The following is a 144,179-nucleotide window of genomic DNA, read 5'->3' as shown; positions in this document are numbered from 1 at the left end:
CAGTGCAGAGTTTGCTCAGGAATGGCAGCAGGCAGGTGTGAGTGCATCTGCATGCACTGCGAGGCGGAGACTCTTGGAGCAACGCCTGGTCTCAAGAGGGCAGCAAAGAAGCCACTTCTCTCCAGAAAAAACATCAGGGGCAGACTGATATTCTGCAAAAGGTACAGGGAGTGGACTGCTGAGGACTGGGGTAAAGTCATTTTCTCTGATGAATCCCCTTTTCGATTGTTTGGGACATCTGGAAAACAGCTTATTCGGAGAAGACGAGGTGAGCGCTACCACCAGTCTTGTCTCATGCCAACTGTAAAGCATCCTGAAACCATTCATGTGTGGGGTTGCTTCTCAGCCAAGGGAATCGGTTCTCTCACAGTCTTGCCTAAAAACACAGCCATGAATAAAGAATGGTACCAGAATGTCCTCCAAGATCAACTTCTCCCAACCGTCCAAGAGCAGTTTGGCGATCAACAATGCCTTTTCCAGCATGATGGAGCACCTTGCCATAAAGCAAAGGTGATAACTAAATGGCTCAGGGAACAAAACATAGAGATTTTGGGTCCATGGCCTGGAAACTCCCCAGATCTTAATCCCATTGAGAACTTGTGGTCAATCATCAAGAGACGGGTGGACAAACAAAAACCTACTAATTCTGACAAAATGCAAGCATTGATTGTGCAAGAATGGACTGCTATCAGTCAGGATTTGGTCCAGAAGTTGATTGAGAGCATGCCAGGGAGAATTGCAGAGGTCCTGAAGAAGAAGGGTCAACACTGCAAATATTGACTTGCTGCATTAACTCATTCTAACTGTCAATATAAGCTTTTGTTACTCATAATATGATTGCAATTATATTTCTGTATGTGATAAAAACATCTGACAAACACACATAAAAAACCAGAGGGCAGCAGATCATGTGAAAATAGAAGATTTGTGTCATTCTCAAAACTTTTGGCCATGACTGTACATCTAGTGTACAGTATATCGCCAGTTTAAGTCAGAAGAATACTGGAAGAATTTTCTGTCAAATGATTAATCAAAACGGGATTTTTTTTTATTACATGAGAAATATAATGCTGCAATGTATCAACCTTAAAGTACAGAGGTCTAATGGTGGGCATGGGTGAAAGACAGCTCATGGCAAAAATCAAACTGGGCCTCCCATTATGTTTCTAGGTTTTCATAACCGTATACATTCTTTCCAGGACCGGTTATGCAGTTCCACACCCCCTTGTTTGCTAGTCATGCAGTTCCTGTTTAGAGGGGATGTCATCATTTGATGGACATGAGAAAGAATTAGCTGAACCCTGGCCATGGTTATATGAGGGCCCTATGAAAGCCACAAGAGTTATTGGCTTAGATTTATTACTGTGCTTATGACTAGACAATGGCGTAAACATGGTGCATCTTTGGTGTAATGTGGCGCCTCTAGTTTGGATTAAAAGTTTTCAGCTTGCTTGACATATGGGTGTGGATTCTTATTTTTTTTTAAAAAAAGAAGGTGTTCTTTAAATGTGTCATGATACATCAAACAATGTGCCAAGATTTTGCTGTAAAATTCTGACAAACTAAACCAACTAAAAGGAGGTATAAACTTAGACTATAATGTCTAAAGATATGCCAAATTTATCAGCCACTGATACAATGAGTCTATTTTCATACTTTCAAAATATAGGTTATGTCCTATTTTTGTCCATTTTAGAAGATACCTCCATACACTTTATGGGGCATCCGTGAAACAGCTGTCTTTCGGCTGCCAGATGGCCATGAAAAATGTTTGTTTTTCACGGACGTTTTAGCCTTAGTTTGCACTTTCTATTAGTAAATCTGTACCATGATTGGTGGTTATGTTCACTGGTGGAGTATGCAAGTTTGGGGGGCATGGGGGAGTGTTTGTGTTTGAAGACCTCTCCTTTCCAGCTGCATAGCAGTATCTGTCCCTGAAGCAGTTTGCTTCTCTTTATTGACAGTGTTGAATGGCACTAAAGAGGAAATTGCATGTGAGTGACTGATTTCTGCTCAAATGTAACTTTCTCTTTAGCAACTTCTTAAGTAATTTGAGGGTGGAAGTCTGCCAGACCCTCTGGTCGCCAATGAGTGGCAGTGCATTTTGGTCCTGTGAATACATTTTAGCCTGCAGCTCATGCTGTCACTTAAGGGCTGTATGCAGGGCCACTTTAACCATTGAGTTAACGGTGCACTTGCACTGGGCCTTATGGTAGCGGGGGTCCCGTTGGGACAGCAGGACAGTCCTACATAAGCTGTCCCACTATTCCGTTCTGCTCCAGTTGCATACAATGATGATGCAGCTCCCCAAAGATTCAGCCTACAGCTCCCCAAAGATTCAGGACCAAGACTGCAGGGGCGGCGAGGAGAGGTGAGTATTAGTGAGTATCCTTTTTGTGTGTATTTGTGTGCATGTGTGGTAGAAGAGTGACATTAAACTTTTGGGACTAGAGATGAGCGAACACTAAAATGTTCGAGGTTCGAAATTCGATTCGAACAGCCGCTCAATGTTCGTGTGTTCGAATGGGTTTCGAACCCCATTATAGTCTATGGGGAACAGATACTCGTTAAGGGGGAAACCCAAATCCGTGTCTGGAGGGTCACCAAGTCCACTATGACACCCCAGGAAATGATGCCAACACCTCTGGAATGACACTGGGACAGCAGGGGAAGCATGTCTGGGGGCATCTAACACACCAAAGACCCTCTATTACCCCAACATCACAGCCTAACAACTACACACTTTACACACTCAATACCACCTCTCTGACAGTAGGAAAACACCTTGAAACATGTGTATTTGGCACTTGCAGTGAGGAGAGCTTGTCACCAGCAGTGAATTTGGCCCTTGTAGTAAGTTGAGGTTGGCACCAACATTTGTTTTGAAAATCAGGGTGGATTGAGCCTCTAACCAGCAGAGTTTGGGCAAATTCATGGTGGAGGGAGCCTCTAAACACCCCAGTTTGGGCAAATTCATGGTGGAGGGAGCCTCTAAACAGCCCAGTTTGGACCAATTAATGGTGGAGGGAGCCTCTAACCAGCCCAGTTTGGACCAATTCATGGTGGAGGGAGCCTCTAACCAGCCCAGTTTGGGCAAATTCATGGTGGAGGGAGCCTCTAAAAAACCCAGCTTGGACCAATTCATGGTGGAGGGAGCCTCTAACCAGCCCAGTTTGGGCAAATTCATGGTGGAGGGAGCCTCTAAACAGCCCAGTTTGGGCAAATTCATGGTGGAGGGAGCCTCTAAACAGCCCAGTTTGGACCAATTCATGGTGGAGGGAGCCTCTAAAAAACCCAGTTTGGACCAATTCATGGTGGAGGGAGCCTCTAAACAGCCCAGTTTGGGCAAATTCATGGTGGAGGGAGCCTCTAACCAGCCCAGTTTGGACCAATTAATGGTGGAGGGAGCCTCTAACCAGCCCAGTTTGGGCAAATTCATGGTGGAGGGAGCCTCTAAACAGCCCAGTTTGGACCAATTAATGGTGGAGGGAGACTCTAACCAGCCCAGTTTGGACCAATTCATGGTGGAGGGAGCCTCTAACCAGCCCAGTTTGGGCAAATTCATGGTGGAGGGAGCCTCTAAAAAACCCAGCTTGGACCAATTCATGGTGGAGGGAGCCTCTAAACAGCCCAGTTTGGGCAAATTCATGGTGGAGGGAGCCTCTAACCAGCCCAGTTTGGACCAATTAATGGTGGAGGGAGCCTCTAACCAGCCCAGTTTGGGCAAATTCATGGTGGAGGGAGCCTCTAAACAGCCCAGTTTGGACCAATTAATGGTGGAGGGAGCCTCTAACCAGCCCAGTTTGGACCAATTCATGGTGGAGGGAGCCTCTAACCAGCCCAGTTTGGGCAAATTCATGGTGGAGGGAGCCTCTAAAAAACCCAGCTTGGACCAATTCATGGTGGAGGGAGCCTCTAACCAGCCCAGTTTGGGCAAATTCATGGTGGAGGGAGCCTCTAAACAGCCCAGTTTGGGCAAATTCATGGTGGAGGGAGCCTCTAAAAAACCCAGTTTGGACCAATTCATGGTGGAGGGAGCCTCTAACCAGCCCAGTTTGGACCAATTAATGGTGGAGGGAGCCTCTAAACAGCCAAGTTTGGACCAATTCATGGTGGAGGGAGCCTCTAACCAGCCCAGTTTGGGCAAATTCATGGTGGAGGGAGCCTCTAAACAGCCCAGTTTGGGCAAATTCATGGTGGAGGGAGCCTCTAACCAGCCCAGTTTGGACCAATTAATGGTGGAGGGAGCCTCTAACCAGCCCAGTTTGGGCAAATTCATGGTGGAGGGAGCCTCTAAACAGCCCAGTTTGGACCAATTAATGGTGGAGGGAGCCTCTAACCAGCCCAGTTTGGACCAATTCATGGTGGAGGGAGCCTCTAACCAGCCCAGTTTGGGCAAATTCATGGTGGAGGGAGCCTCTAAACAGCCCAGTTTGGGCAAATTCATGGTGGAGGGAGCCTCTAACCAGCCCAGTTTGGACCAATTAATGGTGGAGAGAGCCTCTAAACAGCCAAGTTTTGGGAAATTCATGGTGGAGGGAGCCTCTAACCAGCCCAGTTTGGACCAATTCATGGTGGAGGGAGCCTCTAACCAGCCCAGTTTGGACCAATTCATGGTGGAGGGAGCCTCTAACCAGCCCAGTTTGGGCAAATTCATGGTGGAGGGAGCCTCTAAACAGCCCAGTTTGGACCAATTAATGGTGGAGGGAGCCTCTAACCAGCCCAGTTTGGACCAATTCATGGTGGAGGGAGCCTCTAACCAGCCCAGTTTGGACCAATTCATGGTGGAGGGAGCCTCTAACCAGCCCAGTTTGGACCAATTCATGGTGGAGGGAGCCTCTAACCAGCCCAGTTTGGGCAAATTCATGGTGGAGGGAGCCTCTAAACAGCCCAGTTTGGACCAATTAATGGTGGAGGGAGCCTCTAACCAGCCCAGTTTGGACCAATTCATGGTGGAGGGAGCCTCTAACCAGCCCAGTTTGGACCAATTCATGGTGGAGGGAGCCTCTAACCAGCCCAGTTTGGACCAATTCATGGTGGAGGGAGCCTCTAACCAGCCCAGTTTGGGCAAATTCATGGTGGAGGGAGCCTCTAACCAGCCCAGTTTGGGCAAATTCATGGTGGAGGGAGCCTGTAACCAGCCCAGTTTGGGCAAATTCATGGTGGAGGGAGCCTCTAAACAGCCAAGTTTTGGGAAATTCATGGTGGAGGGAGCCTCTAACCAGCCCAGTTTGGACCAATTCATGGTGGAGGGAGCCTCTAACCAGCCCAGTTTGGACCAATTCATGGTGGAGGGAGCCTCTAACCAGCCCAGTTTGGGCAAATTCATGGTGGAGGGAGCCTCTAAACAGCCCAGTTTGGACCAATTAATGGTGGAGGGAGCCTCTAACCAGCCCAGTTTGGACCAATTCATGGTGGAGGGAGCCTCTAACCAGCCCAGTTTGGGCAAATTCATGGTGGAGGGAGCCTCTAAAAAACCCAGCTTGGACCAATTCATGGTGGAGGGAGCCTCTAACCAGCCCAGTTTGGGCAAATTCATGGTGGAGGGAGCCTCTAACCAGCCCAGTTTGGGCAAATTCATGGTGGAGGGAGCCTCTAACCAGCCCAGTTTGGGCAAATTCATGGTGGAGGGAGCCTCTAACCAGCCCAGTTTGGACCAATTAATGGTGGAGGGAGCCTCTAAACAGCCAAGTTTGGACCAATTCATGGTGGAGGGAGCCTCTAAAAAACCCAGTTTGGACCAATTCATGGTGGAGGGAGCCTCTAACCAGCCCAGTTTGGACCAATTAATGGTGGAGGGAGCGGCTAAACAGCCCAGTTTGGACCAATTCATGGTGGAGGGAGCCTCTAACCAGCAGAGTTGGTGGAAATCAGGGTGGAGGGAGCCTCTAACCAGCAGAGTTGGGGGAAATCAGGGTGGAGGGAGCCTAGTATTAGCAGAATTGTGCAACGCTTATGGTGGATGAGTATGAGGATGCGGAGGAATTGGAGAGGTTGAGTACAGACATGGAGTTTCATGTTGGGGTGCTTTACACAGGTGGGCACAAAAATGACGGCTCTACCCAGTGGTGGTTCATTTTTATCAAAGTGAGCCGGTCGGCACTCTCAGCTGACAGACGGGTGCGCTTGTCAGTGATGATGCCACCGGCTGCACTGAACACCCTCTCAGATAGGACGCTGGCGGCAGGACAGGACAGCACCTCCAAGGCATATAGGGCAAGTTCAAGCCACAGGTCCAACTTCGACACCCAATACGTGTAGGGCACAGAGGGGTCGGAGAGGACAGGGCTGTGGTCGGAAAGGTATTCCCGCAACATGCGCCTATACGTCTCACGCCTGGTGACACTAGGACCCTCCGTGGCGGCACTTTGGCGAGGGGGTGCCATCAAGGTGTCCCAGACCTTAGACAGTGTGCCCCTCGTTTGTGTGGACCGGTGAGAACTTGGTTGCCTACTGGAGGAACTGCCCTCCCTGCCGCCAACGTCACATGCTGGAAACATCTCCATCATATTCTGCACCAATTGCCTGTGGCAAGCATTGATGCGATTGGCCCTCCCCTCTACCGGAATAAAAGACGAGATGTTGTTTTTATACCGGCGGTCAAGGATAGCAAAGATCCAGTACTGGTTGTCCTCCATGATTTTGACAATACGCTTGTCGGTTGTAAAGCACCCCAACATGAACTCAGCCATGTCTGCCACAGTGTTAGTTGGCATGACTCCTCTGGCCCCACCGGAAAGTTCAATCTCCATTTCCTCCTCATCCTCCATGTCTACCCATCCGCGCTGCAACAATGGGACGATTCGAAGTTGCCCGGAAGCCTCCTGTATCACCATCACATCATCGGACAACTCTTCTTCCTCCTCCTCCTCCTCCTCCTCCTCCATTAAACGCAGTGAAGCGGACAGATGTGTGGACCTACTCTCCAGCTGTGACGGATCGGATGCTATCCCTAACTCCTCTGTGTGATCTGAGTTATCCCTGATGTCAATCAGGGATTCTCTCAGAACACACAAGAGCGGGATTGTAAGGCTCACCATCGCATCCTCAGAGCTCACCCTCCTTGTGGACTCCTCAAAGACCCGTAGGATGTCACAAAGGTCTCTCATCCATGGCCACTCATGGATGTGAAACTGAGGCAGCTGACTTTGTGGCACCCTAGGGTTTTGTAGCTGGTATTCCATCAAAGGTCTCTGCTGCTCAACCACTCTATTCAACATCTGAAACGTTGAGTTCCAGCGTGTGGGGACGTCGCACAAAAGCCGGTGTTGTGGCACATGCAGGCGTTGCTGGAGAGATTTTAAGCTAGCAGCGGCTACTGTCGACTTGCGAAAGTGGGCGCACATGCGCCGCACTTTCACCAGTAGCTCTGGAACATTGGGGTAGCTCTTTAGGAAACGTTGCACCACTAGGTTGAAGACGTGGGCCAGGCATGGAACATGTTGGAGTCCGGCAAGCTCCAGAGCTGCTACCAGGTTCCGGCCGTTATCACAAACGACCATGCCTGGGCCCAGGTGCAGCGGCTCAAACCATATTGCCGTCTCATCGAGGAGGGCATCCCTCACCTCGGAGGCAGTGTGCTGTCTGTCCCCCAAGCTGATCAGCTTCAGCACAGCCTGCTGACGTCTACCAACGCCAGTGCTGCAACGTTTCCAACTCGTAGCTGGGGTCAATCTAACAGCGGAGGAGGAGGCGGTGGCGGAGGAGGAGGCGGTGGCGGAGGAGGAGGCGGTAGAGGAGGAGGAGGAGGGGGGTGTTCTTCTCGTGTCCCTGCCAGGAATGTTAGGCGGGGAGACGAGGTACACCGGGCCAGTTTGGGAAGCAGTCCCAGCCTCAACTACATTCACCCAGTGTGCCGTCAGTGAAATGTAGCGTCCCTGTCCGCATGCACTTGTCCACGCGTCGGTGGTCAAGTGGACCTTTGTGCAAAGCGCGGAACTAAGGGCCCGCCTGATGTTGAGTGACACGTGCTGGTGCAAGGCGGGGACGGCACACCGGGAGAAGTAGTGACGGCTAGGGACGGCATAGCGAGGTGCCGCAGTTGCCATCAGGTCCAGGAAGGCGGGAGTTTCAACAAGCCGGAACGCCAACATCTCCTGGGCCAGCAGTTTAGCGATGTTGGCGTTCAAGGCTTGCGCGTGTGGGTGGTTAGCAGTGTATTTCTGCCGCCGCTCCAATGTCTGAGAGATGGTGGGTTGTTGTAAAGAAGCGCCTGATGGTGCCTTTGATGGTGCAGGAGAAGGAGATAAGACAGGAACAGGGGAGGATGAGGGAGAAGTCAACAAAGTGGCGGAGGCAGATGAAGTGGTGTCCTGGCTCGTCCTCTGGAGTGCATCGCCAGCACAGTCAGCAGTGGCAGTGGCAGAGGCAGAGGCAGTGGCAGAGGCAGTGGCAGTGGCGTGAACGGCAGGCGGCCTTTGTCCTGCCGTTGCTGCCTGCCACTGATTCCAGTGCTTGGATTCCAAATGACGGCGCATTGAAGTGGTGGACAGGTTGCTCTTCTCAGAGCCCCTAATCAATTTCGAGAGGCAAATTGTGCAGACAACACTATATCTGTCCTCGGCGCATTCCTTGAAAAAACTCCACACCTTCGAGAAACGTGCCCTCGAGGTGGGAGTTTTTCGGGGCTGGGTACGAACTGGAACATCTTGGGAGATTCCGGGTGTGGCCTGGCTTCGCCTAAGCTGCTGACCTCTGCCTCTGCCTCTAGCTACCCTTTTTGGTGCTGCACCTGCCTCAACATCCACACTACTTTCCCCGCTTGACATCCCCCCTGTCCAGGTCGGGTCAGTGTCCTCATCATCCACCACTTCCTCTTCCAACTCCTGTCTCATCTCCTCCTCCCGCACAATGCGCCGGTCAACTGGATGCCCTGACGGCAACTGCGTCACATCATCGTCGATGAGGGTGGGTTGCTGGTCATCCACCACCAAATCGAATGGAGATGGAGGAGACTCTAGTGTTTGAGCATCTGGACACAGATGCTCCTCTGTTAGGTTCGTGGAATCGTGACGTGGAGAGGCAGGTTGAGGGACAATGAAAGGAGCGGAGAACAGCTCTGGGGAGCAGGGACAGTTTGGGTTATTGTTCTGTAAAGCTTCGGAATTTTGGGAGGAAGGAAGACAAGACTGTTGGGTAACAGGAGGAGAGGAGGCAGAGTCTGACTGGCTGCTGGACAATGTGCTGTAAGCGTTCTCTGACAGCCATTGCAAGACCTGTTCCTGGTTCTCGGGCCTACTAAGGTTTGTACCCTGCAGTTTAGTTAATGTGGCAAGCAACCCTGGCACTGCGGAGTGGCGCAATGCTTGCTGCCCCACAGGAGTAGGCACGGGACGCCCTGTGGCTTCACTGCTACCTTGCTCCCCAGAACCATTCCCCCGACCTCGCCCACGGCCTCGTCCACGTCCCTTTCCGGGAGCCTTGCGCATTTTGAATTCCTAGTTAGAAATTGGCACTGTATACCAGTAGTAAAAATTGTGGGTGCACGTAACCCCAATATATTCTTTGAATTACCAGTCAGAAACTGGCACTATATGGCAGTAGCAAGAAATGAGGGTATTTATAACCCCAATATATTCTTTGAATTCCCAGTCAGACAATGGCACTGTATACCAGTAGTAAAAATTGTGGGTGCACGTAACCCCAATATATTCTTTGAATTACCAGTCAGAAACTGGCACTATATGGCAGTAGCAAGAAATGAGGGTATTTATAAACCCAATATATTCTTTGAATTCCCAGTCAGACAATGGCACTGTATACCAGTAGTAAAAATTGTGGGTGCACGTAACCCCAATATATTCTTTGAATTACCAGTCAGAAACTGGCACTATATGGCAGTAGCAAGAAATGAGGGTATTTATAAACCCAATATATTCTTTGAATTCCCAGTCAGACAATGGCACTGTATACCAGTAGTAAAAATTGTGGGTGCACGTAACCCCAATATATTCTTTGAATTACCAGTCAGAAACTGGCACTATATGGCAGTAGCAAGAAATGAGGGTATTTGTATTCCCAATATATTCTTTGAATTCCCAGTCAGACAATGGCACTGTATACCAGTAGTAAAAATTGTGGGTGCACGTAACCCCAATATATTCTTTGAATTACCAGTCAGAAACTGGCACTATATGGCAGTAGCAAGAAATGAGGGTATTTATAACCCCAATATATTCTTTGAATTCCCAGTCAGACAATGGCACTGTATACCAGTAGTAAAAATTGTGGGTGCACGTAACCCCAATATATTCTTTGAATTACCAGTCAGAAACTGGCACTATATGGCAGTAGCAAGAAATGAGGGTATTTGTATTCCCAATATATTCTTTGAATTCCCAGTCAGACAATGGCACTGTATACCAGTAGTAAAAATTGTGGGTGCACGTAACCCCAATATATTCTTTGAATTACCAGTCAGAAACTGGCACTATATGGCAGTAGCAAGAAATGAGGGTATTTGTATTCCCAATATATTCTTTGAATTCCCAGTCAGACAATGGCACTGTATACCAGTAGTAAAAATTGTGGGTGCACGTAACCCCAATATATTCTTTGAATTACCAGTCAGAAACTGGCACTATATGGCAGTAGCAAGAAATGAGGGTATTTATAAACCCAATATATTCTTTGAATTCCCAGTCAGACAATGGCACTGTATACCAGTAGTAAAAATTGTGGGTGCACGTAACCCCAATATATTCTTTGAATTACCAGTCAGAAACTGGCACTATATGGCAGTAGCAAGAAATGAGGGTATTTGTATTCCCAATATATTCTTTGAATTCCCAGTCAGACAATGGCACTGTATACCAGTAGTAAAAATTGTGGGTGCACGTAACCCCAATATATTCTTTGAATTACCAGTCAGAAACTGGCACTATATGGCAGTAGCAAGAAATGAGGGTATTTGTATTCCCAATATATTCTTTGAATTCCCAGTCAGACAATGGCACTGTATACCAGTAGTAAAAATTGTGGGTGCACGTAACCCCAATATATTCTTTGAATTACCAGTCAGAAACTGGCACTATATGGCAGTAGCAAGAAATGAGGGTATTTATAAACCCAATATATTCTTTGAATTCCCAGTCAGACAATGGCACTGTATACCAGTAGTAAAAATTGTGGGTGCACGTAACCCCAATATATTCTTTGAATTACCAGTCAGAAACTGGCACTATATGGCAGTAGCAAGAAATGAGGGTATTTGTATTCCCAATATATTCTTTGAATTCCCAGTCAGACAATGGCACTGTATACCAGTAGTAAAAATTGTGGGTGCACGTAACCCCAATATATTCTTTGAATTACCAGTCAGAAACTGGCACTATATGGTAGTAGCAAGAAATGAGGGTATTTATAAACCCAATATATTCTTTGAATTCCCAGTCAGACAATGGCACTGTATACCAGTAGTAAAAATTGTGGGTGCACGTAACCCCAATATATTCTTTGAATTACCAGTCAGAAACTGGCACTATATGGCAGTAGCAAGAAATGAGGGTATTTGTATTCCCAATATATTCTTTGAATTCCCAGTCAGACAATGGCACTGTATACCAGTAGTAAAAATTGTGGGTGCACGTAACCCCAATATATTCTTTGAATTACCAGTCAGAAACTGGCACTATATGGCAGTAGCAAGAAATGAGGGTATTTGTATTCCCAATATATTCTTTGAATTCCCAGTCAGACAATGGCACTGTATACCAGTAGTAAAAATTGTGGGTGCACGTAACCCCAATATATTCTTTGAATTACCAGTCAGAAACTGGCACTATATGGCAGTAGCAAGAAATGAGGGTATTTATAAACCCAATATATTCTTTGAATTCCCAGTCAGACAATGGCACTGTATACCAGTAGTAAAAATTGTGGGTGCACGTAACCCCAATATATTCTTTGAATTACCAGTCAGAAACTGGCACTATATGGCAGTAGCAAGAAATGAGGGTATTTGTATTCCCAATATATTCTTTGAATTCCCAGTCAGACAATGGCACTGTATACCAGTAGTAAAAATTGTGGGTGCACGTAACCCCAATATATTCTTTGAATTACCAGTCAGAAACTGGCACTATATGGCAGTAGCAAGAAATGAGGGTATTTGTATTCCCAATATATTCTTTGAATTCCCAGTCAGACAATGGCACTGTATACCAGTAGTAAAAATTGTGGGTGCACGTAACCCCAATATATTCTTTGAATTACCAGTCAGAAACTGGCACTATATGGCAGTAGCAAGAAATGAGGGTATTTATAACCCCAATATATTCTTTGAATTCCCAGTCAGACAATGGCACTGTATACCAGTAGTAAAAATTGTGGGTGTATATAGCCCCAATTCTATTGCTAGGGGACTTGCAGGGTATTTCTGGGGTGAAGGTGGGGGGGCACACCGTTGGAACGGGTATCGGGGGTATATATCGGGTATACGGGAATACACTGACAGTGTATTCCATTCAGGATCCTGGGAAAGCTGGGTTGCGGCGATTGAGCCCGTCAGTGCCACGTTACACTGACAAGCTTCTCCCTGGAATTGAAGTTATATGTAAGCCCAATATATTCTTTGAATTCCCAGTGAGACAATGGCACTATATGGCAGTAGCAAAAATAGTGGGTGTATATAGCCCCAATTCTATTGCTAGGGGACTTGCAGGGTATTTCTGGGGTGAAGGTGGGGGGGCACACCGTTGGAACGGGTATCGGGGGTATATATCGGGTATACGGGAATACACTGACAGTGTATTCCATTCAGGATCCTGGGAAAGCTGGGTTGCGGCGATTGAGCCCTTCAGTGCCACGTTACACTGACAAGCTTCTCCCTGGAATTTAGCTCTTATAAGAGCTGTTGGTTGTCTTCTCCTTCCTATCCTAGCCTGTCCCTGCCTACCCAGAATCTAAGCCCTAGCTAGCTGGATGGAAACCTCCGTCCTCGGTGAATTGCAAGCTCAGAATGACGCGAACCTGGGCGGCGCTGTTCTTTTAAATTAGAGGTCACATGTTTTCGGCAGCCAATGGGTTTTGCCTACTTTTCTCAACGTCACCGGTGTCGTAGTTCCTGTCCCACCTACCCTGCGCTGTTATTGGAGCAAAAAAGGCGCCAGGGAAGGTGGGAGGGGAATCGAGTAATGGCGCACTTTACCACGCGGTGTTCGATTCGATTCGAACATGCCGAACAGCCTAATATCCGATCGAACATGAGTTCGATAGAACACTGTTCGCTCATCTCTAGTTGGGACAACTGCAGGGGGACTTTAACCGTTTCCCTGTTGTCCAGCTTGGGTGGTACTTTAGTTGCAGAGGACGTATTACATACGTCCTTACTACTAATGCCAATTTCTCAGTATCTGTATGAGGGATATGAAGATGTCTTAGATTCATTTTAAAGAATAGAATCTCATCTTAACATCATAACCCTTCACCAGAGCGATTCGCTGGTGAAAATGTTCGGCATAGAGATCCCAACAGCGTTTTTAACAACAAATCGCTCCAAATCTGTAAGGATTATCATGATGACCTTGGTATCATTTTAAATAGGATGCTATTCACAGGGGTATTCTTTTGTAGAACCCCTCTCAACATAACCAGGAAGTTTATTGGTGCTGTGACCCAGACACTTACCATTGTCGAGTTTACAGTTCCAAAAGAGTTTCACCACTTATACAACACATACACAAAGTCATCAATAAAATTTACAGTTTTTCCCTGTCTCCTGTCCTGTCCGTCCCTAACCTTTATTGAGTAAAATACTCCAACCGCCTGTCTAGCAACATCCATTACACACGAAAATAATAGCAATAACGATTATTACTAGAGATGGATGTAGAAAACATTTTTGACCATTTCACCCATTGAATGTCACCATATGAAGTCCCAGTTTTGGGCAGCTTTCAGATGTTTATAATAGAAGTTGGTGATGGGGGGTACTTATTAAACCTTTGCACTGGGCCCACCAATGTGTTAAAACGGCCCTGGCACTATGCATTGCATTATAATGTGATAATGTCTGTACCTGCACCTACCATGGGATCACCGTGAATTTCCTTATAAGAGAGAGCTGTGTTTGGTCCTATATAGAAGCTCTTCGGCTCTTAGTTTGGCCACTCCATGAGTGACACTGTAAGGTGGCTGGCTCTGTGGCTGTATGGTAAATCTATAGATAGCACTGCATGGGGGATATGTGACTTGGGGTTCTGTTGCTTGTTATGGTTGTTCTATGCTTGGTAATCAGGATTTGGCACTGTATGGAGTCTCCATGACTACCATTGCTTGGTGACCTCTATACATTGCACTTAATGGAGGTTCTGTGGCTGGCACTGTTTGGGAGCATTGAGGGTAGCATAAATTGGTGGATCTAAAGATGGCATGGGACAAGACTCTGTGGCTGGCACTATATTGAGGATCTATGGATTGCAATAGGTGTTCTGTGCTTGGTCTTCAGCTGCTGTAGCTGGTGCTGTATAGACGCTCCTTTGCAGAACATAGAAATGCTACATAAGTGCCGACCACAAGTATAAAACCAAAAAGTCTTGATCATTTTCAGAGAAGCAATTGGCTGCCGAGTGACTAAACTACTGTATGATCAGTGTAGGGGCTGGGTGTCAGACCACCACTGATCAGATATTGATAGGATATGTCATGAAGAGTTCAATGCCAGAAAACCCCTTTAATTCTCCATGCAAATAGCTTACTGTTCACCCAATGACAGTAGTTCTCTATTTGACCCTTCATTACTAAAATGATGGGGAAATTCTAGGTAAGTTCTAGATCTTCATTGTGTACAAATCTTTTGCATGATGAGCAAGTCACCCTGCCATGAAATTTCTGAGCTTACACAATACGCTGAGATCTGATTTTTTCATAATTATTTCCCAGAGGCCCACTTAAACTAGAATAAAACTATTGATTTATTTGTATCATGCAGTTCAAAGAGACTTATTCTAGCGGGGCATGCCCTTCGCTCAACTCTGATATGTTCTTTTCTTGTGCTCGCAGCTCTGCAGGTAATTCCAGAGATGTGGCATCTGCTACAGCTGCCTCGCAAATAACTGAAGGTATTCATTAATTTGCCAATACTTCTAACTAACTAGCCATACGCTCTGTGATGTTTTGACAGACAAAACAAGTACACAAACACAGTTTATAGGATGTCTGTGCTGGATTAATGAGACAAAGGTTAACAACTGAGCAGAAAGGCAAGAAGTCTGCACGATACAGGTCACTGACTTTGCTTGATATTATTTCTTGCTTTGGCCAGAGAGCTACATATTTTGGTTGTTTTACATTGATATATGTTTATATCAAACACAATTCTTCTGTGGATTACATGGTATTTGGAACAAAAAGCAATCTTTTAAAGGGCCCTCCTCAGTAGGGTATACTGCCTGCCATCTTGCTATCCTGCCATTTCTGACCTTAATAATGGGGGTTGTTTTACCAGTGAGACCCTTACCAATGGTTATACCACAAAAAATATTTATACCATAGAGAATAAGTTGCTCATTGGTGGAGTTCTGACTGCCGAGACCCTTACCAACCCTGTTTTATCCCATTGTGAATTTAGCCTTGGTGAAAGCAGGCATACTCCAGATCCCATTCACTTCAATGGGAGAGCTAGAGATATTCGAGTACTGTAATTCAGCTATCCCTTGTACTCCCACTGAAGTGAATAGGAGTTAGTTGTTCATCTGCCCATCAAACCCAACCCCTGCAAAAGCAATATACATGTAGATGTACAGTATACTGTATCTCACACAGCCTTATATAATAACAGGGTAGAAAGTTTAACAAACTACACTGTCTATTATATATAGATGCAATGGGTGGCCCAGATGACACCTAGACACAGAGACAATAGGACCTCTATCCTTCCTCTTTGGTCTCATCTCCTTACTAAGAAGCCCTCATTACCAATTATCATTCTTAAAGAGAAGGCAAGAGTTAGAAGGCAGGCTACTGAGATGGCCATAGAACAGAAACAGTCCAAGGTAAGGGTTAGGCAGCAGCCTAAGGGAGCCTTCACACGATGCAACGCTGCGCCCATTCTGATTGTAAAAACACGTTCAGAATGAGCGCGTAAAAAGCAGCTCCCATTGACTTGAATGGGAGCCGGCATACGTGCGCTCCCCATTGAAATCAATGGGAGGCTTTTTTCCCTATTGCTTTCAATGTGATACGCACATAATACATTGAAAGCATAGGGAAGAAAGCCTCCCATTGATTTCAATGGGGAGCGCACGTATGCTGGCTCCCATTCAGGTCAATGGGAGCTGCTTTTTACGTGCTCATTCTGAACATGTTTTTACGATCAGAATGAGCGCAGTGTTACATCGTGTGAAGACTCCCTAATGCTGAACAAAATAGAAGGCAGGTAATATTTGCAAGTATCTGTGTAGTGGGCCCCACAAATAAATAGTACTTGTGGGAACTAACCCCTGACATTGTTCCCATCCAAAGGATAGGAGATAAATTGCTAATTGGTTGGGGTTCAACTAGTGAGAGCCCCACAGATCCTCAGAATTGCAGTGTTTTACTCTCATTCAACATGTAGCAGTGCATGTAAAATGCATGCCCCTATTCCATTAATTTCAACGAGAATGCTGGAGATAGCCAAGTGCTATTTCCAATGCTCCCACTGAATGAATGGAATGGGGAACTGATTTTGTATCTACTGCACCATTCTGAACAGGATTAAGCCACAGAATCATCAGGATCCCAGCAGGACCCTCATGGATCAGCAATTTATCCCCAATCCTATACCATGTTTTACACTTGAAATATCTGTGCTTACTATCGGAATAGTGAGAATTTTAAAAAGGTATGCAGCTCTCTAACAGAATATGTGGGGTGTCTAGTGGCGAATATAAGATCATTACATTACACAGTTAATAAAGGACTACAATCTTTTAGGATCCACAGTGACACATTTATAGTAGAGCAGTTCCACCATATTAGTAATTCATATTGTACAATGTACACCATGAAAGTGGTATTTAAAGGAAACCTTTCACTAAGTTTATATCATCTAATAACAGGTATTCTTTAAGAGGATGCTATTTGACCTTTATATTACATTTATACACAGATACAACCATGTATAAAATAGGTTTATAATGTATATTGGTGAGGGACAATAACATAGACACGGGTTTAGAGTTGCAACATAGGTTTAATCCCTTCTGCATTATGTATAGGGACATGAAACCATCATCTTTCAACGCTCAATTCTCCCCAGTACTCAATGTATTTTCCAGTTGTGGAAAATGCTATGGAGATATTAAGCAAGTTAAAAGCCCTTTTTGTGCCAGGCCAATAAAATGATAGGAATCCCAGTGTTTAACAAACTCTTGGACATAAAGAGTACATGGACTGTGTCAGGCTGATGGTTTAATGAGGGGTAAAATGCTACCAGCCTTCCTTTTTTTGCCAAACAGAAATCTTTCTGCTGCTTAAGATTTGACATGTCTCAGAATGAAAACTACAAAAGTACTTTCACACCGCACATTAGTAGAGACCTTTGCATATAAAATCCCTGTGAACAAATACAGAAAAGTTCAGATTCATTATACGTGTAATAGAAAGTGCCAGAATTTGTAGTGAAAGTTTCTGCTTGAGCTTAACCATCTGCCACAGTCATTTACTCCTCGAAAATATTTAGTGTTCAGAATATTCTTCAGAACAAAGACATAAAACAAATAAGAAAGTTAGAAGTGAAGTGGTTGCGGGTCACATATACAGTCCTATGAAAAAGTTTGGGCACCCCTATTAATCTTAATAATTTTTAGTTCTAAATATTTTGGTGTTTGCCACAGCCATTTCAGTTTGATATATCTAATAACTGACAGTAATATTTCAGGATTGAAATGAGGTTTATTGTACTAACAGAAAATGCGCAATATGCATTAAACCAAAATTTGACCGGTGCAAAAATATGGGCACCTCAACAGAAAAGTGACATTAATATTTAGTATATCCTCCTTTTGCAAAGATAACAGCCTCTAGTTGCTTCCTGTAGCTTTTAATCAGTTCCTGGATCCTGGATGAAGGTATTTTGGACCATTTCTTTCTACAAAACAATTCAAGTTCAGTTAAGTTTGATGGTCGCCGAACATGGACAGCCCGCTCTCAAATGATCTGAAAACAAAGATTGTTCAACATAGTTGTTCAGGGGAAGGATACAAAACGTTGTCTCAGAGATTTAACCTGTCAGTTTCCACTGTGAGGAACATAGAAAGGAAATGGAAGACCACAGGGACATTTCTTGTTAAGCCCAGAAGTGGCAGGCCAAGAAAAATATCAGAAAGGCAGAGAAGAAGAATGGTGAGAACAGTCAAGGACAATCCACAGACCACCTCCAAAGAGCTGCAGCATCATCTTGCTGCAGATGGTGTCACTGTGCATCAGTCAGCAATACAGCGCACTTTGCACAAGGAGAAGCTGTATGGGAGAGTGATGAGAAAGAAGCCGTTTCTGCACGTACGCCACAAATAGAGTTGCCTGAGGTATGCAAAAGCACATTTGGAGAAGCCAACTTCATTTTGGAAACAAAGATTGAGTTGTTTGGTTATAAAAAAAGGCGTTATGCATGGCGTCCAAAAAGAAACAGCATTCCAAGAAAAACACTTGCTACCCACTGTAATATTTGGTGGAGGTTCCATCATGCTTTGGGGCTGTGTGGCCAATGCCGGCACCGGGAATCTTGTTAAAGTTGAGGGTCGCATGGATTCCACTCAGTATCAGCAGATTCTTGAGAATAATGTTCAAGAATCAGTGACGAAGTTGAAGTTACGCCGGGGATGGATATTTCAGCAAGACAATGATCCAAAACACTGCTCCAAATCAACTCAGGCATTCATGCAGAGGAACAATTACAATGTTCTGGAATGGCCATCCCAGTCCCCAGACCTGAATATCATTGAACATCTGTGGGATGATTTGAAGCGGGCTGTCCATGCTCGGCCACCATCAAACTTAACTGAACTTGAATTGTTTGTCCAAAATACCTTTATCCAGGATCCAGGAACTGATTAAAAGCTACAGGAAGCGACTAGAGGCTGTTATCTTTGCAAAAGGAGGATCTACTAAATATTAATGTCACTTTTCTGTTGAGGTGCCCATACTTTTGCACCGGTCAAATTTTGGTGTAATGCATATTGCACATTTTCTGTTAGTACAATAAACCTCATTTCAATCCTGAAATATTACTGTGTCCATCAGTTATTAGATATATCAAACTGAAATGGCTGCTGCAAACACCAAAATATTTAGAACTAAAAATGATTAAGATTAATAGGGGTGCCCAAACTTTTTCATAGGACTGTATAAAACTGGTGGAGCAGAAGATGGTGCAGTATAGGTACAGTCCTATGAAAAAGTTTGGGCACCCCTATTAATCTTAATCATTTTTAGTTCTAAATATTTTGGTGTTTGCAGCAGCCATTTCAGTTTGATATATCTAATAACTGATGGACACAGTAATATTTCAGGATTGAAATGAGGTTTATTGTACTAACAGAAAATGTGCACTATGCATTAAACCAAAATTTGACCGGTGCAAAAGTATGGGCACCTCAACAGAAAAGTAACATTAATATTTAGTAGATCCTCCTTTTGCAAGATAACAGCCTCTAGTCGTTTCCTGTAGCTTTTAATCAGTTCCTGGATCCTGGATGAAGGTATTTTGGACCATTCCTCTTTACAAAACAATTCAAGTTCAGTTAAGTTTGATGGTCGCTGAGCATGGACAGCCCGCTCTCAAATGATCTGAAAACAAAGATTGTTCAACATAGTTGTTCAGGGGAAGGATACAAAAAATTTGTTTCAGAGATTTAACCTGTCAGTTTCCACTGTGAGGAACATGGAAGGAAATGGAAGACCACAGGGACAGTTCTTGTTAAGCCCAGAAGTGGCAGGCCAAGAAAAATATCAGAAAGGCAGAGAAGAAGAATGGTGAGAACAGTCCAGGACAATCCTTAGACCACCTCCAAAGAGCTGCAGCATCATCTTGCTGCAGATGGTGTCACTGTGCATTGGTCAACAATACAGCACACTTTGCACAAGGAGAAGCTGTATGGGAGAGTGATGAGAAAGAAGCCATTTCTGCAAGCACGCCACAGAGTCGCCTGAGGTATGCAAAAGCACATTTGGACAAGCCAGCTTCATTTTGGAAGAAGGTCCTGTGGACTGATGAAACAAAGATTGCGTTGTTTGGTCATACAAAAAGGCATTATGCATGGCATCCAAAAAAAACAGCATTCCAAGAAAAACACATGCTACCCACTGTAAAATTTGGTGGAGGTTCCATCATGCTTTGGGGCTGTGTGGCCAATGCCGGCACCGGGAATCTTGTTAAAGTTGAGGGTCGCATGGATTCCACTCAGTATCAGCAGATTCTTGAGAATAATGTTCAAGAATCAGTGACGAAGTTGAAGTTACGCCGGGGATGGATATTTCAGCAAGACAATGATCCAAAACACCGCTCCACATCAACTCAGGCATTCATGCAGAGGGACAATTACAGTGTTCTGGAATGGCCATCCCAGTCCCCAGACCTGAATATCATTGAACATCTGGAGGATGATTTGAAGCAGGCTGTCCATGCTCGGCGACCATCAAACTTAACTGAACTTGAATTGTTTTGTAAAGAGGAATGGTCCAAAATACCTTCATCCAGGATCCAGGAACTGACTAAAAGCTACAGGAAGCGACTAGAGGCTGTTATCTTTGCAAAAGGAGGATCTACTAAATATTAATGTCACTTTTCTGTTGAGGTGCCCATACTTTGGCACCGGTCAAATTTTGGTTTAATGCATATTGCACATTTTCTGTTAGTATAATAAACCTCATTTCAATCCTGAAATATTACTGTGTCCATCAGTTATTAGATATATCAAACTGAAATGGCTGCTGCAAACACCAAAATATTTAGAACTAAACATGATTAAGATTAATAGGGGTGCCCAAACTTTTTCATAGGACTGTATGTGCTGTGTGTATGTAGGCTTCTTTATATAGCACCAGGCCAATATTTGTTGGGGTATTATATTCTATTTTAGGTGACAGTTTGGGTGTATCTCTAGCATCTAAATGTAGTGTTAACTTCAGCTTCAGTGTGCAAGTATTTGTAAAAATGTCACATGCATGTCAAAAATGCCATTTTTATAAAAAACAAAACTGTATTCAAAATAGTACTATACATAAAAGTTGGGAAAAGATATAATTAGAGATATATATAGTTAGTTATATATATAGTTAGAGATGAGCGAATACCGTTCAATCGAGTAGGTATTCGAGCGAATATTAATTTACTCGACATATTCGATTCCAATCGAATACCATGCGGTAAACGCAGTAAAAATTCGTATGCCCTCCCACTTTTCCTGGCACTTTTTTTGCACCAATAACTGTGCAGGGAAGGTGGCACAGGAAGCAGGAAAACATAGGCATAAAAAAAAAAATAGGAAAAAGTCATTGGCTGGCTAAATCAGATGACCTCAGACTTATAAGAATAGTGTCAGCCATATTCGTGTCAGATGCGTTTTGGTGAGATAGGGAGAGATTGTTCTGAGGGTGAGAAAGAGATTGTAGCTTCTGCTAGGCAGGAAAACATTTGTAAACAACAGCTCTTTTCAAAGCTACACTGCAGGAACAGTGTACACATACACTGAACCTGCCAATGATGCGTCAGGGTAGCATCAAGGGACTGGGGTGGGCACATGGACGTGGAAATCCAGCTGGGATCCAGTCCACAGTCCAGGTACTGGAGAAGGGCTGCCAGCATTGCCCCTCATCAGTAGCACAAGGGGGCCAGGACGTGGAAATCCAGCTGGGGATCCAGTCCACAGTCCAGGTACTGGAGAGGGGCTGCCAGCAGTGCCCCTCGTCAAATAGCACAAGAGGACGGGGACGTGGATGTGGAAATCTAGCTGGAGATCCAGTCCACAGTCCAGGTACTGGAGAGGGGCCGCCAGCAGTGCCCCTCGTCAGTAGCACAAGGGGACGAGGAAATCTAGCTGGGGATCCAGGACACAGTAGCTCGACTCCAATTATATACTTTTGTGGGCAGCCAGCAGTGCCACAACATCAAGTGGGGTGCAGGGTGTAATGCTGACAAGGCCCGAGCACCAGGAACCTATACTAGGGTGGTTAACAGATATTGTGGACCTGCAACCAGCATGTCAATATCCACAGTACCGATGAGACACAGTTCCATGTGTCTGTGCCAGAACACAAGTTCCTCCTCCTCATCCTCCTCCTCTAACATCACCATCTTCACCGTAAATAAATAGTTAAAAAAAAACATTAATGTTTTACGGCTCCCCCCAAGGGCCTGAAGATTAGTTTTTTAGGGCTCCCCCCAAGGGCCTGAAAAATAATGTTTTAGGGCTCCCCCAAGGGCCTGAAATCTAATCAATCTAATCAAGGGCCAAAAAGTAAAACACTGCTGGTTAAAGGCTCAACTCACCCCAAGTGCCAAAAAGTAAAACACTGCTGGTGCAATGTTCTACTCACCCCAAGGGCCAAAAAGTAAAACACTGCTGGTGCAATGCTCTACTCACCCCAAGGGCCAAAAAGTAAAACACTACTGTTGCAAGGCTCTAGTCACCCCAAGGACCAAAAAATAAAACACTGCTGGTGCAAGGCTTTAGTCACCCCAAGGGCCAGAAACACTGCTGGTTAAAGGCTCTACTCACCCCAAGGGTCAAAAACTAAAACTAAGCTGTTTAAAGGCTCAATTCACCCAAAGGGCCAAAAACTATGCTGGTGCAACGCTGAACTAAATTAAAGGGCCTAAAACTATGCTGCTAAAGGCTCAAGTTACCTCAAGGGCCTCAATCTCTGCTGGTAGCTCAGCTTAAGGGCCTCTAACTTAATTTGGAAGGGCTCACGTGAAGGGCCAGAAAAGTAATTTTTGGTGGTTTTGGAGGTCTCACCACATCACACACACTTAAACAATGACAGTTAAGGGTGGGGGCTGTTGGATTTCCCATTGCCTATGCCATCTGTGGTTGTCATGGTTAATGTCATTTAAAGGGGTGCATGGTAATGTTTCTTTAGCTTTAAATATGTGTTTCTGTTAATACTATTGTGTAGGAAAGAAGGTTTCCAAGTATTTTTCCACTTGCATAGGGGTTCTACTGAGTTTGGAGTGTCTAGTTGATAGGCTGTGATAATGGGGTAATACTGGGACTTGGGCGTGTTAGATGTCCCCAGACATGCTTCCCCTGCTGTCCCAGTTGCATTCCAGAGGTGTTGGCATCATTTCATGGGGTGTCATAATGGACTTGGTGATTCTCCTTAGTTGAATTGTGGTTTCCCCTGAAACGAGCATTTGTTCCCCATAGACTATAATGGAATTCGATATTCGGTCGAACAGTCGAATATTGAGGGTCCACTCAAAACAAATATTTCACTACTCGCTCATCTCTAATAAAAGTCATGCTTCTTGATATCCTTCCTCTGACCTTTGCACTGATCTTCCCGATCATGGACACTGTGTTTCACTATGTCCCCTTTACAACAATTCAAACTCTTTTTTGAAGGCCCCTAGTGTGGCCCCCTCATCATGGGAGTTTTCCCGTTCGTTTTCATTTTTGACCTATCCTCAGGATAGGTCATCGATAAAACATCAGTGGGGTCTTACACCCAGGACCTCTGCTGACTAATCATTTGAAGGTACCTAGTCCTATTCACTTCCATGGGTATGGGGGTGTTATTATTTGAAATCAACTGTCTTTGCCTCATGTAAAGTGATTTGGGCTGTTATTATCTCATGTCTCATGTTGGCAGAGTAGGATGTCATCGTGAGCTTCATGACAGCCAGTGACAAAAATACCAGGCTACCATAGGCTGAGGTGCAGAGTAGTGTCCTTACCTGTGCCTCCCATGTGTCAGGGGTACGAGGGGGTTGCTGAGTAGGCTATGGTTAGCATAGCAATTGCCAGCTGCTGTAGGCTCCTGAGACACAGCAGCCTCCTCCTATTCCTCCTCCTGTGATGGTTAGGACATGAACATCCTGGTGCAAGAGGCACAATGTCAAGACACATTTGTGTTTCCGTAACTTTGTAGGCCACAGGCCTAAGCTACCATGCGTAGCTGTGTTAGGGCCAATTTCTTGCAGGACAAACTGTAATTTTACTTGGTACCATCAGAGCATATACCACTTTTGTTCACAGTTTTAATTAAGCTTTTGGGGATTGGGGCAAAATGTCTAAAAAAAAATAGCAATTTTGACATGGCAGTGCTTTCCCGCTTCACATCTACACATTGGTTTCCGTTGGGGGAGTCCGCTTGGGGACAAGCACAATACTCTGCTTTGCTGCAGTGTGTCACGTCTGTCGACCTTCAATAGCTGTTCAGCACCCGCCTTTCATGTCACGAAGGGGTTCACATTCAGGGAAGCAAAGGAGTCCCCCACTGTCTAATCCCTCAGATACTGTAGTAACTATTGATCATGGCATCTGAGGGCTAGCCTCTGAGATTAGTTGTATCCTCAACTGAAGACGATAAAGGTAGGTGTTAGCAGTATACAGTATTACTGATACAAGGTTAAAGCACCAATTCAGTGCAGAATGCACCAATAGTAGCTGATGGAGGTTACACATATGCCATATTGATCAATATCAACTTGCACGTCTGCAATCTGTAAAGGTTACAATTCTGAATGCTCACAAATACGTCTTCTATAAGGAAATAACTCCTTCCCATCCTGTAGCTTGCTATTGATTTGTACTGAGGATATAGTCATTGCTTACATAGTTCCATGGCCAGTACAGTTGAAAAAAAAGACATATGTCCATCAAGCTCAACCAGGTGATGTTAAAGGGCATGACATTCTTAATAAATAAGTTAAATAATAGAGGACTCAGTATTAAACCTTGGGGTACACCACCTACCATACCTCTCAAGTACAGAAATAGGGAAAGAATGTACGGTGTGCTATGCACACCATGGCACATTTAGCTACACCCATTCCCAACAATTTTTCTTTTTGCCCCCACACAGTATAATACTTCTACAGTCACCTTAACATTATATGCCCCCACATTATAATGTGCCCCTCCAATTGCCCCACAGTACAAACTGGGGGAAACTAGAGGGGGACATTAAACTGGGGGCAACTGAAGGGTGACATTAAAATAGGGCCGCTGGAGGGGGACATTAAACAGGGGGCAATTAGAGGGGGACATTTTTGTTTAATGTCCTCCTACCGTTGCCTCCAGTTTAATGTTCCCCTCTAGCTGTCCTCATTTTAATGTCCCTCCCTCCATCTGCCCCCAGCTTAATGCCCCCCTTCATCTGCCCCTAGTTTAATGTCCCCCTCCATCTGTCCCCAGTTTAATGTCCCCCCTTCATGTGCCACCAGTTTAACATAAAAAAACACTGATACTCACCTCTCCTTGCTCCACCGCAGACGAATCCTACTTCATCGATGCACTCAACTCATCTACGTCGTCCAGACGCAGATGAGTTGAAACCGGGACATAAATCCCGCTGACCAGGACAGAGGGACAGGACCCGGAATCCAGGACTGTCTCGCTGAATTTGGGACTATTGGGAGGTATGCACTTATAACAGAGGGCCCAGCACTAAGCCCTGGGGTAAACCACTTACAACTGAGGACCCAGAACTGAACCCTGGGGTATTCTACTCATAACAGAGGACCTAGCACTAAACCCTGGGGCATCATCAATAACAGAATCCTCACCTTCCTCACACAACACGGGGTCCTCAGCAAGAGCCAAGCAGGGTTCATGCCAAACCACCGCACCACAGACCATATCTACACCCTGCACAGCCTCATCAAGACGCATGTCCACAACACCAGAAGAGGCAAGATATTCGCCAGCTTCGTAGACTTTAAGAAGGCGTTCGACTCAGTATGGCACTCAGGCCTGCTCCTGAAACTCCTAGAGAGTGGAATAGGAGGAAGAATGTATGATGTCATCAAGAGCTCCTACACCAGAAACCAGTGCAGTGTGAAGGTGAATGGGAAAAGGACAGCATACTTCCAACAGGCCTGAGGGGTCAGACAAGGCTGTAGCCTGAGCCCAACGCTCTTCAACATCTACATCAATGAACTGGCTACAGTCCTGGAGGAATCACCAACCCCAGGCCTCACCCTGAACGACCATAAAGTGAAGTTCCTGCTATACACCGACAACCTCCTACTCCTGTCCACCACCGAGAAAGACCTCCAAGAAAGCTTGTCAGTGCTGGAAAAATTCAGCAGCACATGGGCTCTACCCATCAACCACAAGAAGACCAAGGTCGTAGTATTTCAGAAGAAGGGCCACAACAAAGCCCCCACCCCACAATTCACACTGAACGGCTCCACACTGGGGAAAACCAACAGCTACACCTACCTGGGGCTGGAGCTCAGCCAATCAGAAAGCTTCAAAACAGCAATAGAAACCCTGAAAGGAAAAGCCTAGAGAACCTTCTACGCCATCAGAAGACAACTTTACCACCTTAAACCATCGGTGAGGGTCTGGCTGAAGATATTCAACGCAGTCATCGCTCCGATTCTTCTCTATGGCAGTGAGGTTTGGGGCCTAGCCACCTACCCAGACCAGTCAAAGTGGGATTCCAGCCCAACAGAGACCTTCCACCTGGAGTTCTGCAAGTATCTCCTCCATGTCCATCGCAGCACCTCCAACATGGGATGCCGGGCAGAGCTAGGCAGACTCTCCCTATGGCTCACCATGCAGAACATGGCGCTATCATTCTGGACACACATACAGGGCAGCAGCCCCAGCTCTTACCACCACCAAGCCTGGCTGAGTCACAGAGCCCTGAGCAAACCCAACACCCCCCAACCAAGCATCAGCCATCTGCCAAACCAAAACCCCCAACATGCCCTGAACAAGGCTCAAATAAAAGGAGCCATTGAGAGAGACAAAGAGCGGTACATCGAGGATTGGAGAAGCGTAATAAATAACTCCAAGAAACTCACCGTGTACCAGTCATTGCAAAGGGACTACACCATGGCCACCTACCTGGAGAGAATACCCCACCTCAAATACAGACAGACCCTGAGCCGGTACAGACTGAGTGCCCACAACCTGGAGATGGAGATAGGGTGACACAGGCAGACGTACAAGCCACGGGAGAACAGAATGTGCCAGCACTATGACCAGGGGGCCCTAGAAGACAAGGCCCAATTCCTGCTACACTGCACCAAATACTCAGTTGTGAGGGCCGTCTACTTCCAAAGACTCTCTGCCCACATCCCAGACTTCACATCTGCAGATGAGAAGAGGAAATTCTACATCCTACTGGGAGAAGAGGAGTCCACTGTGGAGATCATTGCCCAATACGTGTCCAGCTGTCACCAACTAAGAGGAAGATGAAACCCCACGGACTGTTATACCCCAAATAACCCATCCCACCCCCCATACGGCTGCCACCAACTAAGAGGAAGATGAGACCCCATGGACTGTTATACCCCAAATCACCCCCACCCCCCCACACAGCCGTGACCAACTAAGAAGAAGATGAGACCCCACGGACTGTTATACCCCAAATCACCCAACCCACCCCCCCATACCCACCACTCTCCCCCCCAACCCCAACTCTCCCCCCCCCCCCCACTTTACTAGCTTTGGCAATGCCAAATATCCATTCGGATGTGCCAATAAAGCTTGTTTGATTCTTGATTCTTGATCCAGCAGAGCATCCCTTTAGTTGGATCTTCTACAAGCTGGTCCAAAAAATTGTCCTGCAATAAGTTGATGAATTTTCTCCCCTTTGTAGACAATGCAGATCCATGACCCCAGTCAATATCTGGTTAGTGCACTGATATTGTTGGCAAGTATATATAAAGGACAGACATGATATCCAGTCCTTTCTTTAAATTAGGCAAGTCTTTCTTAAGATTGTATTCAAGTTAAAAATGTGTTTTCTCCAATAGTTGTGACCTCGGTTCAGAATGGATCAATAATTTATGAGTGTTTAGTCCTTCCTGTAACTGCACATGTGATTTACGCCAGATTACGCTTTGTTTAATGGATGAACACATCCTTCAGAGTCCATCAGCACAATAAAACCTGAAAAAGTATATCTGTAAAAGTGTAGTCATCTGCCAGCGGTTGTCTCAGGAGCTTATATTTATTTTCACTTCAGCCGCCTTGCATATTTTAACTATAATAAGTGCAATCTTAAACATAGATTACTAGGTTACTATACAAAATCCAAACACTTTCCTCTGGCTCATCCTAAAGATTTATGTGCTTTATAAGACAAAGTACTTTTCGGAGAAGTTTAAAGTTGGAGCCCATATAAAAAATTTTCCACCTGCAAGAAAAAATAGCTATGAATTATGAATGTATACTCAAACTGCGTTTAATATGAAGACAAGCCTGCAATGTACTCCGGGAAGAAATGTGCTAGATACTAGATAGAGGATAAAACCAAAGCCAGTATTATGAAAGATTGATTCATTGACTGTACAATAAATAGTGCCGTGGTCTTGCCCTTTTTGACTGTATCAAAAGATCATAAAATGAAACTTCATGACATTTATTACTAGTGGTAAAATGCAATGTAGAAACAAAGGAACTGTTAATATCAAGGTAGCAAAAGGTCTTGAGTAGGACTGTTTTTTTGTGATGTACTCAACGTCTAGTTGTCATAAATATACTCTCCTTAACACTGAAACTGCAACACCAGGAAGAAAATGTCTTGACATTAATGAAATCATAAGATTGACAGACAAGTTAACCCCTTAAGGACCAGGCCATTTTTTGGTTTCGCATTTTCGTTTTTCCCTCCTCACATTTCAAGAGCCATAACTTTTTCATTTTTCAGTTCACAGAGTCACATGATGGCTTATTGTTTGCGGGACAAATTGTACTTTGTAATGGCACCATTCAATATGCTGTGCAATGTACTGGGAAGCTGGAAAAAAATTCAGAATGAGGCGCAATTGGAGAAAAAATGCATTTGCGCCATTTTCTTATGGGTTTAATTTTTACAGCATTCACTGTTTGGTACAAATGACATGTTACCTGTGTTCTACGTGTCAGTACAAACGCGGTGATACCAAATTTATATAGTATTTGAAATTTTTTGATACTTTTAAAAAAATGATAAACTTTGCAAAATAGAAAAAAAAATTTGTGTCATCATGTTCTAACACCTGTAACTTTTTCATATTTCCATGTATGGAGCTGGTTGTGGTGTCTTTTTATGCGGGACAAGATGACGTTTCTATGGATACCATTTGGGGAAAGATCCGATGGTTTGATCACTTTTTATTCAATTTTTTATAGGAGGCAAAGTGTTGAAAAAAACGCTTTTTGGCTGTTTTTATTTTTTTTGCCGCTACGCCGTTCGCAGTACGGGATAAATGTTTTAATATTCTAATAGTTCAGGCATTTTGGAGCGCAGGGATACCTAATATGTTTATGTTTAATGTTCTTTAATTACTTTTATAGCTGATCTAGGGAAAGGGGGGTGATTTGAACTTTTATATTTTTTTTATTTTTTTAATACTTTTAAAAACTTTTTTTTTTCTTCTGTTACATTTATGATCAGACCCCTTAGGTACCTTGAAACCTAGGGAGTCTGATCGCTCATACTATTCACTGCAATACTACAGTATTGCAGTGAATAGGAAAATCGCAGCACTTCTATTAGACGATGCCTCTGGCATCGTCTAATAGATCTAGTGCAGAGACAAGCCTGGAAGCCTTCAATAGGCTTCCGGCTGTCATAGCAAAGGATCACCGCGCTCTTGTGACGTTCAGGAGGGCGGCGATCGGCAAAACATGGCGGCGCCGTTTACACACTGCGGTCACGTTTGACCGCAGTGTGTAAAGGGTTAACAGCAGCGATCGGCTCGGGCACCGACCGCTGCTGTTAGTGGCAGGTCCTGGCTGTATTATACAGCCGGCATCTGCCGTGTATGGAGCGAGCTCAGCGTGTGAGCTCGCTCCATACATCCCCATGCGACCCATGACGTACAGTTACGTCAAGGGTCGCTAAGGGGTAAATGATATGATATGCAAGTGATAAAAATGAAATTTATTCCATTGAAAATATCTCCAATTATTCAGTATTGAGTATGAGCGCCATGTGCACATATACGCCACTTCTCTGGAATGCTCTATCCCGGACTATTAGATTAACTCCCAATTTCTACAGCTTCAAGCGCAAACTAAAGACACAACTATTCAGACTGGTCTATCACAATTCCTAATCAGTGGCCTAACTAGGAATGGCAGGGTCCCGTGGCAAACCTTTTACATGCCCCCCCCCCCCACGCTGAAGACCCCGACCGAAGCCGAAGACACCGACCAACCCCCCCCCCCCGCATTCCTGCGCGCACTATTATGCCCCATAGGTGCCCCTGCACACAGCATTATACCCTATAGTGGCCCCTTCACACAGCATTATACCCCATAGTGGCTCCTTCACACAGCATTATTCACCATAGTGGCCCCTTCACACAGCATTATTCACCATAGTGGCCCCTTCACACAGCATTATACCCCATGGTGGCCCCATCACCCAGTATTATGCCCCATAGTGGCCCCAACACCCAGTATTATGCCCCATAGTGGCCCCATCACCCAGTATTATGCTCCATTGTGGACACCCATTAACAATCATTATACTCTGGGGTCTACTAAGACACTTTGGAGAAATGGGTGTACCACTGGGTCCATGAACAAATCAAAGTAACGCTGAGCTGTTAGTCTACTTGTAATGAAGACTAGAGAGGTCTGGCAACCATACATTATGCCACTACAAAAATTGAAGAAGTAGGACCCTTGTGAAAGCCTCTTCATGGCTTTGTCCACATGGTCTGCAGACCAATCTCTGGGCATCACTGGGTCAGAGACAAAATAAGGACCGAATGAAATCTTGTGGACAATAGTAATAGGCTTGCATCCACACACCTCTTGTCTCATCCCAGTCCGTTGATGTTCTCCAACCACTGGGATACACAGCATTGAACAGTGCTGATATATTGACATTGGGGCGTAGCAATCTGCTGGAGTGATAAACCAAGATCTCTTGGTTCAAGGACTCTATTCCTCTCAGGTGGCTATAACTGCCATGGTCATCAACAAGAGGCATCATACAATCATCTCACACCAGTTGATCTAACTTTTGAGGTTTCATGTGATTGAATAACTTTGCTTTTAGGTTGAGGCACCACATTGTAGAAACACATCTTTTTTTGTTGCAGATTTTGCTGTAGTTTTTTGAGCCAATTCCAAGAATGGCTACAAATGGAAAGGCAAATATATAGGAAGTTCATATATTCCTCTCTTCAGCTCAATCGAATCCTGGCTTTGGCTCAAAAAATCGCAACAAAAAAAGCTGCGTTTCTGCAATGTGGGGCTTTAGCCTTAGGCTCCCACATTGTGGAAATGCTGCTTTTTTGTTGCAGATTTTGCTGCATTTTTTTGAGCCAAAGCAAGGAGTGGATTGAGCAGAGGTAGAACTATAGAAGCTTCCTATATATAGGAGCACCTGTAAATGATGTTCTTCATTAACCCCTTCCCGACATCCGCCGTAATACGGTGCATGTTGGGTGTGTAACTATGGTGACCGCCCGGGAGCTTTAAGCAGTAGACAACCGGCGCTATGTCTCTGATCGGTCCCCGAGGCGCCATTTTAACACAGTTTTGGATTTTTTTAGGGGTCAAAATGTAATAAAACCATATAATTTTGGTATCCCTGGAATTGTACCGAAACGCTGAATACAGGAGACATGTCATTTTGGCTGCACAGTGAACGCCGTAAAACCGAAGCCTGTAAGAATGTCGCAGAAATGCATTTTTTCTTCAAATCCACCCCATTCTGAATTTTTTTTCCAGCTTCCCAGTACATTATACAGAATAATTAATGGTGGCATCATGAAGAAAAATTTGTCACGCAAAGATTAAGACCTCATATGGCTCTGGGAGCGGAGAAATAAAAAAGTTATGGGGTTTAGAAGGAGGGGAGACAAAAACGAAAATCAAAAAAAATGCCATCGGCGGGAAGGGGTTAAAATGGCAGTGGTATGCAATGACAGTGCAGTACAGTGTACAGAGAATGCACAAGTACACAAGAGGTCACCAGTCATGTCATGAGTAAGGGCTTTTATGTTGAGTACCCAACTTGGTCATTTTTCACCCGATGGATGCCCATTTTCATATTTCCCTCATATATCGCAGGGCGAGGGATCCATGAAATGGACAAAAGAGAGTGTGACCTATATTTTGACTGTTACAGCATCCACTCATACACCTACCATTCATGAATGGGGCTCCTGCATGTTGTAGCTGCCCACATTGAAGCTGCCCTAGTTTTATTAACTGTTAGTTGCTGCACATAAGGATGCTATTCTACATTATACACAACTGTGTACGTTCCAATTCTGTGACAACAGTTAAAGCGGTCACATGACTTCTGAGTCCAATCAGTGACTTCAGTGGAACTCTAGAGGAGATCTATTGAGCAGAAGGACTGAAAAGCGCCAGTAGTACACTGGAGCATTGGGGACAGATGAGTATAATTTTTTTTTACTTCCATTGGCTGATTTAAAAGTTATAGGGGTTGACCATTTGTGCCTGGACAATCCCTTTAACATTGCATTTGTTTTTACATAAATTTCACATGCATTTTTCAAATGATTTATTTTTTTAACAAAACAAAAACATTATGTGTGAATAAGCCCTTAGCCCTGGTTCACATCTGCATTCGGTATTCCCGAGGAGTCTGGGGAGTGTGCTTGGGCTTGGCTTAAGAAACGCAAAAAAAGCAGCGTTAGGCCAGCTCAAAAAACCGCCTCCCACTGAAATCAATGGGAGCTGGTCATTTCCTTTTTCCACGAGTGGTCTGTTCCTGCTTGCAGAAAAAAAGAAGCGACAAGCTGTTTCTTCCAGCGGATTCTGTGGCTGATTCAGCTACAGACGTCCACCTCGCGACCTCCCCCCGACTAGGCCCATTTATTTGGGCCTAATCCAGAGCAGAATACTGCGACTGGATGCACTGCACTGCACCGGCATCCAGTCACGGCTAGCCGTTTTTGGACCGGATTCTGAGGCTGCCACGGCATCAAAATCTGGTTAAAAAAACTCCTGTTTGAACCTGGCCTTTAGGGTACATTCACACAGAGTTTTTTGCAGGCAGATTTGTGAGTCAGGAGTGGTTCCCAATCCTCAGGAGAAATGCTACGCTCACATCTGTGCCTGTGTGTCCCTTGTTTTGGTGTCCATTCTTTGAACCCATGGGATGAAAGCACTGCAACGCTGTTTCGTCTGGTATTTATGACAGTCGCTCTAATGGAGTCTCCAAACTGACACTAAGTTCACACTAGTGTTCGCGTCTCCATTGTTTGGGTCCACATGGGAACCCAAAAGACGTAAAACTTGTTCGGTTAAAAATAGGTTACCTGCAGACTATAATGGGGGTCCGCAGGGTTTCCTCTGGTTTAGGTTACCTGCAGACTATAATGGGGGTCCGCAGGGTTTCCTCTGGTTTAGGTTACCTGCAGACTATAATGGGGGTCCGCAGGGTTTCCTCTGTTTTAGGTTACCTGCAGACTATAATGGGAGTCCGCAGGGTTTCCTCTGGTTTAGGTTACCTGCAGACTATAATGGGGGTCCGCAGGGTTTCCTCTGGTTTAGGTTACCTGCAGACTATAATGGGGGTCCGCAGGGTTTCCTCTGTTTTAGGTTACCTGCAGACTATAATGGGGGTCCGCAGGGTTTCCTCTGGTTTAGGTTACCTGCAGACTATAATGGGGGTCCGCAGAGTTTCCTCTGGTTTTATACTGAAACCGATGGAGAGAAAAGCCTTCCTTGCATTTCTTTAGGTGGAATCTGTGGAGGAGTCTCAGGGCTCGTTCACATCTGCGTTGTGCACTCCGTACTTCAGGTTTCCGTTTCCTGCCTAAAACAGAGGCAGGAGACGGAAACCTGCAGGAGGCTTTCTCACCCATTCATTTGAATGGGTGAGAAAGCTGTCTGGCCATGAGCGGCGGTGAGCGTTTTAGGCTCTCCGCCGCGAAACCGGGTTTTATAATCTGGACACAGAGTCGGACATGCAGTACTCTGTCCGGATTAAAAAAAAACGGTTTTGCGGCGGAGAGCCTAAAACGCTCACCGCCGCTCACGGCCGGACCCGGTCTATGGTTTCCGTCTTCTGGCATGCAGAAGACGGAAACCATAGAACGGAGACCCTGAACGCAGGTGTGAACCCAGCGTCAGACTCAGATGGGAAAGCCCCAGATAAAACGTCCCCATTGACTTCAATAATAAGTGATGTTTTCCATCCCCTGTTTTTTGTAATGGGGTGGTGGGATGGAGGACAGAGGCCAAGGGGTCACGTCAGCTACTCTGTTTCTAACAAAAAGAAACCCCAAGGCAGTGGACCCTGTGCAGGTGTGAAGAGAGTCCTTAGTGAGCAGTCAGACCCTCATAGAGCTGGAGGGGCGGGGGTAGGCGGGGGCTGACGAGGAAGGAGAAGACCCCTCTCCCCTCCCTTCCCCGCTCTTGCTGACGTTGCCGGCAGTCCGGGGCGCTGACATCGGGAGATGCTGCCGGGGGACCCGCTGAGGATGTTCCGGGCGCTGCTGCTGCTCTGCTTCACCCTGCACACGTTACCGGGGGCTGAAGGCTACAAGAAGCGGGGACCGACCGTCACCCACAAGGTAACGTGTACCGGGAACTGTAACAGGGGCATCACCTGGGGGCTGACGGCGGCGGGGACACGTAGCTCACACATTCCTGGCACGTGGAGCAGTCTGGGCTTCTGTCCTTATATAGAGAAGTTCTCCTGTAACTTTCTAGGCCCCGAGCTCCTCCTGACCCTGACCGGACACTTCAGCTCTGGAAGCAGTGTATGGACTGTATGGTATATGGGACAGCTGTTCTCCTATGGAAGTTACTACAGGAGTGACCATCATGTGATAACCCTGCTGTATGTATGAGCAGCCATATGTACATTATAGGATATGTGACATCATCCATATAGGAGTTAATCCCTGAGGTGAGACCCCCAACAATCAGGAAAGCAGTAATGCAGAATGTGTCAGTCCTGTGCAAGTACATGAGCTGGTGGTCTGCATGTGCCGTACTGCTCTGTTCACATAGGGACCTGGGGGGACATGAAATTGTTATTCTTGGAAAAACTCCTTGAGGCTAAAGCCCCATGTGGTGTAAAAAACGTGGCGTTTTACAGCCCCTGCACTTTGCTGGAAAATATGCGCAGCGGTTACGCTGCGATTTCAAAAACTGTTGTGGTTTTGGAAATCGCAGCATGCCAATTATCCCTATCGAAACGTTGGCGGATTCCCTATAGGTATAACGTAAGCACAAAGTCTTTCTGTGAGAAGCGCTGAGAGAAAAACTGCGATGCTTTGTTGCCACTGTTTTTCCCACAGTGCTTTTTTGCTGCCACCCATGTAGTGAAATGCAGCAAAAAATAAAAAAAATTGCGGAAACACATTTTGTGGTTTTTTTCCCCACGTTTTTCATTGCATTTTCACTGAGTTTTTCTCTGCTGACTTTCTGCCCTTCTTATACCGCATAGGCTAAAGCCCCACGTTGTGAAAACGCAGCATTTTTGCTGTTGTGGAAACGCCACAGCAAGAAACACTGCGTTTTACAGTACGCTGCAGAAAAAAACAGGATGCGCTTCTGCTGCATTTTTCCCCACAGCATTTTTTAGCTGCATTTTGCGATGTGGAGCTTTAGCCTTAGGGTAAGTTCACATGATGTAACGTTGAGTGTGATCTGGCACGTATACACGTGCCAGCAGATGACGTGCTCAAAATGCTCCCATTCATTTCACTGGGAGTTAGGAGTGTATACACTGCGTTATTTTGCACCCGTGATTTTGCGGGCGCAAAATAACGCGGCATATATGCTCCTAACTCCCATTGAAATGAATGGGAGCATTTTGAGCATGTCATCTGCCGGCATGTGTATACGTGCCAGATCACGCTCAACGTTACATCGTGTGAACTTACCCTTAGGCTAAGACCACATGTTGCTGAAAAGCTGCTTTTTTTGTTGTAAATTTTTTTTTTGAGCTAAAATCAAGAGTAGCTAGAAAAATGAATGGTAAATTTAAAGAGGACCTTTCACATCCTCGGGCACATGCGGTGTAATACACCTCTAGAAAGCAAACAGTGTGTTGAATTCAGCTTAAAGAGCTATGGTAACGGCACCGATATCTCTTCAATTGAAGAATTCTCTTGAATTCTGCGCACTGTCGGCTTTCTAGCGGTGTATTACACCACATGTGCCCCGAGGACTTGAAAGGGTCCTCGTTAAAGGCAGTTCTTATTCTTCTCACTTCGTTAAATCCATTCCTGGCATTGGCTTAAAAAAAAAAAAAAAAACCGCAGCAAAATCTGCTTTTCCGCAACATGGGGCATCAGCCTGATGCATAAACACCACAGCAAAAACCGCAGTGTTTTACAGCCCCTGCAAAGTAGAATCCCATTCACACATTGCAGAAAAATACATGCAGAGGAAATACTGTAATTTCCAAAAACGTTGTGGTTTCCCACACGTTTCGTCAGTGTACTATCCGTATTTTTATCGGATATCACGTTCTTTTTAATGGCCCCATACACACAACTGTGTTTTATCACCGGTCCATGTGGGTGGCCATGAGCTCAGATACTAAACTGAAGGCAGATCCTATTCTTGCCTGTTCATTCATTCTTTGAAATATATGGGTCTGTTGAAAGCATAAATGGCCCACAGTCTGTTCCGTTTTTACACAGGCCCCTACATGACCATATCGCCTAAGGGTATGTTCACATGTGGCAGATTTGTAGTATATATTTCTGCTGCTAAGAGTCAATATTTGTTTGGCACTGAGCAAAATGGATTTCTGCAAGCTTCACTCCAAAAATTTTACTGGCGAACTTTGTATTTACTGACATGAAACAAACGTGGTCTCTCCAGATGACTTCAGCTACCAGCAAGGAATGTTCTGTAAGAATTCTGTAGAATGTAGAAAGCTGCTCTCGATACGAGCGGAGTTCCCGATTCCTGGAATGTCCATGCTGATCATGAAGACTTGAGGGCAAACTGGTAAAACCGCAAACAATGTGACCTTGAAAGTTTACCTTGATCTTTTCTCATTACATATTTGGTGTCACATTCAGGTAGATTGCAGGAACATGATCGCACCGCTCCATCACATTCCCTGACAGCTGAGAAGACGTTTCACATACTGCCGATAACTGACACCTTCATGTCTCTGAACTTCTTATTTATAGGAAAGGTCCTGTTCTTTGTGATCTCCTGATCCAGTCTCTTTATTTGCAGGTTTTTTTCGACATAAAAATAGGTGACCGAAATGCTGGACGTGTTGTCATTGGTTTATTTGGAAAGGTGGTCCCAAAAACTGTGAAAAACTTTGTCACCTTAGCTACTGGAGAAGTAAGTATTAACTCATGTTGTTGTTAAAGAGGACCTCTCACCCCTGCTGACATGTCTGTTTCAAGCTAGGTTCACACCATGCAGTAATCATCCTGAAGTGTCTTTTCTTAGACCTCTGCATTGTGCCGCCACTCTTCTACGTCTGCTGGCTGAATAAACTCATAAGGGCATGTTCACACCTGCGCCCGGTCTCCGCTTTCAGGTTTCCGTTTTCTGCCCAGGAGACAGGAAACCGGCGGTCAGTTTTTAAATCCATGCATTTGAATGGGTTTGTGCAAAGTGTGCGCCTGTGAACGTCTTCTGGTCTCCGCAGCGAAACCTTTTTTTTTTTTATTATTTAACCAGACACAAAGTCAGACATGCAGGACTTTGTGTCCGGTTTAAAAAAAAAAAAAAAAACGGTTTCGCCGTGGAGACCACAAAACGCTCACGGGCGGCGGACACTGACTGCCGGGTTTCTGTCTTCTATCGGCAGAAGACGGAAACCCACAAAACGGAGACCGGGCGCAGGTGTGAACCAGCCCTAACTGATTCTTAACACATCCAGTCCACACACAGTTTGACGCTTGTCCGTTTTGGAGATGCTCTGCCCCAGTTGTCTAGTTATGAAAATTTGTGCGTTGACAAAGTCACTTCGATTTCTAAGCAGGACTTGTGGGCTATTCCTGGTATGCAGTGGTTAGAACCTACCAAAAAATTGCCCAAGAACGGACAATGGATGAATTAGGACAGGGTTATGGGGACCCGAGGCTCCAAAATGTGCACAGGGAGCAATGGCCAATTTTATCTAGTCCTACAAAATAAGTATAAATTGGTAAGGGTTGTCTGGCTTTATCTGGCCGATTCTTCATTTGGGACTTGGTGAACAGAGCCCGAGTTATTAAATCTCAAAGATGCTCTAATATCTGGTGTCAGATGTCTGTATGTTATGTATCTCCCTATTGAGCTGAGCATGTGGCTATGAACCTTACTTCATGCTCTATATCTTTTGGTAGAAAACAGCTGTTCAGAGTAAATAACTGGAGTATCCGTCCTTCATTGCTGGGGAAACATCTGGGAAAAACTGCTTGGAGAAATTGACTTCTCTGCTTGCTGGAAGGTTAGAAAAGGCCAAGTATAACACTGCTGTACAAACAACATATGGAAACTAGAGTACAAGAAAATATGCAATTACTGTATATATATAATGGCAGTGGCAAAGATATACCCAGTGGCTGAACCAAGTACTTGCCTGATAGCGAAGATCGCAGGTTTCCTTTATATTTAATATGGGCTTCTGCCCATCTGCTAATCTCATGTTATCTCATTCCAAAGCTTCTGTGATAAAGTTCAAGAAGATCAGGACAACGGAGCTATATAGACTGCAATGTAACCATTAGTTCTACTTTCAGGGATGCGTTACATTACAAAGTGTGTACATGTCATGTGACTACTTCAGCCAACTATACATACAGAGACCTGAAGAATCCCCAAAGTGATTGTCCAGCTGATAAATATAATGAATGTTCTGACGCTTCCCTGGGCACCGCTGGTCTTTGCTTCCTGGTCTCTTACAGGAAAAGCTGCTCCTACAATAAGTGCGGGGGTCACCACTGTCACCAACAATAGGCTAGGGTCACCCCAGGGCTGTGGAGTTAGCGAGGACCAATTTTGGGTGGAGTTTAAGTTACAAAAAGTTACACTCCGACTTCAAAATCAAATGATTATTTAATTTAAAATAATCATTAATATTGTAAAGCTAATTAGATTCTCACTGACCATGGATGTCAGCCATGTATGAAGACGTCTGAGTCAGGCTATAGAAAAATAGGAGTCAGAGATGGTGATTTGGCCAAGAAAATGGAGAAAGAGAAGGTTTTGTCCATAGCATCCAATCACATTCCAACTCTTATTATCCAAATGGTTCTGGAGCAGGACTGCTGAAATCTGACTGGTTGTTATTTACCCTCCCCCTTCCCTTGTCTAGTTATGATAAACCTCCCCCAATGCCAATGAGCAGCCTGTCTTGATACCATCTATAGGAACTCTGTCAATTCTCAGGTAGATCCCTGCACATTAGATCAATGGCAGAATGTGATGTGGAAACATAGTTGATGTCCATGAAACATGACTCACACCTTCCAGTCTCCTCAAGTGTGCTGACAGGGCCGCGCCTGGGTACTGTACGGATAATGTCAAGAGCAGCTGGCAGCCCATCCAGACATGCACAAAGACACTTCTGTTTCTTAAGTACAAGCTGCTTCCTTGTATTTATCTAAGGTTACCCTTTGAAGTATATATTAGTAAAAGTAGAGGTGGATTTACTTCTTTTCAAAGTTGTGCCCCATAAGACTATGCAACTTTTATTAGGACCAACAATAACTATTAGGACAGCAAGAGCCTATGGTCAAGTCCAAAGCTAGATAAATGTCAGGAGAACCTTACAGTGTTGGCAGGACTGACTGACTTATGTGTATGGGGGTGTCCCAAAAAGGACTGAAAAAGCATTCAACTGCAATCTCCCACTGCGGTCTGGTTCTGCTGCTTCCGGGGTCTTGTTCCGGCAGAGGCACATGACCACTGAGGACAATCAGCGGCCTTAGGAAAGGAACCAAAATGTCCCATGTCCTTTCCTTAGTGGTCAGGTGAGGCAAGGACTTCTGCAGGAAGAAGCTCTGGCATGCTGCTAGACTGGACATTAGGGATAGGTCAGTAGGTATGTGTTTGTATTTATACAGTCCCTGACAAAAGTTCTGTTGCTTATCCATGTTGTGGAATCAAAAGCTTATAATCTGACTTTAAATTCATCCATTGGTTTTAGAAATGACTCATATGAAAGCTGAAACCCTCCCAAATGTGTTTTTTATTAAGAAAATAAATTGGCTTCACTGGTGAAATATTGATCATTTAATGAACACAGAAAGGTCAGATTTTGGCAAGACAAAAGTTTTGTCGCTCACATAAAGTAATGTGAAAATCAAACCAATAATTCAGTTCAAATACAAAGATATGTTTCATAACATTGGTGAATGAAGTTGTGGTGCTATTACAGCCATATTTAATATTTTGTGTGACTTCCATGAGCTTGAAGGACGGCATCCATGCGTTTCATCAATGATTCATACAATTTATTGATAAAGTCATCAGGAATAGCAGAGAATACAGTCTAACATGCCTCCCAGAGTTGTCTGCCAAGCTTCCTCTTTCATCCTACCCCAAACATGCTCAATGATGTTCATGTCTGGTGACTGGGCTGGCCAGTCCTGGAGCACATTCATCTTCTTTGCCTTGAGGAACTTTAATGTAGAGATGGATGTATGAGATGGAGCACCAGCCTGCTGCAAAATGTGACCCCTTTTATGATTGGGAATGTAAGAGGAAGCTAATACTTCTTGATATTGTAGGCTATTGATATTGCCTTCCACCTTACAAATTTTTCGCATACTCCCATACTGAATGTAACTCAAGACCATGATCTTACACCCAGAAAACAGTTAAGTTTGGTGGTGGAATCTTGGATCCATACGGGCTCCAGTAGGTCTCCTGCAGTATTTGCAGCGGCTATGGTGTAATTCAACTGAAGATTCATCTGAGAAATCCACCTTCTGCCACTTTTCCATTGTCCATCCGTTTAGCAGGCTGTGGGCCTTTAATTGCCTTTTGTTTAGTGATGGCTTCTGGGCACTGATTCCACCATGGAGGACATTTGGAGGCAGAATCCTACAAACTCTTCTAGTTGACACGGACTTGAGGTGACCGGGCCTGTTGGAGCTCTGCTGCAGTGGAGGAGGGGCTGGCTTTGATTTTCTAACCAACAAACATTCCTCCTGATCAGTTGTCTTGCGGGGTCTGCTGGACCTGGGCTTGTCAAACACATCTCCAGTCTGTTCAAATCTTTTTTTAATTCTTTGTACTTGACGCTGAGACACATTAAAGGTGCAGCCACCTCTGCAGTGGATCTGGTCTTCAGCCTCTTGATAATCAAGGCTTTGGTCGCAGAGTTGATTTTTGGCTGTTGTTAGAGGTGAAGTTACAGTTCAAGTGGAGGTTTGGGGTGCTGGAGTTCTTCTTATACACACCCACTTATTAACCGATCAATTAGTGAGCATCGGTGAGGCTGTAAACTAGGATGGGGCATTATATGACAAGGCTACAAAACTTTTGCCTTGCCAAAATCTGACCTTTCTGTGTTCATTAAATGATCAATATTTCGCCAGTGAAGCCAGTTTATTTTCTTAATAAAAAACACATTTGGGAGGGTTTCAGCTTTCATATGAGTCAGTTCTTAATCCAATAGATGAATTTAAAGTCAATTTATAAGCTTTTGATTCCACAACATGGATAAGTGACAGAACTTTTGTCAGGGACTGTATATATGTATAATTTTTTTTTCAACCTTCCCAGCTTCCTTGCATAAATTTGTATATCCTGGACAACCCCTCTAAGTTTTATCCATGGGATTACTGCTCCCTCAGTGGTACATTACTATATTATAAATGGCATTGCTCTTGATATGCTTGCTGTTTGTTTCCTCGTTCCAGAAAGGTTACGGCTATAAAGGCAGCAAGTTCCACAGAGTTATCAAAGACTTTATGATCCAGGGAGGAGATTTCACAGTTGGAGATGGCACTGGAGGTACAGTAATAGGAAGAAGCATTAGAAATAGAGGACATTCTAATAGTAAAATAATAAGTATATATTATTGCATACTTGTCACCCCAAAGTTTGCAGGCTATGCCACCTTCCCCGTCATCTGTTTTAGGATTCTCCATTAAATGACACTTCTGGAAGATCTTTTGTAGAATTCTGCATTGTGCCATTTCTCTGTTGCTCTTACTGTAAAAATATCACTTTGTCATATAGTGATCCACATAAAAATTACACATTGCCAGAATTGCTGATTTTGCTCATCTCGCCTCCACAAAAAAATGTGATCAAAAAGTTGTATGTACCCCAAAATAGTAGTTTACCCTGCAAAAAGCTTTCATATAGCAGTTCTCAGAATATGCGACACTAAGCTTTTTTTTTTTTTAAGAATGTAAAGGGATTCTCTGTGCAACCCCCCCCCCCCCCCCCAGTTATTAATAGGTTAATAAGTGCACCCAAATACCTTTAGCAGTCTTTTGAGTGATTGCTGGGTTTCTCTGGTGTCTTCTGTATTTGTTTACATGGGTGACTTCCGATTCTGTTTTCCTACAACTACCATGATGCATTGCGCTTGTAGGCAAACAGGTTTTCCTAAAACAAGTTAATTTCAAGATGGTCAAAGAATGACTACAATCACACTCACAATCACCACACGATGATGGAAAAGTAGTATCCCAGGAATTTTCAGATAGGAAAGAAAAGCTAAATAAGTTAAAACTGAATTATATGATTATTAAAAAAAAAAACAAAAAAAAACTATTGCAATAAATCTACACCAATAAAGTGTTAAATTGCAATTGATGATGTGTTGCAGGAAGAAGCATCTATGGAGATCAGTTTCCAGATGAGAATTTTAAGCTCAAGCATTATGGAATTGGTTGGGTGAGCATGGCAAATGCTGGGCCAGATACAAATGGGTCACAGTTCTTCATTTCCACAACTCGACCTCTATGGCTGGATGGAAAACATGTCGTTTTTGGCAAAGTCGTGGATGGCATGGTAAGGATTTTTTGGGTCTTTCTACAGATATGATCTGTGCGTCTTTATGGATAGTTTAATGTCCAGGCAGTAAGCTGTGGTTCCATGATGCTGTAGCTATCATGTAGCCTGTTGTGAACCTGGCAGTGTCACCTTTCTTTTTTCCTTCATCAGGCTGTGGTACATGGGATAGAGCTCCAGCAGACAGATGAAAAAGATCGCCCTTTACAGGACTGTGTCATTGTGAACAGTGGAGAAATCACAGTGAAGGAACCATTTGTGGTTGAAGTGGATGGCTGGAAAGATTAGAAGTTTTGAAAAAATGAGAACTTTTCGTACATTATTTTTTGTAAAAGATGACCAATAAATGTAAATATATTATCAGATCGTATGAGGAGGACCTCGGTATTTTGATGTACATGTATTTCACTTCTCCATAGAATTGTAAGCCAAAGTCCCCTGTATTACATTCTGCTCACATAGGATATACTTGTCGCTCTTCCATGTATGATACCAAACCAGTGATCTCTGCGCCAATTACATCAGATCTACAGTCTGAGAATAAAGATGATGACCATTGCTTTGTAACATGCATTTAGATGATACAGTATGTGGAATAAGTACATGTGTGCAAAGCAGCGGTGTACAGTAATTCATATTGTGTGCAGAAGAGCAGATTGAAGGACTAGGGCAGAAACCAGTTCAATTACTTGTGTGGATTTGACATAACCTAGATTCTGTAATATAGACTCTTTATTACATGCGTTCATGAAGACCATGGCACAGAAAATAACCTCTGATGTGTGATGTTAGAAACCTTTTTTTCCACAGGATCTATTAATTTCTTTTCATTTTTGTCTTTATGGCCGTCAGCTCACTATTAGCAGTGATCTGTCTGCTTAGGGGGCATGTCCTTCCAACAAAACCTGCTCTGCCATCAGACTCCACAAAGTATTGCAACTTATAGAATGATATCAGAGCCTTCCTGCTACAGCCATTTTTTTTAAATTTTACTTCCACCTTCCAAAAGTCATAATTTTTTTTTTAATTTTTCCATTCGCAGAGCAGTATGAGGGCTTGTTTTTTGCATAACACGTTGTACTTCCTCAAACCATTTAATATTTTGTACATTGTACTAGGAAGCTGGAAAAAAAATCAAAATGGGCTAGAATTGGAAAACAAATGCAGCTCCACCATTTTGTTAATACTTTTGTTTTTACAATGTTCACTATGCTGTAAAAATGACATTCTATCTTTACTCTCTGAATCAGTATGATCACAGCAATACCACATTTGCTATATATATATATATATATATATATATATATATATGTATATATATAATATGTATATTTTATCTTTTTTATCTAAAATTCAAAAAGAAAATTTTTAGGTAACACCCATAACTTTTTGGTATCTGTGTATGCAGTCTTTTTGTGAGGAAGGCTGTGTTTATCTATACAATTTTGGAGATAGAATAGTCCTTTGATATTTTTACTGGGCAGAAAAAAACCCTATGATCTGGCATTGATTATTTTTCTTAATACAGTGTTTGCCATAGGGATGTATATTTTAATAGTGCAGTGATACAGAATGTATTTTTTTAATCTATGAGGTAATTTAAAATTTTATATATAATTATAATGCTCTAGTGTGCTAAATATTTTTTAAACTTTTTAATTTTTTTTTCTCCAACCCCCTCCAGGGGGCTTGAATGAGCAGTCATTAGATTGCTTATACTATAGTCTGCAATACTACTGTATTGTAGTCTATGGAAAATCACTAGGTTGTGTTCAGTTCTACTTAAGGCAGGGTTTAATAGAAATCTGGTCATGGCAGGGCTGGAAGACTCTAGTAGGGTCCTGGGTGCCATGACAACAGGACAGCTACTGCCATCTCACCCGGGAAAAGTAAAAGCAACCTATCAGAAGTAGTGACCATGGCGTTACAGGGGTTAATTGTTCTGTGATCTCCAATCTCAGATGCTGCTGTAGGGTCTCCGCTGTGTAAAACTGCAGAAACCCAACTGTACGGACCCAATATCTGCTGTACTTGTATGACAGAAGTTGTGATTGGACTAATATTATATACAAAAATATTTAGACAACTGAATGCTTGCAACTTTGTGGCAGCAATTTTGGGAATATCCTTTCCTTTTCCAGCATGACTGGACTATAAAAGCATAAACTAGTGTGAAGGAAATTGAGTGGTCTAACCACACTGAACATCTTTGGGATGAACTGGAACAATTTATAAGACAGATTGCCCGGCCAAAGTTAGTGTTTTACCTCAGAACTGCTCTTCTGTTTAAATGGGCACAAATTCCCATAGACAGTCTTGTTGAAAGCTTTCCCATAGTTTGACACCGGATGTCTACCAAACTCATGCAGGTGTGATGGTTAGGCATCTACAAATGCTTGGCAACATTGACCTAAACTAATATAGCACTGTGGCCCGGATTTACTAATAGACAGGCAGTCTGAGAATGAGCCAGATATATCACACTGGCTGATGCAGGATAATAAATCTGATGTATCCTTACAATATCCAGTCTATGTTTATACCACCTATTAGTTGGCTTATGCTTCATTCACACCAGTTTCTTTTCAGCTGGACACAAATGCAGACATGCAGGACTGTGTCTGGCTAAAAAAAAAAAAAACGGTTTCCCCGCAGACAGGCAACAGGCGAACACCAGTGGTCACCTTTACAAACCCATTCAAGTGAATGAGTTTTAAAGCTGACCGTCGGGTTTCCGTCCCCCGTCCAGTTTTGCCAGGGCTGAGGATGAAAACCTGGCGGAATGGCAAACACTGGATAGGGGTGCAAGTGTGAACATTCCCTTACGCTGAGCCAGAATTTTACAATTTTTTTCCCCCACGTCTAGTACAAAAAGTCAGAAAATTTTTAGCTAAAGTTAGATGTGCCAGAGATATGCCTAAGATAAGCCACATTTACACCAGAGTCTGGTCGAAACCCACAACAGTAAATCTGCCCCTTTAAGTTTCATTCCATTGTACAGTAGATGTCTGTATATATGAAGCTTCACTTCTTGTGGTGATGGACTCCATTACTCATAACTAGAGATTTCACCTCCGCATATCTTCAGTGACAAACTCCACAGACAGTTCCTGCAGTTAATAATATTTATTGTAGATATAGTTTAGTTCTTCTTCCATACCATTGACATAATAGTAATTCTGTAGTGGTGCACATTGTTCATTTATTCAATAACAGCATGCCAAATTTAATACATCATGTACAAAAAATATCCAATAAATCTGCTATAGAATACAGAAAAATACTAAATATCTCATGCAGCGTCAGTAGTGTTACTGTACTAGTCACAAATAACACAGATTCATTATTCTATACTGTATTTTGTTCTCTTATCTATCGACAAGTGTTCAAAAGTTTTATATCTATCAAATATACATTTAGTACCAGTTTCGTAGAATCCCTTCAATCCACATCATTTTTACATAGACAAGTGAAGACTGGTGAACTAGAGGACTAGTACGCCAAACTGAATACATGTAAGCAGCCATCAGTCTGTATCTGCCTTGGTTAATATATTATAACACTATTACATCATCTAAACTTTAATATTTCCCTTCACTGTAAATAAGACATTAATTCATATAGATAATTTTATTATAATTATAGCATCATTATTTTTTTCCCTGCACTTAGATTACGAATTTTAGATTTTTATCTTAAAGATGCTTAAAGGGGTTGTCCAGCTGTTTTCTGAGTGATTCTAAATGGCTGGACAACCCCTTTAATAATACTGACCATGGTTAAATGACTCATTGTGTATACCGGTGAACATTCTAGCTCCACTGCCTTCAGGTGGAAATTCAGCAGCATATTGGCAGTGTGCGCCCCTCACCTCAAGGAATTATCAAGACAATGGCAAGTTGCAAACAATAACTTATAAGGAAATTAGAAGCTTTATGTACTTTTATAATGACATCTGGTCTCTAGGGTGGGATCCATGCGTTCTGCTGTAAATGAAGAGACAAACCTATATACTGGGCTCTAGATATCCAGCAGGCCGTCCTACTCAGCCACTGAGAAACTTCCATGTATGAGTGTGCATATTAAAATATCTCGCAGTCATTGCTAATCCCAGTAGCCAGAACCCTATTTATCAGTATCGTAGCAGTATTGTAGAATTCACCATGGAATGAAAGCCCCTTTACAGGGAATGTATCTGGATTTTTATTCATCTATAAATCTAGTTTTTCATACTTTTATTTACTTGTATTTTCTGGGTATCTTTTTTTTTATTTGTTCTATGGGGCAGATGTTCTCCAGATCTGTTGGTCTACACTTGGAATCACAACTCTATAGCGTGCAATAAAGCTTCCACTGTGTATTAGCTTGTAGAGGGGGGAGCCTGAGTCCCTAGCACAGCAGTGAACATTGAATATGTGGAGGGGTTATGCCGGCTTTTATGGGAGTCTATGCCTGGGTATTATGTGGGGGGACTGTGCTAGCTATTATGCAGGGGCTTACTATCCAATATGTTTGGGGCTGTGTCAACTACTATGGGGGACTGTGCCAATTATAATTCTTGGGGGTTGCGCTGGTTATTGTGGATTGTGCTTAGTTATGGGAGGGGTTGTGCCTAGAAATTATAGGGTGGGAAGGGGTTGTGCCTAACTATTATGGTTTAGGTTTTGCCCAGTTTTGGTTGGGTGGGGGTGAAATGTGCCTAGCCATAATTATATAACAGTACAGTCAGCACATGGTATGAATAGAGTCCAGCAGAGCTGCCATTCACTGAGAGGATGATGATTCTGATAACAATGCTGGAAACTGAAATGCCCAAAACACAGTCTGTCTGTTATAAATGTTCTAGTGGCCAAAGTAAAAACTTCAAGAATTTTTTTTTTTGTGAACATAGAAATATGGAAAATAACAAGCAAAATAAAAAATCAGCTAAAAATATGGTTTAAATAACACCTTTTTTTTATGACACATGCCCTTTAAATTTATTGAATGCAACTTGCCTAAGTCCAGAAAACCTCTTTTAGGCAGAGGCCCCACACTGCGGAATCGCAGCTTTTTTTTTTTTTTTTTGCTGTTGCAGATTTGGTTGCGTTTTTTTAAGCCAAAGCTTAAGAGTAGATTGAGCAAAATGGAGAAGTATAAGAACTTCCTTTATATTTCCCATTCCTTTTGTTGCCACTCTGGGCTTTGGTTCGAAAAACAGCAGCAAAATCTGCAATAAAGAAAAGATGCTTTTCCGCAACGTGAGGCCTCAGCCTAAAGGAGAACTTCAAGAATTGTTAAATAAAGTCACCTATAGTGTACACAATTGTGAAAAAAGTATTTAGTAACTGCCTTGTTGTCAGTGCTTCAAGTTACAAGCATCCCGCAGCTCCCATGTCCCGATCACAACACCCTGTCTTATGGTCAGTCTATATAACCATTATTGACCCCCAGAGGAACTGCAGGCATCATGAATTAAAATGGGTCAATGCAGTTACTAAACTTATCTATAACACAGGTTTTGATGTAACCTACAGGATTATGTATGATGTATTTCCTTTTGTTACTTGACTCAAGTCTTACTGTCTTCAATGAGTCTAAAGCTTCCATATATTTAAAAAATTATAAGTCATTGAGCAGCAATTTAACTCATAGTAGGGTTTTTTCATGAACACAACAGTTTAGAGAATAAGTCTGGCTACTGACACCCCCGATAAAAAGAATAAGCCCTGTGTTCCCCAGCTCAACTTAAGCAACAATCATGCTGTCACTCCATTCATCTCTATGGGCCTGGCAGAGCTAGCTGAGCACTGTACTGTACTAGGACTCTCAGAGATGTAAAGTGAGAAGCTGGCCACTGTTCTCTTCAAATGGAAGTTCATAGGACCCCTATTCTTAAGATTTTTTTGGGTTCCAGTGGTGGGACACCCACGTGATCAGACACTTATCCCCCATCTAAAAGAAAGGAGATATGTTGTATTCATGAAAAAAAACCTCTTCCATATTTGCACAACAGTTCACATAAAGTAAGTACTATATACTGGCATCAGGTCTGAGAACACCTATTCCCTTTCTGTCTTCGGAGAATAAAATAAAAGAGGAAAAAAAAGCTGGAAATTACATATGAAAATATTCCAGTAAACATCAAGAAGTCTTACTAATATGCCATAGACTACTTAACAGTATTGCCCATCAGACCCTACTAAAGGCGAATTGCAGGAGATGTGTACATAAGTTTCTGAGCCTGGAAATTTGTTTCATAGCTTTGAATGGGGTAGATTTGGCAGCATGGACTTGGTTTTCTACAAGTCATGGGACTTGTTGAATGGGACAGTCGCAACTCTCTGCAGCATGTGAATTCATCCTAATTGTCCTTAAAGGGGTTGTTCAGGAATTGGTGCAACCTGAGGGGCATCAGTGGAGACTTAAAAAAAAAAAAAAAAAAAAAAAAAAAAACACCCCAAAACCCATATACTTACCTGTCCCTGGTGCTCTGTTGTCCACAGGGTTGTATTAACAAAAGCCCTGAAGCTCAAGTGACTCTGGAGAAGGACCAGGGACATCACTCACATACGTCACCAGTTCCTATCCAGCCTCTGATTGGTCTTAGTGGTCACATGAACCTCAGGGCTTCTAGTAACAGCGGTAGACAACAAAGTGCTGGGGCGGATGAATATGCAGTTTATTTTACACTTTCCCCAGTCACCCCACCGATTGCTCCAATCCCTGGACTAATGACGGTACGCAACTCTTCAGGGCTTGTCGGTGATTTCTGTTACCAAGAATCTGCTCTCCAGTTTTTCCGAGACCTTTCCAGTGATAGAAATCTGCCTTGTACATGAGGGGTTTGGGGCACAGTAGCATATTTAATTTAGGAATTAACTGAAGACCAAGCTCATGACGCCCCAAGAATGTCCTCTGACACATTTCAAAGACATGATATTGAAATGTAGGGTCCATATGTAAACCTGATTGTCAGGAACATTGGCATCATTTACCATGAAGACTTTCCCTATGTCGGGTTCTTGTCGCTCCCTTTGCTTCCATTGTTAGATTCCTTAGTAAACAATAAATAAACTAGTACACGGTTTAGCAGGCTCCATAAGCCAGAGCCACAGCCAAGCATTCACAAAAATGGATTATCCTCCTGACAGCTCCACTTGTATCAGGATGGATATGGTAGATGACATCACAGTTCTAGCTGGTCTGAAGATGTGGGTAAAATATACCATGAAGAACTCCCTCAATCACCACATTGGCTGCGAGATCTGAGAGGGAAAAAGAGGACATTGTCAATACAGATCAGCACTTAATCCTGTTGTCAGAGAGCAGGATGAAATACTCCAATGTGCTGCCTGCCTAGGAGTTGCTGATAATAGCTGGACTATCCCCATTACAGATTTTTTCATTATATTACAACTTTATATAATAAATATTACTAGAGCCACATATAGATTATTCCACCCCCTACAGAATATTAGAAGTTCTCAAAGAGTTCTTTGACCATATAGAACCAGGAGTCTGTAAGCTATGTGCATGTGGGGGAAGGGGGGTGTTGGGGAGAGAAGGATTCTGGATCTCATTTAGGAGACAAAGTCAGTATATGTAGTCGCACAGGCAATGCTCCCTGGGAAACCTATGCAAAATTAGCCCTCCTTCAGAAGGAAGAAATTCTCCAGGGCCACCTATAGGTAGCTATCCTGTGCAATGAATGTCCAGCCCATATGGGAACTTTAAAACATGACTGGGGATATCAGCCAGCTGTACAGAGTTGTGTCGGGGTTCTTTTCAGTAAAGGGGTGAGTACTGGTTTACTAGAGGATTTTGGGTACTGGGTCTGAGGAGATCCAGGGAACATTCTCCCTTATCTTATACACCTCAACTGCAGTAAAACCTAATTTTAAATAGTAAGGGGAGGAGATCTAATGAAACCAGTCACGAAGAACCATTATACTTGTGAAAAAAAGAAGGTCTGAAGCTAGTGAATTTTTTTTATTTTTTTTTTTTTTTATGTAGATTGTAAGCCCCACATAGAGCTCACAATGTACATTTTTCCCTATCAGTATGTGTTTAGAATATGGGATGGAAAACCATGCAAACACGGAGAACATACAAACTCCTTGCAGATGGTTTTTTTGCCCTTGGCGGGATTTGAACACCAGGACTCCAGTGCTGCAAGGCTGCAGTGCTAACCACTGAGCCACCATGTGGCCCCTGCTAGTGAATTTTGTGTTATGTAATTCTGCAGCTGCTGGGAAACACAACTATATAATACTAGCTGGTACCCGCGACTTCGTCTGCGGTGATTGTAGAAGTGGGTATATACAGGCGCGGGTAAGGTTTTCGTAGTGTGTATAAGGTATGGGATATGAAATGTAACTTTGTATCTTGTTTTTGCTGTAATTCTGAGAATACGTGAGACTTTTGTGTTGAAGTTAATTTGTATTTGAGCTGCTATACGGTGTTGTGAGAAACTTTACATAGTGACTTTGGGACAGAGGTATTTGAAGTTAACCCTTCCCGTCGATGGCATTTTTTGATTTTCGTTTTTGACTCCCCTCCTTATAAACCCTATAACTTTTTTATTTCTCCGCTCCCAGAGCCATATGAGGTCTTAATTTTTTGCGGGACAAATTTTTCTTCATGATGCCGCCATTAATTATTCTATATAATGTACTGGGAAGCAGGGAAAAAATTCAAAATGGGGTAGATTTCAAGAAAAAATGCATTTCTGCGACTTTCTTACGGGCTTTGGTTTCACGGCGTTCACTGTGCAACCAAAATGACATGTCCCCTGTATTCTGTGTTTCGTTACGATTCCGGGGATACCAAATTTATATGGTTTTAGTTACATTTTGACCCCTTAAAAACAAATCCAAAACTGTTAAAAAATTTTTTTTTGAAATGTCGCCATATTCCGACAGCCGTAACTTTTTATACGTGCATGTACGGGGATGTATAGGGCGTCTTTTTTTTGCGGGACTGGGTGTACTTTGTAGTTCTACCATCTGCAGGAAATGTTATTGCTTTGATCACTTTTTATTCAAATTTTTATCAGAATCAAAACAGTGAAAAAACGGCGGTTTGGCACTTTTGACCATTTTTCCCGCCACGGCGTTTACCGAACAGGAAAAATATTTGTATAGCTTTGTAGAGCAGGCGATTTTGGACGCGGGGATACCTAACATGTATGTGTTTCACAGTTTTTAACTACTTTTATATGTGTTCTAGGGAAAGGGGGGTGATTTGAATTTTTAATCCTTTTTTTTTGTTTTTAATATTTTTTTTTACTTTTTTGAAACTTTTTTTTTTTTTGCATTTATTAGACCGCCTAGGGGTATTGACATGGGTGGGCGGTGTCGCGGATTGTCATAGCGGTGGGGGTTGGCAAACATGGCTGCTCCGGAGCGTTAAAGAGAGCCTCCTGGAGTATCGTTAAGGTGAGGGGCAAAGTGGTAAAGTATATGTATATGTGATTGTGTGGGGTTAGGGGCGAGGCTGTAGAGGGCAATATGAATTTTGTGGCTTGCTATGGTCCAAAGTGTGTGAGATTGCAGAGATGGTGATGTGAGTTTGGGGTTTGTGGGGGTCCTGGGAAAAACGTATGTGCGCTATTGTGACGAAAAGTAGCCTATTGCGCAATGGGGTGTATTAACTATGTTTGTGGAAAATTTCAGCCAAATCGGTCGAGCGGGTTTTGCGTGATTGACTAACAAACAAACGAACACACAAACCCACAAACATCCAAACTCACAAACTTTCACATTTATAATATTAATAGGATACACTGCAGCTGCTGAAGAACCCCTTTCTTTAAAATAAAATAAAGAGGATGCATTATGTCAAATCAGGACATTTATACAAAATTCCTGTGATGCACCATTTTTGCAGGGAGAGATGAGCAGCACCTATCTAGTATTACTTACCTCTATATAATACTCAGGTTATGACATCAGACTGTGTCATTTACAGAAAGAATATTTACAGACCAGTCAGTGAGAAATATCAGAATACTACTGTAAAAAATAATGTAACATGTAACCATCATCTTCAGCCGTTGCCCCGTACTATGAAGTGTGACAAAGGCGGTGTAGTTTTAGTAATATGTGGTGCTGGGAGAGATCAGTAAACAGCAGTTAACACATGACAGGTTTGATTACCGTTGGCTTTAGGCAAGACGTATGGATCCCTTAGGAATAGCAGCACAGGCTGGTGGGACAGTTTGCTGGAAAGGTCAAAAACACAAGCATCAGCATCACAAATGGTAAGCAGAAAATACAACAAACTAGTTTCAACAAGATGATGAGCGGAGACTGCAGTGCGGCGATATTCAGCCATCTCTGTAGTGTAAGGAAGTTAGTTTTCTATGTAAAACCTTTGTACATATTGCACCTGTCTACAAACTGTGAGAGGTTGTCTGTGGGTCTGATGGGACTTCTACTGCCGATCACTTAGGTTTGTGAATTTTCTTACAGTATGCATACACATTTAATAGATGTCAGCCAACAGCTATTACTCCAGGCGCTCCCCCAGAAATGGACCTCTGGCAGTGACTAATCTCCAAGATGACATTCATCACGCCCAATCCTCTTTTCCCCCTAATATGTACAAGTATTAGCCAACCACATCTTACACATTTGGTGGTCTGCCACACCGATCAGCTCACAAACAATGAAATCATGAAGCAGATAGCCCTGTTCTCTGTGTAGTGCTCAAGCCAAGAACTGCAAATCAGCTCTCATTCATATGAATAGAACCTAGGCTGCAGTGACTCTGTTTCACCACTACACAGAGAACAGTGCTGTCTGCTTCCTGATCCGTTCTCTTTGTATCAGCTGCTGAAAACAGCTAATCTGTGGGGGTGGCTGGTATTAGTCCCCCACAATTCCAGTTTAGAAGATAATATTTTAGCCAGTAAACTCCTACAAAGTGTGATGTAACCCCAGGAGTCTACAATTACAGCCAATAATCACTGAAAGAACGGTCATATAAGAAGTAAAACTTAACTTATTTTTATCCAATTTTATATTAAAATAGGTGCAGAAGAACGCCGTCAATCATCCGTAGCTTATTCCTGCTTCAAGATATAGACCAGCCGAGATAAAGTCAGAATCCCGTCTGGGTTGAGGATACTGGCCTATCGCCATACCAACAACCCTTAGGGGCTAACCAATAAGGTAGATCCAGCCAGGAGCCATAGAGCTGTATGCCACTAGCTAAATCAACCCTTACGCATTTCAACATGGATCATCAGGGGTTAAATGCATTTGCAGTGCCAACTGCTATTGTATTGGTAATAAGAGTTACGTTTTATTTCTAACTTGACAGTTCTTTCCTTGATAAGTTTACAGTGTCAGATGAATTTTTTTTTTTTTTCGCTGAATTAACTATAGCCGACATCAGTGCATTGAGCCATCTGGTATACAGGATCCTGGAGCGCAGCAATATTCACTAAATTTGGCGGAGTTGTTTCTTCCGCCTTATCTCCCTCAAATTAGTCAGAAACTCCTTGCCAGCTTCTTCCAAAATTGAGTCTGTGTGGCCATAAGATTATTCAAGGATTCATCCTACAACCTATATTGTTATTACAGGTCTATGGAGGGCCTACTTGTTACATTGCTACTGTAAAACATAGCTTTGTGCAGATTATATAACATGTAGCATAAGATAAAGGAAAATATATACATCCTACCTAGTTTCTTCTGATTCAATTTCCTCAATGGAGCTGAAAGATAGAACAGTCATTGCTTAGGACAACAAAAACAAAACCCGAGTGACACTTTAAAAGAAACCTGTCAACCCCTTTCTGCTGCCTCTGCTTTCTCCCTATGTACAGTAAGGAGGAGCAGGCTGTCTATAAGTGGACAGGAGAAGTCTTGTATACACCGGACCTCTGCCTCAAAGGAAAAACTACTATGTTCTACAAAACGATTAAAGTGATTCAATGGGGTGATAATTCCCCTTTAAATGGTCAGTGAAACATCATTTCATATTTAAGCTATGTTCACACTTGTAGCAGAAGCTCCATTAGGAATCTCTGTTGCAGATTCCTTCAGAAATGACTATTTTGTCTGAAGTGCCACAATGGAAACCTTCATCATAGTAAGTGAGGTCTTTTGGCCCCCTTTGATGTTCCTTACGTGATGGATCTAGCACTATTAATATTTTTCTGTTCCTATTATGAAACAGAAAAACGGAAATAAAAATGATGGTGTGAATGGAGCCTAAGCATATAATTATCACTGTATTAAAATTAAAATTGGGCACATTAGATCAGGGCACAGATTCTTTGGATACCTGTAACATGTAGCAGCTGTGTGAGGCACTGCTATGGAGAAACTGTAATAAAACCACTATGTGGCACCCGTACAGCATTGTTAGGGAAAAACTGGTCCTATTTAAACCTTGTTGTTGAAATGTGGGACAGTGGGATATCAACATTCTGAGATCCAAAAAATAAAAATAAAAAACATGGGTACTTTGAAAAATAGGGCTATAAATGCGATTGTCTAGGAGAGGATCTTGGCAAACAATTGCACATCAATAATTGGACTGTCTGGAACAAGTGAAGGTTTCCAACAGCAGCCAGGTCATCCCAGTAAGTTATCATAAAACACTATGGTGATATACATATGCACATATACAAATGTAAGAGTCTATATTTCAAGATACAGTCATAAAACATATATATGGAGTAAATAATGTTACATCTGTTTCATAAAACAACAATAGAGAGAATTTATTACAGGAAATACTTGTGGAATATGAGTAATTTTTAATCTGCATCAACGTGGTTAGGAGCAAAACAAGATACTGTACCCGCAACTCTCAGCTTTTGGCAACGATGGTAAATGGCGAACATTCAGAAAATCTAGAAATATTTTAGGGATTTCTTCATTTTCATAGATGATAGTCTAAAAAAAAAAAAAAAAAAATACTTATTTCATACAACCAGTAAGCAACTAAATTCTGTAAAGTTGCATTACAAAAGCTATAAAATTGAGCCCCCACATGAAGGACCACTACTCATCTGTACATGTAGCCATGCCTGGACTTGAATGTAGCTAAACTGCGGTACCAGTTGTGGCCTTACATATGGATGATCCTTAGGGGTTGACCATCAGTGTTTGATGAGTGAGGGATCTGAACTATGGGACCCCATAGGGTCAAATAAAAGGAGTGGGGCGTATCCATTCATGCAGCTGAAAGGATTTGAATGGGACAGAGTTGTAGCACCAGATACAACCCAACATACTGATGAATGGATACCAGACGTGGCGCCAGACACCCCATTAGTCCAAAACTGATTCATGAATATTTTACCCCTTTTAAGACTGAATTAAAACGATCATTCACTTAAATATAAAGACCATCAAAAATGAACTAAATTTACTAATGATAATAAAAAATAAAAGTCAATGTTACACGAGGAAAAATGTCAAGTAAATGTTAGGTTTGGTGCCATTACAAAGGTTAACTCATGTTTCTGCGGCGCAGAAGGCAAAAAGAAAACAAAATGTTGCGTTTCAATAGTTGAGGCTATTTCATTACTCAGCCCTGAAGGAATCCAATCCATCATTGCTGTGAGAAAGAGGAAATCTCCTGTGGTTTCAGTGACTTACTCGGGTTTTATTAATGCAAGATTTAGGAAATGTTAACAATGTGAGTTGTTTGTTTAGTTTGACAGATCAGCTTACGATGCACTGGCCACATCTATAGTATATCTGAGAATGACAAAGGACAGGCCACCAATCTCATTGTCACAGTCTGTGCGGCCAAGCCCTGATATTTCTCTAAATTAACATGAAGGTATTTGGTCTGATACAGTCTGACACTACAAATGTGACCCTGCAGCTATGGGGAGATGGATAGAAATACAACAAATACCGTGTAACTTAGGGAAGAAGGATAGAATATAACAAAAATAAAGTATAAGGATATATCAGACTTTTTTTTTTTTTTTGACAAATCTGTAAAATGTTCTCCCAAAAAAGACAAGTGAATAGACTCGTTCATTCTCATTGTTTTTTAAAATGACCACCCAAAAAACAGATGTCACATGCCATTTTTCACAAGTGAATAAGCCCGTACAATAAAGGCGTCAAAAGGAATCGTCAAGAAATGAAAGCAACTTATCATGTAATAATATAATATAAATTTATCTCTCATTCCTGTCTGATAATATTATGGATTTAATACAGACAGGCTGCACAGTTATCGACTCTTTCCTGTAACATTTAACACATTCAGAAATTATTCTTTGCATAAGATGACCGTTCTGCTGTACAAGATGAAAACTTCAATGATATGTGTGAATGAGTGGCAGACCCTCTAGACCACTACTTGTTATATTCTCAAGATAACCTTGAGGGTACTTATAACAGGGCCCATAGTGTCACTCTAACAGTAGCCCAGTAGTGCTGTACCCACAGTGCCATTCTCATAGCAGACTGATAGTGCTGATCTTATAGGGCAAATGTTATATCATCATATCTTATATATGCCCCATAGTACCATCAGTGTTATGTATAAAAGAATGAGGGTGTAAAAAAAAAGTCACAAATTTTTGTGCAGGCCCCCTTTTCGGAAAAAATTAGTGACTTTTTTCATATTTGCATTGTTCTCTAAAAAATGGGTAGACCTTGGGAGGCCTCTGTATTCAGACAAACAAAACATTACTTATGTCAGAACACGGCATAAACAACAGCTGAAATCTAGGGAAGCTTCTAGGCCCTGGTGCATTTCAGTCCAGAGCTACCAAGTCTCATTCCAGAGCTACCAAAGATAAAGAACGGCTGACCACAAACCAGTCTTAATACATCAGCTCCATAGTTTTAAAGAGAGTTGGGTTTTGAGAGCAATGTTCACGGGGTGGCTACCCTATGGCCTCTGCCCGTGTGATAAGATTCCATTAAAAGGTGATTAAATAGTCCAGTCAATGAAGCCTGGGTGCGATGAAGATGCAGGGAAGCAACCCAGATGACACTTGTCCCCATGCTCAGCCATTTCTAGAACTATGGGGGGGGGGGGGGGGGTTCTCAAGAGCAGCAGTACATGCCCTATTAATGACAAGGCATATGTCTTTCTTGCATATGGGTTTAACAGGGTTCTCCAGAGAGTCTGTGAATATTTACTTCCTTTGAGGTTTTTAGGTGATGAACCCCTCACCACTGACTGACAGCTGCCCTGTATAGAGGTAGCCGGGGACAGGGATAGCAATGCCCTCATAAATACAGAGAGTTCATAACTGTACTGATTCTAGATTATTGGTATATTGCTGAATATCTCTATGGCCCACTTTACTAATCCCTCCATCTGATACAATGTAATTGGGAAGTTGTAATGTCTATGCCGAGCAGCTCACCTTTCAGATGATGCCCTCCTGGCCTTGGAAATACATCAGCTAAAGTTGCATATAGTTTTTTTACGATTTGTTTCATTTCAAGCTTTTTGAGTTACTATCCTCTGCCCGTGACTTCGTCTGTGTGTTGTTGGCATTGATGATCCGCCTATATTCAGCAAATAAGTGCCGTCGATGGTTCGTCTGCTCCTGTGTTTCGGTGCTCTCAAGCTATCCTGCTGCTGAACTTGTTCCTCGTGCCGTGCCTGTGATTGTTCCGGCATTTCAGCACCTCGCTGGGACGCCATATAATGAGCGTATTGTTGGCGTCAATGATCAGCCTGCTCCAGCATTTTGGCTGCTCTAAGAGCCACTTGACGGCTAGCTTGCTCAATCCTCCTCAGCTCCGCTTGAAGAGAACTCTGATGACTTCTGGCTACCTTCATAGCTCTCGTTTTTTTCGAATTTTGCAAAAAATTTGATTTTCTTTTTCCCAGCATGTTTAAAATTGGGAAACTGCCTATTTGGATTAAAGGGGTTTTCCTATCAGCACGCTGCCTAGAGGACACAGAACACTTATGCAGATCTGATAATATGCAGATGCTTGGACAGAATGGACTCAGGTTATCTGTATGTTTACATAGAGAGATAACAGACCGGGCTTTATCAGCGAACTCCAAATAGCTGAGATAGTGCTGAAGGCAAGAGCAGTTTAATATAGTATATGAACATAAATTCATAACAGTCATGAAGTCATGTCATGGGATAAAAAGAAGCCTATGTGTTAATCGAGGTTACAAACTATCTATGTGCCAAATTTCATCCAAATCCGTTCAGTCGTTTTTGCGTGATTGAGGAACAAACACACAAACTTTCACATTTATAATATTTATAATAATAATATTAGTAGGATTATTATTAGTACACACTAGACATACTTTATATACTGAGAGTTTTTCGAAGGAGAAGAATTTAATGGTTCCCCTACCTAACCTTACTTGTATATTACCCTTACAATGGGGTCACTGTGATGAGGACCTCTACTATATTTATCTGATAGTACAGAATGTTTGGTAATGTTGTCAGGTCGTGATGGCGGAAAGATGTTTTACTGTAGTACGGCCATTTACAATATGCACTGAATAGTAAAGGGCGACCAGGGTTCCTGAAACATCATCATTTCATTCACTTCTTTTCAACATTTTCCTCTTCTCACATCTGATAAACAGGAAACAAAATCATAATTTTATATTCTGAGCATCATTTCTTCAAAAGAGATATCCATTCTACTCGCACTACACAAATTCCACCGTGCCCCGCTTTTTTTCCTCTGCCTTATCATTCTCACAAAACTGCGCTCCCCATAGACACAATTGATTGGCTGCATATGTTTCAGCTTTGACAACCCAGCCATTTAATTGTCAGTTATCTCTTATTCTTCTTCAGTGGCTGAAATACAGTCACAAAGTAACAGAGGGACTTGTTCTGCTTTAACCTTAGCTAGCTGCCATCACGCAGTGGAAAACAGTGTTAAAATATCACAGGATCACTCTGTACTGCAGAAGAAGACGTGTAAAGAGCGTAATGATTTCCCCTGAGTTTGCTTTTTAGAAAATTGTCAACGGAGCCAGCAGAAACTGTGACAAGTCTTCAGAGGGAATGCTGGGAAATCGAACAATGGCATTCTAGTTAGGGGCCAAGCCTACTCATCAGCCAATTATATCTGCAACGGAGCATCGTGCTGAAAACTTCAACAAGACCACTTCGATAACCTTTTGAGATTTCCGAGCAAGGTTCCTACAGAGCACAGAGTAACATCTGATCAAGATGAAACATTTCCTTCCACTTAGTCTTTTTAAAGTCATTCCTGAAGTATAATCTTATAAGTGGGGAGTAAGTTACCATAGAGGGCAAAGACTCGAGTCTATACACCATCTGTGGTACTGTATTGTTAGGAAGAAATAGATGTGGCTATTAGTTCCAGACACAAAGACGTTGAGATATTGTGGAGTTTTGTAGAGCTTACATACAGATGTAACAATGCACTTATGTTAATCCGCCATTTATAATGGGAGTAAAGACAAGGATGTGACATTCTGAAAAACACTCGGACAGAGGTTCGCTTTAAGTCAATACATTCTGCGTACAGCATTAGAGAATATTATATCTAGAGGTGAACTGTTTCTCTTTGTGAAGACCACCAACTGGCATAGTCTTATAGGCAAGGCAATGTGTCGTGGGAAATAAGATATGCAAATTAGCCCCCATCCAGGAGAACCTGTTAAAGATGAGTCTCCTACATCCAACCTTTTAACAAGCCTTGCAACATGCCAAACCAGAGTCCTTTCCATAAGTAAAGGCTACACATCTACAGACAGATGTTTCAGGTTCTTCTCCCCCACCAGAGTATCAGCTGACTGGATAAGAGGTCCTTGACCTAGGTCTAAGGGGGTATTGTTTCTCCTTACTGGTTGCCAAAGGAAGTCTTCTAGAACAGGCAATATCATACATACTTGTATGTTCTCTCCATGTTTGCGTGGAAATCTCTGTTTGCTCCAGGATTTCCTACAACATTCCAAAAAGCTGATAGGGGATTTGTCTTTCAGTGAAATTATCCACAGTGTATGTTTGAGACCAGGAAATGAGATTGTGGGCCCCACTGGAGACAAGGGTTGATATATATGGTGACAAACATTGAACAGCTTTGTGCGATATGCTGGAGATATAGAAGTCAAAAAGAAGTAGAAAAATGTTCCCAATTTTTACAGATGCAATGAAAACATGAACAGAGCAGAAGCATCTACAGTTAGAATAACTAATTATATTGATTCCTTGAGTTATCTGGACTTTGGTTTCCTTAATTTTTAGCACAGTATTCCCCTCTGGAATGACATATGTGCTCACTATAATTGCAGTTGACCAGATTGTGTACTTGCCCAATATCTAATGTACAGCTTTGTTATGTACAATACAGTCTGAAATTCTAATAACTGTTCCTAGCAAACATTTTATGACCGGTGACCATTTTTATACTATTTGTAATACATTTTTATGTTATACAATTATATAAATATTTTTACATTTTTAAACATACATGACTAAATCAACATTTGGTGACACAGTTGGTACAAAGGTTACTGCTACTGGTATATACATTCAGCTTGAATATAATGCGCAACATTTTAATATCATATTATATTATATGAACAACTGAATGTCAAATTGTACTGACTTTCAAAAGATACCAGGAAAAAAAGAAAATTCTACAGGCAAATATGAAAAAAGGTAAAAACCCCCCCCAAAAAACGTAAAAATAACTTATTGTTAACCAGAGCTAATCACATCCACTAACCTTTCTGAACCATAAAATTGAAGGGGTTTGTCCAGGAAGACTTTATTACTTACTACCTCTCTGGGGGTTTTAAGATGCCATACCTAGGGGCAGGAGGAAGAGACAGACTACCCCATAACCTCTAAATACAGTGTCTTAGAACCCACGGAGGGATTTTATTTATATAACTTAAAAAACCCTCCCTGTAATGATATTCAGTGTTGGACTGAAGCTCTCTTTACACATATGCTGACAATTCTATTCGGTTCCTTCCTAAGAAATGATGGGAAGTGTTGGATCCGTCCTATCACATCTGACACCAATTCACATTTAACCATACTTCAGCAGCATCTACTTGATATGATTCTCCTTGTGTGAAATGTAGGAGATGAATGTTGTAAACACAGCTTTTCTTCTTCTTCCAGAAACACTTCCTTTTAGTCCTTAGCTTGTGTCTGGTATTGCAGCTCCTGTCCTTTTAAGTGAATGAGGCTGAAGTGCAAGAGCATATTTGTGTAACCTCATACAACCCCTCTTTAACCCGTTACCAGTGATCATTCCTCAACTAAGCAATATTATCTAAAAGATGGCAGCTATAAGAATATGCATACGCATCCTGAATACCTCGGGGATGTTGAGTATTTGCTTGTGTCTGACATTGCACCTCATGAAATATGTAGACCAGGTTTATGCTGTAGTGTAGCCTAACAATGGGCACCCCTGGATATTTACATCTGTTTCTGCCCTTTACAATTGTAGCAATTTGTCACCATTATAACACTCTCTCTGTATGTTAAATGGATAGCTCTCCAAAATGCACTTTTCACTCTAAATGAGCATGGCACACTGTCCTCAGTATGATGGATCTCTTTCTTTAGAGTCCCCCTGAATGCTGTTAACAGGGCCAGTCTCTGATAAAGGCTAACTGGTATGAATTGCTGCTTCTTTCAGCATCCGTCTTTCAAGTACCACCGGGATCATTTAACCATCCCAATAACAGGGCAAAGCAGCTATACACTGCACAATGAGGCAAAAAATGCAGTGCGGATGACTCCTTGTGTAGCCAAGCATGTATGTACCGAAGAAACATCTATAAAAGACCTTTAATCCAGCATTAACCAGGCCTGTCAATTCAGAAAATATACTGAAACATTGTCTATTAGATATTATTGCAAGAAAATAGTATCGTACAAGGATTTTATGATAAGAAAATCTAGCAATACAATGTACTATAAGCTACAAAGTCAAACATCTATTAAAATCCAGGTTATACTAATAAAAGCCATGACATTACACACATCATTATTTCCTTTGTGAGTATAGGATTTTAGTGTGCAGGTATAGAATTAAGTAAATTTATTAACTCCCATATCTTGCGGGTAATGCTTAGTGAGAAGGGTAACGTTCACCATAAAGGGCTAATATCTAAGCCAGCACATTAGTAGGATCACTCTCCTTGTTCATTAGCTTCTGTTACTCCGAGATGTCACCGCATTGCTCTAAGGACATCGACAAGGGTCAACAGAGCAAGCACAATGCTCCAAGCTACCAGCTCCTTAAGCGTCAACATTTTGCTGTGTGCCGTCTGTGGAAGTTTTTCTCATGGCTTCTACATGGAATCAGATTCGAAATTTCATTTTTTAATATAGTTTGTAAGTCTACCTTATAAGAGAGCCTAAAAAGGTGTACATTTTGGGGTAAAATCTGAATTGACCTGCAAAACAATTACCCTTAAAATTGACCATGTCAATGAACCAAATTGTGTTTGTGACCATAATTCAATGAAGTACAAACCTGAATCTAAATTACATCTTATCTTCTAGATGACTAGCAGCATACATTACACTCAAAGACCTCATAATAAATAATTACTGTCAAAACATAACCCACCCCCCTATTCTGGTGTGATGACTAGGTTACCAAGTGCCAGTTTCATCTGACTGCTGTAAATTGTATCTGTCACATGGAAGCCACTGGATAACCCAGCCATGAGACATTGCTATAAAACATCACCACTATGGCCTAGTCATCGCACCATAGTCAGGAAGACTTGCCATAGTTCCATACAAATTCCATAAAAAGTCTCAGAACAACCTCATAGGGGAATAAGATTATTGCAGGTTGTATGCTCCCTACATTCCCTATGTCACCTGTTGTCAGTGGCCAAGACAATTTTCAGACGAACCCTGATATTTAAAAAGGTGGAGTGACAACCCATATACAGATTAGGATGGGGTGATTATGACACAAATTATTCACAATTAACTGAACATTTTACTTCAATTATGATTAATGAACAATTATAGTGCTAATGACCTGGCCACTTATTTCCGTGATAAAATTGATAAGATCCGTCAAGAAAGAACTGCCCAAGCCCCAGGTGGCATTGATTTGCACATCTACCATAGTACTGATGATCTCACCCGTCCTATGCTGCTAACTATTGACCCCTCTCTAACCCTCCCCTTCATCTCTAAACTCTTGGAGCACCTGGTCTATTCTCGTTTAATCCGCTATCTCTTTGCTTGACCCCTTACAAGCTGGTTTCCGCACTCTGCACTCTACTGAAACAGCTCTCACAAAACTCTCCAATGATCTCCTAATGGCTAAATCCAATGGTGACTTCTCTCTTCTTATTCTTCCGGACCTCTCTGCAGCTTTTGACACTGTTGACCATCAACTTCTCCTCACTATGCTCCGCTCAGTCGGCTTCAACGACACTGCGCTCTCCTGGTTCTCCTCTTATCTTACCACACTTTCAGTGTATCATTTGCGGGCTCTGTTTCCTCCCTTCTTTCCCTTGGTGTTGGGGTTCCTCAGGGCTCAGTCCTAGTCCCCCTGCTCTTTTCTCTCTACACAGCCCCCATTGGACAAACCATTGCCAGATTTGGCTTCAGGTACAATCTTTATGCTGATGACACCCAATTATACACATCTTCCCATGACATCACCCCTGCACTCATACAGAACACCAGCAACTGTCTTTCTGCTGTCTCTAATATCATGTCCTCGCTCTATCTGAAACTAAATCTCTCTAAGACTGAACTACTACTGTTTCCACCATCTAATAGATCTGTCCCTGATATATCCATTGTAGTCTCAGGCCTTACTATAACTCCTAGGCAGTATGCCCGCTGCCTTGGGGTCATGTTTGACTCAGACCTTTCCTTCACCCCACTTACTGAATCACTTGCACGTTCATGTCACCTCCACCTCAAAAATATCTCCAGAATACGCCCTTTCCTTACCAGAGATACACTAAAGACACTTATTGTCTCTGATTCATTCTCGCCTTGACTACTGTAACTCCTTACTAATCGGTCTTCCCCTCACTAAACTCTCTCCTCTACAATCTATTCTGAATACAGCGGCCAGGCTCATCTATCAGTCTAGACAGCGATGCCTCTGGTCTTTGCCAGTCGCTACATTGGCTGCCTATTCAATATAGAATAAAATATAAAGTTATCACTCTCATCCACAAGGCTCTCCATAATGCCGCACCTCCCTACATTTCCTCCCTCATCTCTGTCTACCGCCCAATCTGTGTCCTCCATTCACTCAATGACCTAACACTTACATCCTCTATTACCAGAACCTCCCACGCTCGTATACAAGACTTCTCCCGAGTTGCACCACTTCTCTGGAATGCTCTACCCCGGACAATCAGATTAACTCCCAATTTCTACAGTTTCAAACGTAAACTAAAGACACATCTTTTCAGACAGGCCTATCACAATTTCTAACGTAAACCCTTCCATACTATAATTAGAAACCCCAAAATTTAACCCTCCTCTGTCCCCGCTCCCACATTTCCCCACGATATGATGCCATTTCAGGCTAACTTTATAGGTCCAAGCTCCATCCACATGTTAAAGGACACCACTAGTGACGGCTCAAAGTTTTATGTTTGTGTAATGACAGTAACCTCTATTACAAAAGTGTCTGACCTCTGCATAAGCAATGCCGCCCCTACTACCTCTTGTGTCACCCCTCTACCTCATAGATTGTAAGCTCTTGCGAGCAGGGCCCTCAGTCCCATTGTATGAAATGACTTTCTTTGTAATGTATCTTTCTGTCTGTATTTGAACCCTACAAATTGTACAGTGCTGCGGAATATGTTGGCGCTATATAAATAAAATGTATTATTATTTTAAACACTCCCCTTTTTACATGCCATGCCTTTATTTATAGGCTATGCCACACCATGACACTGAACTTTAGTTTAGAGTATTCATCGATCCTGAGGGGTATAGCATTCAGTTAGAGACATAACCATTAGCTAATGGCAGTGTGAGATAAGAAGGCATGGATGGAAAATAATTGATAATTAAAATTAATAAATTCAATAACTGAGCCAACATTCGATTTCAGTTATTTTTCTATTACCTACCAAGCCCTAATACAGATGTAGAAATATTTAACTAGGCAGTACAAGATAACTTTAAAGGGGCTCTATCAGCCAGGGACTGAAGATGACGTTGGATCGTGCACAGCCGCCCAGCGTGCACGTTCAGGTATCATTTACATATATGTTTTTATAGTTTTATTTTAAAAGGGGTGGGGGGTTTAAAATAAGATTAGCGGTGCCTGAATAGCCTTTTTACAGGCTATTCACACATACATGGGGTTCTATCAGCATAATTCTGCTGATATAGCCCCTTTAATTCCACTCCTTCAAAGACTTTCGGGCCAATTTTGCGTCATCTTATTGCTGCCTGTTTAGCAGAGGTTTTATTTTCAATAGTTAAAGAAAAAAAGAAGAAACAGGTAAATTATTCTTCATCCCATTTTTTTTTTTGGCATACAAAAAGTTAAATGAATGTTTATTTGATTTCTTGTTTATTGTCAATTGTGAATACTGAAAGTTGGTTAAATAAAAGGAAGAAGGTAAAAATAGAGTTCCTGCTTAAAAAAAAAATTAAAAGTTGAAGCATATACTTTTCTGACAAAAAAAAAATGGACAGGGATGGCAGCCCAAACGGAGGTAAATTAAAAAAAAAAAAAAAACAACATTAGAGTCTACATGATTGTTGAGGGACGGACTACATTTTTATGATGTAAATGAAATCTTTCGTGTGCTCTGTAACAAGATATCAGGGTCAAGATAATGTTGCTATCTCTGTACATGCCAACAAATGCCCTCCCACCAGCAACAGATATTGATATTGGACCCAGGGAGAAGGTCACCTAGTACAGTAATATAAAAAAAAACAACAAAAAAAAACAAAAAAAAAAAAAACGTGCAAACGTCATAGATATGAATTAAAAAAAAAAAAAAAACTCAAGTGATACATACAGATGTAGTTGGGTTAACCTGAACTTCTGCAATTGGTTAACCTGTCACAGAAGACAACTAAAAACAAACTATGAAAAGCCATTGGAAAAACATTTTTCAAAAACCAGATTTTGTTGTCTTCTGTGATAAGATATCAGGCTGCAGGAGTTTAACCAATTACAGAAGATCAGGTTAACCCTGCTACATCTGTATCTACGTGCATCGGCTACCTCCAACAACTACACTATATGTACCTACTATTGATGAAATGTTTCCCGTTAAGTTTTGGCGCCTATGGATAGCTTAAATAAGTTTGATACAGGCACAACAGAGTACCCCGCATGTATCTAAATATCTAATATAACCTACATAGATGGAACAATTCTAGAAGAACAAAATACATCTTTTGAAACCAGAGCACAAGGCATCAGGGACCCTGCAAATATCACAGTAAAGAAACAAGCTCTTTGTCTAGTAACATCTTCCTTACGGAGGTTCGATATAGTCACAGCTCGGCTCTCCATAGCGAGGTCCTTCCAGACAGGATGAGCAGGCATATTGCATGCTGTTCTGGGAGAAGGGAACAGATCAATAGCAGCTGAATGCCATCTGCTTTGGCCAGCAAAACAGCACCAAAAGTGTAACCCATGCATCTTCCTTTATTGAAAGGTTATTTTTATGCAAGTAAACAATTCATCGTCTCCTTGCACGCTTGATGCTCATTTACCACTTCTGATCAATAAAATATGCAAAACAACAAAAAAAATTGAATCCTAAGAGTAGTTGTGATGCCAGGGTGAAGGGTAATCAATAGCAGGCCTGTTCAGTAGGGCAAATCGAGGGGTTACCGCATCTAAGGAGCGATGTTGTCTCTGCTCTTCCATCAGGGTCTATTTAAAGGGAACACTACACTAAAGCAACAAACTTACTTCCTCCAACCCCAGTCCAGGTATTCCAATCCTATTACAACACCGAGGCACATAGACCCAGTTTTATATTGAATACTATACAGAGGGAATGGCATGCCACTGGGAATTGGCACTAGATTGTCCTGCCGGTTTTACTAGATGTTCTGCATGTGGCAGCTGTTCTCTTCTATCTGGATTGTGTGCTGAGGATACAGTGATAAATGGCATCGGCAAATAAAGATTCTGTTATTGAACTTACATTTACTTTCCTGCAATTATCTCGCTTATTAAGTTGCACTTACATTATTCTTAGTGATTTAAATGTCTTCTCCACAGTTTTTCTCAAATTTGGCCTCAACTTTCAACAAGGTAAATGCTCGGGTTCAGGCTTTTATTCTATACACCACAATGCAACAACCTGTTCAGATACATTAACACCATGAGCACAGAATACAAGGGTTAACTGGGAGTACAATGGGTAACAAAGAATAACTACGTCGGAAATTAAAACAGCCTTTAAGGTACCTGGTGTAAAAAAAATCATTCAAAGATCCCACTAGGGAAGGAAATTATTTTTGACCACCATCTACCAACCAGAGCTAAAGAAGCAAGTAAAATCTTCCATTCATCTTCTGATCCACTGTAGATCCCATGGTGCCAGAAAACCGCCTTAGGCTAAGGCCCCACGTTGCAGAAACGCAGCTTTTTTTGTTGCAGATTTTGTTGTGGTTTTTTTGAGCCAAAGCCAGGACTAGATTGAGCAGAAGTTAGAAGTATAAGAGCTTTCTATGTATTTCCCATTCCTTTTGTAGCCATTCTTGGCTTTGGCTCAAAAAAACGCAATAAAAAAGGTGCGTTTCCGCAACATGGGGCCTTAGCCTTAAAGACCAAATAAACTTCCAAGGAACTTTTGACTTTCTGGCATTAATAGATTATATACTTAGCTAACACATCTTGGCTCCTTTGTGTGAAATCCTCTATTTCTTCATTTCCCTTTTGATAGAAATGTGTACACTGCTTCTCACCGGTGTAGGAAGTTCTATCTGTATTATTTCCACAGGACACATCAGATGAAAACACAATCGGATTGGCATATTCATATACAGCCGATCCCAATACCTTTTCTTTTCAACTGGTGATATCTTGGAAAAAGATACAGGTAGTATTGCTATGTTTGTACCATATGAAAGCAACGAATCTAATCTTTCATATGGCACCAGAATTTCTCTGTTCTATAACACCTGAAATATAACTGAAGTGAGCCTCACATCAGCTTCTCTGAATTATATAAGAGCCAATAACAGGAGATGATTTAGAAATGGGGGAAACATGCAAAAACGTAACTTCTGCTGGATCCTGACTTTGGCTCCATGAACTGCATCAAAAACTTCTTCATTGTCTTATGTGGCAGTATGCAAATGAGTCTAGCATGCTTGCTGCAGAGTTCTTCCACAACTTATAGCTGATCAGTGGAGGTGCCAGTAACAGAACATACTATATCATCGGACTCTTACTCATAGTTTTTTATAATTCAATTACGCTGACAGACTAAAATATAAATGGAAATGCAAGCTGCAAAAATACATTTTGATATTTATAACCAGTCACTTGGCATAGGAATGTTTGCAATGTGCACTATTGTAGTGCTACTGAACACGACAAGCACCTTCTTGTCTGACCCTAAGGCTCCAGGGATAGTGAAAGCACCAATATTAATGATGTGTCCAGTGAGAGCAGTCACAATCACATTATATGGGTACTAACATTCCTTCTATAGAGTGAAGAGGAAAATATGGTATAAAGGGCAAATTAAACATCAATCTTCATACTAAAAAGACACAACTAAAATATGCATTTCTAAAAGGAAATTTATTGAACACTAGAGGGAGGACCCGGCTTCGCACGGGTATATTACATTTTATGTTTGTGTAGTGGCCCCATAAGAAATGTCCAATTTTGCACTGGTGTATTTTGTATGTGGTTTGTGTGTATGTCCATAAGTGTCATGTGATTGTGTGTATCTCATTTTGGATATCACTGAAAAACCTATGATCAGTTGTTATGGATACCTGGAGTAAAGCTGTATCTAATCCTTCCCCGTGTAGTACTGTGTTTAGACTCAAGTATCTAATACTTGTTGGTGTGGTACTGTTTGCAGATGCACATATCTAATCCTCCGGCATGTGGTACTGTGTGCAGATGTGTGTATCTAATCCTCCCCTGTGTGGCATTGTGTGAAGAGGCACGTATCTAATCCTCTGGTAAGTGAAACTGTGTGCAGACATTCATATCTAATCTTACGGCATGTGGTACTATATGCAGATGCGCGTATCTAATCTTCTGGCGTTGTGGTACCGTGTGCAGACAGGTGTATCTAATCCTCTGGCGTGAGGTACTTTGTGCAGATGTGCATATCTAATCCTCCCCAGTGTGGTACTGTGTGCTGAGACGCATATCTAATTATCTGGCATGTGGTACTGTGTGCAGAGGCATGTATCTAATCCTCCAAAGTGTGGTACTGTGTGAAGAGGCGCGTATCTAATCCTACGGCGTGTGGAACTGTGTGTAGACACGTGTATCTAATCCTACAGCATGTGGTACTGTATGCAGACGCATGTATCTAATCCTATAGCGTGTACAACTTTGTGAAGACGTGCGTATCTCATCGTCTGGCATGTGAAACTGTAAGCAGACGCGTGTATCTAATCCTACGGCATGTAGTACTGTGTGCAGACGTGCTTATCTAATCCTCTGGTGTGTGGAACTGTGTGCAGATGTACGTATCTAATCCTCCCTTGTGTGGTATTGTGTGAAAAGGCGCGTATCTAACCCTACGGCGTGTGTAACTGTGTGTAGACGCGTGTATCTAATCCTACGGCATGTGGTACTGTGTGCAGATGCGCGTATCTAATCCTCTGGCGTGTGGTACTGAGTGCTGAGACGCGTATCTAATTCTCTGGCTTGTGGTACTGTGTGCAGAGGTATATATCTAATCCTCCAAAGTGTGGTACTGTGTGCAGACACACGTATCTAATCCTCCCCTGTGTGGTATTGTGTGAAGAGGCACATATCTAATCCTGAGGCATGTGGTACTTTGTGCAGACGCGCGTATCTAATCCTCCCTGTGTTGTACTGTGTGCTTAGACACATATCTAATTCTCTGGCTTGTGGTACTGTGTGCAGACACACGTATCTAATCCTCACCTGTGTGGTATTGTGTTAAGAGGCACGTATCTAATCCTGCGGCATGTGGAACTGTGTGTAGACGCGCGTATCTAATCCTACGGCATGTGTTACTGTGTGCAGACGCGTATATCTAATCCTCTGGCGTGGGGTACTGTGTGCAGACGCACGTATCTAATCCTCCCTGTGTGGTACTGTGTGCTGAGATGCGTATCTAATTCTCTGGCTTGTGGTACTGTGTGCAGAGGCATGTATCTAATCCTCCAAAGTGTGGTACTGTATTCAGGCACACGTATCTAATCCTCCCGTGTGGTATTGTGTGAAGAGGCGTGTATCTAATCCTATTGCGTGTGGAACTGTGTGTAGACGCGCGTATCTAATCCTACGGCATGTGGTACTGTGTGCAGACGCGCGTATCTAATCCTCTGGCGTGTGGTACTGTGTGCAGATGTGTGTATCTAATCCTCTGGCATGTGGTACTGTGTGCAGATGTGCGTATCTAATCCTCTCCTGTGTGGTACTGTGTGCAGATGCGCGTATCTAATCCTCTGGCATGTGGTACTATGTGCAGATGAGCGTATCTAATCCTCCCCCGTGTGGTACTGTGTGCTGAGACGCACATCTAATTCTCTGACTTGTGGTACTGTGTGCAGAGGCATGTATCTAACCCTCCAAAGTGTGGTACTGTGTGCAGACACACGTATCTAATCCTCCCCTGTGTGGTATTGTGTGAAGAGGCGCGTATCTAATCCTACGGCGTGGGGAACTGTGTGTAGACACACATATCTAATCCTGTGGCATGTGGTACTGTGTGCAGATGTGCATATCTTATGCTCTGGTGTGTGGAACTGTGTGTAGACACGTGTATCTAATCCTAATGCGTGTACAACTGTCTGCAGACGCTCGTATCTAATCCTCTGGAGTGTGGAACTGTGTGTAGACGCGCGTATCTAATCCGACGACATGTGGTACTGTGTGCAGACGTGCAAATCTTATGCTCTGGTGCGTGGAACTGTGTGCAGATGCGTGTATCCAATCCTTTGGCATGTGGTACTGTGTGCAGACGCATGTATCCAATCCCCGGGGTGTGGTACTTTGTGCAGACACGTGTATCTAATCCTTCGGCATGTGGAACTGTGTTCAGACGCACGTATCAAATCCTTCAGTGTGTGGAACTGTGTGCAGAAGTGCGTATTTAATCCTCTGGTGTGTGGGACTGTGTGCAGACGCGTGTATCTAATCCTGTGGCGTGTGATACTGTGTGCTGATCTGTGTATCTAATCCTCTGATGCGTGTATCTCAGTTTGGATATCAGTGTTGTATTGTGCATGTGGAGTGACCATGTGTATTGCAGTTGGAATATGAGTGAAAGACTTGCAGGTTTGTATTGGCTAAGGGGGGGGGGCGCACTGTGTTTGGAATGCTGTATCTCAGCAACGGTACGTCTGAGTGAGTTGGAGTCTCGTCTTAAACCTTTCCGGATACCTGAAGTATCTCTGTACCAAATTTGGTGAAGATCGGTCCAGTCGTTTGGTTCGCATTAGAGCACAGACAGACAGACAGACAGACAGAAATTCATTTTTATAATATAGGGAGATTATACCATCACTTGTTATTAGTACAAGACTCCTGAAGATGGGTAACTGATTCAGGGATTTCCCATCTATGAATTTTTCCTTCTAATATGAGACTATTGAGATCTGTCTCATACTAAGACCTTATTCAGACAGCAGTATTCTGGTCAAATACTGATCAGAATATTAGCATCTGACTAAGGCCCAATATCTGACTTGCACTGGATTAAGTCTGAAAGATAATGGCTGCACCAGTTTTTCCCATCCTTATCAACTATGGAACTATCCATCTATACAAGAAATAAAATATATGGCTTTGCCATTTGACAGAGACATTGCAGCTTTGCCTAGCTGGGGTCTTGGATGTGTGAGAAAAAAATCTCTAATGGGCGACATATAACATTTATTTCTTGACAGAAACAGACATGACCGGCTGATCAGAAGGGCCAGCTCTGTCCTGGGGAGCCTTCTGGACCCAGTACAGGTGGTGGGTGACAGAAGGATACTCTCTGTGGTGACCTCCATGCGGAGAACAAATCCCACCCCATGTATGAGGCCTTGACGGCACTTGGCAGCACTGTAAGTGATCGTCTGCTTCACCCCAAGTGTGAGAAGGAGCGTTAGCTCAAGTCCTTCTTTCCAACCACGATCAGGCTGTATAATCTACATTAGTCCAAGCGAAGATCACTCTGCACAGAGAACTAAATGATCCTGAAGTCTTCCTACTTTCTTCTCTTTCTTAGCTGCTACAGACTCCTAGTATATCTTCTTTTTCTCAGCATATGTGTGTCTACTTCTGTAATATATTACTGTGTATTATCCTGTATCTTTATTACTATGCTGCTGTAACACACTGAAATTTTCTCACTGTGGGACTCTTAAAGGATCATCTTATCTTGTCAACTACTACTATCTGTAGGCAGACCAATTCTACTTGCCAGCACTAAATTATTCTAAATTGTAGCAATTAGAAACAACGTGAAATCAAATGTACAGACAATATTTTAATACTTTTTTGGCTTTTTAAAGCAAATATAGCTTTACAAATATATGGAATCATATCTGAGGATGTAATAGGTAACAGATAAAATTTGTATCATTTTAGAGGGCGAAAGCTATTAAGAACTGGTAAACTGTGAATAAAGAGGTTAAATCACAGGAGATCTTTCTCCATGTGCAGGACCCTTTCTACAGGAAAGGAGAATCCGTCACTGTGCAGAAATATGACTGCAGAACACAAGCCTGGTCACCAGTGATGACAACTGCAGTAAAATGTATGGGAATGAAACGACCACAGCTTCATTTTATTGTGTAGATATTATGATAGACTGAAGACATTGTTGCTGGAAAGAATGCTTTCAATAGTCACTCTCCCAAACATCTCCTATGTTCTCACAAGCAATTACAGACATATGAAATATGAATCACCATTGATTTTCCTCTTCAGGGGTCACAACGCTCCCTGTTTTACGCACCCAAGGCATTTATTTTGGCGGCCAAACTTGACACATTTTCTCAAAATGAAGTAAGTAATGTTACAGAGGCTTTGTCAAAAGGATTCTTCATTTTTTACTTCTTGACATTTGTTCCTTGCACAGCTCTTTAGGGATTGGGAAGGCAAAATAAAAACATAGAACCATGCAATTACCAAGATGGCCAATCTCATTCACACAGAGATCAGAGGGAGGAACATTGTACCGAATGAACTATTTAGAATATTATTTTCTAAAACTGGATTCACTCATATACTTTATGAAAGGGATTTCTAGTCCTTAAAAATTGTGTAGCAGAAATGCCTGTATATGTCCTTATCACATGATATTATATGGCTATGCTCCAGGGTATGGCAAAAGATAAATATCAGAACATGTGGTTATCCTCCTTCTACCCCTTCCATACACTATATGTCTCTTATGTCCACTGATCTGTAGCTCTTTCATCCTTCCTCTTCTCTAGAAGGATCCTGTTTCTCATGCTGAGCAGCACATGATGCAGCCTCAGAGCAGCAGAATAGCATACCAGGCAGTGAATAAGTATAGAACTATCTAACATCTTATACTAGAGGGACATACAGAAAGCTGTAAATAGTGGCTCTGTCTGTCAGAGAGAGAAGAAAATCACCAGAACGTCACAAGGTAATCTTACCCACAGCAAAATGAAACACTACAAAGCCATTACTGATACCGCAGCCTCCATGTAATCAAAACTGATCAATTACGGTTTCTAAACCTGGACCTATAAAGTTCAGTTCATTGCTTGGCTATGTCAATTTGATAAGGCCCCATGCACATAGAGGAATCCAGACCAGGAAATCTGTCCCATACATTGGCAGAATTTCCTGGCTCAAATTTAGTCCATTTACTCGCTGCATCATACCAGATCTGAGAGGTAGATCACAATCTTATATTATATACAGTATGGAACAGTGGAGCTGCAGTGAGGTATTTTGTATTATATATTGTATCACTATATATGATCACTATAATATGGGGACTCCAGGTCTATAGATAGATAGATAGATAGATAGATAGATAGATAGATAGATAGATAGATAGATAGATAGATAGATAGATAGATAGATAGATAGATAGATAGATAGATAGATAGATAGATAGATAGATAGATAGATAGATAGATAGATAGATAGATAGATAGATAGATAGATAGATAGATAGATAGATAGATAGATAGATAGATACTAGCATCCATCTACATATATTTTATATATAAAGCTAATAAATGAATACAACAGTATTGGAGAGTACAACCTGAGTAAAAATATATATCCTGACCCACTTAACAGCGGACAATGAACATTAAATGCAAGGCCATATTTGTCAATGACAGATGTGCGCAGAGTTTAGTATAGCTTAAATGCACAGTAAAATGTGCAGCTCATTATTGCAATTAAATTGCATGCAAAAAAGCACTGAGAAAACTCAGTCTAAGGCTGAGGCCCCATGTTGCAGAAACGCAGCTTTTTTGTTGCAGATTTTGCTGCATTTTTTTGAGCCAAAGCCAGGAGTGGATTGAGCAGAAGATAGAAGTATATACATTTCCTATATATTTCCCATTCCTTTTGTAGCCATTCTTGTCTTTGGCTCAAAAAACTGCAGCAAAATCTGCAAAAAAAAAGCTGCATTTCCGCAACGTGGGGCCTCAGCCTAAGGCTGCTTTCACACTAACTATCCATTTTTCAGACTAGAAAACAATGGACATTGTACAACCTAGTGTATTTCAGCTTGCCATCCAGGTGGGACCTGTGTGACATTTGTATGTCATGCTTTTTTATGTGGAAGCAACCCCCCCCCCCCCCCCCAAGAAACAGAGTATGATATAACAAAGTAAACAACCACAGGCAGACTGCACTAGCACCATATGCCTGCAATGCTAAGTCTTGCTGCTATCTATTAATTTAAATTGCCCTGTGGATAACTGTATTCATTTACATGTCAGGAGCTGCCCAGCAATTCATACTTCCTGTGCCCCTCACCTATCTAAGACTTCATTATGATTGGCTTATTCATGATCATATTTACAGTAGGTCAATTCAGTGACTTAATTTCAATCTGACCAGGAGTAACTCGGGTCAATAGCTGGTGCAGGGACTCCTGTGTATTTTTAAGAGTCCCTGCACTAGATCATTCTGTCGCACAGGACCTTTAAGATGAGTCATAATTCTGTGTCATTTCCAGGTCTTCTGTGCCAGAATAAAAACCATAGTTCATTGAACTCCAGTTTCTATTTATTTACCACAAAAGCCGGTGCTGTTATTTTTTTATGCTGAACCTAAAAGATAACCAGAAAGTTATAAAAAAAATTGAGAAAAATAAAGACAACACACACAAAACAGCAGTATGAATAATGAAAAAATGATATTCACCTACAGCAGTGTTCTTTATTCTGTGGTAAATGAGTAGAAACCATGTAGCGCCACTCAGCAGCACCATTCAGGTGCCATCCAGTAATTCATTTGAATTGAGAGGCAGCTCCTGCACTAACAGAGGAGGCAATCTAGGCACACAATAACCTGCCAGCATCACTCCATCCCATCCCCTGCAGCGGAGGGTGCACCTTATTTATGAGGAGGAGCACAGCTCTTCATAAATCAGAAGAACCTGCTACGAGCCCCTGTGACTGCACCAAAGTCTACAACAGGTTGAAGCTGGTATTAATTTCAGGGATCATTTATTCCAGTGGCCCCACCCATGCCAAGCCACATGCTATGTCCTATTTGTGGAAATTGGCAAGGGCCACGAAAAAGTGAAAAAAGTTGCAAATCATTGCACAAAAACCTGATTTGCGCTTTGTATGCCAAAATACTGGAGTACAAAACATATTGGAGTACAGTATGCCCCATAATGCTTACTTTATGAGGAATGGAAGGACTACATCACACACATCTCAAGTTGCAAAAGGTCCTCTTTAAGACAAGTGAAGTTTATTTTTTTCACAAGACTTGCGTACATTAGCCGGAGCAGACGTCTCTTAGCTGTAAAGCGAAGTATGGAACTAATTACTTCCAATGAATCGGTTCCACTTTGATAGCTTATTTATCAGTTTGCGGAAGACAGAATTAATGGTGCTTGCTTGCAGCAAGTCCTATAATTGGAAACCATGTTGTGCTTAAGCAATTAAGGGCAATTTGCAAAAACTATGTGTGTGTGTGCTTTTTTGTTATTTTTTATTCTTCGCTATTGTCTGCTTGATTGGATTTCTCTAGATACACGCTATACAAATGGGGATACAATCTAAGAGTATTACTCTGAATAAAAAGCCCCACTTGCTAAATTACTTACCATGAGGAATGTGAACACTACCAATTAATCCCACTGCCGCTATACATTTATTTCTCTGCAGTTATAGAAAACTAGAAATATTTCTCTCTGAGTAAGTCCATCTGCCTTGGCTTGCTATTTGTTATAAGAAAAGCAACTGAAAAATATATATTTTTCTTGATTAAGCGGCTGCATTTCTCCTGGGGTGGAAAGAAAACGAACAATTAATCTTTTCTTATTTGTTCGGAGAAGGACGTACATGCTGTGTACGCAGGATAGCCAATGTACCTGTGGCAGCCAGTCTGCTGCAATTAGGCTTGATCTGGAAATGAATGGACTTAAGTCAGAGGGCCTGGTCTGCTGAGACTTCTATCCAGAGGCCAAGGTTATACAGTTCAAATCCCCTGCTGTGGAAATATAGCTAAAAATTACCCACCATGCTTTGGAATAATTAACAAAGCTGGGGAATTAATATCAGCTAAGTAATTGGAAAGAATTAGCAAGAGAAATATACATTAATCTTTACTAGTTACATTAACGAAAACGAGATGTGGTTTTGCTTAGTCTGGAGTTTCGCTTCGGAAAACTTTTCACCTGTAGGATAGGGCTGTCCAAATATACAGTATAAGAAATAAAGAGAGAGGGTACATGGGAGACTAATGTGGATACTGTTTTATAATTCACCATTCAGGGGGGACTGTCAGCCTTGTCAGTATAAGGCTATGGAAGTGTACCATCCAGGGGGGCATTCCTCACCACCCAGAACTAGTGCTGAGCTGTAAGGCCAGCTCATTTGACAGTGCAAATTTAGAGAATTACATCTGAAGCTGCATTTTTATCCTCAGCACAAAACCCCTGGCACTATGACCCATTCCTGAATTACATATAGCACTTTCAATAGGAAAAAGGGAAAATGGGAATCACAGCCCACTTACGTGACCTTCAAAGTCCGATTTGCTTATGCGTGTATCTGAAACTTTTGGACGATGGATGCCTGGACCAAACTTCCCATCGGCTTGGAATGCATCAAAGGATATAACAAGGGAAAGGTCCAGCGGTGATATAGGCAATCCTATACAGTGTCCAAATGGCAACCAGTAGACCTTACTGACTTATAATGGCGTTTTTAGGGTTTAATGAAGTTTCAGGCTGGTTATAGGGGTTCTTGGAAATAGCAAAATTCTAATATCTATCCTATTAAAGAATTCTGAAATAATAGAGAGGCTCTCTGTTCAGTATCCTCATGTCCTGGCCAGAAAAAAGGAGGACTTACAAAAAGCCTCTGTGGTTCTGGAGAAAAGTTGGAAAAGTTGAAATATCTACTGGCCAGTTTGTTCTCTGGCTGTAGAAGCCGTCACATATCAAGTCTATCAGTTTTTCTACAGTACTGCTAATGGCCTCATTAAGGCTGCAGCACATTTTGCATTTGTCTCTGAGGAAGGGGGCTTGTACAGCAGTCTACCCCCATCGCCCATCCATTATTACTACTATTGGTCTTTTTACATGTAATTATGTCAGAAGTAACCGTAAAATAGAAAAAGCCTAGGTGACTATAATATAACAGATCCAGAACCACTGAACTGCAAATCCAGGTTCTGATGTAGCCAAAAGTATTCCTGACACAGAAAAAGAGAAAATAAGGAACAACAGTAACAATAAGGAAAGCAGCTCACTATCTATGACCAACATCCCATGATCCAGAACACAAAAAGCTAGTTAGAAGTGGATTGAAGTAGGTAGACTCTCCTTACTTTCATAGACTCATCTCTGTGCAGAGTACCGGTAACTATATGTGTAAACATGCATAGGCTGAGAAGAGAGACCTACCTCTCCCACCTCCACTCACCAGTTTCTTGTCGAGCATATTGGTTTGTAAAGAAAGATCTTCCCTAGTAACAGGGAGTGAATAACGAATTAAGCAAGAAGGGAGACATCTAGTGGCGAAAACCTTAGAGATTTTCCAGGCAGAAAACAGCAACTTTTTAATTAAATTGCATTCCATTTTGGTCCTGAATCAGCTGTTCTATTAAATGAAACAAAGTTCTCTGACAAGTTAGCGACCATGTAAACACAACAATGCAACCCATTGATGGGCATTGTGTAATGTGATAATTTCTTCTGCGCCGGCACTGAAAGAAAAGCAAAACTGTACTGTCAAGTTGTTGTTTTTTTTTAAACAGATTATTGGTCATCACTGGGGGATCTGTTGAGTTTAGGGATTGCCAAAGCAAACAAGCCCTTTAGTTTCAAAGGCATTTATTAAATGACAGAGTAAAATACAGGCTTAAAGGGGTTATCCCGGCAAAAATTAACAACCCATTTAATGTTTAAATCAGCTGTGGGCAGTGAAAAAAAAAATTAAATAAATCATACTTACCTTTCCCCGTTGCTACGGTGTTCTCCCACGCCTCCCATCCCCTTGTTCTCCCGCATTGTGCTGAAGCCGCTGACTGCCTTCAGCGGTCATGTTACCACTGAGGTCAATCAGCGAAGGGTCTGAATGTCACTAACTGTGATATCATGAGTCGTCTTCCTGAGGCCTGCTGAGACTGCTGATTGGCCTCAGCGGTCACATAACCATTAAGGCCAATCAGTGGTCTCAGCATAACTCCAGAGGAGACCCAGGAGAGCAGGAAAACTGGGATGCGCGGGAGGACACTGGAGCAACTAGGACAGGTAAGTATGCATTTTTTAATTTTTTTTTCACTGCCTCCAGCTGATTTAAACGTTAAAGGGGTTGTCCATTTTTGCCTGGACAACCCATTTAAAGAGATTCTATCATTGTCTCTAGTGATTTTTAACTAAGCATATATTTGCATAGCCTTTAGAAAGGCTATTCCAGACATATCTTTTGTTTGTTAATCCTCTCAGCCGTTTTTGAACTAGCCCACTTTTATTGATATGCTAATTAGCCAGCATGGAGCAGTGGAAGTTCACTGAGCACAGGGGGAGGTGAGAGCAGGGAGGCTGCTGCTGCTGCTGCTGATGACTCATCAGGGGAGAATAACCTGCTACTTCTTTTCTGCAGATCTTGATACTTGCCTGGTTTTTAGCATGGCTCCATTAGAGCAGTGTTGTGTCTGACTAGAATTTAGCTACAGTGCCTACAGGCAATCTGAGGTAGTCTGAAAGACACCTCCTTCCTCATCAATGGTTCAGACTCTCTACCACTTCCTGAATTACTGCTGACTCTGAAAGACTTGTGTTGATACACAATATCACTAAGAAATCAGAGCATAGAGAGCTGGATTCCAGCACAACAAGCAGAGTAATTCTAGACTACAGATTAGTAAAGCGCCAGTGTGATTAATGAGATTATCAGATAATTGCTGCTGAGGCAGTAAGCCTTAGTAAGGGGGAGCTTGGAGGGTCGCTTTAACCTCTGTGTGCCTTAGAGGCACAGTCTGGGCAAATAAAATTTCTACGGGTGCCTTACTACAAAACCAGATGAAACTGCAATATGGCCATGTACTTTATAGGTGGCCTCAAAAAGGATCAGTTAATAGTTACTCTTATACTGTCACTGTCCTGAAGTTCATTGGGTTGACTGAAATATACTGATCATGACATGCCAGCTCCACTGTCTGCAAATGACCTTAAAGTGGAACTGTCATCAGGTCTGAAAAGACCAATGACATACATTATCTGACAGGTGCCGTCACCCTGGTGTTTTGTTTATTTAAATCCATTCAGCTATTCCAAAGATATAAGCTCTCCTAGTGTTGATGATTAGGGTATACCAGCCAAGTGGGCATTAACACTAACACACAGAGACCTTGCCCTTAGAGAAACCACAGTGTTACCACCCAATTGACTAGTAGATTCTCAAGATTAACAAGGCTTATAACTTTGGAATGGCTGAACAGATTTGGATAAACAAATCACCTAAATGTTCAGGGTGACAATGTCTATTATATGCTGTATGTCACTGGGCTTTCGAAACCAGGTAACAAGTCCTCTTAGGGTATGTTCACACAGCGGAAACCTTTTCTGTTGTATGAACGTTTCGCACGGCTAGCCACGACGGGAAGCCAATGCAGTGCACCGGCATCCTGTCGCAGCATCCCACTCCTGATTAGGCCCAAATGAATGGGCCTCATCGGGAGTGAGTCTCGTGCCACGGCTGTCTCAGTCTCAGAATCCACGGGAAGAAGGGGAAAAAGTGAGCAGCACCCATTCAGTGAAATTCAAATGAATGGGAGCCTTTTTTGCAGGCGGATTTTGAGGTGGATTCCGCATCAAAATCCGCCTGCAAAAATCTCTGCGTGAACAGACCATAAATCCGCACATCATACACACAATATTTAGTTGTTTTTTTAATTAGTTATGTTTAAAAGATGTCAATGCTTAATAAAAACATAACCTTTAATATATCATACATGACCGCTACAACATGCGATCCAACAACAATGTACTGTAAAAATGGCTTTTTGCTATGGATTAATTTAAGTAGCAGTCTGGGCACACAGTGCTAGTATTGTACCTGTGAGACGGCGTGTATTTTATTTTAGACCCGATCTAATCTGAACTCAGGCGGAGGGTTTTTGGCGGCTCTTGAAGACATGAATTCATCCTATAAACTCCTTCCAGCTGATATACACGATGATGGATTCAAGTTATTAACCGATCACAAGGAGATGGATGGTCGTCTGCTCTCACTAATCTACATCATCATCTTGATTCATTTAAAGATAGGCCATGCACTTAACAAGAGCAGTTAAGGTTCCGATAGAATCAGCCGTATAATCTGAACCGCTGCGCTGAGCCCAAATCAATCAATACATTCACTTGTACTGGAAAAGGACTGTTAAGTACTTACAACTGAGGCCATTAATATTATTTAACACCACGTCCAAAGTTTTTAATAAGAGTCAAGAAGAGGCTGGGATTTTCTGCCGGATCAGATACCGCTGTATAAAAACATTTCAGCTCCGATGTATCCTCTTCAATGAGATGTGCTTTTAGCCTCCATTATCACAGAAAAACAAAAGACTGCTCCGCAGGGAGAACCCATTCCAATTTTGTCTTCTATTTTTCTATTTAAACAGCGTTACAAAGGAAATCAATGCAGATAATTGCAAGAAAAAGTGGATGGGGCAATTTTTCACATTTATCAAAGAATAGAACTGAAAGGACTATGGAATTTTAGTAATGAAGTCTGTGTGCAGCATGCATGTACCTCTCGCAGACATCTACAACCGGGTCAGGACTAATTATTTTCAGATATTATGTGTAACCTGGATCTCCGAATGTCCAACGCGCCATTAACCACTTCAATACCAACCACAATTACCTCTCTGTAAATGAACATCACATAGAGAATCTAGCATTTGGGGTTTTTCTGTCTCAGACATTTATAGCATATCCATGTCTGCGATTCGGATACTTCCATCCAATGGCAGAGGCAAATGAAGAGATGGTTGCATATGTGAGGTTGTCCCTACTCATTTCTATTGAAGATTCAAGTAAGGCTAAGATCAAACTTGCACTGGGACACCATAGACTATACTGCGGTCTGCAGGGGTTCTGCCATTTTTATACTGAAACTGGTGGAGAGAAAAGTCTACCATCCAGGACTTTTATCTCTGCTGATTTTTTGGTGGTTTCTGCAGCGGAGTTTCCAATGGAGACACCGACGCAGATGTTAACTTAGCCTTGGAGGTTTTCAGAAACCCAATAGAAGTGAATGGAGAGAGATGCACATGTGTAGTAACCAAATATTAACCAGTAGGCCATATTGACTTATAATGGAATCTGCTGGGGTTCAGTGAAGGCTTCTGATGGTTTAAAGGGGTTCTGACAATTTAGAACAAATATTTACCCTATTAAAGAATTCTGAGTAGGTTTGTGACGTTTATGCATTATGTCTCTCAGTACTCAGCGGCCTCGCTCTGTAAGTTTATGTGGCTTGTCACAAACTGACTTGTTGCAAAGGTATCAACCTATTAAAGTATCATGCGGAATTCACTGCGCTCTCTAGAGGGAGTCATTCTTTCACAATTGTATGTAAGCACAGACTGAATGGCTAGGGGTTGGATTTTATAAGCCTATGGCAATGGGACTGAATGAAACACCAGAATTGTAATGATTAAGAGCTATGTCCCAGTACTTGTACATAGTGCTCTATATGGTGCAAGTCTCATAGAGGGGGTCATCTATATGACGTTTATGGAATATGCCATACTCCTTTAAGCTTGTAATGCAGATTTCATCAATATTTCTGTATGCTGTAGACTTGTGATATATGTGGGAGTTCTTGGCATTGTAGCGACAACAATCTAAAGACAGGTAATCCGTGGGGCTCTGGAAAGACAGGCAAGCTCCCTGCTACTAGTTTCTGAGACAGCTGCACACCCTTATTTGGCCATTTTCATAGAGTTGTACAAAGGAACTGCCGTCCATTTACACTTCATCTACACTATAAAGTCGTGACTGATCTTATCTTTTGAAATCCTTGCTGAAATATCTTTGACCTTGGGGAGTACTTGTTTAAGAGACATGGTGAAACACAGTAAACTATATACGTTATTTGCACAACATGACATGGTCTTACCTGTAAGTATGACTCAAGTCCTTGCCGCCTCTGCTCCAGCACTTTAGGGATCCAGTTCCTTACATGCTTTGAGGGCATCTCAGGAGTTTTGATGCTTTTCTTTAGCTGTAGAAAGATGATATTTTTTAGATCTAAGTTTACATTGGACATTAATGGCAATAGTGTGTCTCTATTGTAAAAAAAAAACCATGACTTTCTTCCAGCATGTTTGTTACTTTTCTGACAAAACTATAAATTATACGTACAGGACATTTTCTTCCATTGCAAAAATAAACAAACATAAAAGAAAAAAAAGCTTCTGTCGAGGTTTCTTTTATTTTTACATTAAAGTGAACAGGAATGGAGGCCAAATGGCTCCATTTGCATCTGTCACTGATGCTGGTCGTGTCCGTTGCTCTCATCCTATGACAGATGACAGCAGTGGACATATTTAACAACAGTGTGAACTTTCCTCAAATAGTTTAAGGAATTTATGGATAAATGTCAATTCCCTATTATATTGTTATTCAAGGAACCATTGGGATGGATAGAACACACAGTTGGACAGTTCCCACGCCAACCAGTCAGATAAAGATAGACTGTATATAACCTGTATGGGACACATGCTATTCATAAGCTGACTAAAGTGACATTTAGCACAAAAACAGTTACAATAACCAAGACTAGCTGCGCTTCTTCAGGGACCTGGCTGTTCTGCAGAACCAAATACTGTATACGATTCTGCACAACTATAGTCCGTATCACACGCACTTATATGCGTGTGGATGGCAGAGTGGGATGGGCAGAGTCTACCGGTATGCGACTCCAAAGGTCGATCAATATGCACAGGTAAGTATGGGAAGAATGCTCCCAACAAACAACCCGGTTGCGCGCTCCCTCTTAGAATAATAGTATTCGGTGAATATGAGATGTATCAGCAAGCGGTTTACTGAATAAAGATTACACATTTCGGGGTAACTGTGTCGATCAAAGAGCACCATCCCTTCCTCAGATCTTTACAGTTTCAGCTGGATAGCATACAGTAAAGAGAATGCAGCGTTAGGTACCGTATATACTCGAGTATAAGCCGAATTTTTCAGCCCAGTTTTTGTGCTGAAAAAGCCCCCCTCGGCTTATACTTGAGTCAGCAAAAAAAAATATTTTTTTTTTTTTTTTTTTTTTTTTTTAGGAGGGGGGGGGGGGGGGGGGGGAGTCTATGATCAGCCACAATATTAATGTATAGAATCTCCCATAAAATAGTGCAAAAGAAAAAAAAAAAGATTTTAAAAACATAAAAGTTCTAAAACACTCCTTTCCCTAGAATACATACAAAAGTAGAAAATGACTGTGAAACACATACACATTAGGTATCCCTGTGTCTGACAGTGCCCGGTCTACTGAATATAGGGGATCTGCAGTGCTCCTGTTCCGTCAGGAAGGGGTTAATAGAAGCACTGCAGATACCCTATATTCAGCCAGACTGAATTCCAAGTGGGGGGGGGGGGGGGAGAAAAAACCCAGTCCTCAAGCTCAGGGAAGGGGCAGACAGACAACCAAAACAGCCCCTCTCCTTCCCCAGCATCTACTGCACCCAAAAACTCCGACCATTTTAATTTTTGAAATTTTCCAGTAGCTGCTGCATTTCCCCCCCCCTCGGCTTATACTCGAGTCAATAAGTTTTCCCAGTTTTTTGTGGTGAAATTAGGGGGGTCGGCTTATACTCGAGTATATACGGTATCAATATAAAGCAAAAAAAAAAAATACATGCTTTGCCCTTTGTACCAGCAAGTGGCTTATTGAATAAAGATGACACGTTTTGGGGTAACGGTGTCAAACAAAAAGCACCACCCCTTCCTCAGATCTATTAAAAGATTAACAATAAATTAATACACAGGTCCAAACACGAGTGACCCATAAATACATATATAAATAAGATACTGCAACAAGATGAATCACAATTGAAAAAACAAAGCGTTTTTTTTTTGCTTTATATAGATGCCTAACGCTGCGTTCTCTTTACTGCACACTATCCAGCTGAAAATGTAAAAATCTGAGAAAGGGGTGGTGCTCTTTGATTGACACCGTTACCCCGAAACACGTCATCTTTATTCAATAAACCACTTGCTGATACATGTGTTCACCGAATACTAAAGTGACAGTTAATGTAGGAAACGGTGAAATAGGAATGAGACACATTTCTTAGTCAACAGTATTTCAGGTCTGCAGGTTAAAGCATTTCATATCCCAATATTCTGGTGAATTTTATTGAATGTGCAAGAAAAACTGCAAACAATCACTTCCCATGTTTCTTTAAAGGAGATTTTAATACTATTCTTAGAACCAAACCAGTCCCACTTATTTTCTAGTCCCCAAAGTTACTCTGGTGCTGAAGTGACAAAGTAGAACTTTATACAACATTTTTTTTTTTTTTTTTTTAATCTCTGACTCATTAGAAAAGGCACATGATGTAAATTGTAATGAGGAAAACCTTGTTACTAGTGGCTGTATTTGTGAGATATCCATACTTTTCTGGTCCTCAGCTGTGTCATCTGACCAGCAATAACAGTTTCCAACTGACATGGCGTCTTATGAGAGCCTCAATTTTAATCTTGTGGGAATGACTAGAGAAACTTACCACCTATCTACACATAAGATGCTTTCTCAGTTGGACGGTGTTAGTCACATGACACATCTAAGGACCAGAAGAGAGAGTAATTTGCAATTACAGCCACCAGTAAGATTATCTTCACTAGAATTAACATCATGTACCTCTGGGGTCACAAGATGGAGAGATAGGATGTCACTGTGGCACTGAAAAGTGAGGGAGAGACCATAAACATATGGCGTGGCCATTTTAAAGGCCGAGTACAGGACCCTTCATTATTTTAACCTATTCAAAGCCTCTTATCCGGTTTTACAGAAAAACCCGTTTCCATTAAAGGAACACTCCAGATACACTCCAGGAACACTCCAATCTAGCCAATCCTTTGTACTACATACCTAACATTATCTTACTGCATTACTGAAAATAAGAATGGTGCGGACATCAGGCCTGACTTCTATTAATATAATTTAGAAATCCCCACATCAGGCCTGACTTAAACCCGGTGGCTTCATGCCTCTATGGAATTTACACTCTGGGCTCTTTTTCATTACTTATCAGTGTCAAGGCAAAAACTCTAAATCCTTTTCCTTCACTTTATAAATGTGTCAAGCTTTCAAGCGGCCATCATCACAGCTGCTGAAGTCCATGACAGTGTACGCGGGCGAGTGATGAATTACACTGGATGAAGAACGACAAACATGAGACAATACAGGTGTCCAGCAGGACCAAGAGACGAATAGTTACTGTATGGGTGGTCAGCACAGTTCACACTTCTAAGACTAAGATTTACTTACTTATATGGGACATTATATTACACCAACCCTAACCCTTTCTTGCTCAAGTGTCATATTTTATCATCAACTTTAGTGGGTTCACTATATAGCGATCAGTTAAATGTATATATGTATATGAACAAAATGAGAACATTACATGTATATTGGACAAATTGGGTAACTCCCAACAGAAGAAAAAACTATTAAAACGTAGCTTTTATTAAATACTGAATAAAAACAGGACGTGTCCCTATAATAAGTAAGAAGGTAGAAAGAGGACCTATAGTAATTGATATCCGACTTCTATCAAAAAATATCAATGCAGGTTTTTAGTAGCGAATCCCCCACCCCACAACCCCCATATTCAAGTTCCCTATTACGGTCACTTCCGGGGTGGGTGATACACAAATGTGTCTGGATTTGCTTATCCTGCTGAATACTACAATAAACACTCTCTGATAAACCTAGGGCTGATAATTCCCACCATGTGTACGTGAAGGAGGGTGGCTAAGCTGTACTCGTGTGCTTGTGTGCATAAACTGCAGCCGGCTATCAATATACCCACGGCATTATAGTGAGAGGTCTTGCTGTTTATGGCATGATGTATTAAGATTATGGCAAAAGGGCATGGGTCTGCTTATAGTCTTTGCAGAAAGCCAAGGAGTTAAAACTCCCAACACTTATATTAATGCAAATGGACAAGTCCTTTTGAAGGATACCTGTCAACAAGTCTAAAAAGCCTGATGACATACATCATCTGATAGGTGTTGTCACCCTGAGCATTTTGGTGTCTGTTTGTTCAAAACCGTTCAGCTATTCCAAAGATATAAGTCCTTTTGTTTTTATACTCTACATTAGGATGTATTAGCCAAGTGGGCGGTAATGCTGTGGTTTCTGTCTGCTCTATGCAGTATTGGCTGGTATATCCTAATTTGCATCAACACTAAAATGGTTTCCATCTTTACAATAGCTGAATGATTTGGGTAGACAAAATACCAAAATGTTCAGGGTGACAGCGCCTATAACATGACAGGCTCTCTTTAAGGTCATGTGCAGTCATTGAACCTGACATGTCATGTTCAATATACTGTATCTTCAGTCAACCCACTGCTGACAGTAAAATAACAACATACTGTCAAATAAGCCATATAATGACATCACCATGACAAAACACACATTGAATCTGCTGACAACTTACCTTTTTATGGAGCGCATGGAACTCACTATATCTCTTCTCAACAAAATGCTTTCTTCCGTTTACTAATACTTCTATTCTAAAAACCTAAGAACAAGACAACAATTGCATGTTACTAGATGATTATACAGTATATAAATACATGGCCATTTTGAGCTATAAGTGCTTGTACTACCTACCCACCAAGCCTTGTGTGTTTTCTATAACTTCTGCTATAGAAAAATGAAAATTGTAATGTGGTTGCTTTAGGCAATTCTCCATAGTAAAGCAGTTGTCACCGATGTGATATGTCTATACCCTCTATACCCTGTACTAGTCCTTCCCATTAGTAGTAGTAGTCATAGTAGTAGATTCGGAAATTACTAATGATACAGCTCCCCAATCTATAAACAAATGTTCGCCATAGACAGACATTTGCATCACGACAATGCATGTGCCCACGACATGACAGGTTAATTTCTCTATGACCTCCACAGTCCTCGCCACACTCATCTGGGGCCACTCATATAATTTATAATGTACTAATACAATGTGCAAACATATGTTTTCTGCATGTGACATCTATGACAGAACTTGCTGATACAGGCAACTACAGGAAGGTTACAGGGCGAGGAAAGAGGGATCTCCAGCCTCGCTAATTAGGAGCCGGCAATACGACATGTTGGTGACACTCGGGTCATAGGGTCACAGCGCAGAACAGGTGACAAGCTACACAGATGGGGTCTCCAAAAAAATGGAAAGGGACACAGGAAAATTGGAAGTGCAAGTTCTAACCCTATCTGAAATGACAACTAATATAGCATGCCTCAAACAATACCCTGACAACTGTCAGTGACCTCATCCCCGGGGAGATATCCTAAATTTCCCTATTAAAAGGAAGATGTCCAATGAGCCAGAACAGTTTCTACAATTGCTTCATGCGGCTGCAGCATGGTACTGCCTAGGAAAAACATTTTGTAACATTCACAGTTTAAGGCTAATAAATTGTATAATGCAAAGCAGGTCTGCGGAGTTAGTAGGCCGAACCACTGACTCAGGCTCCACTATTTTCCTGACTCCATAATGGTTGACAGCCATGGTCAGTCAAAAGCAGTAAAAATCTTCAAATCCATTGAAAAGTCAGCATTTGAATTGCTATGAAAGTAAATATGTAACAAACTATACATCTAATTATACAATATTAAAAAGCTTAGAATAATTCAATCATTTTATTTTGTCGGCAATTTTTTTTTCTGACTACATGAAGCAAATCTAGTTCTGACTCCAACTCCCCAGCCCTGATCAAAAAGTTATACAAGTTCCATTTTCTCATTTTCACTTTTTCAAGATCTCTGCTTGCTGTTACTAAATGGCAACTGCCTGCTAAATGCATCAACAAGTACAATGCCTATTATATGGCACATTGGTGTGTTTATTGCAAAAAAAAAAAGAAAAAGAAAGTATCATGCCATTTAAATATTATTTATTAGTTTTTGCAGAGTTTATTAAAATATATATATATAATAATAATAATAATAATAAATATATATATATATATTTATTTTTTTGCTACAAACCTACAATTTTACAGAAATGTAAGGAGGACCTTCTCCATCTCCATCCTTTAATACGGATTTCTCCACTGACTTCAGTGCAGTTGGCATTTTTTCTCTGCCCGCTGATCCTGAGCAATCATTTCTAATAGCTTCAGCATCTAATAGGGTAATAGGGCTCTCTACTGGGAGGTGGGTGGTCCTGGGCTTGTGCATATAGTCTAGGACCACCCACTTGCCAGTACACAGTCTCATTACCAGATTAGGTGTTGAAACTAATATAAAAGTGACTGCTTGCAATTGGTGGAGACTACAAAGAAAATCCAACTGTGCTGGAATGAATGGAGCAAGGCTAAGAATATTTAACTTGTCATCACATTTATTGAGCTGGACACAGAAAGGCTGCTCAATATAAACAACAGGTGGCACTATTCTAATGTTATTCCTGGAATAGATTATCAATATCAGATGTGTGGTCCCAAATCCCACTAATTGGGCACCAGCGGCTGCCCAGAGTAGCTGAACTATACAGTGGACAGAACTGGAAGCAGATTGCTCTGTACACTATGTAGTGACTGAGTCACACTACTGTAGCACAACACTCATTCACTTGAATAGGAACAACTTTCAATGACTGAATTTCAATGGAATTTCACATTTACAGTATATCCTCTGTTATACAGTGTTCTGCGTCATATGATATATTATAATTTGTTATTAATGACCAAATTGTGAATAATCTCTCAGACATAAAAGTTTCCACTTACACTATAGGAGAAGCATTTCCATTCACAAACATACATGGATTTTAAATCTATTAAACCTGAAAAAGTGCAGACTATGTCTGCTCAACAATATGAGGAAATTGGTTTACAAAAAAGTAAGAAGCCAAAGTAAAGAATGAAGAATTACACACCGAAAAACAAAGCCTGTTATGAGGAAATGTCTATGCATATAACAATTCTATCTGCCAGCAAATCATTAAGAATATACGTGTGCACCTTATCTACTGTACAATGGTCAGATAATATGCAATGTATTAGGCTCAGATCACAGCTGGAGCCTCTGTCACAGGATCTGTCAAAAACGACAGACAATATAGTGCAGGATACTGTAATTTGGAGTTTTGTCTGCTCAAATAACGGCTCCGGAACTGCTACCATTTTCGCACAACAGAAATGCTAAAATCTGGGTGAATTCAGGCCAATACAGACAAAATTACTTTTGGAAGGGGGGAAGATTTCGATTCTTTTTGAACAGACGTGAAAAACCAATCAAACATGGAAAGTACACAAAATCCAAAGAATTGTGTGATCAACATGGAGTGACGGAGTGTCTGTCCACTGTTCACTTCATTGAAAGTTGTACGCAGAAGACCCTGTTCTCGTGATTGGTGGGTGGCCCAACAGGACCTCAACAATATGCAATTTATTCCTGTGTATAGGGGAAAAAAGTTAACGATATGGCGCTTCTTCACCCAAGTGTGTGCTGCACTAAAGAGGACCTTTCACCTTCTAGGGCACATACAGTGTAATACACCGCTAGAAAGCCGACAGTGCGCTGAATTCATCAGCTTTCACGTTCTGTGCCCCCCAGGGAAGAGCTATCAGTGCCGGTACCATAGCTCTTCACTGTCAGAAGGGCGTTTCTGACAGTCAGTCAGGAATGCCCCTCCTCACAGTAGTGTCTACTGTGCTGTAATATGAGAGGAGGATTTCCTTACCACCCAGGGATGATGCTAAGCGGTGAGGAACGCCACCCCCACCCTCCCAGTCCTCGTCTATGGACAAGTACTATCAGTAGGGGAAGGAGGTGTTCTTAACCACTCTCACAGTACAGAGCAATAGACGCTACTGTGAGGAAGGGCGTTCCTGATTGACTTTCAGAAACGCCCTTTTGACAGTGAAGAGCTATGGTACCAGCACAGATAGCTCTTCACCAGGGGCACAGAACAGGAAAGCCAATAGTGCGTTAAATTCAGTGCACTGTTGGCTTTCTAGCGGTGTATTACACCACATGTGCTCCTGGAGGTGAAAGGTCCTCTTTAAAGAGAAACTCCAAATATAAATTATAAATGAATAGTACAGGTGAATATAAGAAACACCAGAGAAGGGAAGGGAGGAGAAGGAGGCTGTGGCTGGCTAGTAAATGATTTATTGCCTCACCCTGTACAGTGGCAGAGCATTATCTCACTAGGACAATGAAGCCAAAAGAGCTACCATAGTTACTAAGTGTATCAGCCGTGTGTTTCTTTTCCAGCAGTCTCCTCCTCCACTCTCCATACGCTCCTATGTTAGAAGTAATTCAGCCTGATCATTGGAGATCAAATCACTTTTCTTTAATAAAATATATTACAAAGTTTCTTAAATTAATGTGTACAATTCATTTATGAAAAGTTGTTTTAGAATTGGGGATACTCTCTAAAACATGGGGTCTAACATGTTGCAAAGTGCAGGTGATAGAAGTTCAGAACTTCACCTTATAGGAGTAAAGGCCAGAACAAAAACTGATATTTATTTAACAAATAACAAAAAATACAATAAACAAAACAACAATGATAAAATGCACCGATGGAAAACTAATCCGAGCATGCTCTCTCCTATGTATCTCTGTCAGACAACATCTGGAATCAGCATATTTCTTTCCAGGGCCTCAATTCATTGTGTGTGATAAAAAAGAGAGGATCAGTTCCAAGAGATTTGGCATTGATTTTTCACCCCCAAACAAAGACCATTTCACGTTACATGATCTATCATCATCAGACAATTTGTACCTTGGCTTTGCTTCTGGAACAATGACTCTTAGCTTTTGCAAGTCAACACATTTTCTGTGTGTTCTACCAGCTGTTCCTTCTAGTCACATGTAACCGAGAGGAGAAAGCTAGAAATGCATTCTGGGAGAATCTACAAAAATGGGAATGTTGTGCTCAATAAAAAAGATTTTCATCAACAGATACAATTTGCTATATAAAAAGTATATGCAATTCTCCTGATGTAGAATTGGTGGGGTCCGTGAACCTTGACATACACACAGATTTAGGGGGAGTTCACACTACCGTTGTTAATGTCCATTGCTGTCTTCGGTCATAAGATGACAGTAACGAACATTAAATTGTTGCAGAGAACGAACACAGGCTGATTCTGTGTCCGTTCCCATTGACACTAAGGCAAACAACATGACAGAAGCTATCTTCCTTCATGTTTGTTTACCTTGGTAAGGGAAGATAAAGTTGTGCATGCAGGATTCTGTCCTCGTTCCCTGCAGCAGTTTAATTTCCATTGCTGTCATCCTATGACGGAAGACAGCAACGGACATTAACAACGGTAGTGTGAACAACCCCTTAGTATTTTAGTTATTTCTCTTGCTTATATAACAAAAAGATGTTCTGCAGCACTTGGTCATCACTTACTATCTCAAGTAGGGCTCACAATCTAAATTCTCTATCAAAATGTCTTTGGAGAGACTGAGGAAACCGGAATAGCCAGAGGAAACACGGGAGAACATACATGTGGTTTGCCATGCTTTTATTACTGAGCTTCATGTACAAGACTCCAGATAGCCTGCAATGTTATTACTTTACTCTATGCCATGTCATAACTATGCAGTGGGAAGAAAGAAATGGAATAAGTTAGAGCCCTGACAGATCCTCGTTGCTGACTATATGCATTTTATAGCAAGAAATCCTAAACCCATCTAAAGTAAGCTAGTTAGTTATGTATGTTGGACATTCCCATTTCCAATGTCCTATTATGGCCTATGGATTAAAGAAAAGAATAAAAGCACACCCAACTTTGGAGAAGCACTACAGATAACAGCACCCCTGGTGCATTAGACAGACTTATCCAGTGATGTGAGTAAGGGGTCCTAGTACAAAAAGTCCCTCTCTTCTCCCTGATCAATAGGAAGAAGAAGAAGACATTAAACAAGGGTCGTCCCTTTAATAACTTCTTAATCATTGTGCAGAAGAAAGTTCATTGAAGAACGAAATTCCCATGAAAAGTATTCCTATACACGGAATCATTTACTACAGTTTTTCTGCGCTCATTCTGTATCTCATTAGTAAAATGCATGTTCCTACTAGAAATTAACCAGCGACGAGGAGAGAATTCTCCCTCAATTTACAAAGAATTACAGCCTGACTTCTATCTGCGGCAGCCCTGACACCCATTTACATGAGATCACATCAAGACATCTTTACCTTGATAAAATGCAGATGCCACTGTGTATCAGGACAGCACCGACTCCCTGCACAGACAGTCCAAAACAGTTTTCTTGATCCCTCTCAACCTGAAGTCTTGTCAATATATGGATTGTCTTGCTTTCTAATTCAGTGAAAAATCTAGTTTTCTATTAGTCTCTGCCTTTCTAATTTTCAATACAGCCTTACTAAATGTAATTATTAAGGGCAGATTCAAGAAAGCAATTACTGAGCCACTAGTCTGTATCTCCAAAGGCGTAATACATAGAGAGGAGCGCGAATGTGTCCGCACGAGGGGACAGGAAACTCTGCATGGTGAAATGGGATGTCCACTCCTATACCTTGAACAGACAAGGACTACAGGGGAAAAGAAGAACACATTCATGTACGTAATGCATATATATATATATATATATATATATATATATATATATATATATATATATAATGTACACACGCACATCCTGATCAGCCAAAAGATTAACACCTTGGGGGAAAATTCATCAAGACCAGTGTAATACACAGAGAGGAATGTGAACATGTCCACATAAGAGCACAGACAATTCAGACTGGTAAAATGGGATGTCCGCTTCTATACCCTGAACTACAGCAGATGGATCCATTTATAGACAATGGATATGACCTTGAACTCAGGAACTTTCTATGGTCTGGTCAGAAACCCAGCCATGATTTCCTTATTGTGGACGGGTTACCAGGCAGGGACAGTGTATGCATGAGAAAATAATCTGACCACAGCAAGGAAATCAGACCAAAGAAAGTTCCTGAGAACAAGAGACCGTCACGAAGATGGTTCAGAAAAAAAATCTTTAAAACTGCTAATTTATTGTGGAAAGATTTTTACTTTTAGTTGCCCCTTTAAGATGGGTCCTGCATTCAAGGTCATATCCATATGATCTGATCCAAATGATCAAGACCACAGACAACAACAAAGACAATTAGAAAAAAATCTTTAAATGTATGCAAAAAATTTTAATTATTTACATTTGCAAAAAATATTACATTTTAATTGATTACAATTGAATGTTTGTGGGAATATCCCTTTAATTCACGAATGCACCAATTCTGCGGAAAAAATAAAAGTGAATATAGCATCATCCTCAAACAACCGAGCTCACTTTCGAAAAAGTGGTGAGGTCAGCACAAAAAATACCACTCGTGACCAGAGATAGGGCTACTTCACACGTGAACTGCCCGCGCGGGTTTTGACACAGAGAGAGACGCGGCGAGACGCGTCTCTCTCTTGTCAAAACCCGCCCGCCGCGACCATCGCTGTCGCGGCTTAACCCTCTGCTGTCGGCTCAAATGAATAAGCCGACATAGGAGGGAGCTGCCGGGGGCGGAAGCTGCGCAGCTGAGCCTGTGCGGCTTCCGCCTGAAGAAAGGACATGTCCTTTCTTTTCTCCGCTAGCAGCAGCTCGCCGCTAGCGGAGAACAGAAGCCCGGCAGTCTCCATAGACCACCATTATAAGGGGAGGTTTTGGACGCGAAATCTGCTGTCAAAAACCTCCCCTTATACTCACGTGTGAACTAGCCCATAGAGGAACGGGGAAAGAAGACATGAAGGTTCCCAGGCTTTTCTGGTATACACTTGCATTACTTATATGTAAGTGCCACTACTTTACAAGGCACGGAATTAGTGATCAGACCCCATGGGGTTCAATACTCCAAAGGGTCTAAAAATTACAGTTAGAAAAAAAAAAATACTAATAATTTTTATTATTATTATTTCTATAAAATAAAATGCAAATGACCCCACTTTCTCTAGAAAACATATAAAAGTGATCCAAGCAATAGACATTCCCCAAATTAGAATGAGAACATCTCTACCAGCTATGAACATCTAGAGACTGAGATTTTTGCCCAGTCGTCTTTGCAAAATGGCTCAAGCTCAGTCGGATTGGATGGAGAGTGTCTATGAACAGCAATTTTCATGTCTTGCCACAGATGCTCAATGGGATTTAGGTCTGGACTTTGAATGGGCCATTGTAACTCATGAATATTCTTTGATCCAGACCAGGGGTCCTCAAACTGCGGCCTGTAGGCCACATGCGGCCTGCCAAGCACTTCTGTCTGGCCCCACCGACAACGCCGGCAGGCGTGCATTTATAATGAAGCTCCTGGGGAGCTCAGGCCAGGCCATGGAGCGCACTTCACTTTACCTATTGGAGGGCACCGCTCCCGATGTCTGTGCGACCTGCTCTGCCTCCGGCCCACTGTTTAAAAAGTTTGAGGACCCCTGATCGCGACCATTCCACTGTAGCTCTGGCTCTACGTTTGGGGTCATTGTCTTGTCATTGGAAGGTGAATCTCCGTCCCAGTCTCAAGTCTTTTGGAGCCTCCAACAGGTTTTCTTCCAGGATTGCCCTGTGCTCATTGGGATGTGTTTTTATAGCCTAAGGCTGCCTTCACACGGAGTAACGCCAGGCTTGTAAAAATCTTCATTTACAGCCATACACGCGAGCGCTGTGTAAGGCTCCAGAACACTTCCCATTCACTTCAAATGGAGCGCTCGTAACGCCGGCTTTACAAGCGTTACGAGCGCTCCCATTGAAGTGAATGGGAAGTGTTCGGGAGCCTTCCGCAGCGCTCGCATGTACGGCGGTGAATGAGGATTTTACTGCCATCATTTACGGCCGTCATTACAATGACGGCCGTAAATGACGGCCGTCTTTTCCTATAGAACTCTATGTAAACGTTTTATGACGGCCATAAAAGACACACAAATTACACACAAATGACGCCTGGCGTTACTCTGTGTGAATGCAGCCTAACCCTGCTTTAAACTTCTCCACAATTTTATCTCTGACCTGTCTGGAGAGTTCCGTGGTCTTCATAATGCTGTTTGTTCACTAGTCGCCTTCACAGAACCAGATACGGATAGTAAATTACTCACAGCTGATTACTAATTAAGTGACTTCTGAAGGACTTGATTGCACTGGATTTTATTTAGGGGTATCAGAGTACAGGGGGCTGAATACTTTTGCATCTCACACTTTTCAGATTTTTATTTAATTACATTTTTGAAAACCATGTATCATTTTCTTTCCACTTCACAACTATCTGCTATTTTGTGTTGTTTATCACTTAACCCTTAAGTACTATCATGTTGTCCATCATACACCACTATCATACACCTATCATTATGATAGACACCATGATAGTACTTAAAGGTTAAAAACTCAATAAAATACATTTAAGTATGTGGCTGTAAGGTGACAAAATGTGAAAAAATTCAAGCAGTATCAATACTTTTGCAAGACACTGTATGTACCAGACCATAGAAAGTTCCTACTTTCATAGTCATATTTATGGGCAATCTTCATGAGATTTGTTTTGTGAATATTCATGAGGTATGACCCTCAGTTCATTGCATACTAAATTTGTTCGGATAGAAACAGAAGTGATATTATTATAATCTGCAGTCACATCAGGACTATAAGACGCACCTAGGTTTTAGAGGAGGAAAATAGGGAAAAAAATTTTTGAAGCAAAAAATGGTAAAATATTTAATATATGGGAGTTGTAGTTTTGCAACAGCTGCAAGGCCACAATGACAGGTGACCCTGCAGCTGTACGGGGATGCATAGAGTGTTTTTTTTTGCGGGGCCAGATGTACTTTTTAGTTATACCATTTTGGGGAATATCTATTGCTTAGATCACCTTGTATTGAAAAAAAACCCGGTGGTTTATGATATATGATTTTCTACTTTTATATATATATTCTAGGGACAGGAGGTGATTTAGAACTTTTATTTATTTCATATTTTTATTATATATTTTTAAAGCGCAGCGATGTCTCAGGCCCCGGCACCTGCATCTATCCCTTGCCGACATCCGCCTCTCTATTACAGCGGGTGCCAGGCGCCACATTCGGACTATAAGACGCACCCTTCTTTTCCCCCCAAATTTGGGGGGAAAAAAGTGCGTCTTATAGTCCGAAAAATACGGTAATTGGAGGTCCAAGGGAGGTGATGAAAAATAAACACTTATACTTACCTTGCGTCACCTCTCCTGGACATCTTTGCAGCATCCATCAAGGGGGAAGGGGGGATGGATGGGGGGGGCTCGGGGGGAAGCCGGGGTTGTGTCTGGCGGTGGGGGGGGGAACAGGGTAGTGGATGGCAGGGGGGAGGGGGAGTGAAAGCCGGAGTCTCCGATGGGGGGGAGGGAAAGTCGGGGTCTCCGATGGGGGGAGGCTGGGGTGGTTGGGCCAGGGTCGTGTTTCGGAGGGGAGAAGGCCGGGGTCGCGTTTGGAGGTGAGAAATGGGAGGCCAGGGTGGGCCGGGGTCGGAGCGGGGGCCCAGGGTCACGCGTGGTGGGAAGGGGAGGCAAGGGTCTCGGCGGCCGCAGGGCAATGGAGGCCGGCCGGGGCTGCGCTGCAGGTTTGTCGGGCAGAGCAGGAACCAGGCTGTGGACAAAGTCGCGGGTATTGCTAGTTATTCATATTTTCAAAAATGTTTAAGCTGCAGGGACTGTTTAAATGTGGGGAAAATGAAGGGGCGTGGGGAAAACAGACGTTGCTAGTGAAATGATTTGTAGCAAATTACAGGGTCGCAGCTCTGATGAAACTGGGGATATTATACTCCAGTGGTAACATGTACAAAAAGAGGAATGGATGGATTTTTCAATACACAAATATGCTTCCGAAGTCACAAAGGTATTTTTCAATGTAATTATCGGCTTTACATCAACGTGTATGTACTGTGTGCAAAAAAAGCACTGGTGTATCTTTAAATGGATGATACACAAACAGGGTACAAGAACGTTTTCCACTAGAATAAGCGCCTTTGTATCAGTCTGGGTTGGGGTCTCAATATACTTCTGCTTTATGTGGTGGTGGTGATGAGCGCTGGGCATTTTACTGCAGAGGATAAATGAATTACACCCTGCACTTTAGCTACCTACGGTTCTCAGCACCACTTAGACGTCTGGCTCGCCAAACGCCTGAACGTTTATGTGAATTAGGTCCCACTACTCTAATTCGTTATTAATAAACTTGTTTTTTAGCATTCTTTAGAATCCAGGCAGTTTATTATTATACTTTGAACCTGTGCACAAGGAGTAAGACCTGTCTAACTAGGCAATAAATATGGGACTCTATAGATAAAGGACTAACTTTCTTGTCAATAGACTACAGAGGGTAAGTGGCTCTGACATTTGGTTACATTACTATGCAATTTTTTCTACGTTTGTCAGTGTGAAAAAGTTGAACCAAGTTGAAGTTATTTTTGCACACAGCCTGTGGAAATTCTTTAGATAGAGAGAAGTTTGAGGTGTCATAATGGCTTTGCTATCAGTGACCAGTACACAAATACAAATGAACTCACAGCAATCGGGACAAAGGGGAGATGATAAAACTAGGTGCCCCAGGGTTCACGTTCACCACTGGCTGGTCATACACATTATCAAACTTCAACAGCCACAAAACAAGAACGTGTGAAAATAACTTTAGGTGTCACCTCTCAGGAACACTTGTCAAAAGTTTAAATAACCATCCCAAGGCCCAACTAGTCCATCAACAGCGGCGCTGCCATTAAACCGTGGTTGCCCCAAGTGAAATGGACACCTTCATGGCTTCCTCATCATTGTAAATAACAAAGAACTGAATCTAGGCCATACTAAAACTAAAAAGGATGAAATAAGTATTTGTGTGCAACAGCAATATGAGTTATTGTTTCAGGATATTCAAGATTAGTAAAAGTCTTGGATCGGAGACTACCTCTTACTGAGTAATCCCATAAAGCCTCAGCTGACTGCTCGGATCCCAAGCCTGGCACCACAACAATCAACTGATTTTGCCGGGAAAAAAGCCATAGTCAGTCATTCAGGGAAAAAGTAGTATTAGATGGCAGTCACTGTATAGAATAGTCACCATTACAGAGGAGGAACCCGAGTGGAGAACTTCAACCTTGCCTAAATTTGTGCTAAATTTGTAAGCTTTTTTTTTTTTTCCCCAAGAGATTATGAAAGAATTAAAAAAAAAAAAAGTGGAACACTATAGTCACATCTGTGCCTGGTGGCCGCCCATTGTGCATCTGGCTAACTAAAAAAAAATGGATTTGTCAAAAACGATTACATAGCACATACCATAATTGTCTGTTCTGGCAGATCCATCATTGGGTAACCGGCACAAAAAAAATAGCAAAGTAAAAGAATACACCCAGCATAGAGAATGTTAGGAATGTCATCTTCACTGTACAAGTTGTCCCATTATGACACTTCAAGATTTAGTAGGATTTTCTTTTTCAGTGTGTTTGATCCAATATATACAAATAATAATGTAATAAAACCTTTCTTCCCACTCTATTATAGGTCTTTTTTAAGACATAAGAATGTTCCCTATAGACATATTACACAGTACATGTATACTGCCATTATTTATTACACACAACCATATACACAGAAGTGTGCTAGATAAGGCGAGCTGCCTGTCAGACTGCAATGACAGCCGTGGCATGCTATCAAGGTTCTAGCTTCTGACGTGTATTTACATCACTCAATGACATCTGACAGTAGTGAAAGGCTACACAAAACTGCTTATTGATCAGAACAAAACAATTTGACGAAGTAGATGAGACTGTTTAGGAAGACGGCGGGCGCTATAAGGTGAAGACATTTTGTGCTCCTTCACACTCACGGTAAATGCTACACAACTTCATTAGAACATGCCAAAAGCACTTAACATATCACAAATCCCTCTTGATCAGCAGAACAATGAAGACACATTACTTGCACCAAGAATAATTATCAATGTGATTATATCAAGGAGACTTGGGAACTTGCAAACTAGTTGGTGAGTTGTCGAGAAAAATTTACTACAAGGCTCTGAGATCTTATTCTCACCAACTTGAATAATGTAGAATGAAGACAGTAAATTGGACCTGCTTAGACTTTACTTCCGTTTTTTGAGGCTACCATATTAAATTGGACCTTTCACTATATTCACCAACTCCAACTCTTCATATTCTTTAATAGATTCCACTGATGTTGGCGCAGCTAGAATTTTTCCTCTGGCTCCTACCATTCCTAAATAATCTGTGCTGTTAGCTTAGGTGTCTGATATACTAATTAGGCTATCCACTGTCAAGTGGGTGGTCCTGGGTTGGAGTAGACAGGAACTGCCTACCTGATGCTAGAAGCCTAATCAGCCTGCTGGACTAGCAGTGCCAATTGCTCAGGAATGGTGAGAGAAACATTCCAACTGTGCTGGAATAAGCGGAGCCAGACCTATTAAAGGATCCAAAGAACTGGAGGAGGTGAAATGTTCTCTTTAAACAAAAATAGTAGGGCTGTGGAGTTGTTCGATCGCACCACTATTTTTCAATGTTCAGCTTGGACTTCTTCATAAACTGCTCACGGCAGGAGTGTAACTATAGGGCCCGGGACATGATTTTTTTTTTTTTAATAGGCCGTTACCTGCTGGAGTAGCTCCAGCAGGTAACGGCCCTGTTTAGTTACAGATCCTCACTCCTGCTCACAGCTACTAGCGCTTCCCCTTCTGCGGAGGCAGCTATGATCAGGAGAGGGGGGGGGGGGAATTAGTAAGTGAGGCTGCAGGCCCGCAAACCCAGCTATCATTATACCTGGCGGTCTTTTTAGACCCCCCGAGTGTAATGATCGTAGGACTAGGAGAGGTGAGCAAGTGCAAGCAGAACTTTTCTCTTTGCATTTTTCAGGCAGAAACCCAATAGACCCCATGATAGTTTATAGAGTACACAAGTTTCCGTGGGTAACCGCTTTATAAGCATATTAGGTTTCCGTTTTCAGGTCCCCAGGAGGACCCAAAAGATGGTAACCCCAGCACAAGCGTAAAACTAGAGTCAGTCTCATTTAACCCGGGTTAAACATATAGCATTTAGGTTTCCTAGTCCGTTGTGGCTCATTAATAAAAAAATACTCCTTCCAATAATGTGTTTTCTATGGCACTATCCTTGACGTTCGCACAGCAGTGAAGAAGTCTGTAATACAGGGTGGCCATTATATAACCTCAGGTGTTTGGAGTCGTGTGCAGGCTGACACTGCCGCTGTTGGAGTTGGGGAACGACTATTGTTTCCAGCATTGTCCGTTACCTCGCTGCTGTGACGGAACAGGTGGCAACCCCAGTTGGGCCCAAATCTTCCAAAAAGAACAATCCGATCATGAATGATGAGGTGAACCCACACCAAACGGTCACCTTGGGCGAATGCAGCAGAACCCCCTCGAGCGCACGCGGGTTTTCGGTGGCCCATATGCAACAGTTCTGTGTGTTGACCATTCCATTCAGGTAAAAATGCGCTTTGTCGCTCCACAGGATATACCATGGCCAATTGGTATTCACTTCCACTCTGGCCAGAAACATTAATGCAAATGTCACGCGGGTGTCATTGTCACGAAGAAGCAGTTGGTGATGATTTTTAGTTTTTTTTTCTTCTTCATGCCGTTCGTTTACCCATGCCTTGATTAGCACACATACAAATTTTCAGGCAATTCCCTCCATTGGGTCAGCCTGCACACCACTCCAAACACCTGAGGTTATATTATGGCCACCCTGTATATCTAAGGTTGAGTGAAAGATCTCTCCAGGTGAGAAAAAGTTCATATGCAATGCTCAGCTATAAAGGATTATAGTTCCAACTTTTTATATCAAAATATTCTGCACAACTGTAGCTATTGTAGTTATCTACACTTCTTATCAGATTTACTTGAAACTTGATTTGCCGCATCTAAAGACCACATCACTGGAGACTGAATGAAACTGACAGGGATACACGGACAGGGGAGAAGACTGCTGGGTTGCTGAAAGCATGCCTGTAGCACTATGACTACATCCCTGAAGACTGGTTTTCTACCACTAGCTTTATTTTGGCTATTTCCATAATAGCACTATAGATTTTTTGTAAGAGTCAACTGTAAAGGGTTGCAGAGTTATGCAAGTTGGCCTTACAGGATCCATTTTACTGTTCCCACAAACCAAAGCAATTGAACGCTCCAATTAGATTGTATTAATCGTAACTTGTTTATTAGACAGTGCCATTCACTTCATCTTTAAGATGAAATAAGGGGCATCACGAAGAGGAATGACACTTCATGTTGTCAGATGGTTGGGAGTCTATCCTCTAAACCAGACCTGGGCAATGTGCGGCCCGCGGGCCACATCCGGCCCTCTGACTGCTTCTATCCGGCCCGCATAGCTAATGGAAGGTTTTTGAAGGACCTGTGATGATGTCATCGCAGCCTATCACCAGGATAGGCTATGACTCATTAGTGGGCGGAGCCACACGGGACTGTGTGCTTTCTGCAAGCTGCCGGCAATGGGGGCTGCTGGATAATAAAGAGAGAAGAGACAGCATGTGTGAGCAAGAGGGGGAACTAGGGGCAGATGTAGGGGGGCAGTTAAACTGAATGCACATGTAGGGGGGACATTAAACTAAGGGGCAGATGGAGGGTGGCATTAAACTGGGGCAGCTGGAGGAGGATATTAAACCATGAGGGGTAGCTGGAGGGGGCCATGTCTGCCTCTAGTTGCCACCAGTTTAATGTCCCCCTCCAGTTGCCCCAGTTTAATGTTTCTGCTGGTTTATACTGGGGCACCAGGAGAGAGACTTAATACTGTGGGACATTTGGAGTTAAAAGTTTTAATTTGGGGGGAATAATGTTAGGGTGACTGTAGGAGGATTTTACTTTGCGGGGCACATGGAAAAATGACTGAGAATGAGCGGAGTCAGCGGAGAAGTGGGTGGAGCTAAATTTGGTGCGACGAGCATGGCCCTCTAGAACCGTTACAATTTCTCATGTGGCCCCATGGGAAAATTAATTTCCCACCCCTGCTCTAAACTGTCCAAATGTCTCTTCAACCACTGTGTTTAGTGTTACAACCCAGATTAGAGATTCCCGATCAAGGTCTTTACCCAGAACAATCCGATTAGTGCCCAACTCTAGCAGCTTCAAAACTGCCCTAACATTACATCTGATTAGGTGGCTTATTACATGACCATTGTCCTATACCTACATACACTAAACTAACATTTCTTATCCTAATCTATCCTTCCTCCTCTATATCTCAGATAAAGACACTTCTATCTAGAAATCACTCTGCACTCCAATGCACTTAGTGCCTGTATATTCACACATGTCAGCTAGTGACGGCTCATACTGCTTCAGTTATATGACCTTATTTATTAAAAGTTGGCTGGACCATTGTACCAAATGAGCCATTTCCTCATAGACTGTAAGCTCTTGTGAGCAGGATCCTCACTCCTATTATTTGATATGTTACTTTGTCACATTGTATTGTCTAATATTGTCTGTTCATGTGTCCTCTGATTTGTTAAATGCTGTGGAATATGTTGGTGCTATATAAATAATGTTATTACTGCTAACATCAGACCCTTCTTTCGAGGTGTTTTTTAGGTTGGGATTACATTGGTTAGACATTGAGGCCGTATCATGACTAAATGAATGGCAGTTTGTTGTTCCAGCAGACTTCTGAGAAATAAGCAGTTGTGGGTGAACATGAAGAGTAACAATATTCCTGGCCATTATATGACTTATATTCTGCATTATTTAGCAGTTTTCCCCTCAGTAATTTGAGGGTCTCCCTGAGCTGGTGGGTATGGACTAGCTGTCATATCTTACTCAGAAACATCCCATTGGGACATTTACACATACACCACTTAACTTGTAGATTATATATATTATATATATTTGTTATGGGAAAACACTTTCAGGAGTGTTTTTGCAGAACTGAAAACAGATCTGTTACGATAACATGCTGTGCTCTTTAAGGGCAACATAGTATGAAGATGAAAGCCCAAATGGGAGAAAAATTATATTATTAGGTTAATACCTCCAACTAACACAGAAACATTTCCATGCGGACAGAAAAGGTGCAAAACCTGCCCTCACATACTGACCACTGACAGGATAGAGATACCAAACTCTAACAGGGAATATAAAATGCCAGGTACGTTCACCTGTGACACACTTAATGTAGTGTATTTAATAATGTGTACCAAATGTTCCACTGAAAATCCGTATGTTGGAGAGACCGGTCAGAAGCTCACAATGAGAATAAATTCACATCGCCATACAATTAGAGAACAAAGAATGGACCTTCCCGTGCCAAAATATTTCTGTAATGAAGATCATAATATTATGAAATTTTTGGTTTTAAGAGGGAATTTTAAATCAAGGAAAGAGCAACGGATTTAGGAGTACAAGCTGATGACCCTGCTTTAAACACTGGAGGAAGGGATGAATCTGTCACATGGGTTCATGGCATCCTACAGAAACCACTGAACTGAGACAGCCATAAAGACACTCTGTGAACTGATAAGAACCTGGGAACTGTGGAATTGTTTACTTGTAACCTTCTTTCCCCCTTCCCTCCTAAAATTCTATTCCTGAGTGTCCTTTTGTACATAAATAAGCAGCCTTCAGAAATTGTTTTTAAATTTACTTGAGAAAGAAGCCGGGAGCTTCGAAACATTGTAATATGCCATTATTATGAGTTAGCCATTAAAAAAGGTATCAACTACTGAAGACTCAAGTTTTTTTGTTTTTTTTTCTATTTCCTACCCACTTGTTAACACGGTACAAAACAAACATTTTCCTCACTTGATGATGGCAGGGCTCTGGAGCTGGCAAGCCAAACTTTGACTTCCACTCCAACTAGACCATAGTTCCACAAGCCACCTCAAATTCCAACACTTATAACGGCTCAGAATATAATAATTTAGTAAAAATGTATTATACTGTACCAACATGAAACCTCCCCAGAAAAGCATTCCCATTCCATAGTAATGTTGCTCCATATTCTACAGTTCTAAATGGAAGCTGCTTCTCCATAATCAGACCACAGACTATATTCTGACCAAAGACCAGGTTTTAAAGCTTATTTTTCATTGGGAACCCATTTGAAAAGACCACACATTGGACTTATCTGGAGGCAGGTCCTTGCTGCACCAAATCACTGGACTTGAACATGCAAGTGTAGGAAACTTGCAGGAGACAGTCATAAAATTGCTGAACAAGGAAGTATGCTGACTGTAACCAAGGAGAAAAATTTATGTAGACTGCACCCAAAAGTACTATCGCGCTCCACTGAAGTGAATGTGAATACTGACCGTCACCGGTCCTGACCACATTCAGTCTGGCTGTGGTCAGGTTGAGTGTGGAGTGTGATATTTACTTTGTGGGAAAACCCTTTTAAGTGCCAGGGCTATAAAGTTGTTAGACCCAAGCACAACTCCTTCATAAATGGCTGACAGCAATGGTCAGTTATTATTAAATAACAATTATTCAATTATTTTATTTTGTATCTGGAGTCTATAACCTTTTTTCCAGACTCCATTCCAAAGCCCTGTTCAATGCATCGCTTTGGCCTAGGAAGAGTTTGCAAATATGGTCTGAGATGAGCAATGAGGTTAAAAAATAGATGTCAGCCATGTTGGATGCCAGGAATGAGAAGCGAGAAAGAGAAAAAAAAAAAATTGTGAAGAATCTTTACATATCATGAGGCTGTAATCATATGGGAGTCTAGTACCACTAAAATCTCTTCTAAATAACTTATGGGTCGATATGGACTTCTTTTTTGTGTCAAAGTACAACCTTATAACCAAACAGTTCAGTGTACGTTGACACAAAAAAGGTATGTTGACTATGCCACGAACAGCCCCTACAACAGTATATAAGTGGTCTAGAAGTGATATGGGTAGTGTAGGCCCCCTTTACTAGGACTGCATTTTTTATTGGTTTTTGTAACTGACTCATTTTGAAAATCAAACATTTGCTGTAAAAAAAGGAAACTTCTGACCACATATATTTCACTTCAACATTTTTACTCTTTATTTTCACTAGTCCAGTATAATTTTGAACTAAAACATCAGAAATATTGGTCCCTATGTAACGTAGTGTAGAGAGAGACACTCCAATGTCTAATTGTGCCCAGAAAATGCCCCTTTTCTTGAAAACTTGGCTTATTACATGACCATTGTCCTATACCTACATACACTAAACTAACATTTCTTATCCTAATCTATCCTTCCTCCTCTATATCTCAGATAAAGACACTTCTATCTAGAAATCACTCTGCACTCCAATGCACTTAGTGCCTGTATATTCACACATGTCAGCTAGTGACGGCTCATACTGCTTCAGTTATATGACCTTATTTATTAAAAGTTGGCTGGACCATTGTACCAAATGAGCCATTTCCTCATAGACTGTAAGCTCTTGTGAGCAGGATCCTCACTCCTATTATTTGATATGTTACTTTGTCACATTGTATTGTCTAATATTGTCTGTTCATGTGTCCTCTGATTTGTTAAATGCTGTGGAATATGTTGGTGCTATATAAATAATGTTATTACTGCTAACATCAGACCCTTCTTTCGAGGTGTTTTTTAGGTTGGGATTACATTGGTTAGACATTGAGGCCGTATCAAGACTAAATGAATGGCAGTTTGTTGTTCCAGCAGACTTCTGAGAAATAAGCAGTTGTGGGTGAACATGAAGAGTAACAATATTCCTGGCCATTATATGACTTATATTCTGCATTATTTAGCAGTTTTCCCCTCAGTAATTTGAGGGTCTCCCTGAGCTGGTGGGTATGGACTAGCTGTCATATCTTACTCAGAAACATCCCATTGGGACATTTACACATACACCACTTAACTTGTAGATTATATATATTATATATATTTGTTATGGGAAAACACTTTCAGGAGTGTTTTTGCAGAACTGAAAACAGATCTGTTACGATAACATGCTGTGCTCTTTAAGGGCAACATAGTATGAAGATGAAAGCCCAAATGGGAGAAAAATTATATTATTAGGTTAATACCTCCAACTAACACAGAAACATTTCCATGCGGACAGAAAAGGTGCAAAACCTGCCCTCACATACTGACCACTGACAGGATAGAGATACCAAACTCTAACAGGGAATATAAAATGCCAGGTACGTTCACCTGTGACACACTTAATGTAGTGTATTTAATAATGTGTACCAAATGTTCCACTGAAAATCCGTATGTTGGAGAGACCGGTCAGAAGCTCACAATGAGAATAAATTCACATCGCCATACAATTAGAGAACAAAGAATGGACCTTCCCGTGCCAAAATATTTCTGTAATGAAGATCATAATATTATGAAATTTTTGGTTTTAAGAGGGAATTTTAAATCAAGGAAAGAGCAACGGATTTAGGAGTACAAGCTGATGACCCTGCTTTAAACACTGGAGGAAGGGATGAATCTGTCACATGGGTTCATGGCATCCTACAGAAACCACTGAACTGAGACAGCCATAAAGACACTCTGTGAACTGATAAGAACCTGGGAACTGTGGAATTGTTTACTTGTAACCTTCTTTCCCCCTTCCCTCCTAAAATTCTATTCCTGAGTGTCCTTTTGTACATAAATAAGCAGCCTTCAGAAATTGTTTTTAAATTTACTTGAGAAAGAAGCCGGGAGCTTCGAAACATTGTAATATGCCATTATTATGAGTTAGCCATTAAAAAAGGTATCAACTACTGAAGACTCAAGTTTTTTTGTTTTTTTTTCTATTTCCTACCCACTTGTTAACACGGTACAAAACAAACATTTTCCTCACTTGATGATGGCAGGGCTCTGGAGCTGGCAAGCCAAACTTTGACTTCCACTCCAACTAGACCATAGTTCCACAAGCCACCTCAAATTCCAACACTTATAACGGCTCAGAATATAATAATTTAGTAAAAATGTATTATACTGTACCAACATGAAACCTCCCCAGAAAAGCATTCCCATTCCATAGTAATGTTGCTCCATATTCTACAGTTCTAAATGGAAGCTGCTTCTCCATAATCAGACCACAGACTATATTCTGACCAAAGACCAGGTTTTAAAGCTTATTTTTCATTGGGAACCCATTTGAAAAGACCACACATTGGACTTATCTGGAGGCAGGTCCTTGCTGCACCAAATCACTGGACTTGAACATGCAAGTGTAGGAAACTTGCAGGAGACAGTCATAAAATTGCTGAACAAGGAAGTATGCTGACTGTAACCAAGGAGAAAAATTTATGTAGACTGCACCCAAAAGTACTATCGCGCTCCACTGAAGTGAATGTGAATACTGACCGTCACCGGTCCTGACCACATTCAGTCTGGCTGTGGTCAGGTTGAGTGTGGAGTGTGATATTTACTTTGTGGGAAAACCCTTTTAAGTGCCAGGGCTATAAAGTTGTTAGACCCAAGCACAACTCCTTCATAAATGGCTGACAGCAATGGTCAGTTATTATTAAATAACAATTATTCAATTATTTTATTTTGTATCTGGAGTCTATAACCTTTTTTCCAGACTCCATTCCAAAGCCCTGTTCAATGCATCGCTTTGGCCTAGGAAGAGTTTGCAAATATGGTCTGAGATGAGCAATGAGGTTAAAAAATAGATGTCAGCCATGTTGGATGCCAGGAATGAGAAGCGAGAAAGAGAAAAAAAAAAAATTGTGAAGAATCTTTACATATCATGAGGCTGTAATCATATGGGAGTCTAGTACCACTAAAATCTCTTCTAAATAACTTATGGGTCGATATGGACTTCTTTTTTGTGTCAAAGTACAACCTTATAACCAAACAGTTCAGTGTACGTTGACACAAAAAAGGTATGTTGACTATGCCACGAACAGCCCCTACAACAGTATATAAGTGGTCTAGAAGTGATATGGGTAGTGTAGGCCCCCTTTACTAGGACTGCATTTTTTATTGGTTTTTGTAACTGACTCATTTTGAAAATCAAACATTTGCTGTAAAAAAAGGAAACTTCTGACCACATATATTTCACTTCAACATTTTTACTCTTTATTTTCACTAGTCCAGTATAATTTTGAACTAAAACATCAGAAATATTGGTCCCTATGTAACGTAGTGTAGAGAGAGACACTCCAATGTCTAATTGTGCCCAGAAAATGCCCCTTTTCTTGAAAACCTAAAATAATAGCTATTAACTAATATTCAGTAATTGTTGGTATTACATTTTTGGTCTTTACACTGGTTCCTCTGCAACTCTCTGGGAATGTTGGGATCTGTAGATGTAAAGAACAGCATCAATGACAGAAACGTAGGAAACAGTGGCGTAACTAGGAATGACGGAGCCCCGTGGGGAACTTTTGACAAGGCCCCCCTCCCGACGCAAAAGACCCCCAACTGACACCCCCCCACACACATTCCTGCGCGCACTATTATGCGTAACAGGGCACAAGGATGCAGGCCCCAGTCATGTGATGTCAGGGACGTCACTGAAGTAGGCCTGAAACCTTCGGGAGCCAGGAGAGGTAAGTAACACTATTTTTTTTTTTAATGTTCCCTTACCTCTTCTGGGCCTCCGATCATTATACTTGGAGGTCTTAAAAGAGCATATTAAGTATAAAAACATGAGTATATTAATATAAAAACAAACAAAAACGCAACGGTAGTGGCTGTTGCCGGGCCCTGTGGCAGCCGTTACCCCTGCTACCCCAGTAGTTACACTCCTGGTACGAAATATCTTCAGAGGTGGCCTCTAGGATTTCATTTGTACTTGATGAACACAGGAGAAAACCTAATACAGATGTAAAGGAATAGCAGATCTCCAGAAGATTATTTGAATACTGTAAAATACATATATTCCGTAGTCAACATCAAGTTCCCGAATGTTGTCATAAGAGAAAAAAAGGCGCAATAGAATGACATTGACATGAAAATGATTTAGCTAGCTCCAGGGAACCTTCTGGTAACTTAGCTGCCATTTTTACGCTATATGGTGACATCATGGGGAGTTAAATCTTTGGTGTGGCGGCCTGAGATAAATTCCACAGAGATTGGACAGCCAGAAAGGCAAAAATAAAATATTAAAGCCTCCCCATCCCTTCCACCTTACTGCACAGGGCGCTGACGACAAGCTACTCCTCATCCTTCACATGACTGCAAGCGTGAAAAGGTTTGCACTAAATCCGGCGAGAATTGCTTGTTAATCAGAGACAGCATGTACAATATAACAAGAACCCATGATCTGACAGATTTTAGCAACAGATTACTGACATTTTAAATGTTCTCTGAATGAAATCACTAACATTAACACCTCCGCTCTAATCGATGGCTGTCAGCAGGATTCTGGAAGCTGCGCTGGAGGCTTCAGGTACTTCATACCAGCAATCAATTATAGATTTTTAGGAGAAAAAAAATTATACGCAGATCAGATTTTGTCAACTGTAAAATAATAAGAGCCCCGATATTACCTGACAAAAGTTCATTCATTCATCGGAACGCAAAAAAATTTACATTCAAATCTTTTCAAATCTTCATCTAAGGTCCTTAAAAAGCTGCACCACCATCAAGCAGAGGCACTGTTTTCCGAATTACATCCTGGAAAACAGATTTTCATATTTCCCATAATCCCCCAGTGGAGCGAAAATGGCTTTATAAGTCTCCATACGCATGAGAAGGTGCTCTCTCTCCTCGAGGAGTGATATTATCCCCAGAACCTGGTCTATAAGTCTCTCATCTCAGTCAAACCAGTTTTCCCTACACTGTGCTGATGAGATCCAACCAGATCGAAACAGCACTGTCCACAGCTGGGATTCTGTTCCTTTTGGTATAGATTTACTGGTTTGGCTAAACCTTGTATCATAGAATTAAGGCTTGTTGAAAAAGTTGTGCATGATGTTTAAGGGGGCTAATCCTAGATGGCAGCAAGCAGAGGCATTGTTTTTCTAATTACATCCTGGAAAACAGATTTGCATATTGCCCATAATCCCCCAGTGGAGCAAAAATGGCTTGTAAGTCTCCATAAGTCTGTGAAGGTGCTCTCTCTTCAAGGAGTGATATTATCTCCAGAACAACTTCTACTGCTAACACCAAATAATGATTTCTTCAGATTTCTCTTTTGTTTATTCACTTAACTTTATAAATAGACAAAAATAAAGTATTTTTGAAAGCATTCTTACTTGGCAGCAATTTTTCCATACCTGACGGATACCGGAGGGGCATCTGTTGCTCATACACTCCCGTTTTTTGTTTGTTTTTAATGTATACATGCATTATACTTTTTTTTTTCTAACGGTCCGGTGTTGAACAGTGCAACACTCTGTGCCGCTACATATAGCACAAAGTAAAGTAAACCTTTTGCCTCACATCCAGTGAATTGGGGGCTATGGAGTTTTCCTGGTACGTATATGGTAAAAGGACATTGAAAAATGTAAAGCATCACTGTCTTTCCTAAAATTGCAGGGTGGACTTTGGGAAGACTTTGTTGTAGTGAAGTAAACACATGTATCATCTTTGCTGTAAGGTCTAGGACTTACCTGACGTCTTATTCATGCATGGTCATGGTATGGTGTTTTCAAGACTATTCTGTTCAATCTCCGCATGTCAGACATTCTTTATTTCCCCAAACAATCAGGGTGTATTAAAATAACCGTAAACTGATAATGCCACCAACATGACAAATTGCAGGCCAGGAGTCAGATACCAGAGGGCTCAAGAGCCAGCCCCATTTGCAAGTAAATGATATTGTGTGGACCTGGCATGCCCAGTGCATGACAAACTGAAGCAATTTCAGCGTTGTCGAAGGAACCTGGTTAGATTCCTCTGATGGTAGCTTGGGTTAGTGTACTGAATTGTGCAGACTCCCAAGATCTGAATCACTGGGGGCTTGAAAGGTCTGCATTTGACAAGCCACAAATAATTACCGCACACTCTTTCTATTGTACTCCATTATTTTGCACCTCTTATCTGTCGGCTTTGGGCACTTGTGAACAAGCAGGGTCTCTTCTGTTTTGACCACAGCAGGAACAAAACATTGCTCTTCTCCTGATATCATAAATAAAAGGAGGCCCCGCAGACAGAATTATTTTATCAGGTGTACAGGAGTTCACTCTGTACTTGAACAAAAGAGTAAGAAGCAAGATCAAAAAAAATTGAACCCTGTGGATTTTCATCATGGAAAAATTAAAAGGGCGAGTTCACGGTCTCTTCTAGTCCTACGGCCCTGGAATTACTGAAAAAACTCATTTGAAAAATGGTGCAAAAAACTTTTGTGATTGTAGCAATCATCTGAAATATTCACTGGAAACACATCTGATGTGAACTTGCAGGAGTATTTGTTCCAACTTCTTGTATTACTTCTAAAGTAGGTTAAAAATATTGCTGTAAAATATATTACTTCCCTACATATAAAAATAAGGGTAGTGTTGATTCGACCAGGGTTATTGTTTCCCTTTGTGCACATACGAACTGATGTACTTTGTATTGTGTTCTGTAATAAAACTGTATAAGCCAATAGAGATATTCACACATATGCATGAAAGTGCCTTTCCAGAGTCCTCACTACATAGCAGACTCCATTGGATACTATACAACAGCAATAATACCCCTATAAAAGTCCAGGACACCTGAACAAATTGGCCTTGAAAATACGGATCTATATGGGTGTCCATACACAAAGTACAACAATAGGGATAAAGAATACAGAGTGGTCGAACATTTCTCGGATCCATAGGATAGACTATCAATATATTATTGGTGTAAGTCTGCAGCCCAGCACTTCTCTGACAAGAACCAAGTCACCCCTGCCCACTTATATTCTTACAATGGACAAGTTCAGGGTCATCCAAGCACCACCTTCGCCCTAAAGCACCCATGGCGGGTTCCTTCTATATTATACATCTAACACCTGTTTCTAAAGGCCATGATCAGCACTAGCAGTCAATAGCGAGTGCATCATCTAAGCCAGGGGTGCTCACACTTCTTCAGCATGTGAGCTACTTTATAAACTGGCAAGGCAAAAGATCTACTACCCACTACTTGTGGGCGGGGCCGGGGTGGGCCTGTGGGTGGGGTGTGTCTGTGGGCAGGGTGTGTCTGTGGGCAGGGCCGGGCATGTGGGTGGGGTCGGGCGGAGCATGAGAGCAGGAGACAGCGGCGTTTTGTGGCTGCCCAGGGATCCCCGATGTCTGTTTCTTCACAGGGCAGGCTGAGAGTTATCTCTGGACACTGGCAGGCTGGGGCTGCGGCAGCCCTGCCTGCCAGGGTCCGGAGATGACTCTAAGCCTGCGCTGTGAACAAGCAGCACCCCGGCTCCCTCCATCCCTAAGAGCGGGGAGCTGCTGCTGCCCAGCCTGCAAGTGTCCGGAGTGCTTGTTCACAGCGCAGGCTGAGAGTCGACTCTCAGCCTGCACTGTGAACAAACAGACACCGGGGATCCCTGGCTGCATCCCGCGATCGACCCATACGTCCTTTGTGATCGACTGGTAGATCGCGATCGACGTATTGGGCACCCCAAACCACACCTGACACTCTCTCTATTTCCAAAAGAGAGCAGATGCACTCAAACTCACAAAAGCGGTCATGTGCCAATGTTTCCATCTTTCATCATACATATTATACCAGAAAGTGGCGTAATATTTATGATATACTGCCCCATTGTCTTTTTTTACTTTAAGAGGAAATCATAATGTTTACTTATTAAATATTTGCCCCTTATAATAAATTGTAAAACTCAGTCATTGATTCACCCAGACACGTCCCTGCAGCTCTCTCTGTATTCAGAGCCATGTAGGTGTGCAGGCAGAATACCCTTGGATTGCTCATTAGAAGATAAATGCAAGCTAAACAGATGACCAATGTTATTTGCCAAATGAATTCTTTTCTGTTGAGACACCTGGGTCAGGGGTCAATACCCCCTTTAATTCAAACTAACAAGAAGACATGTTAATGTTTGCGATTAAGCAAGTGGACTTGGGACAGATATTGACACATTGTGATCTTCCACAGCTCCATGACTGACCTTGCTTTTGCTAAAGCTCTATGCGGACACCTTTTCAATGGCAGTTAATGAGTACAGGCACCGGCTACATTACACATCAGCAATTTTGAGCATTCACAATGCTTTGTTTAATCTCCCATTAGTTTTTTTTCGCTTCCTTGCAGCTATTTTACTTCCTCTTGGCAGCAATTTGTTTTACTCTTGAGCATGTCTTCTGCTCATCAAGTTGACTTTAAAATAGGCCATTGTATAAAATGGGAATCACAGGGTGACTGTAAACGCTACCTGTATTATCTAAGAACAATGGGGGAGGAATGCACCTGAAATCTCGCTAAAAATGGGACTGGCAGGCACGCAGTACACAACATTTATTACACTTTAAGCACCTTATTAGACTGTATTGAAAGTAGTCTACAAAAGTGGAGTTGCAAAATGTCCCAGATTTATTAATGGTGTGTGCTATTATTTTGATGCACAATATTGTCGGAAAACGGTCTAAGATATCCATCACGATACACCGTGTATAGCACATAGTCCTTATGATTTGTGATGAAGTTTGTCACAGTATCTGTCTGTCTAGGTTTACTGTATGTTGTGTAAACTTGTATGGGTTTACATTGAGTCACAGAAGTATTAGTCCAGATGCCAAATATCCCAAAACAAACAACATCTTTAACCACTTCTGGACTGGGCCAATTTCCCTGGGTCAGGTGTGGTATTGAAGTTTATAAAAATAATTTTTTATTCAAGTTAGTCAAATAATTTTTTTTCTCTTTTTTCTTTTTAAATAAATCATGGAAAATGTAAAGGGAAAAGGGCAGAAAACGGGTCTGTTTTTCATATTTCACTTTTTTTTTTAATTTATTTATTTTTAAATAGCCCAAAGGATTAGTAAAAACTTTTTGAAATAATTTTTCCTCTCCATTAGCGGGGCTAGAATCAGTGATGTGTGTATGTTTTTTTGCTTTTTTTTTTTTTTTTTTTTTTTTTTTTTAAACATTGTGCCCCTCATAAGGTTATAATAGATTTTTGAGGGGGCATTTTAACAGTACTTTTTTGGGCTGATTTCCCTGTAACTGGGGTTGATATATTAGTATCTAGAACACAGCAGCACCAATGGCGGATTTCCACAGCACCCCGGATGGGAGTCCATTAAACAAATAAAATGAATAAACTAGCAAAGCAAATAATGTAGTATCAAATTATTTATTCATACAGTACAGTCTATGGATGTACTGAATCCATAAACTTCTAAGTACAAATTTTGGTCTATTGACTATAAAATTACAAAACCTTCTTTATACATTTCAATGACCTGTAATGTTGGATATGAAGTTTGGTATACAAGCAGATTGTAATAGAGAAGGAAGGTATGAGCAGATTCATACACCCAAAGATTCAATAGATCTTATATACTCGAGTATAAGCCGACTTTTTCAGCACTTTTTCATGCTCTCCTCGGCTTTTACATGAGTCAGGGTCCACGGAGCACAGAAAACTGGAAGGGGGAGGTCCTTTAGTGCTACTGCTCTGTGATTGGCTTGTCATGAGGTCACATGACTGTGATGTCATCAAAGGTCATGTAGCCACTGGTATGTAACATCTGCAGATAAGGTTGAGTCTAAATCCTAGTGGCTCCGCACACACCAGAGTCCGATCACATGGTCATGACGTCATCAGAGGTCCTTTAGCACACTAGGATTTATCATCTACCCTGCAGATGAGTGGCCAGGATTCATTGTGTCTTATGGAAGATGTCTGTTGTATGGAGGAGGGAAGCTACAGTAACGTGACACACAGGGACCTTCCTTTAGTTACTCTGCCTAGTAATGTCAGGCATTTGGGGTTATTCATTTAGTTTCAGTAACTCCATGTGCCTCACATTAATAACAGTTAACCCCATCATGTCCCTCATATTAACCCCTGTGTGCCCCATATAAGGGTTACTAATATGTGAGACACATGAGGGTACTAATGAAGGACCTTAATTATGAATATACCTAATTATTACCTCCACATATCAGTAACTCTTATGTGAGGAACACAGGGGGTTAATGTGAGGGATATGATGGGGTTAACTGCTATTAACATGATCCCCATGGAGTTACGAAGTTGCAATGCACATGACCAAACTTTTTATCTGCAATGGTGGATTGCCCCCCTAGGCTTATACTCGAGTCAATAAGTTTTCCTAGTTTTTTGTGGTAAAATTAGGGGTCTCGGTTTATATTTGGGTCGGCTTATACTTGAGTATATACAGTAACCTGCATTCATTTATTCATAAAAATTGCTGCTCAGTCTGGGCTTAAGAGTATAATGGGTGGTCTCACACCCAAGTAACACCTAACTGTAAGTACATTTAAAGGGAAAGCTGCCCCTCACTGATAGGACTGGACAAAATCCCAAAATGATCAGGAATTTCAATATAATATAGGCTCTACAAAAATATATATCAATATCTATATAAAAAGGCATCACTACTACGGTGAAGTGCATAAAATACGTCACACTGCTGATATACAAAAGGGTGTGTCATGATATTTTTTAAGGTACTACATTTTGATAGGAGTGGTCTCCCTTGGATTAAATAGGTGTTTAGATAGTTTATCTAAATTTTTGGATTAACTATTTTGGAGATAACCTCATAACACTGTAATGTGTAAATGCAGTTTTGGAGAACATTCATACCTAATAACAGAATACCGCACTTGAAAACTATAACAAATACATAGAAATAAGAGTATCAGTAGAAAGTCCTAATACTGAGCAATCACCATAATGTGATCGTGGACATGCTAAAGCAGATTAGAATTGCTAATGGCATATTGTATGTCATGCGTGACCTTTTTATATTAAATGTATGTCACCTTGACCCGTAAAACCAATGGATGGCAATTGGGTCAATAGAAACCAAATGAGAACTAATGTATTCAGGGATGAGGGATCTCTATCAACAGCAGAAATCAGGGAGGGATTTATAATTCTGCTATTGACACGAGAGCACATTGAAATGATGACCGGCGCTCTCCAATGTCACTGCGATGTTGAATTGTTCCCAATGGCAAAGGCAGGGAGGGCTCACAGTTAAAGGTCAACTGTGGGCAAACCATGGACAACTGTTGCATTTATAGAAGCGATGGGACTGCCCACAACTGCTGATCTTGGGAGGTAAAAGGACAGATCACGTAGGTCAGGAATGATCACTTTTAGCCTGTGTGAACTCAATGACAGAAATTCTATACACAATGTAACAAACCAATCAGCAATTCATTTTACTGTTGCAGTTTTTTGGTTTTTGTTTTTTTTTTTTACACAATACAGGACATTACACTTGTATTGTTCTGCAAGGCTATATTTACACACAGGAATCTGGGGATAATTTTAGGCAGGACCAAATTCCACCCTGATCAGCGAGTAAACGCCGTGATAGAAAGTCAAAGCTTTGTTTCAGCTTTCTGCGGTGGGGAACCAGAGGGTTGGAAGATAAGAGGAATCTGAGGGGGAAGTCTACCTCAGTTCCTCTTCATTTTCCAAAGCGTGAACAACCCCTTGAAGGGAGTCTGTCAGCAGAAAAATCAGTATCAGACTAATGACCGTACCTTGCAGGGCAGCTTCTACACTTTCCAAAAAAATTTTTATTTTACATTGCATCTCCATTTACATTAAAATGCATGTGTTCTCCTGCAAGACCTTCTCTCTCTGCTCTGGATAATGGCCCCTAACTGCAGACAACGTGGAAGATGTCACTCAAGCAGGGGGGCAGAGCTGAGCAGTAGTAGCAGTTACCTAGAGCAGAGAGTGAACTCCAAGCATGAGAAGACACACTCCTAAATCCCCTTTCAGCTAATTTTCATGAAAATAAAATGTTGATTTTCATGAAGATGGAGCAGCAATGTAGAATAAGAAAGACATTGTTGGTAAGTGTAGAAGACTCCCTACAAGGTACTGTTATTAGTTTGATACTGATTTTCCTGCTGACAGACTCTCTTTAAAGGGGAATTCTCAGTGCTCAGCCACTTCTGTTGGCACTCCAGCTCTTGGTTACATCACCTCATGTTGCTTGTACATAGAATAAAGTGGCATTGGTCACATAACTAAGAGTCAGAGTGTCTGGAGGGGAGGCAGAGGAAGAAGACCTACAGTCCCTAATGTGCTCTACAAACCTAAGAATGGAGGACCATCATGTATTTAATAAGTAAGCTTATCCAGTGCAGGGAAGGAACCAATAACCCCTTTAACAATTTCATGGTTATGTTATAATATTGAGTAGACTCACATGTCAGGCCTTGGGTCAGGCCTCTGCGCCAAGCTGATGAGATGCAACACATCAAAACTGCTGTCCTTGGCTGAGAGACTGTACCTAGTATATCCCAACATTATTGCAAACAAAGGCCTCTGACAAGGTCGGCATGATGTTAAAGGGAGCGCCCTCTATTGGTTTTCTTGCCTGAGACTCTGTCTTCCTAATTACATCATGGAAGATAGACTTGCATATTCTTCCCATGTCAGGCCTAGTGAATTAGATTTAACCACTTCAGTACCGGGCCAATTTGTGGTCCAGGACCAGACACATTTTAGGTTTATTTTGTATGTGCGGTTTTGAGGACTAACATTTTTCTCGTATGTCTCAGTCAATTAATTTTTGCGTCTTTTTTCGGGGACACATAGGGCTTTATTTTTATGTTGTTTTTATTTTCAAATGTGTTTTAAATCTTTTTATATCTGGGAAATATAAACAAAATAGGAGAGAAATTGTGTCTGGTTTTCAATTTATTGTTATTTTTTTTTAATTTAATAACACAAAGTGTCACTGAAAAACTTTATAATATAGTTTTTCCTCTCCGTTACGGTAATTTTTATTTTGTATGGTATCATCGGGGGTGGGGCTATAACCTTTAATAACGGCGTTTTATTAGTGTATTTTTTTATTATTATTTTATTTACTTTTTTTTTTTTTTTTTTACTTTTTTATTATATTTTTATTTATTTATTTTTTTTCAGATGTGTCCCCATAAGGTGATAAGAGACGTTTGGGGACATTTGATCACTTTTTTTTTTTGTACTGGAGGCTGATTTCTCCTATAGCTGGGGCTGTTACATTTAGCCTCAGTTGCAGGAGACATGCAGCCTCCTGCACGCTGTATATACAGCTTACTGAGCTGATCTAGGTCCTGTAGGACCCAGCAGCTCTTGCAAGACTGCTCCCGGCGGATCACGAGACCGCCGGGTCAGAGGGCGGCTGAATTATGGCAGCGTCCATAGCCGTGTATACAGCGCTCATTGAGAGCTGTATACACAGCGATCGAGATAGCAGGGGAGGTAATAAACCTTCCCTGCCATCTCTCTGGGAGCTCCGGCTGAAGTTACAGCCGGCTCCCAGCTTCAGTAGCTGCACAATCTCCGTGCAGCTACTGTGTTCTGACTGGACATACAGGTACGTCCTGTCAGAACTAGGCAACCACTTCCCGGACGTATATAGTCTATGGGCGGTCCGCAAGTGGTTAAGGTTAAGTTGAGATTTCGGTTAGGCTTCTACGGTGTGGCAACTGCATGTATCCTGATACGCGTGAATGGAACACAGGCACAGCCACTGTATAAAGTACATATTAATATACATACTACCATTCCCCACTGATGATAGTTAATACATTTGCAAATATCTCAGTGGAAAATTAAAAGGGTTCTTCAAGGGTGACAATTTATGAACTATCCTTAGAATAGGTCAATAAATTGAGATAGGTGGGAGTCTGACACCCAAGCCCCACATCGATCAGTTGGGTTTTTTTTTTTGCACAGGGTATGGATCTGGACACTGTGTAGTGGTCAGGCCAAGCTATTACACTTCAGCCCCTATTCAATGAGCCACAGAATTCAGAAACAAAGTGATGTAGAAATCCGATCATGGTTCACGCTCCTGCACTATAACTTTGCCCCTATATAAATAATCTTACCCATGTCTCACGCTATTCAGTGAAATAACTTTTTCTTGCTGTAAACAGCTGCAAGAAATGACAAATACTATGATGAGAAAGCTCGTCTTCCAAGTGAACAAACTGATGTCTTAAACACTGTTGAATTATTTTCAATACATTACACTTGCCCCAAGGACAAGTGTAACTGGTTTTCCACCTGTCTGACCGGGTGAATCAACAGCTACTCATTCATTCCTCAGAGAACAAACCTCCCCCAGACGCTTTCATATCTGCGATACTAGAATGTAAAGTCACTACCTGCCGATAATATAGAACGTATAACTCAGCAAGAGTCAAACTGTCCTTTATGGTTTATACTGTCACTAACTTAATCAGAAGGTCTTTTTGTGGTTTATAGTCCCAAATATTTCCCTATATAAAAGGGAGTCTGTCACCACAACCCAGCACATTGATTCAGGCAACCCTAATCTTTATGTGGTTTACAATATGTGAATACGTCCCTCTATAGCTAAGAAATTCTCATTTTGGCAACATACAGATGAGCTCTTGGAGCCTCCCACTGCTCTGTCCCACCCTGACCCTGAGTTCTGTCACATCAACTGCCCAACTGCTGCACGTCCTCCTCACATACAAACTACAACGATGCCTGCTCCGCGTTCCATGTGCTGCACATACAAGAATATCAGCAGTGGTGAATGCAACACGACTGAGGGCCTGGTAAAATTAGGAATACACTGCCTGGCCCTGTCAACCATCCGAGGGAGGGAGTGACAGAGGGCATTAGAGAATGGGATGTTGACCTCTTTGGAGCAACAGCAATGCCATTGTTGCTACAAAGAGCCAATTTGAATATTGCCAAAAACAGCAGAGCCACCATTTGATTCAGATGACCCTAACCTATCTGTGGGGCTGTTGAAATACTCGGTTCTGTTGACAGACTCCCTTTACATCTATCCATACAGGGGCGTTTTTAAAAAATGCCTATTACTAACCAAGAGGTAGTCTAAGGTTTTTGTCGAACTCATCTCTGGTACTACCAGCACATGTGCAGATCAACAATGGAGCCAGGGAAGTATCTCAACTCTTCTGGGCATGCACTGAATGAAAGAACAATTTGCTCTCTGTTAATATCCCGGTAGGCTTTTTTATTATTAATCTCCTACTAGATGGACAACTTGTAGATTTTCAGAGTAAATAGACTGGCAGGCAGTCACACCATTAAAATCTGGCATTAATACATAACCTTTGACTAGCATTCACTCCCACAATGATGTGGATTACACTGGCAAGGTGACTTAGTTCTGAGGCCATTCTGCTTTGTTCTCCAGATCTTAATGAAATTCCTTATCTTTTGTTTCACCCATGCCTGTGCTTTGTGGCTATTGGCCAGTTTAGATTTTGTGGTGTGTACACTTTGTGCTATTTGTTAATCTGGTACTTTGGACTTTCTTGGGTTTTTGTGTTAGTTTGTGTGTTCCCTCTGTACTTGCTGCGGTCTCGTGGTTAGTGCAGTGGATACTACTATTGCTGTGAAGCGGTGGTCTCTGTAATGCCAGGGCTTTCTGATGTTCACTTTAAAACACTCCAATATCCTCTGCCTCCATTCTTTGGTCTGGTCATATATGCTTCAATACATCTTAAAACATTGAGGTTAGGTTCACATCTGCAAAGTCTCAGTCTGGATCTTCTGATGCAGAGCTAGTCTAAAATCATGGATGACAAAGTCCTGGATGCATAACCTTTTCGTCTGATGATGTCAGGGAGAAAACAAGGGATACACAACAGACCCCATCATAAATCTATTGTTGTCCATTATAGGACGGATCTGTCCTTATTATTTCATCTGTTCTTCTCTTCCTACCATAGACGCAATGAGGGTGTGAAAAGCACCCTGACAATGCTCTACTACTATACATAAACATTCAGTGACATACACCAGCTTACCCGAGTATCCTTGATTCACAATCAATACAAAATAGTATAAATGTAAATGTGTTTTAATAGGATAAAGCTTATTTCTATGGTTAGGAGTCATCATTGAGTTCAGTGGGTGGTCCTATCAATAACTGACAGCCTCTTATGACATTGTAAGCACCGCCCACTGGACTCAATTACTCCTTCAATGCATCAAATGAACAGAAAATCCTACTGATTTTTGTTTTGTTTTTTTTACCACAAAACTATATCAATCCGTTCAGCTCCATCTGCTATATAACGTGGTGCCTGTAAATTTTATAGGACAGGTTCACGTTAGCAAACCCTATAAGTCTGGAGATGGGGGAAATTTTTCTAGCTACATTTTCACCATTAAATGAATTAATGGTGAAAACTGGAATCAATTTACATATGGTTTCGCCAATTTTCAGCTGTGGTTTGGAAATCTGACAGACCTCTGCTTTTACCCTCATGCATGGATCTAGGTGACAGGTGCTGCTCAGCTTCCTTTCAGCCTCCTAATGTCCTCAAAACTAAGATGGGATAAGCGGGGTAATTTTTTATAACGGGCATTTTTAAAGTCAGTTTTTGAGTGTTGCTGTAAATTGTACAAAATGTATTAAATGATCTTTAATATATTTGGCCCATCTATACGTATAACACTTTTTATGCAACCCCTTTAGGGGTAGTTCACACGGGGGACAGCATGGCGCATTTTGGTCCTGATTGTGACGCGGGAAGCTGCGTCACAATAGGGTCAAAATGCGCCTGCAACAACTGTCGTGGCTTCCCCCTCTGGAGTAGGCTGAAATGTATGGACCCAGTACGGAGGGTTCTGCCGCAAGGTGTACGCCGGGGCTGAATCAGCCACGGAATCTGCCTGAAAAAAAGGCAGCTCGCTTCTTTTTTTCCGTGAGCAGAAACATGCCGCTCACGGAAAAAAGTAAGCTAGCAGTCTACATAGACCTCTATTGTGAGAGGGTGGATTATGATTTGGATTCAGCGCCAAAATCCGCCCCTCTTGCCCCGTGTGAACGAGCCGTTACTGTAGAGAGATTGTGACAATTTGAATTTTTTAAAAACTGGAATTTGAAATTATTTAACATAGAGACAGCGAGAAAGGCTAACTATGGCCAATTTCCCTTTCCCACACACATTTCAGAAGTGAAGTGAGTTGGTTAAACATTTCTGAATAAATAGGCTTATAAAGTCACAAAACCCTACTTTGTGACTTCCTTACAGTGAGGATTGAGAATTTCCCCCATTTTTTTAAGTCCTATAAACTACGTAGCCTCACTGCCCTGGTTAAATTATTAACCACATATGCAATGAGGAACAAGGCAAAACCTAGACGTACCCCTACCTTATCTATCATACTAGCTACACTCACAAAAAAAATCAATTTGATTTGTTTGACATAACCTTTCTTGTGTAAAGTGATGGATGTATATTGGCCAGTCTTTTATGAAGGCTATGTCCACCATTGTAACCAATGGGTTTTTAGTCTCAAAAACTCTAAAATAAAGCAATACTGTAAAAGGATTTATATGGGGAAAAGGAAGGGGGGGTAAAAGTTTTATTACTATTGTACACCCAGATCCCCCTAAGGGCTAGTTCACACTGAGTTTTTTGGCAGCAGATTTTGACACGGAATTCACATCAAAATCCGCTGCCAAAAACGTCTCCCATTGACTTCAATGGGAGCCGCTCGCTTCTTTTTTTTTCTGCTAGCTAGTAGTGGAAAAAAGAAGCGACATGCCCTATCTTGCCACAGATTCCGCGGCTGAATCAGCCATGACGTCTGTGGCTCGAGACACGCTCCAGGGTCTTCATTTGGGCCTACACAGGAGCGGGCTTCTGCAGCGGAATGCCGAAGCTGCAGCAGCATTCTTTTTTTTTTTTTTTTTTTAATGTAGATTGTGAGCCCCATATAGAGCTCACAATGTACATTTTTCCCTATCAGTATGTCTTTTTTTTTGGAATATGGGATGGAAATCCATGCAAACACGGGGAGAACATACAAACTCCTTGCAGATGGTTTTTTGCCCTTGGCGGGATTTGAACACCAGGACTCCAGCGCTGCAAGGCTGCAGTGCTAACCACTGAGCCACCGTGTGGCCCCAGCTGCAGCAGCATTCTGTCTCTGCACGCAGCGCGGAATATTCACCCAGCGGAATAGATTTCCGCGACCTTTTACTCTGTGTGAACATACCCTTTGGTTAGCCTTGTTTATTACTTTTGCAGCGACTGGAATTCTCTTTCCTCTGCAGCCTCTCCAACTCTCTGTTATATGACCAAGTCCATTTTACTAAATAGAGTTGCTGGAGAGTCAATGATGTCACAGAGTCAGAGCAAATGCAAGAGCAACCGCTGCTTCCCCCTGAAAATAATAAATGGTGCTCTGGGGGATCAGGATGTACATTAGTAATAAAGCTTATCCAGTGAAGGCAATGCACTGACCTGCTAAGCTTTATTACTCCACAGACAGCCCCTTTCATGAAATGTTTCTACTATTTTGATGAATACAAATGTGGAGTGTACTAAGACTGTAACATTCTCAATAATGTGCCTATATGATTGTAGACTACAAACAACTTCTGCATAGTTTATCCTGCATTGCCGCAAAATTACGGGCACAAAACGCGGCGTATACGCTCGTAACTCCCATTGAAATCAATAGGATCATTTTGAGCGTGCAAAATGCTGACATGCATATACGTACCAGCTTGCGCTCCATTTTAAATCGTGTGAACGCACCCTTAGAAATAGCAGTAAAGTGTGGAGGGGGGGGGGAACAGTTCTTCACAGGGCTGTATTGTTTTACAGTGTAGCTGTGGAGGAATATACACACGGGGCAGTCTATCTGTGTTTGAGACTAGAGAGAAAACAGAGCACCCTCAGCACAGCCTGCAGGTGGAGAGGGGTGAGGCTGGGAATCACACATTCCTCAGCATCAGTGCCTGCCACGACAAGGAAGAAGATATCAAGGTTGCAGAATGGGAAAGCAGTACATGATATTGTGCCAATACATGAGAGCTAGTAAAGAAATCGTCACTCTGGACACAGACTTCACAGGCAGCGTGCATTATTAGGAGAGACACATCCACATGAGGAAAGCGGGTTCCAAACTATATATCAGGGGTCTGAAAATAATTACCTTCACTCACCCAGAAATACATGCACATCCTGAATTATGCAGAGCTGTACTGTGGGAACCAGGCCCACCATGTCACTTATACAGCAGGTAATAATAACTGTTGTTATCGGCGTTTACCAAATATTCCAACTAATATATTTAAAACTGAATTGGACCATATTTTGGATGAGGCCTGCACCATTAGTGTTATTAGTGAGGAAATTAAATTGGGTTTGACTATTGATTTTCCAGTTGTCCCCACATTCTATCTTCCGAAGATCCACAAGGACAGTGCTATGCCTCCGGGTAGGCCTATTGTATCGGGCATGGGCAGCCTGTGTAAGGGAGCTTGTAAATTTATTAACTATTACCTCCAGGGCATACCATTGTATGTCCGCGATACATTGGACATGCTTCGGCACTTGGATGGTTTACATCTGGAGGGGAATACATTTATGGTCACCTGCGACGTCGAGTCCTTGTATACTTCCATCTGCCATGACCACAGAGTGCGAGTGTTGAAATTTTTCTTGACTATGTCTAATTTGGATCCATCATTGATTGACTTTATTCTGGAACTATTATCCTTTGTGTTGACACATAATTATTTTTTATTTAAGGACCGCCCCTTCCTGCAGCTCCAGGGAACGGCAATGGGGGCGTCTTGTGCGCCCTTATATGCTAATCTGTTCCTGTGGCTGTGGGAGAGGGAGGTGGTTCCTTATGTCCATGGTTTTGACGCCATACTCCAGTGGTCAAGGTACATTGATGATATTTTTTTCATCTGGCAGGGCTCGGTGTCGCGGCTTGACAATTTTTTGAATGACCTAAATAAAAACGATATGAACATCCATCTTACCTGGAGGTACAGCGCTGTCCAAGTTGAATTTTTGGATCTTTTGATTTCTTGTGACTCCAATGGTGACATTTCAACAAATATTTTTAGGAAAGAAACAGCTACCAATGCCCTCCTCCACGCAACTTCCTCTCATTATCATAAGATTGTGGAAGCAATCCCAACTGGCCAATTTTTACGAGCAAGACGTATCTGCTCTAAAGAGTCTGACTTTGAAGGGCAGGCAACTGATTTCATCAAAAGGTTCCGTGATAGAGGCTATAAGAGGAGAGATATAAGGAAGGGATATCTCCGTGCAAAGAACTCTTCACCGGAATTCCCTTCTGGTGAGTAAAAAAGAGCAGATGTATGTAAATGGTGGGGGTGAATCAACTCAACAGCTTCGTTTCATCACTACCTATAATGCCAGATGGCATGAAATCTGCAAGACACTGCAAAATCATTGGTCAGTTTTTCTGACTGATTGTGACTTAGCCAGTTTCTTACCAAAATCGCCCAGTATCACCTGGAGATGGTCCTGCAATTTGCGAGACATTTTAGTTGACAGCCACTGTGGTGAAACCTAGTGACCTTTTTGGTTCAAAAGGGCCAAAATGGGGTTTTACCCCTGTGGGGGTTGCTCCATGTGTCCTTACATGGTTAGATCAATGGATTTCTCTGACTCCTCAGCTAATAACATTTATAAGTTTAAACACAATATCACTTGTAATTCGAGTGCAGTCATTTATTATGCCACGTGTCCGTGTAACTTAATATATATGTTAGCATGACTACCAGAGCATTGAAAACCTACATATCAGAGCACGTGAGCAAGATTAGATCAGCAAATTCTGATTACGAGAGATTACAACCAATTCCCAGACACTTCAAAGATCATCACAATTGTAACTCGACTGGACTTAGAATCCGGGGTATTGATCTTGTCCATCTTGGTTCACGAAGAGGTGACCTTAAAAAGGCAAACCAAATGGATAGTTACCTTGAATACTGCATCACCTCATGGATTAATGAATCTGTTAACTTTGGTGGGTTTTTTTTTATAATAGATTCCAGGCTTTTTTCTAATTTTTCTTTTATATTAGCAGTGGTGTAGCCTTTTTCTTTCTTTTTTTCTGTTTCTGTATATTTATATTCTGGTCTTGTTTTATTATATGTACTAATATCTGTTTATTTTGTTAGATAGTTTATATATTCCCTCGTGTATGACTCCATCTGAACTATTCCGTATGTGGGTATCGCATCATGGTTGAAATCGACCTGGAATGAGCTTCATCGTCTATTAGCATAATGAGAATCACACAAGATTCTTTATTATTATTTGTATTTTGTATTTATCTATTTTTTATTTTTATATTTGTTCATTAATTTTTATATTTTCATTCATGATATATTTATTCCCTTTTTGGTGCACATAATATACTATATTTTTTTTCACATTTATTTCTTACAGAAGACCTTTTTACAAATTGTATTGGTATACACTTTCACTTGTCACTAGTATATTGTATTTCGTAGTCTACACATCATGTTTGGTTTTCACTAACTGTGGCTATTTTTTGCCGTCTTAATATTTCACCCTCTTACGCTAGGTTCACAACTGCGTTCGGGTCTCCGGGTCCTCCACCGCAAAACCGGTTTTTTTAATCCGGACAGAGTACTGCATGTCCGACTCTGTGTCCGGATTAAAAAACCCGGTTTTGCGGCGGAGAGCATAAAACGCTCACCGCCGCTCACAGCCGGACATCTTTGTCCGGACAGCATTGGGGACGCCCCCAGTGCTGTTTGGACGCTGGGGACCGCCCCCAGTGCTGCAAGAGAAATCATTTGCATACCGACAAAAAACGGGATATCTACGGAACGGCAGCGCGGAGAAATCATCTAAAGGTAGGAAAAATTCACTAAATACTAAAAATATAATTTTATCCTACACTGACTGCAACTCACTGAAACATCAAATGACAAGTGCCCTTAGAAGTCTGAGAGGCGCTGACAACATGCAGCAGCTGCCAGTTAATGGATTCACATCAGTGCTGGTAAATACTTCCCTATAATCCTTCTAATATTATAAATGTGAAATTTTGTGTGTTTGGATGTTTGTTCCTTAATCACGCAAAAACGGCTGAACGGATTTGAATAAAGTTTGGCACACAGATAGTTTGTAACCTCGATTAATACATACCGTATATACTAGAGTATAAGCTGTGAAACACATACACATTAGGTATCCCTGTGTCTGAAAGTGCCCAGTCTACTGAATATAGGGGATCTGCAAGGGTTAATAGGAGCACTGCAGATACCCTATATTCAGCCAGGCTGAATTCCAAGTGGGGGAAAAAAACCTCAGTCCTCAAGCTCAGGGAAGGGGCAGACAGACAACCAAAACACCCCCCCCCTTTCCCGGAACCTACTGCACCCAAAAACTCCAACCATTTTAATTTTGGAAATTTTCCAGTAGCTGCTGCATCCCCCCCCCCCCCAACCAGGCTTATACTCGAGGCAATAAGTTTTCCCATTTTTTGTAGTAAAATTAGGGGTCCCAGCTTATATTTGGGTCGGCTTATACTTGAGTATATACGGTAGGTTACTTTTTATCCCGGTAAATGACATGGCTGCACAATTGTTATGAATTTATGTTCACATACTATGTTACACTGTCCTTGCAGCAGCTTATATCAGGTTCTGATAAAGCCAGGGCTGTTATCTCTCTATGTAAACACTCAGCTAACCCCGAGTCCATTGTGTACATGCATTTGCATATTATCTGATCTGCTCCAGGCAGTGCTGATACACTGGATGGGAAAACACCTTCACTCCAAATTGGAAGTTTGCCACTTTTAAACATGACGGGAAAAAGAAAATCTAATTTGTTGCAAAATTCTAAAACAACGACAGCTATGAAGGTAGCCAGAAGTCACAGAGTTCTCCTCAACCGGAACTCAGGGAGATCATCGACGCCAACAACACACTCATTATATGGCGTCCCAGCGAGCTGCTGAGATGCCCGAACAATCACAGACATGGCGCGAGGAGCAAGTTCAGCAGCAGGACAGCTTAAGAGCTGCTGAAATGCTGGAGCAGGCAAACCATCGACGCCAGCAATTTGTTGAATATAGGTGGATCATCGATACCAACAAGACGCAGACGAAGTCGCGGGCAGAGGCTAGTGTCTTATATGGTGCTGCTTTTGAGCGAGTAAGAGAGTGTAAGAACACAGGCTCATGGCTTTTTTTTTTTTTTTTATTAGTATATGTGCGGTCGATGTAAAACATCATAATAACCAGTCTTCAACCACTCGCTCACAGAAAATAAAAAAGTGGACATGAAAGCAGCAAGGAAAAACTAAATATATTCTAGCTGTAACTGTCACATATAAACAGTTATGTTTCTTATTGACATTATATGACCTATAGTCAGTATACTGAATAACCAGAAAAGTAAAAGGAGAAGTGCCGTGGTTTCTTTAGCCATGTGAACAAGAAGGAAAACAACTCATCCTGACATCATAAGCAAAAGTTCATTTTCTATTTCTTGATTCCTGTAAACAGACCAAATGTGAACAAAGCACTCAAAAGCGGATGCCAACGTGGCCAAACTACCAAAACAACCACTCCAACCAGCCCTGGCGTAAGAGTTGCAGTTTTACCACATTATAGACCACTGATCACACTGTAACATATGTACTGTGGGGCAAACATTTGTGCCAAAATGGCTGGTGTAAGTTACAGAAATAAGTTGGCTACTATTACAAAAATTGTAAGGTTCTAAAGTTTTGACAATCAACGACAAACCAAATAGATATGGCACGATGAATTACGGCAAATGGACTTAAATTTTATTTATTTTTTTAAATGCAGAGATGTTAGCAGTGCCTTTTCTGCTTTCTTTTATTTATCTTTTGCTGCTCATAGAATGCTGTTAAAATGTGGGTAGAGCACGAATAGTTAAAGAGGACATTCCACCGCTTTCAAAAACTTTGCAAAAAAAATAAAACTTTTCTTGGAGTCATCATACTCTGACACCTATAACTTTTTATATTTAATTGTACAAGATACATTGTATAAGGGATTGTTTCATTCAAAAATCATATTTTTCACTAACCTAACGTTGGAATAGCCTTTATAAAGGCAATTCTAGTTGTACCTTTGTTTTTCTCTTTGCTGTGTCATCTGCAGCATCTATATTCTGCAAAATCCCGCGCATGCGCCGTCAGGTCTGAAGCTGCTGATGACGCAGCAAAGAGGAGGCAGACTGTCAGAGCTCATCATTGTAGGGGATGTGGAGAAACGAGCCAGGAGGAGAGAAGGAACACTAAAGGTTATAACCCTGCGGTGCTCAGAGCACAGGGGGAATAATATAACAGCAAAAAACAATGTTATGCAGAAATGGCTGCCTGCGTAAGAAAAACAAAGGCTAGGATAGCCTTTATAAAGGCTATAGCAATGTGGGGTTAGTGAAAAATGTGATTTTTAAATAATAGACTCCCCTTAATGTACAGTGAAGGAAATAAGTATTTGATCCCTTGCTGATTTTGTAAGTTTGCTCTTTGACAAAGACATGAACAGTCTATAACTTTAAGGGTAGGTTAATTTTAATTTACAGAAGAGGGATTGACATATCCACCATAGGAATATAAGACGTCACTTTTATTTATACTATTAAAAACACCCAAATTGTGTAAAAACCATCCACACCATAAGCTAATGTTGCCTCTAGTGAGATAAATGAGAAGGGGGAGGGGACCTATTTGTCACCGCTGACAGTATAGCGGTGGACAGATCACCAACCACTAATCTAATGAACAGCAGTTTTTACTGCTATTTGTTGTGAGATTGCTGAGGATCAGACCCCTGATGATTCTTTGGTAATAGAGATGAAACATGTAGGGTCAGCAATTTTAGTTATGTGGTGAATCAGACTCTTACCTAGTGTCTGAACAGGTACCTGGCCGTCAGAACCTCCCCTCTCTGTTGGCGTGGCGTTAGGCCAGTAACCTCAGACGGGTGGGGGACTCTCCTGCCGAGCCCAGTGAACATAGGTCCTGTTTTATCAGACACATGTGGAGTTTATGACCACCAATATGTGGAGAGGGAGATAGAATACGTGACTGAGGGTCAGTGCAATGACAAATAGGTCCCCTCCCCCCTTCTCATTTATCTCACTAGAGGCAACATTAGCTTATGGTGTGGATGGTTTTTACACAATTTGGGTGTTTTTAATAGTATAAATTAAAGTGACGTTTTATTTTCCTATGGTGGATATGTCAATCCCTCTTCTGTGAAATAGGTTTGATAGGAATAATAAAATAGTTTTTTCAGCAGAGAATTAGGTTACTTTTAAAAGTGAGAGATAAAATATCAAAAATAAAATCCAGAAGATCACATTGTATAAATTTAATAATTTATTTGCATTTTGCATAGAGAAATAAGTATTTAATCCCTAAGGCAAACAAGACTTAACACTTGGTGGCTAAAACCCTTGTTGGCGCGCACAGCAGTCAGACGGTTTTTGTACTTGGTGATGAGGTTTGCGCACACGTCAGGAGACATTTTGGTCCCATCCTCTTTACAGATCATCTCTAAATCATTAAGATTTTGAGGCTGTTGCTTGGCAACTCTGAGCTTCAGCTCCCTCCATAAGTTTTCTATGGGATTAAGGTCTGGAGACTGGTTAGGTCACTCCATAACCTTAATGTGCTTCTTTTTGAGCCAATCCTTTATTGCCTTGTATATATGTTTTGGGTCACTGTCCTGATGGAAGACCCAGCCACGACCCATTAATGTCCTGGCGGAGGGAAGGAGGTTGTCACTCAGGATTTTACGGTACATGGCTCCATCCATTCTTCCATTGATGCAGTGAAATAGTCCTGTGCCCTTAGCAGAGAAACACCCCCAACACTTAATGTTTCCACCTCCATGCTTGACAGTTGGGACGGTGTTCTTTGGGTTATAGGCAGCATTTCTCTTCCTCCAAACATGGCGAGTTGAGTTAATGCCAAAGAGCTCAATTTTTGTCTCATTTGACCACAGCACCTTCTCCCAATCACTCTCAGAATCATCCAGGTGTTCATTGGCAAACTTCAGATGGGCCTGCACATGCGCCTTCTTGAGCAGGGGGATCTTGCGGGCACTGCAGGATTTTAAGCCATTGCAGTGTAATGAGTTACCAATGGTTTTCTTGGCGAATGTGGTCCCAGATGCTTTGAGATCATTAACAAGTTCCCTCTGTGTTTTAGGCTGATCGCTCACCTTCCTCATGATCAAAGATACCCCACAAGATGAGATTTTGTATGGAGCCCCAGATCGATTACTTCCATTTTATTACTATTGCACCAGCAGTTGTCTCCTCACCCAGCATCTTATGGTTTTGTAGCCTGTTCCAGCCTTGTGCTGGTCTGTGATTTTGTCCCTAACATCCTCAGGCAGGGTTCACACTACTGTTGGATTCCATTATGAAGGTATCAATTTAAAAAAAAACAAAAAACAAACGGACACCTATCATAACAGACATTAACTGATGTTAATGTGTCCAGTTTTTTTTTTTTTAACTGATCCATTTAATGGATCAGTTAAAAAAACAGACACATTAGTATCAGTTAAGGAGCGTTCATACTACGGTCGGTGTCCGACAGCAAGTATCTGCTGCTAATGTCCGTGAAAAATCTTGTGCGGACATTAGCATCGGACACTAGCTGTGTCCGTGACATTTTGCATTGATTTAAATGGACATCGGGTGCGTTCCTTTACTGTCCGTGGGTGTCCTTAACTGTCCGTTCACAAGGATGTCAACTTTTCAAGCGGACAGCAAAACCCTACATGTGCAAAATACAATTCAATTTATAAAATTTGTACAATGTGATATTCTGTTCATGTCTTTGTCAGTCACAAACTTACAAAATCAGCAACGGATCAAATACTTCTTTCCTTCACTGTACGACAGATAGGCCTTTACTAGTGTGACCCTAAAGTCAGTGCTTCCTACATATTTCCCATTCTTGTTGAAGACACTCTTAGGTTTCACCCAAAAAAAGAGCAGCAAAATCTGCAAAAATTTTTTTTTTAAAAAGTCAGCTTTTCTGCAATGTGGGACCTTAGCCTTGCTTTGGAACAATGCATTAGTAAACAGTCTAAAGATTCTAGTATGTCATGTACTAAAGACTTGTTGCTGAATACTTATCTATTCTTCTACCCCCAGTGATCTGATGTCAGCAATATCCACTGTCCAGTACATACCGTATTTTTCGGACTATAAGACGCACTTTTTTCCCCAAAAAATTTGGGGGGAAAAGAAGGGTGCGTCTTATATTCCGAATGTGGCGCCTGGCACCCGCTGTAATAGAGAGACGGATGCCGGCAAGGGATAGATGCAGGGGCCGGGGCCTGAGACATCGCTGCACTCCTCTGCCCTGCATGAAGCCAGCAGCGGGAGGAGTGATGCTATTCCGCTCCTCCATCCCCCCGCCGCTGGCTTCATGCAGGGCAGAGGAGCGCAGCGATGTCTCAGGCCCCGGCACCTGTGCCAGCGTCTATCCCTCGCTGGCAACCGCCTCTCTAGTACAGCGGATGCCGGGTCAGTATCAGCGGCCCCTTCTCCCCCGGGGCCGGTCCCCACCGGCCCCGTACCTGTGAAGTTGCAGGCCGGCTCCTGCGCGGCGACATCGCAGGAGCCGACCTGTTCGGGTGACAGCCGGGATCCTAATGAGGCTCCCAGGCCTGTCACTGCTGTATTAGTATTGCGGCTGGTCTCTATGACCAGCCGTAATACTAATATACAGAATGGCCCATAGACGGCAATACTATTGCCGTCTATGGGACTTGCAATCAAGTGACCGCAGGTTCAAGCCCCCGGGGGGGAATAAAATAGTAAAAAAAAAAAAAAAAACCTTAAAAAATATATAATAAAAATATGAAATAAATAAAAGTTCTAAATCACTCCTTTCCCTAGAATATATATATAACAGTAGAAAAAACACTATGTGTCCCCGTACAGCTGCAGGGTCACCTGTCAATGTGGCCTTGCAGCTGTTGCAAAACTACAACTCCCATATATTAAATATTTTACCATTTTTTGCTTCAAATTTTTTTTTCCCTATTTTCCTCCTCTAAAACCTTATAGTCCAGTGCGTCTTATAGTCCGAAAAATACGGTACTCCCTAAGCAATGTCCTACTGGTCACAATAAACTGGTCACTAGGTAAAGATGCTTTTACAGAGGCCAGGGCGCTAGTAGCAGGGTGCTGGACACCAGTGTACTTGGGGTCTGACCATAGATTTGCAGTATTGTTCCAGAAAAGTGATTATATAGCTCCTTCTTACAGCAGCTCAGGCATTCCTTGCGTCTGTGTCTCTCACACAGTAAGAAGCTGAGGCGTTCCCTGGAGTTATTGCTCAGTGGTAAATATAGACTGGAGACGTCTCCTGCATGTTTTATATTACAGGACAGGTTGTGTAGATATAGAGTGTTATGTCCTTACGTATCTCAGCAGTGGTCATGCAGCGTTGTTTACATCATATTTCTGCATTTCACTGTAGTTTCTTAATATTTTGCCCATAACACCATTTAGAAATTGCCTCATCTGTCACTATATGGAACAGAACATGTATTACAGATACTCTAGATGCAAGGGCCAGGGTCACATAGAGGAATTTAGAGAAGAATCTAAAGTGATGTTATGCTTTAAATTCCTTTCCAAACACTGTCCCTGTACGTCCCTCACCAAAACTGGGGGATTGCAGGAGATAGTAGAGCATTGTACTTGGCTTCTATGTGACAGTACATAGATACATGGAGTGACAGTGTGTGTGAGAACACCACTTCATTCAGATGGAGAGGCTTGGAACCCCATTCTTTGTGCCTGGTGGGGTCCCAGTGGTCAGACCACGACCATCCTCTATGAGCCAAAATTCTCCGCTACAATTAGTGCAGGTAATCAGTATACAGCCTGCAGTCACAAGATGATATTCTTTGTAGTTCTGGATAGATAAATAAGTGCATAATTATTACCACAAAATGTCACAATTTTTTGCACAAATCGGTGGTTAGTGCCCCCTTCACTATTGGCCCCTCCAGATTTATCATTTACAGCAGAAATCTGGCGTAAATGAAGTGGGAAATGTAGGCAAAAATACAAGTTGGTGTACATTACCCCTCCCAGTTCTGGCTGGTGGAGGATGTCCCCCCCCCCTACATCGGCCCCAGTGTAGTTGGACTCACCTTGCCACGCTCCCCCCGGCGCTCTCTCCGCTCGCTCACTGCACATAGGTGTCGGGCGGCTGGCTGCGTGTGGCATATATGAGGCAGAGCGAGGCGTCAGGTTGCTATGACAGGCGTGCGCTTGTATTGCAGCCTAGGCAGGTAGACCCCCCCCCCTCCCCAAACTGACATGGGCAAACACCTTTGCCAATTTTCAACATGCCTGGAAAAAGAAAATCTAATTTGTCGCAAACAACGAGAGCTATGAAGGTAGCCAGAAGTTACAGAGCTCTCCTCCACAGAGCTGAGGGGGATCATTGAAGCTAACAATACACTCATTATATGGGATCGCAGCGAGCTGCTGACATGCTGGAACAATCACGGGCACAGCTCGAGAAATGAATTCAGCAGCAGGCCAGTTTGACAGCTGCCGAAATTCCGGAGCAGGCGGATCATCAACACCAACAACACGCTCATTATGACGTTCCAGCGAACTGCTGAGATGCCGGAACAATCACAGGCACAGTACAAGGACCAAGTTCAGTGGCAGGCCAGCTTGAGAGCTGCCAAAACGCCGGAGCATGAGGGCAGAGGCTAGTATATAATAATGCAACCATTCACTGACAGCAGACTGAGATCTTGATAAGTCTATTGCAATGCTGCAGACCACCTTAAAGGGTTAACCTACATTCACACAACTTTGGGTTAAAACAGCTATAAAAAAAAAAAAAAATAGCATTTTTCACATCCATTCTGCACCGAGTGGCCGTTTTCACAGATCCTTCATACATTACAGTGAAAATGGACAAAAATAGAGAGTGACTTATACTTGTAAGGTCCGAGACACGGCACAGTCAAAATATGGGTCACGTGACTAACCCCCATTCACTGACACCGAGTGTAATGCAGACATGTGACGTCCGTTATATACAGTCATGGTATATCACTAGGATACACCCCCCACCCAGAGAACATGGAGGGGTTACAGTCTTGATGTAGCGCTGCGTTTCCTTCAGTTTTTCCTATTCATGGTGGGTTTTTGCCACTGTAATTTTTTCTAACTTTAATCCGATTAGACAGGTTTCCCGTTACTACAATAAATATATTGACTCCTACATAACTGATGTACATCACCCAGCTTTCCCAGGCCCCTGAATGGTAGGCACGCTCAGCTCTCACATTTAATTCCAGACTTTCTTATAATTCAAGTTTTTTCATTCTTATTTTTTCACTATTATTATTTCATGTTTTGCAGGACACATTGCATATTCTGGTGTTCTATTATTATAACAAGACGCAAGCAGTGCACATTCATAGTCGCATCAGTGTGAATAGAGCAGTAAGGCAGTGGACCGCTGTCAGTCACCCTCAGCCTACTGACAACCATACTAGTCAGTGCTGCCTAGAAAACCCTGAGTCAGGGATGAAGCTACGGGACTCGGCGTCCTCCCTACCGTGTATCCTCTCTCCATATCGCTCTCCTCATACCGAAACGACGGTATGTACACCTCCATGGTGCCGAGCTCCGGGGGCGGCCAATGGAATGTCTGCCTGTGACGTCACACAGGGAGCTGACTCCGTAGATTCCAGCGCTGACATGGTTAAGGAGGATCACATGATCCAACAGGACGAGGCGGGGCGTATTCCTAATGCAACCCTATGGAGGATGGATGCCGGCGGAGATGAGTTAAATATAAACACGTGATTAGGCAGGAAAAGGCGGGGATTAGTCCATAGCGAAGTTGTAGGGAGAGAGAACTGGAAGAAGCCGCAGAAAGATGATAGTAGATGGGTGCGAATGGAGAGCAGACATCGGCTCAACCGGAATTTAACTGGAATCACACGGCTTAAACACTGACCCCACAGCTCTGGAGGAGGGGCCGTGACAGGGGCAGCATGTACACCTATTAACCCCTTACATAGTCTGTCCTGTGGAAAGAATATGGCACTGCAAAGGTTAAGGCCCCACGTTGCGAAAACGCCGCGTTTTATATTACCTTCATAGTTCCCACGGAGTAAACGGGCGTGTATTTTGGCGTGTAATTTTACACGTGTAAAGTAAGACTCCCATTGACTTCAATGACTTTTTTTTTTACACGTGTAAAAAAAACCACGCCAAAATACACATCAAAATAAACGTGTAAAATGTCATTGAAGTCAATGGGAGTCTTATTTTACACATGTAAAATTACACGCCAGTTTACTCCGTGTGAACTAAGTGGCTGGGATTCTGGCTAACGCCATACACACATTACAGAAAGATATCTAGAGCAGAAATTTGGTCATTCCAAAAATTGCCGCACTATTGAAAATCGCAACATGTCAATTATACCTATAGAAATGCTGATAGGTTCCATATATGTATAATAGAGGCAGAAAGTCCACAGGGGAAACCCATGAACTTTCCATGAAAAGCGCGGCAGGAAAAACCGTGATACATTTCCGCCGCGGTTTTCCAGCAGTGATTTTTTGCTGCAGCCTGCTATGTGGGCCCTTTTCCTTGGCCTCCATATTGACTCACACATCCCACCAGTGCACAGACCAGAGGTTCCTGCACAAAGTTGAGAGGAATTTGAGGCAGCTATCTGCTTTGGATTTCTGTTTATTTTCCGCTCTCTTCATTAACGTTCTGCTGTGACTTTCCGCCACTGAGCATGCTCAGATGAATGGATCTACATCAGCGGGGAAGTCTCAAGTTGCGACAGAATGCCAATGATAAGAGTGGAAAATAAACAGGAATCCAAGACTGATGTCCGCCACAATTCATCTTCATTTTAAGTTATGTGAGCATATCCTTTGCTGTATAGTCAGTGGCTGAGAGGGAACCTCTGCCCTATGTTCTGGGGCGAAGGTCAACATGGAGGCTAAAAGTTAGTTTTAGGGTAATGCCTCATTCACATCTGTGTTTGGTAATGCGTTCGGGGAGTCTGCATGGGGACCTACCGAACGCACTGACAAGCTGTGTTCAGTGAAAGCACACGGACCCCTTAGACTAAAATGGGGTCCGTGTGCTTTCCGCGTGCTGCCTGCACGAATAATGCAGACATGAAAATAGATCACAAAGTACTTTTCTGTCCGAATGTTCGCACAGAGAGCACATGGACCCCATTATAGTCTATGGGATCTGTGTCCTTTCAATGAACACCACTTGCCAGTACGTTCAGAGGGTTCCCATGCGAACTCCCCAAACGGATTACCAAACGCAGATGTGAACCAGGCATAAGGCCTGGTTCGCATTTGGCGAATCCGTTTGAAATCGGTATTTAACATCTTCAAAAACTGATTTCAAACTGTCCAGATCAAAAGTTTGACATGCAGGACTTTGTGTCCGGTTAAAAGAAAACAGTTTCACCACGGACGCCAGAAGACACAGACGGACACTGACTACCGGGTTTCCGTCTCCTGTCAGCAGAAGACAGAAACCCACAAAGCGGAGACCGGGCGCAGATGTGAACCCGCCCTAATCAGTTTTCCATAGACCTCAATGTTAAAACAAAACTGATTGCTTGCTGTCTGTCTGGAATCCTTACTTTCAGTACGGAGACAAAATTCTGCAAGATCTACTTTTCTCTCCGCACAAAAAAACTGAAAGCAGATGGAATGGCACAAATTGATTACTTTTAAAACCCATTGAAATGAATGGATTTTCATCCAGACCGTTTGAAATCAATTTGTCAATATGTCAAATACTGATTATGAATGGAATGGCCGAACGCAGATGTGAACCAGGCATAAGGCCCCAAGTCAGGCCTCGTTCACATCTGCATCGGTAATCTGTTCGGGGGATTCCGCATAGGGATCCCTCGAACGGACTACCGAACGCATTGACAAGTGGTGTGCAGTGAAAGCACACAGACCCCATAGACTATAATGGGGTCCGTGTGCTCTCTGTGTGGAACATGCGGACAGAAAAGTAGATCGTGATCTACTTTCATGTCTGCATGATTCGTGCGGGCAGCGCGCGGAAAGCACATGGACCCCATTATAGTCTATGGGGTCCTGTGCGTTCATTGCACACTGCTTGCCAGTCCGTTCGGGGGGGTCCCCATGCGGACTCCCTGAATGGATGACCAAACGCAGATGTGAACCAGGCATCAGGAGTGGATTAGAACTTCCTTTATATGTTCCATTGCTTTTCAAGCCACTCTTGACTTTGACTTAAAAAAACGCAGCAAAATATGCAACAAAAATTGCAATGTTTCTGCAGTGTGGACCTTAGCCTAAAGGAGTTTGCCCATGAACACTGGATTTTGTTGTGTTTTCTGCATTGGAATCAGCATTAAATAAGAGCTTGCTACTCCCACCCATTGTTTCCTGAGGGAAACCACAATGAATTGACATGCTCTTTCTTGCTACATCTTGCAAACTGTAGCCAATTGCTTCTAATTTCTGCCCAAGGTTCTACAGTAAAAATATCAGACATCCCATGTGTATTTGTGTATTACCACTATGTGGACATACCCTTGGACTGAGTTGTTCCAGCAGTATTATAATATTAGGAATAAAAATACTGAGTTGTACCTGTATTGTTATTTCCTCTGTAGGTTCATATGGGTAGCAGACATGTGATTTCTAAATCTATCCACATGAAGTTGCCAGTATTTCTTCCACATTCATCCAAGAAGTGCAGACGGTCCTGCACCATCCGGTCTACCAACCATTACTGGATACTTCTAAATACTTCAACCCCTCGGTGTCTGGTTTTAACACATTTTCACCAATAGCTGTGAGGGGGGAGTCTGACCAAAACGGCTTCTGCTATGTGTCAGAATGGGGTTCCTGTGTTCCCTTTTCCTTCTAAAGTATATGGTAGTGGTAGGCAACCTGCAATACTCCAGCTGTTGTATATTTATAACTTCCAGCATGCATATTTCCTCTGCTGTTCTTGGAACTCCCAAAGTAGAGAATATAGTATGTTGGGAGTTATAGTGTAATAGCAGCTGGGATGCCAAAGGTTGAGGGGTATGGGGCACATAGAGCTCCAACTCTGGAAATTGGTAGGTGTCCCAGTGGTCAGTTCTCTAGTAATGTCATGGTTTCCTGGGGGTTTCAAGGTGGCATGTGAAATGCACTATGCAATTTGTTTATGGGAGGAAGGAGAGGTTGCAAATATAATAATACAATTAATTAACACAAGTAATATCCTGTTATAACCCCTTTAGGCTAAGGCCACACGGGCCGTAATCGCAGCGCTAAAGCGGTTCTTTCCGCAGCGCTTTCAACAGAAAGTTTGCGGAGTTTTCCTCCGTGGACTTTCTGTTACAATTATATCTTTGGGAAAGCCGCCGGCGTTTACGTAGATATAATTGACATGCTACGCTTTGCAAAGCCGCAACGGCTTTACAAATCGCAGCGTGTCCGCAAAGTGGGCATGGGATTCACATGAATCCCATCCCCTTTGCTTGCACTGTAAAACGCTGTGATTTTTCCCGCAGCGTCTCTGCTGCGGGCAAATCGGGGCATTTACTGTCAGGATACGGAGTCGCCGCGGTCTCCTTGCTGCGCGGCGTCTCCCTGGGAGACGTGTTAGGAGTTCTATTGGGTGTGCTTAGGTCATTAAGGGTTAATCTTTTCCTTGCTCTCAGTCTCCATGCCATTAGCCATCAGGTGTGTTCTCTGCTGCTATTTAAACCCCACCCAGGCATGGATCCTTGCCAGCCATTCACTTTGTGTTTCCTGGTCCCCCTGCTCAGTCTGATTCCCTGTCTGTTTGTATTCCATATGTTTCTTGGTTTTTAGACCCGGCTTGTATTTTTGACTATTCCTTGTCTTTTGATTCGGTACCTTTATTATTATCTCCTGGCTCGACCTCTTGCTCGTCTGACCTCGCCTTCTCTTCTGTGTCTTGCTGGGACTTGTGGTCCTCCCTGGTTCCATGCTGTTTAGTCTTTTGTTTTGCATTGTATTTACACTGTGCTTTCTGTTTAGGTGTGACCCCGTGACTCCAGTCCCTAGGACTTTCAGGGCCTCCTCTTCCCTTATCCTAGCCGCCGGGATAGAAGCGTAAGGAGTCGTGGTAGGCGCACTTCAATTAGGAAGTGCATTGGTCTGCCTCATCTCAGATATTACAGCATAGTCATAGCTGCAGGGCCTACGACCCCTTTTGTCATTAGTTGCACAGTGTTGCTTTCCCAGCTGTGTCACTTTGCACTGCCTGACCCTGACTCCAATCCTTACATTTACGTCCCGTTGGAGCCCCGGCCTTAAAGGATTTATCTAATAAAGCAAAAATGGGAGGACCTTCCTCCTTCTAATGGACAGTTATTATTCTAGTTATCCTGAATATCAGGCCAGGGAGTGGTCTTGTGATTAAAGGGGTATTCCCACGTCGCATACTCACCAGTCTTCACTGCTGTAAAATCTTCTTTCTTCCTGGTTTCTTGCATCATTTGGTGGGTGGGGTTTCACATGCAACCTGCTGTTTAGCTCCTCCCCCAAATTAGTATGTAGCTCCGCCCACCTCATAGGCTGAAGGGCCTGTGATGTCATCAAAGGTCCTTAAACAACACTATATGCACAATATTGGACTATGAAGTACAGGCAGCATTAACTCCATTCTGTGTTACATACAAAGACTGCCTATCTCTGCAATAATGAACACAATTGAATTAGCTAGCCTGATAACTGGGAGAACAGAAGACGTTCAGAAATGAAAGCAGCTTCTCTCCCCTATCTGAGTGCTGGACCTAGGTCACGTGGTGTAGACACAGGAATAGCTAGATACACAGGCTCGCTCCCGTGCACTTAGCCCCTCCCCCCCCCCCCCCTGAGAGCAGCAGATACATCACTTGACTTTTGAGCAGATAAGTCAGGGCTGTGTCAACAATGAATTGAATGAAGTAAGATCGTGGACAAACAAAGCAGTTTTGCTGAAGCAATGTATTTAGGAAAAGTCTTACATCCACATTATCAAGCAGTATAGATAGGATCCTTGTGATGGGACAACCCCTTTAAATTAGTCCTCTTTAGTGGTCCCTTTAGCAGGGAGAATATGCTATGTGACTTCATTGACTGTGTTTGTTAGTTATCCACTTCCTTTTGGTCCTCAGCTGTGTCAAGTGACCTACATTTTTATCCTTATGGGAGCATTCATAAATGTCTTATAGGTTGACTGAAACCACCTGCCTCTCATTAGCATACCAGTGTTTCCTATCCCTATGGGGCATGGCAGAGAGGTGTAGTATGCCTGGAGAGGTCAGAGATCCTCTTTAAACTCCTCATTACACACTCGTGCCTTTCCCTTGCTCATTACTTAATTTTTTCCCTTATTTTAAAAGGGGTTGTTCCACAATGTACATCTTTTAAAATCTATCTACAGAATAATTGATAAATGTTTGATCGCTGAGTGTCACTCACAAGTCCTAGAATAGAAAATGGTGGGTTCCCGAGCACTCTGTTCTTCCTCACTGCATGGCTAAATGGTGCAACTATCAGGCATACACTGTGTCTATTTAAGTTTTAGACAGTGCAAACTAAGACTAAATGACCTTAAAGGGGTTGTCCAGGGATTACTTATGATGTCCCTGGGAGTTGTGATGTGGCAGTATTAGACACTAGCATACTTTAAATGTAACCGTTCAGTGAGTTGAAATGGACTTGACCTGGTCTGGGGAACACTGCTTCCGATCACATGACCCGAGAGTTGTGACATGGCTGGAACTCCCAGGTCCATCCTTGATTCCCAGATCAGGTAAGGGCAGGTTCACAACTGCGCCCCAGTCTCCGCTTTTAGGTTTCAGTCTTCTGCCAACAGGAGACGAAAACCCAGCAGACAGTGTCCGCCCGTGAGCGTTTTGTGGTCACAGTGTAATCATTTTTTTTTTAACCGGACACAAAGTCCTGCATGTCTGACTTTGTGTCCGGTTAAAATAAAATCGGTTTTGCCACGGAGACCACAAACCGCTCATGGCCGGACACTTTGCAAAACCATTCAAATGAATGGTGTTGAAAACTGACTGCCGGTTTCCATCATCTGTCCAGTTTCTCGAGCAGAAGATGGAAACCTGAAAGCGGAGACCGGGGCGCAGATGTGAACCCGCCCTAAGTCAACTTCAACTCCTAGGACAAACCTTTAAATTGTGCTACATTTATCAGTGACTGTGTAGCCAAATT

At 42.1% G+C, this 144,179-nt stretch overlaps 2 protein-coding genes across 2 annotated transcripts; one reads left to right on the top strand and one right to left on the bottom strand.

The window, feature by feature from the left end:
- Positions 1–34,498: 34,498 nt before the first annotated feature.
- On the top strand, positions 34,499–43,545 carry PPIC (peptidylprolyl isomerase C). The gene is made up of 5 exons (XM_075272514.1): positions 34,499–34,657; positions 37,293–37,406; positions 41,927–42,020; positions 42,847–43,031; positions 43,185–43,545. The coding sequence occupies exons 1-5, from the start codon at positions 34,541–34,543 to the stop codon at positions 43,317–43,319; spliced, it is 645 nt and encodes a 214-aa protein (XP_075128615.1). The 5' UTR covers positions 34,499–34,540; the 3' UTR covers positions 43,320–43,545.
- Positions 43,546–46,142: 2,597 nt separating this feature from the next.
- On the bottom strand, positions 46,143–137,696 carry SNX24 (sorting nexin 24). Its single transcript, XM_075272526.1, has 7 exons — positions 137,522–137,696; positions 88,508–88,591; positions 83,953–84,057; positions 55,830–55,924; positions 54,703–54,735; positions 53,171–53,235; positions 46,143–50,278 (listed from the first exon to the last, which is right to left on the bottom strand). The coding sequence occupies exons 1-7, from the start codon at positions 137,579–137,581 to the stop codon at positions 50,208–50,210; spliced, it is 513 nt and encodes a 170-aa protein (XP_075128627.1). The 5' UTR covers positions 137,582–137,696; the 3' UTR covers positions 46,143–50,207.
- Between the last annotated feature and the right edge of the window lie 6,483 nt (positions 137,697–144,179).

The sequence above is a fragment of the Leptodactylus fuscus genome, chromosome 1, assembly GCF_031893055.1.
Source record: "Leptodactylus fuscus isolate aLepFus1 chromosome 1, aLepFus1.hap2, whole genome shotgun sequence".
Taxonomy (NCBI): domain Eukaryota; kingdom Metazoa; phylum Chordata; class Amphibia; order Anura; family Leptodactylidae; genus Leptodactylus; species Leptodactylus fuscus.
Note: the sequence above shows the minus strand (reverse complement) of the source record. Positions and strands in the feature narration are given on the sequence as shown.

Coding starts and splice junctions, on each gene's coding strand:
- PPIC (XM_075272514.1), top strand. CDS start 34,541: ATGCTGCCGGGGGACCCGCTGAGGATGTTCCGGGCGCTGCTGCTGCTC. Junction 34,658..37,292: donor GACCGACCGTCACCCACAAG/GTAACGTGTACC, acceptor CTTTATTTGCAG/GTTTTTTTCGACATAAAAAT. Junction 37,407..41,926: donor TCACCTTAGCTACTGGAGAA/GTAAGTATTAAC, acceptor TCCTCGTTCCAG/AAAGGTTACGGCTATAAAGG.
- SNX24 (XM_075272526.1), bottom strand. CDS start 137,581: ATGGAGGTGTACATACCGTCGTTTCGGTATGAGGAGAGCGATATGGAG. Junction 84,058..88,507: donor TCCATGCGCTCCATAAAAAG/GTAAGTTGTCAG, acceptor ATCTTTCTACAG/CTAAAGAAAAGCATCAAAAC. Junction 54,736..55,829: donor CCAAAAGCTGAGAGTTGCGG/GTACAGTATCTT, acceptor TCTATCTTTCAG/CTCCATTGAGGAAATTGAAT.